The 144,179-nt window shown below is 40.3% G+C and overlaps 2 long non-coding RNA genes across 2 annotated transcripts; one reads left to right on the top strand and one right to left on the bottom strand.

Annotated features, from left to right (window-relative positions):
* Window positions 1-58,687: 58,687 nt before the first annotated feature.
* On the top strand, window positions 58,688-92,368 carry LOC135578707 (uncharacterized). Its single transcript, XR_010470806.1, has 3 exons — window positions 58,688-58,809; window positions 80,012-80,084; window positions 90,652-92,368. It is a non-coding gene; the product is annotated as an uncharacterized LOC135578707 (long non-coding RNA).
* Window positions 92,369-101,661: 9,293 nt separating this feature from the next.
* Window positions 101,662-124,584, bottom strand: LOC135578706 (uncharacterized). The gene is made up of 2 exons (XR_010470805.1): window positions 124,481-124,584; window positions 101,662-106,179 (listed from the first exon to the last, which is right to left on the bottom strand). It is a non-coding gene; the product is annotated as an uncharacterized LOC135578706 (long non-coding RNA).
* Between the last annotated feature and the right edge of the window lie 19,595 nt (window positions 124,585-144,179).

The following is a 144,179-nucleotide window of genomic DNA, read 5'->3' as shown; positions in this document are numbered from 1 at the left end:
AGTGAGGGTGACAGACACTGGAACAGGCTGCCCGTGGGGTTGTGGAGTCTCCTACTCTGGAGACATTCAAAACTCACCTGGACACCTTCCTGTGTGGCCTCATCTGGGTGTTCCTGCTCCAGCGGGGGGATTGGACTGGATGATCTTTTGAGGTCCCTTCCAATCCCTGACATTCTGTGATTCTGTGAATGCTTTACTTGCATTTTTAATATTGCAGCATCTTTGCAGAAGCTGATTGGTCCTATCCACATGAAATACAGGTAGTTTAAAACAATAAACACACCTCAACACATGCTCTTCTACTTTACTTTTGTTAGATAAGCTCCATTAAAACATGACTTTTGCTTCGTAACTTAAATGGTCATGAAAGATATTCTTCCTGCAGTGATGTCTATCTCAAAAAAAGAATATAACATCTTTGACTGTTTTCACATACAAATATAAAGAAAAGTTTGTTTTGCAAACAAATGTTTTCTCTCAAAGCAACTGTTTTGCTTCTCCTTTGCCACAGACATGATGCCAACAAGAATTAAGGACAAGCTAAATAGGGAACATATGCTATATGTTAGATTGCAAAGACTGAGAAATGCATGGAGGAGTGCATAGCATGAATAGAAAAAGCCAAAATCAAGAATATATGTAAATCTATAAATGCAAACCATTTGAATTTCCAATTAAACTTTAAAAATGCTTATGGGTGTTTTCTTTTTATGCTGAGGACATTGACAGAGCCAAAGTGCTATCTATAGAAGACCTTCCAAAGATTGCTGACTTTTGTCCCAAAAAAATATCCAGAAAAGTAACTGGAAGCCTCTACAACTACTGTCTGTACAGGATGGGTGGGAACAAATGACCAGAGGCAGTTTTTTTGTCCCTTTCCAGCTACCACACTGGTGCATTTTAACACTTGCAGAAGATGGTCAGAGGAGGAATATAATCACTATAGTAACAGGTGTTTTGATTCTGAGTTAGCTCAAAACATAGAATCAGTGACGAATTTTTCACCAGAACAGTTTTTTCATTGGGAAGTGACATTTCTTTAAAATAAAAACTTTCCCTGGGAACACAACAGTTGGAATGAAACTCGTCATTGTCACTGCTGACAAAGCTGCAAACTCCAGAGGTTTTTAAAAACTGTAACTGCATACGAAATACGTGCAGGCACGTAGCTTGAATACAGTCTACAATATACACACCCCAGGAGGCTGGAGTGTATAGAGGCAGGCATTTGCTAGCACCAAAAGCACTTGGAGTGTTTCCATCTTTCTTAATGGAAGCAAGATCAGGCCCTGAGTGTGGAACTGCAAAGAGGCAGATAGTGTGAGCCCAAAGGAGTTGCTCATTTGTTTGACCATTGCTGCATGTCTTTTGGATACTCTCTTTGGCTGCAATATTCCATGTTCAGTAGGAAGCCATCAATGCCAAGGGTGTCATTTCTCACACCTGCATCAATTGGGGTTCACTGGAGCCTTCACTGGCCTCTCCATAAATCTTGGAGTGAGAGTCAAATTTATTTCCATTGCTGTAAGCAGGATGCAGAAAGCTGTTTGAGATAAGTAGAGAAAATATGCTATGAACACACGCAGAATTATGTCATTTCATGGTTTGCACGGTCCTGACTATGCCTGGCTATTGAGCTGTTTCATCACTTAGTGCCCTTCTCCCATGCCAACTCATATGGGACTCATATGGGTGCCACTCATGCACCCTTGGATACTTGAACCTGCTGTCCTCACGTGTCAGGAGAACATCCTACCCAGCACACCCAGAAGGCATTCGCAGCAAGACAGAGCATGAGTTGCATTTTGAATTCATCACTGTGAGTGGGAGGTTCACAGGTCCCTGAGGAAAGCAGGAGATGCGTGTGAGCCTGTGCAGCCCAGTGGATTTGGCTCCAAGCAGGCAGTGGGTGGTGGGAAGCCCCTGGTCCATCAGCAGTTGCTGGGCTTAATGCAGTGTCTGCCCCATGTAGTAGATAGAAAAGAGCATTGACAGAGACACTGAGAGATACCAGGCCAAGAACATGTCTCTTTAAGGACTTTCTGAACCCTGTGTCTCCAAATTATACATTTATCATCCCTTTCTACATTTTTAATTCTAATTTGCAAATACTCCATTTGATAATCGTTGTTTTTTAATGATATAATTTTCACTTAAGCACTTAGTTGTCTAATGGAAAGGGAAGTGTGTTAAACTGCTCTTATGTTCTCTGACCTAAGACTACAAATCTCATTCTCAAGAGGTTAGACTGAATGCAAGTATGCTGGTCTCCAGGTCTGTGTACTTAAAGGAGATGGTATTTCTCACCTACCCACTGCCATAGCCTGCCATGTTGAACTTGATATTGTGTTAAGAACTTTAACTCCAATTCCTCAACAAAGAAGACTTACTAAGACATTCAGAACGCAAAGGAAAGCTCAGCCACCCATGAGGAACGTCTTTGGGCCATTGCAGTGAGCAGCAGTGATTTTTGGGGAAGGTCCATAAATGTCATTTACCCTTTTCAAGAAGACAGACATGATTTCCAGCCATCCTGGCCAGAACTTGTCAGTGGTGCAGCAGAAGTTGCCCTCTTACCAAAGGTACACCTCCATCTTGCTTGTGCAATCTGCCATCTTTGGTTCTACACTCGTTTGGCTACTCCCCCACTCACTTTCTCTCCTCTTCCTCTATTTCTTTTATCTTAAGAAAGTTCAGCTTCTCTGTGTAAATCAATAGAAATCACGGCCTGAAGGGTTTTCGTGGTAGCTGTTTAGTCCACCTCCCTCTCCCACAGAAATTCAGCTATACTTAAATTTGTATATGAGAAAGAGGAGGAAGGGGCAGAGAAGCTGTCAAGCTGCAAGCTACTTTTGGTTTGGCTCTGATTAGCACCAAGCACAGGTGCTAAGCACCTCTTCAGAGTCAGATTTTCCATTCAGTGTGTGTCCTTAATACAGGCAGAAACTATTTTTGGTCACAACACGATCAGCTATCTTTATCAAGGGGTTTTCTACAGTGTTCATCTCTATAGCAGCCAAGTACTTCCCAGACATATTCAGTCTTCATGGCATGAATGAGAAAATATTTCTCTGACAAATTATTTGAAAATAGTATGGGTAGCTTTATTAACACCTTGTAAAAACCCAGGCAGCTGCAGCTAAGTTTAAAGTCAGGCAGCAAAATGATGGGGTAAAAGCTGGTTAATGTTTTACAAGAAGTTTTCTAGCCATGAAAGATCACTTAATTCAAAACTGATTTTTTAAAGATATAATACCTTTGAAAAGTTTTGTTTGCCATTCACTTATAGATACACAACCCACATAATAAACATCTTAAACTGGAGAGTCTCACTTCAGTTTACTTGATTCCAGTCAGTAATTATGAATACTAAATTTCTGTAAGTAACATCTAAGTTAAGTTCACATTATCTGCAGAAAGCTTTGTATCATTTAAATCAATTTAGAAATCTGTTAAGTAAATCTGACGCAAGTTTAGTTATAGCCAATGTCTTAGCTAATAAATTTCTTGGGAGTGCGTTGTATCTTTCCTGCATGCATGGATGAAACTCAAGTGCTCTCAAGCCCTCAGTGAATAAATAATAAATGATGCAAAATAGCTTTTTGATACATAATAATATCATAACTTTAAAATGTGTTTTCCCAGGACTAGAAACAAGAGTGGTGTGTCCCTCTGGGAAGTTATTCAGTACAAAGAAAAAAAGAGCTATTTCTAGTGTTGGAAGCTGGCCAATGCATCTCTCACCACACCCTGGTTCCTGGCAATCATTTACACTCATCTCTTAAGCCCTTATAAAGGGGCGGTAAATTATTGCCAACTCAGTATGTTACATCCACCTTATCACAGGTGAAAATAAATTGCAAAGCAATGAAGATTCAGATCTGTGGTACATACATGCACAGAAAGGCTGCTGCTTTAGCTTATCAGATGCCTTTATTTATCTTCACTCCATTGTAACCTTGTGTTTAATACTCTTAACCCTCTCTCAGCTCATGTTTGATCCCATGTATCAGAGGTCTTTTTCTCCCTTGTTGTCTGTCCATAAGGCTTTCTTACTTTGATTAATCTCCATTCAGACTAAAAGTGTTTCTCTGCTCACTAAACTGATCTTTAGTGATCCCTTGTGACTGTGGATTGTCCTTGTTGCTGTTGGGATTTTAGGTAATCCAAAGCCTGGACAAACTGAAACCACTTACCTGATGTGGTCAAGTGGAATATAGTCAGTGTTACAGGTGAATAAAGTTTCTTAATTCAGTTTCAATCAGGTACAAGTAAATTAATAACATGACTTTATCATAACCCTAGATAACCACTTAAAAATGCCCAATTTTTCCCCTCTAAGTTCAAATGGGTGTTAGAGTTATCTCTTGATTTTCCTTCCTGGCAGGAGCTGGAGAGGCTGAGCACATTATACCTGTTCCCTTTTTTCCCCTTCCATATGCATGGGAAATGTCCTTCATTTTAACAAACCTGATGTCCCCTTCACAGCCCCTTGCAACAGTTACTGTGTAAAGATCAGAAGCCAGGACCAGTTTCTTGTCACTGCGCAGAGATTTTGCCTGTTCCTCTGCCACTCACCACTCACTGCATCTTAGCCCCTGGGACACTCCTAGGACAAAGAAGCAGCTACTGGCCATCAGCTCTGACAAATGAAAACTGTGACCTCAGGGACAATATTATTTGTTAAAACCCTTTAAACAGTTCCTTTCACAGAATCGTAGAATTGTTTTGGTTGGAAAAGACCTTTTAAAGTCGAGTCCAGCTGTTAACCTAGCACTGCCAGGTCCACCGCTAAACCTTATCTGTCCCTAACCATCACATCTACATGTCTTTTAAACACCTCCAGGGATGGTGACTCATCCACTTCCCTGGGCAGCCTGTTCCAGTGCTTGATAACCCTTTCAGTGAAGAATTTTTTCCTAATATCCAATTTAAACCTACAATGGTGCAACTTGGGGCTATTTCCACTTGTCCTATCACTTGCTACTTGGGAGAAGAGACCAACACCCATCTCGTTACAACCATCTTCCAGGTAGCTGTAGAGAGCAATAAGGTCTCCCCCAAACCTCCTTTTTTCCAGACTAAACAACCCCAGATCCCTGAGCCACTCCTCTTTCACAAGTATTGAAAGAAGCCTACTGTGGTGGCAAATCTAGGTACCATCAAATTAGGAGATAAAGAAGATAATGTTGTGTAGTCAGCCCCAACTTGACCTCTTCATATAAACAGGTCATGTCTAATGATGCGATTGCAGACTCCTCTGTCTCCTGGGTTTCCCATGGACTGTCTTCATTTAACACCGGGCAGCTCAGCACGGTCAGTGAGGCTCATCTTACTTATCAGACCCACACAAACCATGGTCCAAGCACAGCACCACTCGTTTGCCAAGAGCTTTTCTACCATGGTAGCAGTCAAATGCCAACTCTAAAGAAACATTTTCTCACTAATGCCAAAAGATGAAATTCAGCTATTATTTGTATTTTCAGTGGCAGAGTCACTAATTGCAGGCCATGGTTTTTTTGAGCCCTTGGTGTGTTGTGTGTGGTCAGGGTGCAGCTCCCTGCACCTCCAGTTACAGCTGAGGCAGCAGCAGCTGCAAACCTCTTTTGTCCTGTGCACTGAATGAACATGGGAAAAGCAGGATGAATACAGTACTATGTATTTGAAAATGAGTAAAATCAGACTGGGCATGTGACCTTTATTTCAGCATGTGTTTATCAACTTTGTAACCTTAATATTCCTTCGTATCTTTAACCGTGCATCTTTAAGTGTGCATTTTTACGTTACATTTTCAATACATTCAAAAATTTGGAAACACAAAGTGTAACTTCATATTGGAATTTGAACTTGGTATCAGCTGGACCAAACACTTTAAATTCACTGTGTAAAGCCTTGCTAAGTGTGCTAATAGGGTAATCCTCAGCAGCAGCGGGTCCCCATCTTCCCCACTGCCCTGACAGAAATGGAACATGTGGCTCGTAGGCATCTCAGATGTTTGCGGAGAACAGAGAAATGAGGAGATTTGAAAAAGGAGAGGCTCAAACCATGGAGAGGAAGTGGCTTTAGGACAGACTAAGGAGAATTTGGGTCTGGAGCATAGAACTGTGATGATTCTTTAATGCAACAAGAGATCAACAAAAAGGCACTTTAGGAAAGAGCTTGGAAGGAAGGACAGGGGATCTTTGTGTGCTGTTCAAGCCACTGACATCAGTGCTGGCTCCCTCAGCAGCTGCTTTCAGCTTAAACATGCTGGGAGGGAGTATGTAATATTCTATCTTAAGCTTCCCAGACAGCCAATTACTCTAACAACTCATCCCCGTTCAGGGGAAAAATAGAGATTTCTAATGAAGCATCACCAGGTCTCAACCAGTCCCCAAGGTGACCACCTCCATTCTGTGGATGTCTGAAGCATCTCATGAGTTTTAGCTCTGCTTTGCTCAGTGTTGTGCCTTCCCTTGCTTTATCCTTCACTTATGTCGATTCCGGTTTTGATGTCAAGGATTCAGAATCATTACTTTTCCCCTCTTCCTTTTGTTACAGAAGCTGTAGGTCTGTCTTCCATTAGTAATAATCTTGTGGGAGGGAGGCTACTTCACAAGAGACTATTGTCCTCTGATGTAACATGCTAGTCCGGTGTCCTGCGGCCCCGTTAAACTCATGTTATTCATGATCATAGTCAATTTTCTGGTTCACTTTTTGGTGAAAATGCCCCAGAATTTAGCATCAGCACCTCAAATAACCTGTTAGTCTGGGCTGAAATGTTATCTGCAGGTGGCAGCACTGTTCAGAGGGTCCTGCTCTGAAATTTAATAGTATCAAATACAGCTCCAGATCTGACTCTTTGTCTTTTTTAAACACCCTTTTAACAGTATTTTTTTTAAAGTAGCAATAAAATGTATCTGTTGTAGAGGTGAGATAATGCTATTTTTAAATCAAACGTTTTTTTTTTATTTATTTTTTCAAAACAGAGTAATAGCAACTGTGATCAGTGACACGTTATTACTGCAGATGGTATACTGTGGCTCAAAGAGAAAGATTTTGCATGTGAAAATGCATGTTTAGTGGTTGTATTCTCTAATAATGCTCTTTATAGATACAAAAGATAATAATATAAAATTAATAGGTAGTTTTTTTCCCCCCACTATATACAAATTAATTGGTATCAGTCTTGGATCATAGACTTAAATTTTCTGGAGTTACCACTCCAGGCTGCTTCTGTTTTACTATTTTGATATTTTAAATCTGCCTTTTCTTTACAGCATTACTCAGAGTGTATGAATCTGTATCGTTTTCTTCACAACATTTCTCCGCATCCTGGATATTTTGAGTTTGCTTTAGTAATTTCCACGTTTAATCTAGTTCTCCCTTCTCCTTATCTCTCTTTTTTTTTGTGTGTGTGTGTTTTCCTATTTCACTGCAGCTTTTTTTCTGATCTGCACTGTCCCAGTGGCAGCCTGTTATGTTTCACACTTCTCCCAAAGTAGTTGTAAACCTCATCTTTTAAACATTTTGTTTTATCTCAATTTATATGCCCTCATGATAGAGGTGTGGGGTTTTTATGTTTGTTTTGTTTTGTTTTTTTACAGATATGGTTATGATCCACTAAGGAGATTGACTGAACCCTTTCCTTCTCCTTTCCATTGGGAGCAACCCAGAGCGCCAATGAATACAGGGGCTATGGCATTATGGAGGATGCAGCTGGACCCCAGGAGGTTGCAGCATGTGCTGAGCCTGTGATTACTTTGGTTGGGCCTCAGGAACAAATGGAAAAACCTTGCTAGAGAGCAGAGGGTACTGGTTAGTGTTTGCTGCCACACAACAGGTGATCATGATGGTTGGGAGCAAGGACTCTCTGGAAGGGCAGGGACCATGGCCAGGAGATGGTTGTATGTCGACATTTCTCCTTCCATCTTGGCTAATTAAGCTGAGTTTTCTTAATTTAAATGGTGAAGCTTTTATTCAAAGCAAAGATAAGTTTTGGGTTGTGTACACTTCCTGGGAAGGCTCTGGGCAGTTCTACCTCTCTAGCCAGATGACTGTCCCATCATAATTACATACCACCTCTTCAGGAATGATTCATGCTCTGTATGAGCTCAGCATTGGTGCTGTTGGTTCTGGCTCCACAGTCTGTATTGTAAATCAAATATCACACTGCTCTGTGCATGCAATATAAAATCAATAAGGGATGTTCTAGTGTGTAAGGTAAAATTCTACTCCATTTAGATATCACTTACATCTTTTCCATAATGAATTAAACGTGCTTGTGTAGAGGTAATGTCCTGTATTCACACTTTTGTAAGTTTGCTGTCTTTCCAGCAGGCTTTTGCAAAATTATTTAGTTTGTTACAAACTATAGCAGCTCTTTACAAAGGCTAGATGCAAACTTTGTGTTTTCTTCCACTTACTGTGCAGTTCTTCATGCTTCTTCTTTCAAAGTTTTGTGCACAGTTTTCCCATTCCTTTTGGAGATTTTGAGTTTCTTCCAGTTGCTCCTTTGACTAACGCAATCCTCTGAATGAGACCTGGTTTCCTTCAGAGCTTTCAGTCTCCAAACCATGTTCTCCACTTATGGTCTAGTTGTCTTTTCCAGACTGAAGTCAGAATCTTTTCTGCAATTTTGTTCTTGGTTCTCCATTACAACTTTTGCCTCAGTGTAAGAACTCCGTAAATCCTCAAAACAACACAGTTCATTCAACAGTTGCAACTCTGTCCTCAAAGCCTCAAAAGCCTCTTTTTCTTTCTTTTTGAGTTCTCATATGATCTGTTGTCAGATATCATAAGTTCTCTCTCAAAAGTTTCATTCTGTGTAGCAAAGTTTTTTTCCAATGTCTTGATCATAAATTCAGCACTAGTTTGATCTTCACTTACATGCATTTTGTTAAGCAAGGTTTTTGATTCTCTAATGAAAAGGCTGTTTTACAACCCTCTTCAGTATTTTTACTTCATGAAGGGACAATCTTCTAGCTTGATCTGATTGCTTGCTGTGGGTTGATGGAATTAGAGCTGTTTTAGCCTTCTCAGTTCCATGTTCTTTCCTCTTTTTTTCCTTTCTTTTTCAAGGCACACTCATTTGTAATTACCTCAACCTTCGGTGTCACGTACCATTGCAAATTCAGTGTATTGCATGTGTAGTCCCAGAATCTTATAAATACAATGACAAAAACCTGTCATTACCAAAAGAAGTTTGTAGGGCTTTTGTTTGTTTGTTTGTTTGTTTCTTTTGATTTTTTTTTCCTACTCAATATTTGCAACATGTCAGTCAGTTTATCCAGATTTTCACTGTTTCATCTTTACATATAAAAATTTAAGCCTAAATAGCAGAAGTTTCAGAAAGGTTATGAGCATCTGAAATAGTTTATAGAGCAGGCGATATGGAGCAGCTACGCTGTGCTTCCAGCACACCACAAAGAGCACCTGTCCCACAGAAAAAGGGCAAGTTGTGCTGTGCTTGTTGCAGTGTCAACAACACATGTATTGACTTGCCATACTTCATTACCTTCCCAGCTTTTCACCTGTGAACTTGTGATCCTATATCCCTGCTTTTGATTGTTGCATGCTCTGATTTTCTGTATCACATCATCTGCACAACAAATCTGGCATCAAAGCTGTGCGGGGTGTTATGTGCAAATGAGTGTAGGAGTGGGCAACAAGGTGCTTGGTGTTACGCCCTTGTCATGGTATCGACTTGAGGCTGAGCTTATTTCCCTGCTTTGTGCTGAGCTGAAGTGGGTAAATAAGGGGATGCTGAGGTAATATCAGTCTGGCTTCAGTCCCTGGATACTGAGAGGTCAGGTAAAGCAAAATAGTTTGAAAGCCATTATAAATTTGTTGTTCACTTATAGCATTTTAGTGTTTGTAGAGCTGTTTTCCTTCTTTATGTTGCTCTGTGCAGGCAGATGTGGGAGAGAAGGAAATGCTGTCAAGCAAGTAGCTGTGCAGGAGCGTTAAGGGAGGACACATCCTCAGTGTGAAAGGTTGTGAGAGTTCAGGCTCGTTTTGAGATCTAATGCATACATAATGCATCTCTAATACCGTAAATAGGTAGCAGGTCATGAGAAAAACTCACATAGTTAGAGCTGGCTGGAAACCAAAGCTGTTGATCATATACAAATAAAATGAGCAGGGGTCACCATTTGCATGCATTAGGATAAATCCAGACCTGGTTCATTGCAGATCACTGAGTGTTTCTAAATTTGTACTAATAGGATGAAGAAGGCTGTGATTCAACAGCATTTCACTCACAGAAGCTCTTCCTATCCCCACACTGACCACAGGATACCAGGAGATAAGGAGATGAATCTAAACCTAAGAAAGGTATGAAATGGAAATGGATTTGTCAAGTGTAACTAAAAGCCAGGACAGAAGATCCTATTCAGAGTTAAGGTGACCCTAATTCACTTTTGTTTGACTAATTCTGAGAGCACTGATGTCTGGTTCTCCTGGGGTGAGGACATCCAGGTTCAGCTGTTTCATAAGGAGTAACATGTTGAGGATACATGAGCTAACTCCAAGTTTCCTTTTAAACAGCTGGAGTTGTACATTAATTCCATCTATCCATACACATACTTTCTCCATCCTTCAGTAAGAACAAAGAACAGCTGTACTGCTGTTGTTAGCAGTAATGTGGGTATGTACACATCCCTAGAGACTACCCCCTCCTAGGCCTGTGTGCTCATCGCAGATCAGACTCTCTGAGACAGTTTGTTCTGTTTTTCATGTCCAAACTTTTCCAATTTGCTTTTTATATATATCTTCACAGAACCAGCAACAACATAAGGCTTTCCTAACAGCTGAGTGGCCAGACCATTCCTGCTCCAATCAGTGCTGAGTTTTTGTAATCCATTATCAGCATGGGACAGTGCAAAGAAAAGTAGTTTCTAGTTGAAAAATGGCACTTTTACTTCCCATTAGATACTGGCCATGTGAAGTAAACCCTGAGGTTGTGCAACTCATCCTTTTGGCCTCAGTGTTTTCCTCTGAGCTGTGACAGTGGCTCACTGAAGCACGCTCCTGCCTTGGGCAGATGGCCTCCAAAATGCATCTTAAATTAGATTTATTAATGGCTCTTTTTTCTTACTTGTTACCTTCTGGTCTTGACCTTAACCTCTGCTGGCTGTGTCTAGTAGATGTCTCTCTGTAACTATAACTTAGGCACAAGGGAGTTTGTACCTTGGCTGTCCCAGAGGAGGTCGTGGTTGACTGGTAGTGAGTAGGAACCAGTCTGCTCTTCCTCTCCAGTCCAGGAGGCTGGAGAACACAAGATTGGGCAGAAACACTCGAGTGGTATTCGTGTGAGATGAAACTTGGAACTTCCATTCCCCAGGAATGGTTGAAGTCTGTTTTGATTTCAAATGTGATGGCGAAGTTGAAAAATAATTTCTGTATAGGTATGTGGAACTGAACTAGGGAAGATCTGCTGGTTACTCTTAATGGCTTAAAAAGCCAGACCAAAAAGAAAAAACTGCTTTCAGCTTTCCTGTTGTATTGTGATATGTTACCAGTACAGTGTATCACTCTGGAAAAGTCTCTTGTGAAATTTCAAGGTTTCTTCCACAATGAGACTGTTTTAACTTTAATTTTGAATAAACTTCTTAAAAATTATTATTTCTGCAGGAAAAAAATGAGTTTTACATAATTTTACAAGCAAATTCATTTGATTTCGATGTTTTTCCTTCTCTGAAACCCAAATCTGGACTGTTTTGATCTAAATTTTCCAGTGTTTTCAGCCTTAGAAAAATGACACAGTGACATCTTCAAAATTTTGAGAAGATACGGTGCAGACAATATCACTACTGAAACAGAGTGCCCTGGTCCTCCCACAGTCAGAGAATCTTTTTAATAATAGAATCATAGAATCATTTTAGGTGGAAGAGACCCTCAAGATCACAGAGTCCAACTATAACCTAACTCTAGCACTAAACCATGTCCCTAAGGACCTCGTCTAAATGCCTTTTAAACAAACACCTCCGGGGATGGTGACTCCACCACTTCCCTGGGCAGCCTGTTCCAATGCCTGACAACCCTTTCAGTGAATAATTTTTTCCTAATATCCAATCTAAACCTCCCCTGGCACAACTTGAGTCCTTTTCCCCTTGTCCTATCACTTGCTACTTGGGAGAAGAGACCAACCCCCTCCATGCTACAACCTCCTTTCAGGTAGTTGTAAACAACAGAGCTGGTAGGACTTTGACTATACAAGTTTTGGAAAAAAAATGTTGCGTGCTATTAAACCCTATCAGCTTTATGTGTTTGCACTCACACTAGCATCAGGAGATACAAATCTAAGTTAAGGCAAGTGAGGTGAGACTCTGGTCTCTAGGGAATAGCACAGGAGCTTCTGGAAGAAGGTGGGTGATTCAGCAGGAGTGTTCTTACTGCATTGACTGGCACCAAAAGTATAAAGCTGATGGAGTTCCCAGGTAATATACTAGCAATAATAAAGAGCCATGGCTACTCATGTTCATACAAGATCTCCTGGCATTCTGCAAAAAAATCCTGATATTTCAAGTCTCTGCATCCTGACTAAGTTGCCATTATTATCCTCCCATGGACACCCTTCTTTTGAGAGAAAAAAGGTGCTTTGCTTATCCTCTGCAGCTTTATCTGTTATTAACCCTTTATCTGTTACTTTATCTCCATAGGAGCATGCATAGCAAGTTGTATGACTGTGAAGAGCCTCCATTTTGATGATTAGGCTGTTAGGGCATGGCACACATCCTAGAAAGTAGATTCCGTGGCTGTGTGCTTCAGGAGAAGTTGAATGCTATAGATTTACATTAGCAAAAGCATCAGGGAGATCAGACTATCTGCTTTTGGTCTCCAGGCTCTAGGTAGGGTGCAGAAGGAATTTTAGATGCTAGTGACCATCCTGCCCAGATTTTTAGTAAAACCCAACACTTCTTGGAAACCAAAGAAAAACATTTGATTGAATTTCAGTCTGTTATATACTGTATATGGGTTTTGATGCCTTTTGCTCTTCACCTTTGTTCTTTTTTTAATATGGAGTACAGTGAATGGAAGAGATGGTGATATTGCATGCTTTATTCTCTCCTGTGACACATACTTCATTTTTGGTCTTGAGCACTAGAAATGCAAACACAGTTGGACCTCCTTTTCTCATCAGACAAACAGACTTTCAATAACTCCATCACCAATCTACTTAATCTTCATTGTCAGAATGGTGTGAGTCCTAAGCAAATAAAAACAGGTTTAAGCTGCTTATATTTAAAATCAGAAATTCTTGGAGGATCATCTGAGAGGGAAGGTCTAATTCCATGCTTGCAAAGACAGGGAAATATCTCTCCCCCTGTCCCCCCAAACTTTCAGATACGTTAATGAAGAATCATAATGAAACACAAAGGGCATGTTAGAAGAAAGGGGGCGGGGGGAAGGGAAATATAGATATTATTCCATCAAGATATAAACCAACAAGGAAATAAAAAAATTACATGGAAGTGAAGTTTAATTTTTCAGATATCCCCAGCTGTAAAAGTACCCATTGCAAAATCAACTAAAATTGAAATCATATTTGAATGAATCCGTTTTAGTCTTTCACTCTCCAATTGTTTTTGAGCCTTCCTCTTCTTGATATTTCTTTTAAATTAGTTTTAACACAGTTTCACTGCCTGGCTGGCTGAAAATGACCTTAATTTTGCTTGGGTACTCATTGCAATCCCTCTAGTGATCAGCAGGGGCTCCTCTTGGACTGTGACTGACTTGGCTCTTTGCTCTCCGCCCTTGCCACTGACCATCCATGGTGTCCCCACATCAGCTACCTGATATGGATCCTTTAATACTGGGCAAACACATTAGTGCAGCTCTGAGCTCACAAATTCCAGTTTTTCACCTCACAAATCATCCACAGAGGGGAATGGTGGGATCACCATAGGTGTTTTGTCAAAGGAAGTTTTCTGTATTCCAAAAGCCAGCAGCAAAAGAGCGGCAGCACCACCATATTCAAGAGATTATGATCACTAATGGATGTAGACTGACTTTGCTGTTGTTTTGTTACACCTTCAATTAATGCAGGATGAATTTCACATCTGGATAGCACGACCCACCCCCCCCATCCCCCCCACCTCCCCCCCGCTTCCCCATTTGTTCTCTGAAGAAGTATTACATCTCCACAAATGTGGAGCTGAATTTAAACATATCTTGAATATAATGATCTTATTTGTCTGCAGTTTGTTCAGATTAACTTCCATTGAGTTCAAGGATATTTGGAATTAGCACTCAGGCTTCACTGTCCACTGGGAGCTGGGGAATTTAATCCAAATGACAGGGAGAATGTAGTTGCCTGTGGTGGCCAAGGTGGCTCATGTGACAGGGTGACCCGCTCACCCAGGGTGACCAAATGACTCAGGTGCTTTCCTTCACATGCTGCAAAAAAAACAGGAACAGAAAGAAATAGCTGTATTCTATCAACAAGATTGACTAATTGGTCACAAATCTGTGTTACTGATATATAGATAGCCTGGGGAAAATACGATGCAAATGTACAAGTGCAAGACTGATGTCAATGAACCTGGACAACTGGTAAATCACATAGTTAACTCAGATGGGGCTTAAAAGAGAGTCAGCTTTCAGAAGGGAACTGAAGAAGATGGAAAAGGTAAGTCTTTTATTAGTTTACGTTGAATAATTTATTTTATTACTGAAAATTGGAGAGGATGAATTATTTACTCAGCTATTTTCCAGCAGACAAAAAAAAGTCTAGTAATAAGAAACATTCCTGGAAGGCTATTATGATTTATCATGAAGAAAATAAGACACTGAGAATAGTGGCTGTAAACAGAGTTGTAGATATGTTATACAGTGGAAATTAATGAGATGCCTTTTCCAGATTTTTACAGAAATATGAAGAACAGCAATGATTGCTGGCTTAATCTTTCCTAGTCTTTAGTAACATAAATTTTTTGATTTTTTGGGGGACAGAGGAAGGAAACAAAGTTTTTAAAATCAGCATTCATGTGGTCTTGCTTTCTCACTCTGCCGTTCTCTATATTGTCATTGTTCAGCAAGGCTCAAATGAGAGAAGGTTTTAGGCATGGGTTTCATGTCTTCTAACTGCGGGTGTTCACAGTGTAGGTGTCTGAATCCAAACTGTGTGGCAGTAATCTCTGTGACAGGCTGTGAAGATGTGTCAAGGCAGCCCGTGTAGTTTGGAGTAAGATTTTACTCAGCAGAGTCGGGGCTGAGGTGTGTTGTACACTAAAGAGGATACATGCCGTCCGTTGACTTTGTAGAGATGTGCTCAGGTGTATATGCCTACATTATAAGCAACTACATATTACACCAGAACTCCTAGTACTTGCATTCCAAGTGTCACTATGGGACACCAGGCATGCCAGAGTGACGCTGCATACCCTTTGTGGATGAGTGTCAGCGAAGCCTTCGGTTAAAATTCTGGCTTGCGTGACAATTCTCTATGATTTGCTCTTACTTTTGGTGAGGGTGTGATTTAATTCCATGTCATATGTTGCTCAGCCTAATAACTATGTGCCAAACATTCCCTAGGGCAAAAACAGTGGACATTTTCATGGCACTGTGCCTAAAAACTGGATTTTGGTGCATAAAATACTCTTAGCAACCCAGGCTTTTATATCTGCTGCCAGCTGATCTGAAGGAAAGTGATGAATTTCTTTCTGGCTTGCTTAGCCTGAGTGCTGTATGGGCCAAAAGTGAAGACACTCCTCTGGGAGGTGAGTTTGAAGCTCTGGGAGGTGAGGCTTGTGCTGAAGCACAGAGTCACAGAATCACAGAATGGTTGGGGTTGGAAGGGACCTCTGGAGATCATCCGGTCCAACCCACCTGCTAAAGCAGGTTCACCAGAGCAGATCAAACAGGAATGTGTCCAGGTGGGTTTGAATGTCTCCAGAGAAGAAGACTCCACAATCTCTCTGGGCAGCCTGTTTTAGCGCTCTTTCCTCTAGATTTGCATGTGTGGTAAAGCTCACTGTGCACTCATCTCTAAGTAAGTGTCTATGCATCGTGGTATCCAGACCTTGCTTTGCACACCCTCAGCTTTGTTTCCTGTGATCTGGGCTTTGCCAGGAAAATGTAGCACCAGGTGTCTGATATGTGGAGAGAGTGGCAACTAGAAGCACAGCCAGAAGCAGCACCACTAGGTCAGACCTGGCTCACTGCTGGAGCTGGCCTCAGAACCTGATATGGCTGTCTCTGTTTGTCACTGGCTGGGTGAGTCGTCATAACTGAATAATTTTTCCTATCCCAACTTCTGTAACACCTCTCATGCCACAGATGTCCTGTGGACTTGACTTCAAAACAGTTTGGAGGAGGTTCTGCCTCTTGCATAGTTCATCTCCAGTTCTGCTCGTGATGGGATGTGTAGACACTACAACTATGCAGATAGTATCTGGCTAATAAAAGCAATCCCTAATGTTGTGGTTATTGCAATGAACACAAACAAAATGGTTGCATTCCCCATTTCTTTGTACTTGCAGTATGCTAGTATGATAAATATGAATTACCAGGTAAGGATATGTTTTGGGTATGGTTACTGAGGAATCAGCCATGCTGCTCTCCTGGCAGGCAATAGGATCTGCGTGACTGATTCCCTGAGGAATGAAAGCACAATGTTCTTCGTTAATAGTAGAGAGAAAGAAAACATTTGCATGGTGAATACAGTGAATTTGTACATGAATGTAATCGGTTTTGTTCAGTCTATTGCACTTAAATGATTTTTGTGTCTGGCATGCAGAGCAAAAAAGAAAGCCATTTCAGAGCTCCTCATGAAAAGTGGCCAATTGTTACTGCAACCCTTGGGACTGGCTGTAATAACGTTAATCACGATGAATTGGTGTGGCTTCTGTGGGACCATAATACGTAGCTCTATGAGAATATCATAGGGTTGTGTTTCAGAGTACTGCAGAGTAGTTTATAGTTTTCTCTTCATCCAGAGAACTTTTTCCAGTCACTAGAAGTATCTTATTTATAACAACATCTCAGCTGACTATTGGCTACAATGCAATGGTTGGCTTTTTGCTTTTGTAAGGTCAGAACCATGACCTTACCTCCTCTGATATAAAATGGCTTAACCATAAGCACACACCAAACTATAAGATCACTGAAGAAATTAGAATCCTGAAACAGGTTTTACAATCCTGCTAGTGAAGTTGTTCACTCTAAAACCCAAACCAAAACAACACCAAACAAACAAACAAACCAACCAAACAAAAAAGATCAAGAGAAAGAGGGAAAAACTTATCTCTTCCTATGTGATTGATATTTTTCTCTTGCAATTGCCCTCTGACCTACCATAAATCATTTTAGAGTGTGTAAGGAAAATCTCTTCAATAGCTTTAGAGCTGGGAGGAGAAATGTTTTGTCTATAACAGTATTATCACATAAAGCATCCGAACAATTGCAACTTTTCTGTTACTTTTCCCACATCCAGTTGAGAGGATGGAGGAACATTTTTCCCCGTGTTGATGTGAGTTGATAGTGTCTAATGAATATTGCCATCTGAAATCCATATACAATTTTAATGATGTAGAATGTATATAGAAGGAGACTTGAATTTCCTTTATGATGAAGAACCTAACAGGAAAGAAGCACTCTGGAGAAATTATAGCCCTGCTTTATGGAGCTGGGGCTCATTTGAAAACATGGGTATTTTCAAAATAATTCCCTATTAAAAAGAAAAAGTATGTTGCTGAATCTATTGCCACACTTGGGCTTACACGGCAGGAATGGGTATGAAGACTGACTCTCGTCTGACCTGTTTTCAGGTATTCTGATCCCTCATGGCCATTTTTGCAGTGCGTTGCTTGTTCCACACAGAAAGCTGCTGTGTCTGCAAAACCACCTGAGATACAGCACAGCCTTTCTGGGAAAATGATGTGCGGTAACTCCATGGTGAGCAGTGACAATACCTTCTGACATATGTTGGCCTTATAAAACCTGAATTTGGTGGCCTTTGATGAATACATCCTGCACAATGCACCCATTTGACAAGCAATTTGGATGTGGTTCATGCCTCCCATAAAGACAAAAACCTGTAAAAGACTTCCTATAGGAAGCTGAATTACCTTCCATTAAAATATTGTTGAAATTTATCATTATTATGTTATGAAACATATGTTAGAACATTTGGGATGTGATTCCTGTGGGTAAACACAGGAGTCTAGGGCACATTATCTCTACATCTGGGCTAGGAACCACACACTCTCAGTAGCCACTGGAGACCAGAGAACAGTCTGACACATCCTGAAGAAAACATCTAAAATTGTCATCCTAAGAACATCCTTAAAGTGTGTATTTCCTTTAATGGGCTTTTAATTTATTTTTCAGGAGCTCTCAGAGATTAACTCAGACATGGATGTTAGTTTTTCAGATGTGTGATGTTAGGTGAGATGGATCCCTAGGGATCCAAAGCAATTTTATAGGCATTTTAAAAACAGAAATCCTAGTCTAAAAACACTAATAGATTCAAGGGGATTTAAAGACTAACTTCCTGTATTTTACTTATACAAGAATATGTGTTTATTGTGTGTTATAGATTAGATGAATTTGTTAAATTGTTCTACCATAGACATTCAATTTCTTGTGGTTTTGCTATCCACAACCCCCATCCCTCACTGCGAAGAGGCCCCCCACATCTTTACAGTAAACCAGCCCAGAAGTGTCATTATGTAACTCCGATACCCCCCTAATCAGTTGAGCTCTGGCTGGGTGGGTAACCCCCATGGCGATGAGAATCTCCCTCACCTACGGCTTGTCCAGCTTCCCGTTCTCAGAACTACCGACCACAAGAAACTCCTGTGGTTAGTAACAGAAGAAACAAGTTCCCTCCAATCTCCCAGTGCACCTTGTCAGTTGTGGTTTGTGAGAATTACACTGTGCTCTTATCCAAGGCGGTCAGGACCGGCGCAGGCTCTGTGCCCCTTTGTGCTGCCGGTTCGGGGTCCTCAGCCTACGGCTTCAAACTTTCCTGCACGGCAGCTCCGTTCAGTGGGAAACCATTCAAATTTGTCCCACAAAGAAAACCATCGCCTTGTGAAAATTAACTGTGCTCAATCACAACCATTCTACGTGAATGAAGTATTCCCTTGAGACTTTTTAAAATTTATTTTTCAGTTATTTATTGTCATTTATTCATTTTTCATTTATGTCTCTGCCAACGTGTGACATAGTCTGTGGTGAAGATCTGGTGATCTCAGTGCCTTCTTCCATCTGACACTTTCTGAATAAAACTGAGCAGCTTCTGTTCACTTATATCATTGTTCTGACATTACCTTTGCTGTGAGAACAATTAGGAATGAACCATGTAATGGCAGTGAGGTGGGAACTGGGCAATGTGAGATGATATGTTTCCTAATTAAACCACTAATAACAATAAAAGATGCTACCAGGTTGTTTTATTATAACACACGGATGCAGCAGGAAAACCTTTGTAATATAGTCTCTCACTCTTTCAATTTCCTTGAGGTTTTTATGTACATTTGTTTCTCAATATGACCCAAAAGATGAGGCCTTGCAAAACATACTCCTTTTTAAAAAGTCACCCTGTGATCTGTCAGTGCATCTCTCACATTGCAGCTTTGTCCTGTGACTGCTTGGCTGTGATCCCAGTGGGATTACACCAGCCTCTAATGGGCACGTTTTCCCTGGTTGCTCCTGGCTATTCTGCAATAGCACCACTCAGCTCCATCAAGGAAATAACTGCAATTTTCTCTTCCCTAATGAATTTAATAATGGAATCAGTGGCAGACCATGACAGAGAATGAAACTAAAACTTGATGTAATGGTCAGGCAAGAAATGTTACTTGGAGCTTTGTTTTGACTGGGTCCCAAATGAGGAGAGGCATTGCTGACAGCTTTGCATGTACTCTGTGGATGCTGATGGCTCCAGTGGCAATAAAAATTTTCAGAGTTTTTGGTTTTGTCTTGTTTTCATTACCATTGTAATGTTGCTGCTTTCTGTGAAGTCTGGGTTGGCAGCTAATGATCTGGTTCCAGGGGCAGGAAAGGCTTTTTGCTCCCTGCAGAGATTAATTAAAGAAAATACAATAAAATCACTCTGGCAGTTATTGTGCGGAGGCTCAGCCTCTACCAGGTGCTGGCTGGGAGCAGGTAGGAAGCTGAAGATGTCACCAGGCACCTTGGGGTTCTCAGAAATATTCAGTTAGTGAGTTTACTTAGGATGCTGAATGAGTTATTTAGCTGTGAAGTATCAGGGACTAATTAGTGAAAGTCCACCATGCTTCAGCCACACAAGGACACATCTGCCCATTATTTTTGTACTCTTCAGCATGATGCAGTGTAAATTTGACTTTACAGGGTGAACAATGAGCAGTCAAGTACTGACAAGCCTGACTCCTGCTCCCTTCCCCACTATTCAGTCTGCCAGGCAAGTTTAACAGCAGCTGACCACTTCAGCTGAGCTGGGGAAAAATTTAGTTTGGACCTGCATGTTTTTTTAAGCTTTGTGGCAGGACAGTCCAGGACTCCAAAGCCAAACACCTGTGAGAATCTGAAGACTTAGAAAGTCCAACTCCAGAGGGTTTTAGTGTAAGAAGCAATTTTGCTTAGTCAACATGTGGGCATGGTAGACATCTGAATGATGGACGATCAGGAGGAGGCCACCCTAGCAATGAGTGGGCAAAGCAGCATAACTATTCCTTCAACACATCAGCCCAAGAACATGCCACATACCACCAGAAGCTCTGCAGCTTCTCTAAGGTGCCTCGGTAAGCCTGGGCCTGGTTGTAAATCACTGTGATTACTGTTTCTCTGCAAACACTGGAAGGGGATGAGGATGACTTCCTAGGAGCCCTCTCTGTTTGCAACTAGAAGAACAAGAGGCACTCATAGTTCTATTGTGCTCAGTTGTGGCTGCAGTCACTGTGCCAACCTTCCCCTCCACGGAGCCTGGTCCAGACACTGTCGTTCCTTCTCCTGGGGCTGGTGGCTCAGGAGATGGAGTAATGGGAGTCTTCTGGAAAGGTAGTTGGGTTTTTTCCTCACTGTGGGTGAGGTGGTTTCTGCTTTCATGCCACTGAGGTTGATGGTGAACTTTTCTGATGAGCTTTTGCTGGCTCATTGTGCTGATAAGCAGAATCCCACACTTCTGGAGTGATTTGGAGGGGCAGGGCCAGCTGGAACACTTTAGGTGAAGTGCTTGCAAGGCTTCACAGAATCATTTATTACAACTGCTGTTGCACTGCCAAAATTTCTGCTATGGTCATTTGGCACCTGTCTGGAGTTGAGCACCACCGTGCCAATTGCCACCAACACAGACTTGGCCCTTGCTACTGGAAAATCCCAGCTTTCCAGGATATGCTTATCTTGCTAGAGCTATTTTATTTTGTCTGCAGTAAAGCTGGACAAGTGATTTGGCATTGCTGGGCTGGGCTGTTAAAAGCACTCATAAATGTGAGGAGTTTTGTTAGCACAGAGGACCTGGTTCCACAGTCTGCTGAGGAGAGTACAGTGAAGACAAGCAGTCAACAGTGCTGACCCTTCTGGTGACTGTGCCCCAGAAGAAAGCCAATCTGCCCTGCTCCTTGTCTTAATACCCTTTATTTTGAACATATCTAACCTTACACCTTGCATTTCCATACCCTGTGACTCACCCATTTGGGAGTATCATCCCTCCCAGCACTGTGCTGACCTGCTTTTCTCACCTTGACTGGACACTCTGTCACTATGCCTCTGGTGATGTGGCTTCCCCTTCTATCTGGTGGCTCAGTGCTTCAGTTACACTATAGGTGACACAGTGTATGGACCTGCACATAAGGAAAACACTATGAGGCTGCTGATGTGCAAGAACTATTTCTGGCTGGGTCCCAGGCAGTCTCTTGGATAGACTAAACTCAGAGTTGGTCTGCAGGACAGTTTGGGAAGGTGGTGTTCCCACAGACATCACAAGGCAGAATAACATAATGATCCCTTCTAAAATATGCATATCCTGACATACTTTCTCCTGTTTATCAACTGAAAAATGGATGCTAATATTAGGCAGTGTTCAGGACCTTGATATTTTGGGTCAGTGATCAGAGAAGTGCTTTATATGACTCATTTTGTATTCCCTCTAGTTCTGAGGGAAGGAGGGAGGCTCTCTCACTCTCTCGACTGGGTAATGGTAATATTGATGAGTACAGAATGCATTGAAGTTCCACATGCCTTTTTTAGGATGGCAAAACTGCTCAATACTAAGTGTGAACAATGGGATACAACAAATGTTAGCAGTAATGGTAAAGGTAAGCCTTGCAGGGCTGTGACCTCCACACAAACCTTCTGCTGTAAAGAGGGGAACTGAATTGCTAAGATGAATGGTTCAAACTAACTGCAATAGCTGTGGGTTGTTTTTTTTGGTTGCTCCTTGTGATAATCTGACTGCTTCATGGTACATGCTGCCTTCCCTCCCCAGAATCCAGTCAAAACATGGCTTGTGAAAAACAGCTCCCTTTTACACTTTGGCTGCCTGGTATTTACATTCTCCACTCATTGTTTGTTCTCACTTTTCTCTTGCCTCCGTAGAAGTGCCTGCTGAGAGTCATGCCATTTGTTAGGGACAGCCAGAAGATGTTGACTCTACTGCCTTTCCCGCAGGAGTTTTCTGTGCAGTGATGCTCACGGCAGCTGTGTCCCATTTCCTGAATGGTGTGTAGGGTAAACACACAATCAATTAGCTGTACTGCATGAGTGCTGTGATCACATTTGCTAGGATTCATTGACTTAAAAAGCAGAAAGGACTGGTGTAAGGTAGCCCGACCTTGCATTTTCAAGGTTTTGTTGCACAATTTATTAAAAACCTTTTCCCTCCTTTATGGTCTGTAGGACTATGCACTACTATATATAAGGCTGATGCCCACGTCCCTTTTTCCAGAATGATGCCCCAGGAGGAGACATGAAGTTGGAAACCAGGTGCTGAAGCTTTTGCCTTCTGCTTTCTTCTGACGTAAAGGACCCTACGCACCCTAGGGCAGTGGGAGCATACATTGTAGTCCAGATTAAGCTCAGGTTACTTTCAGCACCAGACTAAAGAGTGCAGCTGCTGTGGACTGCTCTTAAGTGACTATCCTGGATGACCGAGGACAAAACTCAAAGAGAAAAGTTTCTTGATTTAGTCTTCTTAACTGAGATCCTACAGGTGTGTGGGCTGATCCCAGATCATCCAAGCAATTGCTGGTCACCAAACAGTACTTACTAATAAGGATAAAAGTAACTAGTGCTGAACGGCTGGGAATCTTGATAGTTCCAGAGGGCAGGAGTTCAGAAGTCTTCTAGAAAAGGAGCCTTGCAACCTACCCAAAGGCGTTAGTGAAGCAAAGACTAGAAACCAATGAACTTTTTGTGCATGTGTTACGTGGGGTTTCTCCCTGCCCATGTGAATCAAGAACTGTTGTCAGCCCTAGTCTCTGTAATGCCACCATAAAAACTCTTGCTGATTTCTGCAGATATGAGATCAGACCCTAAGGCGTTACCTCAAACAGACACAGGTCAGTGGGAGAAAAAAATTACATTTATTGAGGTTGGAATAATGCTAGACAGCTACGTCAGAAACCAGTACAGCCTGGTCAGAAATACTCCTCTCCAACCTATGCAGTGGCCAACCTTTCAATGCAACCACAGTAATACTTGGCTTTTCTTTCACTTCACAGGCAGCCTTACTGCTTGTACCTATTTATGTTTAGTTTTCTGTGTGTGAGTAAAGGGCTGGCTTCCAACAATGACCAAAAGTCAGCCCGAGCTGCCAGGGCCACGGTAAAAAAAGTGCATGTGTGTGACTACAGCAGTTCAACCCCTAATCTGTTCCTCCTGTTAAAATATTGTTTATTGCTGGTTGTCAGTAAAGACTGACTAGCAAATGGAGATGCTAGCTCCATCTGGGTGCCAGATTACTGAAAGGAGAGCTGCTTTCTTTGGATCTTCCTGACACATTCCCTAGATTGAAGTGAGGATCTCCCCTGCCCCGAGACTGACTCCCAGCCATCATTAGAGGGAGCTGTTGACCCAGCAAGCCCCAACCTCCCTTTGTGTTCTTCCCCGCACTTGCTCTGAACCACTGTGCAAGAAGAAAGTTCAATTGATTCATGAGTTGGCACCTTTCTGTACAGGGCTGTCAATCATGACAGCTCTTGAGGGTTCTTTCTTAAATAAATATCTTCATTTTCATTTGTTTGACTTTCTGTACGAAACAGAAGAAACGTGTCTGAGCTCGACTGTGGTAGCTCTGTGATCTTCCACTGCTGGTTGGGGGAGACAGGGAAGACTTTTAAGCCCTTCAGTTAACTGACGTTAAAAAAGCAGGAAGGAGTTTGGTATCATTTTCTTGTGTCATTTCACCAGCCCCTTCTTTGAATGATCAGACTTTTCCCTCATCTTGTCCCTGTTTTCATTTCCATCACAACTGGAGTAATGAAATCAAGCTGGGGAAGTTACCTGGGTGCAAACTCCTGTGAATGAGATCAGAGTTGGACTTTTTGTGAAAAAGGACAAAGGCCTGAGACCAAAATCTTAGCAAAGCTGAGCATTTGACTCGGTAGTTAACCTTTGCTTTTAACTAGTAACCATTTTTCTTGGAAACAAATGTCAGATACTTGGCTTGGGGTACCCCATCTCTGTGCATTTGGTGCTTGTTTACCTAACTGGGAATGGGCATGTTTTTTGGTTTTGTTTTCTGATGAGAAATGTGTGGAGATTAGATACACTGTGTCGCTGGTGTTATTCCAGGCTGATAATATCACATGGCATATTTCATACTAAAAGAGGGTGTAGATTGAATTACTGCAGGCCCAGCATGGGTTGTGCAGCGAGTGTGTAAGAGTGTATTTCAGCTGCATGAAGCAATACACAGGGTATTGTCTTAAATGTGCATAGACTGAATTAAAAATGTCAGCTATCACATGAGGGTTGTTATTTAACAGACAGGAATAATTGTGTAACCAAATCCTCATGCTTATTAAACCAAATTCAGATCGGTGGGTAAAATTAAAATAAGAATGAATTTGCCTGTTTACTTTTAGTATCTTGAAGCTGGGAGTTGTCTCACTTGCAGCAGAGGGACTGCGCCCAGCATACCTGTAAGCCACCATTCTTAAAACTATGCAATTCATTCGAAGCAGATAAGGTTATCTTGGTATTTGCAGTTTTCCTTCAACTCTTCTGTTTTTCCTATGGAGAACACTTGGCACTGTCCCTGCTCTAAGGTAATAATACTATTTCATTTTCCAAAGCAATTTGTCAGGTTTCTAAGTGTGACCATTCAGCATGTAAATTCGATGCATAATCCTCATGCTGTCATCTTACTCATTTAAATGGACTGAATACAAGGCATATTTTTGTAATCTGTCTGTGCTCTCTTGGGACAGCTTTGTAAATGACATGTTACATTCCCAAGTCTCAGCCAGGCAAAGAGGTTTATTCAGTGCCAATAAAGAGCAGTTATTTCCTAATAAGTATATTAACTGCTCAAAATACGGTTGTGAAGACCTGAGGAAAAGCTCTGTTTGAGCGAAAGCAAGTGGGAGCGGAGCAGCTTGTGTCTCCACTTGGAGTCTGTGTCCATCAGGATGGTGTCCAGCCCGCTGCTGGCAGACCTGGCATATTTGCTTTGGTGGGGTGATCCAAGTGCTGCAAGTTAAGCTGGTCTGCGGTCAAAGGGCACAACCACCAAGCAGACGGTGCCCAGGAGTCCAGCACTGTGTTCCCAGGCTGGCTGTAAGCTAGCAGCAGTGGCTACCGCCACCAAAAGAAGCAGCTCTGCCTTTCCCTGTCCTTCCTGTAGCCAGCACTAAGAGCAGGATTTTCGTGGCTCTGCAGGCAAGTGGGTCTTGGAAGTGACCCAATTTAAAACTATCTAGGAAACAGCAACAAAATGTAATTTTAACTGATGTATTGTACAGCCACAGGTACTGGCCCCAAGGCATGGTGGCACCAGAGAAGAAATACGTTTTGGGGAGCAGTGAGGAAGACCAGGACTACTCCTTTTGTTTACTGGCTTAAAGGGAGCACGAAGCTCCAGGTTGAGCCTCCTATGTAGCCATTTAAATCCTCTGTACAGCTAAAAGCTCCTACCTGCCTCAGCTCTGCAGTGCCAGGCCATTAACTCCCTACGTTAAAGAGCAGCCAAGGGGGATCTGCTTTGCCAGCCCCCCTGGCAATAACCCCTGCCCAGCTTTACACGTCCATGCTGTCTTGGGCAGTTTGGTTCAATCAGTGCCAGTATCTCCTCCAGTGAGTTCCCTTTGCTGCTTCTCCTTTTGCTGCCTGGGGCTGTCAAGTTATAGTCTTAAATTTCAAGGAAAGAAAGTATTATTTTCATAGGGTGCTGAACTGAACAGTGGAACTCATTGCTGCGGGATGTTGTAGAGACTAAAAGCATAAAGGAGTGGTTTGGTATTTTTTTAAAGGTTTGGATAACTCATGGAGGAGGGCTACAGTGACAGCTATTAAATATGATGTTCTCAGGAAGGCTGTTATTAGCTAATTGATGTGAAAGAGACCTGTACATAACCTGCTCTACTCTCTTCCTTAAATCCTAATTTACTTTCTCAGTTCTCTCCTTAATCTGTCAGGGTCTAAGGTTCAGGAGAGCAAACTGGGACATGGGGCTTTTGATCTGATCCAGCACAGTCATTCCTACACTTCATAAACAATAGTTTAATAATCTGTGAGTGGAACTTAAGACATGAATGTGCATTGTCACACTTTGTGCACAAATTATCACCTGCAAATGCAGTAGCTTATCTGGCAAACTGTATGGTCTCATATTCTCAAGGAAGAATAAGATCTGGGTGTTAGCGTACAAACATGAAGTTATCCAGTCCTGCACAGCAAAGATAAGGCCATGTCAAACTTCCGGTGCCTTTACTCCAGCTGCTATTCTGCTGTGGACACTGAGCGCTTGGGAAGAAAGGAGCAATGTGAAACTTGTTCTCTTTAGTATATAGTTTTAACTACAATCAATTATTTCTCCTACAAACAAGTGTTTGTAACTGAAAATTGCTAGGGAATATTTGGAGACTGAATTTGGCTTTACTTGCATAGGGACAAATAGAGAAAGATTCCGTTGCAATTGGTGGATGTGGGGCAGTGTGACGTGGAGCAGGATCATGCCTTTAGTATTTCATGGGTACCCTGGTGGCCTTTCTTCCTGAGTCAGACACAGCAGAGCCAGGGAGGGCTCCTCTTGTCTGTCCTCTGCCTATCCCACTGGCAGTGCAGGTGTAGCTCTCAAATGGCAATTAGGAACACGTGTATCAGTATGGTTTCTATTGCAAATGCTCTGTGAAACCTATCTCCTTAAGTAAGAGGAAAAGACAAAAAAACCTCATCAACTCTCTGCCTCCCAGATGCTTTGCAGGTGAGGAGGTCAGTATGGCAGATCGTGTTGCTTTCTTCATGGTCATTCCAGGACCATGTGAGAGATTTTCAAACCCATACCATTACCCACTGCTGGCGCACAGTGTGTCCTGTGTGCTTACAAACACAATCACCCTTAATGATTTTGGAGCTATATCAGATGAGAGAGGGTTTTCTCCCTGGTGGGACACTCTTGGCAGTAACGGCAGGTGGTGTGTGAGGAAGGGCAAGCTTAGTGATGGCTCCTGGGGTTTCTTGTGCTCCTGGGGGCAAGAAGGAGACCTCTCAGGGTGTGCTTCAGATGTCTGACCTCAGGTACGCCCGGCACACAGGGGGCCTGTGGCATTTATCAAGAAATAGAGAGAGGGCTGTAAACTTCTAGCGTGTGGTTTGGAGGACATGCACTGCACAACATCACTGAGAGAACCTGATTTCTAACACAGCATGCAGTGCAAAGCAGGTGGGGCACAAACATTTTTAGTAGCAAAATGCACAGAGGGCTCCCAGGTCTCCTGTCACAACAGCTTCCAAGGGGGACGTGGGAATTTCATCGCTTAACTGAGCTGCAGCAGGCCACGAGGTGGGCTGGAGATCCTGACTGCTCAAACACAGCAAAATAAAAAGTGGTTTCATTCAGAAAGGCAGCTTCTGCTTTTCATTCAGAGTGTGGATCTTGTGACAGGACCCAGCGACGTGGCAGAGGGAAGTAACCTTTACACACAGTGGGAAACTGAATTCATTGAAGAAACACCTTCCCTATCCCTACCCATCTCCTAACCCAGTCTTCTGCTCCAGGAGAGATAGTGTGTCAGACACTGACCACACTCATTTTTCTCAATGAAAAGGAGGAAGCTTCAAGTGCCACGCAGACAAGTCCTGCTTCCTCGTGCTGGCCAGGACAGCAGTCACTTACAGACTCTCGCTTGCAGGGGAAGAAACTGCTCTTTGTGGGGTTTGGCCTTCACACTGGCTATCGCTCTTGTCTGAGAGTCATGTGCCTTAATCCTCCAAAGTGGACTGCCCTGCAGTTTAGCATTCCCTGAATTCCTGCTGCCTGCTGACGCGCAGCCCATTCACAGGCAGCTCCAGCAGCCGCAGGCTGGGGGAAACCTTTGGACCAGCTAACAGGGGTGGCTGCTGCTCCCGCTTGTGTCCCTTGTACCAGGCGTGCCTTTCTATTTGGAGCCACCAGGCCACCCGTGCTGGGGACAGATATAGCGGGGCAGCAGCAAGAGAAGGTATCTGGAAAATCACCATCAGCACCCGCAGGCTGGATGCCCACGCTTTCCCAGAGCCCCAGCGCAATGTAAATCCCACTGTCTGCTGGAGGGTGAAACTGAGGCAGGGGTGGGGAAGGATTTTTTTGCGACCTCCATCTCTGATCACAAAGGGACATGAAGTTGGAGCTGGGAAGGACACTGCTTCTGTCTCTTGAGTGTGTTGTGGACAAGGTCTCATGCAGCCTTAAAATTCAGGAGAAAGTGACCTTTTTTGCTGTCCCGGTAGTGTGGAAAACTTAATCTTTGTCCAGACTCTGGGTGCTTGGTAAACCTTAACTTCACCGTTCCTGAGCAGGACTGACAGTGAAGGCTATCCTTCTCTCATTCCCGTTTGTAAAGTGGAAACAATAAAAATAATTAGAAGAATTAATAATTTTGTCACATGGGGAGTGTTTTAATGTTGGCTAGAGATAAAAAAAGATCACCAAGGTGTCTGCAGCCTTTGGAAAGACTGAGAAAGTTGCTTGGCCATCCAACCTCGCAAACACTTAAGAAGCTATAAGTCTTGAGAGTCTTACTCTGCTGAGTAAGGACTGTGCTTGCAGGCAAGTGCTGAGGACCCAGGCAGTGGCAGGATAGGAAGGATCACAGTTATTTTTTCTCAGTCTGTTATGGTTTCTCATTTTCTAAGAATTTCAGTGGCAGGTAGGAATTTGGAAGCTTTTGTGTGCTGATAACAAAGGCCGTTAGGATTTGACAAGTGTGAAAGACAGGCATATGTTGTCCCCAAAGATATGCAACACTAACCATCCATGCATCATCTGTGGACGAGTGTTTACATTTTACAACTTTCTGAATCAACTGTCACTTTTCTCATTCTCTCCCTTGCCTTTTTTTTTTTTTTATGAATGAAGTCTGAAGCAAGCCAGACAGAAAGGAAGGCTGCAGGATGTTTTATAGCTTGTGTTTCCTTCTGGTGAGGATGTTACATTTGCTGAAGTGAATTTCTGAAAGAGATGTGGAAGGGTTTTCTGGTCAGGGTTACGGGATATTTCATTCATGCAGGAAGTTGCAAAAGCTGAACAGAAAGTGTATATTCTAGAAGTTTCAACTAGAAAAAAAAAGTAGGCTGGAGGGTAAAATTGCAAAATAACAGCTGAGGCTCAGAAGCTGAGTTCACTTCATAGTTTAATGTTAATAGCAAAACCAAAAATTCCTTTAAATCCAAGACATCAGAATACTTGTCCATCAAGTGTCCTCTACTGTAAATTTTTGAAAAAGCTTATTTCTGTGATGTATTTCTGTGACAAATAAAGATGCTTCTTATGTAATCTGTTCCAAGGCAGAGACAGTGCAGAAATGGAACACGGGGAATATTTCAGAGCAGGGATGAACCAAATGGAGATACTACCACCCGAGTTTTGGCTTAGGGAGTTTTAACATGCTAGTGCCAAGGAAACCACTGACACAGCAAGAAATGGGAATGCTGCACTGCTGTCTGGAGGGGATGCATGAACTGATTTAAGTGGGGATTGTGGTTTAAATGCCTTTAATACTCCACATACCAGTGCATCAGGGAGTGGAAGCTGATATGTTTTAGCTTTGTTCTGATAAGCAGTTAGGTTTTCCCATTCATTTTTCCTAGACCCATGACACATAGCTTTTTTTACAGATGTGTAGCCTCAGTGGGCCAAGTGCCAGGGGGATGGGGAGTGTTGTTGCAGGCATTGAATTATACATTACCGAACCACAGGGTTTCATAGCTTTATAGGTTTTAATGTCAGGAAGAATTCATTGTGGCCATCTATGCTGATGTTCTGTGTCACACAGGTGAAAGAAATTCACCCCAAACTTTCTACACCAGGCTCATAGTTTCCGTTTGAGTGTCTGTATATTTTCAGAGACAAATTCAGTCGATTTAAAAGACTTTCAATGAATTATGCCGTGTCTGTAGTTAAGGTTATGCATGGTTACAACTCAGGCTGTGTGCGTCCTTTATGCAGACCAGTTTTGTCCAGCTTAATCCTCTCTTACATCATTGTTCCAAATGTCTGAGCACATGATAGGAAATAACTGAGCTACTGAAGATGCCCAGCATATGAAACCTACTAAGTGACCACATGCACATTTTAAGCTTGACCCAGGGAGGACTGTGTTAGTTTAAACTGTCTCTACAGCAAATTTCATTTTAATTAGGATCTAAGCTACCACAATTTACTTTGCAGCTGCATTATGCTGAGGACACATGCACTGCCAGGCATCGACCATTGCCATGGCTTAACTGACAATCGGTAGCTTGATTAACTGCCTGAATTCACTCATGTACCCCAGCCCAATAGGAACGGGTGGAAAAGATCTAAATTGCTATATCGTTGTCTCATTTATTTGTCCCTGGACACATTTTATAAGCTAGAGGAGGCCTTGGATGCACTTCAGAAGGCAGTTTACTATGTTACTTGAAAGTGAAGGGCAAACGGAAGCAAAATTTACATTTCTCCAACAAGAAATCAAACCTCTAACTTAAGCTTTTCTCGTTAGAGAAAGCATACTGCGATCGTCAAAGGTCACAAGCGTTCACAACATCAGCTTAGCATTTCATCTGGCGAAGGAACTTCTCCTGTAGCCTGGGCACCTCCTAAAATCACATGAGGGCACTGCTGTCAGGCCTGTGGCTGCTTTGCCTGCATGATCTCATGCGATCAGAGTGTGGAATGGCATGTAAAGTGACAGGTTGACCCAGCAGATGGTTTTATTAGTACCACACAGGTCACGACAGCAATGCCCGCAGTAGCCTGTAAGCATATTGAGAAGCGAGTGCCAGGAGACACAGGGAAAGCAAAGACAAGTTCACAAAATCAGGAGATTAAAACCTCAGAGGAATGAGTAAGAAAGCAGCTGAAACCTGTGTGGAGAATTGTTTTTCTGCTCGTGTGCAAACCTGCCTTTCCAGTACACTGGTGTCCAAGTGCCTGACATGGACTCCAACATGCATTCAAAATTGTGAAATGATTGGAGGTTTCTGCATTGTGTTTGCCTTTGCCATCATTTCTAAACACTTACAGGCAGTTTAGAAAAGGGATATTTGTTCAACAGCTTGGTGAACTTGGCTGCATTGCAGCCTAAGTGAACCACCCTCCCGGGTTGCAGACCCATGAGTCCCGTTCAACATGGGGCCCATGATGTTTGGTGGTGTGTTGCACAGAGGAGAGACTGGTCCTGGCTCTGTCTGTGCTCCGCAGAATCCCAGAAATGGTGGCTAGAAGGACGCGTTGGAGATCACCTAGTCCTTCCTCCTCCAGGAAGCAGGAATATTTCCTAGTGGAGTGAAATGCAGAGCCACTGCATGGATGGGAATGTAGCTCAGGGCTTTCATGAATGAAGCATCTTAATTAAGTCAAGAAACAACAGAAGGAAAACGAAACAAAGGAAAGGGGGAAAAAACCTGTAGCTTTCCCAGGAAAAAAAGAGACCATGTGAACCTTTTTTGACATCTATCATGGAAGAAATATACTGGGAAAGGTGTAGGACTGGAGAAAAGTAATTAATTTTCTGTGCAATCTGGGTGTAAAAATGGAATATTTCCACTCTAAGGGGATGAAGGTTCAGGATTCAGCAAAAATTTGCAACCAACATGCAGTTGCATTGGAAGAAAAAGTTTTACCCACTGCTGGTTATCACCCCAGCTCTGCCTACATGGGTAGCGGAGCAGACTGGTCCAAAAAGTACAGTCTCTGGCAAGGTTTTTCCTCTGCTGAATGTGAATGCTATTGATTTGCTGAGCTTAATTAAACTGTCTGGCTACTTCAGCTTGCAGAATTTAGATAAGAAAATTACTATTCCGCCCAGACTCAGAAAGAAACCACTATCCCTCTTCCTTATTTGGTGTAAGCCTGTCGTTGTCGTGCTGCCCAGTTTGTAATACTGAACTATCTGTACTCAAACTGAAAGCTGCTCCCCACCATAGGTCAAAATAACTGTCTTTGTTGCCCTCTAGATGGCAAACTCTCCTTAATTTTGGAATGGAAACGGCCACAGAGGTTGCTGCTGGCTTTCACAGTGGTTAGCTTGCAGCATAACCTCAGTTTGTATTTTTGAATCAGCAAGACACATAAAAGAGCAAATACCAGTAATGGTAATGGAAGAAGAGGGGAATGTGGGATCCATGGTGACATATGCGAGTTTCATATGGAGATTTCTCGTGAGATGAAATAACAGGCATTGATTTGCCATATGCATTTGGGAAGTGCTGGCTTTTCCCTGCCGCTGGGTGATGTGGATCTCCAGAAGCTACTCCTCTAGGGGTGCTACATAGTTCTGCTGAGGTGTTGTAGTTGTGATTGAAGGAAGAATAAAATTAAACTTTTGTTTGTTTATTTATTTATTTATTTATCATTTATTTTGCCAGTCAGTGGAGCCTCAAGCAAGGAGTCAGGGCTCCCATTTACTCTGTAGCGAGTGAGTTCTCCTGTTCTTCCCCTGGGCAGCCCATTCCCTGAGTTTACCTAATGTCCAGTCTAACTCCAGTTCTCCTTTTCAGCTCCTGTCTCCTGTCAAATGCTTTCTTCCCTCTTTTTCAACCAGAACCCGGTCCCTGGGACTCCTTCTTTAACCACTCAAATGATGCACCTCCATTCCCAAGCCCCACCTTCCCTCTTTCCCCAATTCCAATGTTCCCTAAACATTCAGATCCAAAACATAGTCAGCACTTGCACAGAGCACGATGACAAAGTCACAAATGACCATCTCTCAGTTGCTTCTCAATATCTTACCCACCAGAAGATGTAGATATTTTAAGTCCTACAAAACCAAGATAGTTTAGTGGCCCAGGTCTTAACCATCCCTCCCCTTCCCAGAAGTACAAGGCCACAGGGGAGTGTGTGGCCTTCCAGGGAGGGATTTATCTGCCTAAAGTGGTTGTCTACAGTGCAGGCATCTATATCTGAGCTAGTCACCTGGGTTGCCTTAACAATCAGTGGAGAGCTGTCAGCAGAGTTCGGGGAATCAAGGGCACTTCCTAAAGTGGTCACCCACATTGGTTAGAAATGTTGTATTCCCTAAGCTGCCCATAAAGAAAACCTGACAACTCTGCTTAGATGGAAACTCAGATCACAGGCAGAGTTAGGGAAGACGAATCTTATTCTTGTGCCTCTGGTCAGCTCAGGTGACATTTTTATTTTATCTGTTTCTTGGAATTCAAAATATTTCAGACTTCCTCTTTGTACAGGAAACAGAAGAATTTTTGACATGGCTAGTAAGACTTCCTCTTTACTTTCTCCTTGAAAGCTTTTGGAAATCAATTCTCAGCCATCGTAGAAGAGCAAATAATAAAATATGTAAGCTCAGACCTTTAGAAAACAGAAAAAGAAGATAAATGTACTATTTTCCAAATCTGAATTGGGTAAACACAATTTCTTATGTATATTCTCAATTGTAAACCTAGGCAGGAATATGAGGTTTCAAAAAGGAACTAGTTGTTCTTTCATTTTTGGTGTGATGAGGGGCATGAGGAGATCAAAAAAAGTATCTACATTCACTGTCCTATCCAGCGTTGCAACATTATCCTAGGACAGATGAAAAACCATTTGCCTTTTCTCAGTCATCAGTGATAGATATAGAACAGGATAGAGAAAGAACAAGACATTTCCAGGCCATACAGAGTCAACATGACAAACAGATCTCCCAGCTGAAGTATTTACATATTTCCTTTATGTTGATATGTTGGTACCAAAGGAAGGTGTTAGACATTCCTGGATGGGACCATGTTCTCAGGATAACAGATTTCAGAGCTGCAAACAGCCAGTGGCTTCTCTGTTCTTTGCTCATTTGTTGTGCTAGTGCAAATGTCTCCATTTTCAAGTGGCTGAGCTGATGAGCTTTTATTACAGAGCCTGATTTCTTATGCATCATATAATCTAGTTGGAAAACAGTCAGTTAATTAAAAAAAATAATAAACATTAAAATTGTTTGTGCTGCCTTCTCAATATGCACCACCTACACAATAACCATATTCAGATCTATGAAGATTTAAATACAGAACTATGATGGAAAGCAAAGGACTTGTGAATGTGATGGCCTGGAGGCCACAATGATGTATTAGAGTGCTCTTGTAGAGGTGTTGTAAATGCAAAAGGTAGTGTTAGCAGTTGCTTTGCAAAATGTATGCAGAGTCACACCAGCTCATGACATCTGTGCTTCGGTTGTATGAAGGTCTTGATCAAACATATATGATTTTTTTAGTCGCAAATTTGCCTTAGTTATCAGGCAGATAGTTATAGAAGGCTGGATTTCTATTTTAAATATTTGTTAGGACCACAACAAGGAGGAAAACTCCGTACATAAGGAAAAATATATTAAAGAAAGAAATGTAATTGTGTGAAAGGCATCAGTGTTAGATCTCAATTTATTACTTGTTCCAAGCAAAGAGACCCCCACCAGAATTAAACTAATTACATTATTATGAGCACACTGCAGTAGAGCTCTTACGACTCATGGGAAACTATTATTTTTTATTAATTGATATGTACTTAACAGTTCCAGCCGTGACTCAGTGTCTGTGTCCCAGGCATTAGATGAGTGCAGAAGAAGAAGAAGAAAAAAGTCAGAGAGGGGCTAAGACTGTCTTTCCCAGAATTTCTCTTTGTGTATGGTGATGGTTATGAATTTTCCTGCTAGGACATGCTATTTCTGCAGAACTAAAATTTGCATTAGGGAAAACATGAGTTTTTAATGAAAATATTGAGTTTTCTTTTGGGAATTTGAAAATATGATGGGTGCTTACTGCTCTGGCAGTCCACTGATGTTCAGTTGCCCTCTCTGATGCTTGCCAAGGAAGCGGTTGGTCTTACTGCTGAGCTGGAGACTTAGTGGTAAAAGAAGAGGTGGACAGGATAGTCCCAGATAAATCAGCTTTACTAGAAAATGTAATAGCCCAGTAAATCCACAGGCAATGTGCTCTGGAAAAGGGTGGATGCCCTGTGAATGATTTGCTGTTTTTTTACTGTTGGTCCCATCTGGCACTAATATTTTTCTGAAACCCTGCTGCTTTCTGTGGAGCGGGAATTTCACTGATTGCCAAGTGTACAGTACAAACCTTGCTCTTTACAGTGCCAGTTACTGCTGACTGATACTGTTATGATGGCTCAAGCAAGCTCACAGGTACATGGTTTAACCATTCATCTCTATTGGTTCATCATATCTCTGGGAACATGTTTTAATCCAAATTGATTACTTTTATTGCTATCTCAGGATAAACTCTACACAAGCTAATCTTTTGATGCTTTGTAAATGCATACCTCTCCATTGGCTGTTGAGCTGACATGTCGTGTGGAATTAATGATGTTTATTCCCAGCTGACCAACTTGCATTAGTGACACCTTTACCCAGTTGCAGGATATGCTGGAGCTGACCCTCCACAATTAATCACACCCATCAACACAGCCTGTGCGACCTTCACTCAGTCACATTAACCAGGTGGCAGTTATCAATTCCTCATAGGTGGATGTACTTGTAGAAGTCCCTGTTAAGAAAAGCAGAAATTCAATCTCAAACTGTATCTTTCTAGATGCATGTACCTTACAAATACTCTGGGCTTAATTCTGGGCTGAAAAAGGAAAAGATTCCTCATGGACATGGCATACTCAACTTAGACTAAGCAGGTCTAATACTTGGACTCAACCATCCTGTTTTATTTACTTAATTGAGAGTCCAAACTGGAAGATTTTACCACAAGAGCTGTTATAGTTAAGGGCATGCTTCAGCTCACTGAAATCAAAGCAGGGGAGTTAACTGTGTCTTTCCACTGCAGAATTTTCAGCTTATAGAGATCAGTTATGGGCCAAAATAGACAGGAATGGCCTAAGAAAGGGATGAATGGAAATCTCAGGACCTCCATCGGCATGTTTCTGAATGAAGCCCTAGGCGAAAGTTAAACTTCCTGTGAAGGATGGGAGTCACTCAACTTTGCTGTCAGAGAAGGTTCTTGCTTAGCACAAGTTTTGAGTTGTATTCCACTTCAATCATTAGCATGAAAATAGGGTCTGGTGACATTTTGGATACCCCACCTTGTCCCACCTGACTTTCTGCTGCTGGAGAAGGGCACAAGTCTCCTGTAGCTTATGTGTCACATCTAGCAGTGTGACCACATCTATGTATTTCAGATACACAAGAGCATCTCAGAGAACATCTGACACCTAGGTTTAAGTATTATATAAGTTATTATATAACAGTCCCTTATCAAAAGGTTAAAGAATCCATCAGACTGATGGAAACACCCTGGCATCCTCAGTCTTTTGGATGGATAAATTGTGTCCAACCTCCATGTTTGCAGCATACTTACACTGGAGGAGATACCCCTGCCGTAATACTGAGTGAATGACTGATCTCTGAGGCTCCTTATACAGTGGTTGAGAAAGGTGTCTGCTGATAGATTTAGTTCTAGGCGGCTTGAATCACCCAGGTCTCAAAGACTGATCAGAAAAAGAGAAATGGAGAAATGCGTATTTTTAATCATAGTCTTGTGAAGTGTTTTTGTTTCAGTTGCATTATTTAAAATTAGATTGGTCAAAATTTAAAACACATCCTTCCACTTAGTTGCGAACAAGAAACAGTATTCCTTTCTTTTGTTTTCCTTCTTTCTCCCACTTGCTCCTCTTTTCCTAGTTAGATCCTTTTTTTTTTGCAAGGGAATTTCACCTTTAATAGGTTGTCATTGCTTTTAATGGTACAGGAGACTGTCTTTGACTGTAGGAATGACCCAAAATTCAGTGTCTCACTGGTTGTTCCAGTTAACAAGGGAAAAAAGAAAAGGGGCGGGGGGGGGGGGGGGAAATGTGTCAGGTTTCCATTTGTTGTAGACTTGTTATATAAATGAAGGGTGAGGTCATCATTCCTTGGTGGGATCAGCAAGATATGCTGGGGAAACTCATGACACTTCACTTTAAGTATCTGCCTTTGCATCCTCAGTGGGAGGACAGACTGCCCAGCTGCCTGCCTGCAGGCACACCTGGATGGAGCCTGAACACATCTGCACAGGCAATGGCTAGATTTTCACTGGAGGAGTCAGATTTCCTAAAATAGATACCTAAAATCAATGGCTTGAATAGTGCCTGCCCCACACAGTATCTCCTCTGACTGTTTCTCATCTTTCTACACTAGCACTTGCTCCCTCTTTGTAAGCTTCATTTGATAGTCTTCTCTGGACTAGATCTGGTGGGGTTTTTTGTACATTTTCTATCAGGCTTTCTCACAGAACACATTTTTCAGTGGAAACCTCCTGGTCCTCACAGGCTTCACATATGGCCATGACTTTAGTGGACTCATGCACTCAGTAGGGGTGGAGATTGCAATTGCTCCTCTTTTCCAGGAGGCTTTAGCCCAAATCAGCATATGTTCCTTCCCTTGAGCACGTGTCAGTGTTTTCCCCAACAAACATGGCTGAGAAACAGACACTTTTAAGTGATGTTGAAACAGAATGAACTAGATTATCCTTTTATCATATGTGATTTTAGCCCTCCCTCTGCACCTTCATAATTGTGTTGAACTCAGTGGCAGTGTTTTCTGTGAGCAAAATCAGATAATAGTTTGTGTATTTTATATTCATGCATCTGTGTGTAGCATATAATTCTTTCCTCTTCCCCATACACTCATTTTCTCAGGCACACATTTAAACCCCTTGGCTACAGACTAACATTAAACCTTTGAATTTCTCAATGTAAAATTTAGAAAAAAATGATATGCTGTTTAGCTAGAAAGGCAATATTTCTTTTGTACTCCATTTATCACTAAACTTGCTAGTTTCATGATCACCCAAGGAATTTTCACTGGTGAGCAAAAATTCAGTTCAGAATTGTTTGGTCAACAGCTGCTCCACTAGCAGGCTTGAGTAGATTTCCAAGTATATGGTCACTGCTTTACAGTGGTGTTATCCATCAGTGGGTACATACCTGTTTGTTGTTGAAGGTGGAGTGAGGTTAGCAAAAAGGACAGCTTTTTGGATAGGAGCATGAAGGAACGCCATGGGGATGTACCCACAGAACGACATTTGACCACCTTTCAGTGAAAAGAGAGTGTTAAAGAAAAGAGAAGCCAACTCATCGTGTGGAAAAGAGTCATACAGAAAGAGGGAGTAAAGATGGATCTGAGAAGACTCTCAATGTGTGTAAAAATGAGGGCATTAATTAGTGGATGGAGACTGCCAGTCCAGAAGCGTGGTTTTTCTGTACAGATTAGAGAGTGAATCTAAGAGCTACTTAAGTTCTCTGTGCACGTGAAGAATAAATAGGTCCCCAAAGCAGTGTGGTGACATTACTGCAATGCCCTCCCAACCAAATTCAGAAGCTCTGCAATGTTTAGGTGCAGTGATCGTTATGCAACTTTTCATTCCAGAACTGGTGCAGTTGATGTGCTAGACATGCCTGTGGCTTCCCAAAAAAGCTGGATTAATCTTGTTTTGGTTTAAACGCTCACAGTGTAGAAACACATGCATATGAACCCATCACCCATGGATTTCTTCACAGTCAATGCAGAGAAACAGTAGTTTTCAGAACATTGTCCCTGTGATGTATTTTAGATGTCTACCTCACTGTGAGATGAATTTTGCCCCAGAAAAGCCTGTTTCTCTCCACTGATGATAAAAGAAATCTAGATTGCTAGCTCAGAGAAAAACAACTACATGGAACTTGCTGGAGTGCTGCCTGACAGAATATGCAGAAAAAATTAATCCGATGGCTGCAAGCTGTGTGTATTCCCTGCACAGCCGCATTCTCCTGGCAATGGACCCCTTTCTATTTTGTTGTGATTAATGCCATATTTGCAGCAAGTAGATTTTTTCTGGGCCATTTGCTGACCTTTGTAGCTCATCTTTGCACTTTGGTATGCATTTTTAATCCAATTCCCTTTGGTCTTCCTGAACTTTTCATTTGAAAAGTAGAGTTTTGACTTGACCTGCAAGTATCAACTCTTTTTTGCAAAGTCAAGCCTATTGCTGCAATAACCTTGTTCTGACCTTGTTATCAATCAGTTACACTACAAATAATCTGCTAACTAATCTAACCAAACTGTTCATTCTCAGCAGGTTTGTTTTATTAATAGCAGCTTCAAGTCATGTCTGATATATGCTTCTTCCAAAGCCCACTATCGCTTTCCAGAGCCTTTGAAGCTGCCACAGCCAATACTGGGGAAGACTTCAATATGCCTAACTTCCCTGCAGTAATGCTTGCTTCCAGGTACAATTAGAAAAATGGCAATAGCTTCTTCTAGTTCTGTGCCTCAAAAGAAGAATCTGAATTTCTTGGATCACACTGGCAGAGTTATAAAAGTTCGCTATTTACATTATGTCTGATACCTCTAGTTACTTTATTTTTGAGCCCCACAGGATCCTGTTGAAAGTGGATAGAAATCACTAAACATTAGACATGTTGGACTGAAAGGATCATGTTGATGATTCAGTCCAGGCCTCAGAATCAGTGGTAAGGAAGACACATGGAGCATTCAATTTGCCTCATTTCTGACAGCTACATCCATGACACCTTCCCAATGATCTGTTGTTCATCAAAGCCTTCTAGGAAAGAAAAGTCTGACAGCCATGAAAACTGGCATACCATAGAAAGTGAGCTAGAGAGAAGAGCAAGGAAATGAGCAGAAGAGATCAAGAGCATCAATAATGTTCTGCATCCACAGAACTGAAAAAGGGAGAGGCTGAGGATGTTTGGACCACAAGATGGGGAACCAAGAGATGTGGAAAGTGCTGATGTCATCTACTGCAAGATCAGTAGACGTATGAAGCACTGGAGGCATGAAATCACTTACTCAACAATGAAAAGAAATCATGGTTCTGAAAATTGCTCATAATTTAAAAGGAGGATTATTCTCACTGAACAGTAACTAACAAGTCAGACAGCAGGCTAGGCTAGCTCCCTTGTAGTCAGCACAGAACTCGTTAGTAGCATTAACAGAGTTTAGGGTGTAGTATGATTTTTTTTTTAGGAAAAATTAATATTTGGCAAAATGTATTTCATCTGGCTTCACTCTTGCAAGACTGAGTAATTCCATGATCCCTCAGGCATTTATCCTTAGAGTGCAAGCCAGGTACTGTCCTCACTGAATAACCAATTTATAAATGTTTCCTGCATCATAAATGGCACCTTCATGTGTTCTTTACCAAACACACTGGCTTTAAATTTATTCAATTAGTAATGAAGAAACATGGAACATTAAAGACTAGGAACTTTGGTGATTGTATGCACCAATGTCTGGCACTTCATCAGCAAGCAAACACTGGTTTCCTACAGACGTAGCTACACTGGTGGGGCAGAACCAAAGTCAACAAACATCTTAATTACCCTAGGTACCATATCCGCAGGTATCACATTACAGCCCATGTACTTCAGAGAAAGCCGCAGCTTGGCTGCAAGGAGACCAGAGCCTTTGCATCAAGGAAGGTCAAAAGTCAAAGGAAATGCCAGTAGAAGCAGTAGTCAGAGTAAGGGAGCTTAATAAACCCCTCACCTTCTTGTTTACCCTTGATTTCTCATTTGCTGTATAATAGTGGCAAATCTAAATGCATAACGACACAAGAAGCAGCTGGACTATGTTTGCTCAAGAAGGGGACTCAGCTGACAACATAGACAGGAACTCGGTTAATCAAATCACACTATTTTTCTGCTCATCAGTGCCCTGAGGCCACGCATGCAGTAGCTGGAATTAAGTCCTCACATTTGCACTGATGGATAGGATGTCTTTGACAGCTCCATGGCAGAAGGAAAAAATTGTCACTGATGTTAAGTATGTAAATAAACCCAATGGATGAGATTGATGCAATTGCATGTCTAGTGTGTAGTCATAGTTGCTTTAATTGGATGTGGGTCACAGATGATGCTGGATATTGCTGGACAACTGCATACCCACCAGGCTGTCTTCCCACTTTCCTGGAGCCAGCTGGGCTCTTGATCACGTCTATGCTGGTATAGTCTTTCTCGCTTAATAGATTTAACTTAGATCTTAGATAAATGCAGTTAAAACAAGTCCCAGATGTGCCAGGGTAAGCCTTTGAGTAGATGTGGTCAGAGTACAATTATCTCATTGTAGCATGAGGGCTTGTGGTATGAGGTGGCTGGACCATTGGGCAACTGCCTTTGCAGGCTTTGTAGCAAGGTCCAGCTGCCCCCAAGAAGCCTTGGCCCATACCCTAACCTCTGTTCTGAACCATGTCTGTGTCTTATCTGGTCTAAATGGTGGCCCTCATCCTCTGCCACTGCTAACAATGTGAACACACTGGAACTACCACAATCTATTTCTGTTCTGCTTAACATGCTACAGCTGGACCATCACAGGGACTGCCAGGAGGTGCATCTAAATTTCCAGCACTTTCAAGTGGTCCCGTCATAGCGGTGCAGATATGTGATGCAGATCTAAAACAATGAACAACCCCAAGCGCATTATCTTCTGGTTAGAGAAGGTTGTTTTTTCACTGTCTCTTCATTCTTTTCGCTTGCTTTCTTCGTTTCCTTGTATCTTCCCAGGGTGTGCTGTGGAGATGGAACATGTATGACCCGTCCTTGCAGAAACCCAGAGTTCAACTGCTGGGTGAAGAGTGCTGCTGGGTCTCAGCTAAATCTGGTGCTCTGCCGTTGGTTTCTTCTGTGGCATTGGCTAGCCCTCTTGGACATTCAGAAAATGCTAGGAAGATGGGTGTCTGCTTCTCTGTCTGTGGCTCAGATCTCTTTGCACAGCCTACCCTTAACTTCTACTCGTGCCTCCACATTTATGTGAGTGCTGATGGGGTTGACCTCCCGCTGCACTGAGCTGAGCAAAGAGCAGAGAAGTGACAACCATGGTTGACGTAGCTGCTCCAAGGAAGATGATCTGAATATTATGTCTCTGGGACTGCAAGGTGCTCACATGCTGCACTGACTGATTTTAAACAGTGGCTTTTACCAAAAGCATCATAATGGTTATTGTCTGGGTTAAATGGTTGATTTTGATAGTAAAATTGCCCACTTAGTTACGTGACCATTTCAAATAGCCTGTTATATACTAAATCACTCACTTTCTCTGAAGTCAGTAATAGTTACTTATGTTTTTGTGCTCTTTTAATGTATCTCACTGGCATAAGCAGATTCATTCCAGTAATTAAATTTATCCTAGTACATGATCTGATTTTTCATTATTACCCAAAAGAAAGTTGATATTTATACTAACTGCAAAATTAGATCCTTAGTCTTACAACAGGATATGGTGGTTTTTTATCGATATCCCATAGAAACTGAAGCTGTAGTTTATGTGTTATCTGTTAAATGTAGTCATCCAACAATTTTTCTGGGTTTCAGAACTTGGGAGTTAGGTGCTTGCAGGTCATGCCTGCTATGGAAAAAGTGAATGGACAAAAATAATCTTCTTTTCCATTCACAAAAGGTTTTAAAAATTGCTGAAGCTGCTGCCAGGTCACCTGTAGCAGCTGAAGAGTTCAGGGTCCTGAGAAAAAGCTAATATAAATTGAAATGAGTCACCATATATTTGAAGCCATAGAGAGGAAAATCTTAACTCCTAGGAGTTCAATGAGATAACAAGGTGATCTAGAACTTGCATAATGGTCTCATATCTCCTCAACTAAACCTGAGCTGGGATTTAGAACAGGCTGCCCGGAGAGATTGTGGAGTCTCCTTCTCTGGAGACATTCAAAACCCGCCTGGACACATTCCTGTGCGATCTACTGTAGATGGGTTGGACTAGATGATCTCCAGAGGTCCCTTCCAACCCTAACCATTCTGTGATTGCATGATTCTGTGATTCTGTGATCAGCTCAGTTTTCTGTATTCCCAGTTTTCCATGTGCAAATGTGAATATAAAGCATCACAAAGTAGAAACCTCCACTGGGAGGGATGCTAATATTTTGATTAAACTTTGATTTGAAAATTTACCTGAGAGTTGGCAAACCATTAGGCCACACACCTTTGCCTTCAAAAATACCCTCTTCAGGTTATATATCTGTAGCTATTTTTTTTTTTTCAACCAGGGCAGAAAAACTCTAGAAAATCACCAAAGTGCATGCTTAATTTTGACAAAGTGTGAGGCCATGGAAAAGATCCATGCCTCTTTCTTGTGGGTTAACCACTAAATGTGGCAGCTCCTTTTGGGGCTCACATAGCAGCTTGGTTTTGTAATTATTTATAGAACATTAATTTTCAGTCAAGAAAAAACTAATTGTTTACTATTAGCATAGCACTCAATTTGAAATAATTAAGGATAACTCTGTTTTGAACTAATCTTAATCTAAGTCTGAAATGTATCCCCAAAGTCCATTAAAAACAAAGCAAAACTCACTGTTAATTAGTGATTTACTCCATTACAATAGCTGAGAGTTTTAACAAGTTCAACCAAGGACTATGCAACATTATAAAATAAATCTCCCGGCTTGTCACATTTGAGAGTTACTAATAAAGAGGGTAATTCAGCATTATAAAAGTGCTTACTTTGTCTGGGGATGCCTCACAGTATGACAGTAGTATATAATCCACATGATGGCAGATCAGAAAGAAAAAAATCTTTTGGTTGAGGAAATTAACTGAGGATTGATTCTCTCTGTTTTAATTTAGCATCAGAGTGCTAGAAAACTCTTAAAAGTAGATGGGCTATTGATCCAGCAAGAGAATAATCAGTGCGTCAAAACAAGGGGAGGATAAGAAATGGGAACTCTTGAGGCTCTTCAGTGATTGCTGCCTTAGACAGAGAAGTCTTATTCACAGTGAGTTGGTTGGGGAGAGGGAGATGGGGGGACGAAAGGCTGCTTTAGGACAAATCCTTACCGGTGAAAGTGGAGCTGAAAAAATACATCTAGCAGGGGAGGGAATGTTGAAGAGGGAAGTTCTTAAATTATAAGAGGATGGGGGGAAGAAAGACCAAACACACACTGAGGACACACAATCCATCAGTGTCCATCCTGTCTGCAGGGCATTAATTGTCATGTTCATGAAAGGATCTTGAGAGTCCTGAGGGAACAGACTCCAAGGAAACTGAATGTCTTCTGCTATGTGAGGTTCAAGCCCTGGCATTAGCTTCCATGACTATCTGTTTCTCTGTGATGTTTCTGAAGGAATGGAAATAATTAATGAGCTGGTTGTGTCTCTTTGGCTCTTGGAGCAGAGCATTTCTGTGTCCATGTTAACCACACATAAATGATGCTGTCTGATGGGATCCTGCATTACGGCTGGAGTCAGGACGTTCTGACTCCTGGCACAGCAGACAGTTATCTGCAGTGTCCTAGAAGCAGCACGGGAGCATCACTGCTTAAGGAGGAGAGGAAAAAAATTCTCATGTTCATCCAGCAGCGGTTAACACAGATCCTGGAGGGAATCCAAGCAGACTTAAAGCAATATTCATGTTTCCTTGATCCTGGTCATCTCTCTGACACAGCTTTTCTCTGGCAAAATTTGGATGACCCGGAAGGGGCTCTGCGTTGTGCACACCCTTGTAACCTCATAGTCCTAATACAGAATTTGAGAAATAGTTGGGTAAGTCTGCAGCCTTTTGCCAGATGGTGCACCCTACTATGGGGTGTCTGTACACAGGAGGCTATGGGACTGTGGTCTGTTGAATGATGCACCAGAATGAGACCTGTCCTCACCCATACTCGGCACTGGTGAGGCCACACCTCGAATATTGTGTTCAGTTTTGGGTCCCTGGCTACAACAAAGACATTGAGGTGCTGGAGAGAGTTCAGAGAAGGGCAATGAAGCTGTTGAGGGGTCTGGAGCACAAGTCTGATGAGGAGCAGCTGAGGGAATCGGGGCTGTTTAGCTTGGAGAAAAGGAGGCTGAGGGGAGACCTTATCACTGTCTACAACTACCTGAGAGGAGATTGTAGTATGGAGGGGGTTGGTCTCTTCTCCCAAGTAAGAAGCAATAAGATGAGATGAAATGGCCTCAAGTTACACCAGAGGAGGTGTGTATTTGTATTTGATATTAGGAAAAATTTCTTCACAGAAAGAATTGTCAAGCAAACAGGCTGCCCAGGGAAGTGGTTGAATCACCATCACTGCAGGTGTTTAAAAGATGTGTAGATGAGGTTCTTATGGACATGGTTTAGTGACAGTGTTAGGTTAATGGTTGGACTCGATAATCCTGAGGTTCTCTTCCAACCAAAATGATTGTATGATTTCATGAGACTGGTCTATGAACCACAGACTTTCTCAGTGTCTCTAAGCTGCCTACTGCCTCTTGCTGCCTACTCATGTAAGAACAGGGTGAAAATTTCTTTACCCTTAATCCTCAGGTGGCTGTTTTGGTTATAGGTCTGTCTAGGAAGATATGCTTTCATTGTGTAGAACATGTCACAAAAGAAAGTTCATCATTTAGCTGCCACTCTCAAGTGGGGAGTTGGCACCATTTCACACATTCCTGGGTGTACTGCAGATCATGGTCTGAAGGTCCTGCGTCATACCTGACAGCCCCCTGTGGACATCCTGGATGCCTTAGGGCTCCTCACAGTGCAGTGACTCATGCCCTGTTTGCCATGGTGGATCCATCCACAGTCATTATCTCACTTATTTGTGTTTCTAAACATTTCTGATGCACAAATCTGACAAAGCAACATAATCTGAAACTAAATAATATTTAACCTTTTTTATGATGTTGAACTTATTCCAAGGTGTTTACTGACTCATAGATGTTTTTCCATAGTTTCCACTAGGTTCCAGTGACTCTCAAAGTCCTGATCATCATGGGCTTTCTTTAAATAGGGATGGATTCATATGACTATTACCCCGTACTGTGGAATTGGTGTAAACAACTTTTCTCTTACCAGACTATTCTTGAAAAGGATGCAATGGCTTACATGCAGCACGTAGATATTAGGAAGGTTGTAGAATATTTTCAGTTCTTTTGGATTCAGGAGAATCCCAAGCCCTGTGAGACAGTAACTGTACCATTCGTATCAGCTCTCCTCTCCTCCCATGAGACAGTCAGAAGAGGAGCCATCATTGTATACATGACTAAAGTCTCTATAGAACACCAGCAAGTGCTTTCCTGACCACAAAATTATGTGTTTGAGCTGGGCAGCCATAAACCAAGTACAATTTGTCCTGATTTTGATATTCTGAACCATTGCTCTGATATTGTGGGTTCAGAAATGGCTATGTAAAGAACAGGGTTGAACATACTCCCTGTGATTCTGAGGTTTGCCCCTATCTGGGACCATCCAGTTTGTAGTATCAGTCATAAGAGGAAGCAATTTTGTACCACAGGGACTCTGGAAAGAGCAAGCAAAATCTGCTGCCTTCCATGGGCTCAAACTAAATGCTTCTGCCTGAGGGACATCAAATAGCTCTTACATATTTCGCTCTTTAAGTGGCAAGAGTGCAATTGGTTGTGTTGAAACCAAAATACTGTGCTTGCTGAAGTCTTGTGGACTGGAGTCTACACGTGAGCCCCAAGCAGAGGGGATGTTTAGAGATTCACAGAGCAGTGGAAAAGACTTTTTGATTCATCTTTTTTTTTTCTTTTTTTCTGAAGAAATCTCATAATGTTATGGTGGTATTAGAAGTTTCAGATTTTTTGTGACAAGCTGAAATTGTATTTATATTTACATTAAAAATGTCAGTTTCAGAGTTTTCAGGGAAAAACTGAATATTAACGTAAATGGAAACACCTTAAAGTAAAAAATCCCTACCCTAAACCTTAAAACAAACAAACAAAAAAAGTCTTTAGATTTTAACAGGATTTAGAACTGCAATAGCTTTGAAGTAGATTGATAATGCCATGAGGCAGTAAACAGAATGTAAACCTCTTCCTTCTGCTAGTCACTGCTAACTCAGCATCTTTCCAGTGCTGTTCCTTACATGACAGACTCTTCTCTTTCAGTGTGTTAACTTCTTCACAGTGAGGGTGACAGACACTGGAACAGGCTGCCCAGGGAGGTTGTGGAGTCTCCTGCTCTGGAGACATTCAAAACCTGCCTGGACCCCTTCCTGTGTAACCTCATCTGGGTGTTCCTGCTCCGCAGGGGGATTGGACTAGATGATCTTTTGAGGTCCCTTTCAATCCCTGACATTCTGTGATTCTGTGATTCTGTGAAGCTGTGTACTCACCTTAGCTCACAGGTCTCCACTAGCTGGCAGGGAGATGCTCTTCAGAGAAGGGCATTGAAATGTCTATGGTTCAAAGTGATTGATAGGGAAGGTAGTTGTTACTACCTTCATTTTAAAGGCAGTGAAGCCAAAGGACACTGGAAAAGTAACCACATTGCACATGTTCCCCTGTTCACTGATGATTGCATTCAAATGTCTCTGCTGCAACTAATTGTAATGAAGTTTAATTTTCGGTTGTTTTGGTTGTCAATAATAAGAAGTTTGAGGAAGTTGAAATTGCAGTGATGATTTTAAATCAAAGGTCTTTTTCTGAGGAAATAAAAGGATCTTGTGTTAATAGTTATGTGTATTACAATGGTATCTTCAGACCCCATGCAAAAACTGGCTTTACCAGGGAAGAATTCAAACTGCAGGGTGTTAATCCAAGCAGACTAAACAGACAAAGAAATTATTATCCCCTACTTATCAATGGAGATTTGAGAGATTAAACCTGAGTTGCACAGACCCAGGTGTGACCTTGAAGGAACTAAACTCAAGTAATCTGAAATCCTGTTCAGCGCTACCATTTGCTAACATTATTCCTTTTGCCTTAATAGTCTGAAAACAAACAAACAAACAAAAATAACCCCTGGACAACTAGTCATAAACAGTGAAAGAACCACTTAGGGAAGTGTGATGATACTGCATTCCTCAGAGAAAACCCTAGGGAATTGCTGTTGCCTTATTTATGGAACTGGGGAGCTGACTGTTATGGGTAGGTATGAGAGATGTGAGCAGCACATTTAATACTAAAGGGTAAAATATTTTCCTAGACCAGATGAGATAGCTAGAAAAAGCAGACAGCATTTTAGGCAGTCAGTCCCTTCCACCGATCAGCATGTCATAATCAGATCATAATGGCATTGCTAAGTATTCTTTAATGTCTTTTAAAACAGTGCAAGTCATGCCATCCAAGCTAAGCAGTTTGTTTCCAGCAATTATGGATGCTTTGTTTTAAAATTGTAGTGGAATCCCAGTGCAAGAGTCTCCCTGAACATAAAACCTGACACTGTGGCAGGGGACACTTGTGGGTTTGCACAGGCTCACTGGTGTGAAGACTGAAATTCTTTGGCTTTACACTCATAGATAATTAAAAAAAATGTATTCTACTTCTTTTGAGTCTTTTTATATGGCCCAGTTGCAGTACTGACTCTACAGGAGGTTGGTTTCTAGTCCCATGGCTGTATCAGCAATTTATCATAATATCCACTAGACCAAATTAGCCTATCAAGGAAAACATGTCAATATGGGCAGAGGTAATCTAGGGGTGACTGAACTGTTTCTGATTCAGCCCTGATTTGACTGTCTCCTCCCAGCTCTGCCTGTGGAATGGACCTCCCCTCTGAGGACCAGAGTGTTCTCAGGATCCTGAAGGTTTCCCCAGCAGGTCCCATCAAATCCTCTTGAGAAGGAAACTATTTCTCTTCTTGGGCTGGCATAATCACTAGAGGGGCACAAAAGAGCTGGAGGCACAAAGCTCAACTACATCACAGGTGAGCAACCCCTAAAATTTCTAAAGGATCAAGGTACTTCTTCATCAAGCCATGTACATAGATACTTTTGGTCATGAAGTCACCCTAAGGGCTTCCTAGAGAGGAATGAAGCGACAGGTAAGTATATGGATAGAGTAACTACAGGTGACTCAACACACACTGCCCAAAGAAGAGCATTTTGCCTGATGGGTATTTGACTGTGAACACTGACTTCTTCTTGGCCCACTTAAATGATAGTATTTGGATCTCATGCCTGAAGGACAAGGTGAGCTGTGTGTTACACAATGCCAGGAGGAGAGGTTTATGATGGTGAAATCCTTGGCTCAAGGTCTCGGTGCAAAGTATCCTGGACCTGACTCAGCAGTTGAACATCAGCAAAGTTCATTGGAAATGTTTTTCATTTTCACCCGGTAAAGTTATTTGCACAAATAAAAGTTGTGTGTGTGCTCAAACACAGGAGGCTTCTTAAAAGTGTCATTGAGGAAGGAAGAGGTAAATTCCTTTAAAAAACAATTTAAAGTTTGTTTTGCTGTTATTGTTATTTGGAAGAGACTAGGACAGGTCTGTAAGAGTATAAGAGCTCCAACAGCAAAAGCCCTGAGTTTTATATGCCCCTCAGAGAAGAAAATGAAAATTTTCTAGGTAAAAAACTGACTGTTTATCCTTGGGATTGTTTCAACAGTTGTTTTAGGGAGTAAGAAGTAAGACCTCCTTTGCAATCTGCTAGCCGGTCTAGGCTATTACTGTGCAAAAAGAGGCTTCTGGGCAACCAGAAACAGAAAGAATAAAAAGTTGTGATCTTCCAGTATTATAAATTATTTTTTTTCAGTAGATAAAGCTACAAAGGATTATTGCAGCCAAAACTGTTGCTCCTGGTATCTGGTGGGTTTTCAATAATCCACAATGACCGAGTTAGTAACTCATTTCTCACTTTATTGTGTCCAGTTCTTCAGTGTTCAGTGGTTTATGGAAATTTATGTGACATATTCACAAAGGAAATAAAAATGCTTCAATTGACTTAATGCATCTAACATATAAAGTTTATAGCAACTCTTCCAGTAAGTAAAAGTATGAGTTTATTGGCCAGTACTGAAGTAAGAAACTGAGTTTGATTGCTAAATCATCATGAATCATGCAGTGTGGTTACTTTGTAGGTGTCCCGATAAATGCCACTGTAAAACAGTGTAGAGCTTGTGTGGTGTGTTGTTCACGTCACAGGCCAGTGTTTTAACTGACACCATAATTAACAACTTAATTATACCTATATCAGCACCAAGTCTCAGGCTTTGAAAACAAGCATCTTAATGAAAGCTGTGTGAGAAAAAGTCCATCTGTAGAAAACTTTGATTTCAAAATAACAACATTCCCTGTTAAAAAGCCATTCTGGTTAGCTCTCTGCTTTTGGGCCGTTATTTGTATTTCCAAAACAAGTCCGCTTTAGTGCAAGTGAGATATCAAGCCTTGCCCTATCCATGGGATGGGAGTTACCACTTCTAAGGCTTTTCAGCATTAGCCTTCACCCAGCTGTGGACTTCACCACACTTCCAGAGGTGAGGAATGCCATGAGTGAGGAGCACAGGGGGAGGGATGTAAATTAATCTCAGTTTGTTTCAAACTGATGACCTCCCCAGAAAAAAAAAGAAAAAATAAAGGCTTGAGTGCAGACTGTAAGATCAACATATTTCAAGAACCAAGTACAAACATTGCAGTGCATTTACATCCTTAGAGCTTTGGAAGAGCATATTACTTTTAAAAGACAAGCACAAAAATGGAATTCCTATTCCTTCATATTCCTTTTCTGGGTAAGCCCAAAACTAATGTTTTTTACTGTCCTCTTAAGGAAGGAATGTCTTGTGGGAGATGCTTGTTAAAATCTTGGCAGTGTATCATTGCAATGCACCCTTCCAAATAAAACCACAAATCTTATGATTGCTCCATGGTGTTTAATGTGTAACAAGGAGTTCTGCTGTTATTGTAAAAATACCAGCTGACTTTTAACAGCACCATTAATTGATACTGTATCTTATTAGAACTCTTGTTTAAATGGCAGTAAAATGTTAAACATTCTTGAATGTATTAATAAAGAAAGGCAATTACACATGCTTGTTTCAGGAGTCTTGATAAATTAATAAATCTTGAGTTAATTACAGGGTCAGGCACTGAGATTTATCTCTCAGTGGCTGCAATCAGTGCATTTCAAAAAGGACTTTTATCAGAGTTAAGTACATGTATGCAACAGTGGTTAACTGGCATAGTAAATTGGGCAGGAATGCTGGTGAGGGGTGACAACTCTGCAGTTTATTCTCTTCGTTACCTATCATTAATTTTTTCAAAGTTCCAACAAGATCGGGTTAACACTGTAATTTGAACAACCTCCAGAGGTGTGGGGTGAGGTTTGGCCACCTATTTTTTCTTCAGATCCTTTGGTACACTTCATTACCAGAGGATTTTAATCAGAACTAAGTCATATGAAACAGTAGTTAAAGTGACACTGTACGTAAACCAAAACCATTTCCCACCTGCCATTTTCATCTCACTCTGTCTCTGAGGTAGAAGAGCAAACAGATGAGGCTCATGGCTGAATACAGACCTGAAATGCTGACTGCTTTCTCACTGGAACCATTTGCTGTAGGACTCTATCAGTAAATACAGGAGGTGTTTGCTTAAATTTTAATATATACATTGTGACTCACCTTTCATTTAGCACTGGTTTTAGTAAGTGCATGTATTTTTACACCTAAGGACTTTGATACAATACACCCTTGCTAAGATTCTGTAAATCTCTGTGCTGCAGTTTTTATGCCTGTCTGCCTGAACATCTGGTCTGCTATAATTGGGGACAATGTTCTAGTTGATTTTTAAAGGTGCTTATTGATTTAATCTATACATTTATGGGTATCCTATATCCAGTAGTAATGTTTAGCAGCATTTCTACTTTTACAACTGTTTCACTCTCTTTGAAATGCTGAGATATTTTCTTGAACTTTGCTTGTACTCTCTAAGATCCAATGGGACTGTTCCGCACAGTATAGGGTAACTAATATGTGGATTATTTACCTTTTGTTTATCTGTTCAATAATACCCCACTCTCCTTCTGATCCCCATGAAACTCTCCAGAACGCATTGCTTTTCAGACCTGGGTTTCTCAGCTGGAATTTAAATAAAACTGATGGAAATGCAGAGAGGAGAGAACACTGGCTCCAGCTGTAGGACACAAGAATCCTGGACTCCATGCCACCACTCCCCAGACTCAAAAGCAAGAGAAGTAATGTTTTGAAAATATGCGTATGGTTAGTAACACAACAGTTTCAACATATACTTCTAACAGGATGCAAACTGGAAATGACCCCGTGCTGAATACAGTTTGGAGTGTAATCTTAAGTGAGCCTTCAACCTTTTGTTAAAAGATAAAACTCTTAAACGAACTCTTATAATAGAAACCCTTATGAAAGGTAATAAAAAAAACGTTGAAAATTTAGTTTCAATTTTTCATAGCAACCTTTTCTGTTGATTCCTTTTAACCAGATAGTTATTCATGTTCACATTCAATAAAGCCAGTGGATACACACTATATTTTGCTTTTGGTGAGCTATTGTTTTACCTGGATATTTTTTATTGATGCCTCCAAGCTGGAGATTCTCTTTGCTGGATTTCTGCAGAAACTGAGTTTCAAATCTGATAAGAAACTATTAGTCTGTGTTAGCTATTACTAAAGAAAGGCCAATTGTATTTGAAGACAGTGGAGAGATTTCTGCTCTCTCTCTCACTCTTTGAACATAATTACATTACCTCAGTTTTATAAGTCTCTCTGAATGTGGGGATCTGTCCCAAGCAGTTTACCTTTGAGAGGGTTGGACAAAGAATGATGATTATGACTCTAAATTCTAATTGTTATAGCCTAGCCTAGCAGAATGACAAGAGTTTGGACAGCAACAGAGCCATTTCTGTAATGAGAAAGCCAGTGCTATTTGTATTGTGTGCTTTTTTATGATTAGAGAAGCAAATCTAAGCAATTTGTAAGGAAGCTAATTACTTTAAGAATCTGCTCAGATTTGCTCGTCTGCAAAGCTGTATGCCAAAAGATGTTTACCCGGGTCTTGCTTGGATTAATGGCGAGAGGCCAGGAGACCAGCGCGATGCTGGTGCAGAGCTAGGGATCTGAGCGGGTGGCTGGGACTAAGCTGTGCAGCACGGCCTCATGCAGAGACATTAGAGTTCAATTTAAATAGGTGTCTTGTTTCTGTGAGCAATTGCATCCCGTTTTCCCCTGACTTTCTAAAAGGTGGGATCAGGAAACTCTTGCCACATTTTGGGGCAGGATACAATCTACTCAGTGCTGTATTTCCTCTGTTTAAGGCAGGGACTTGCCCTCCTCTTCTATTTACTACCTTTGTGTCTTGCTGGGATGTTCGACTAGTCTCTGCTGTCCTGGGCACAGAGACAACCAGATCCCTTGGGCTGAACAAGTATGAGTTGACCTGCAGCTCGCCAGGCATCACCATGTTCTACATCTGCTTGTTTGTACCTGCTTGTATGGATACCTGCTTAAACACTATTCAGGAGAAAAAGCAAGGAGGTTACTATCCAATGCATAGTATTTAAAAGCCACAGTCCTTTCAGAAGCAAATCTGTATGTACACTGGAGCCTCAATACTATCTGCAAATCAAAGGGTTATGCTTCTGCATGTACTCATCCAAGTACCATGGCAGCTTCCTCACTCCTAACCAAAAAAGTCTGCACAATCCAATCACATGGCCACTGGGGCCATGCATGGCCACTTTAAGGCCTGATGCATCTTTATCCATGTTTATCAGAGGGTCTGACAATCTGCAGTTGAGGAGAACAGAAACAAAGTATCATCAGAATTGTTCAGCTGAAGTGAAACCAGCTGATGCCTCTCACAGATCACAGGATATTAATAAGTTCTATGAGGAACAACTGAGGGAATGGGGATTGTTCAGGCTGGAGAAAAGGAGGCTGAGGGGAGACCTTATCACTGTCTGCAACTACCTGAAAGGAGGTTGTAGCATGGAGGGGGTTGGTCTCTTCTCCCAAGTAGCAAGTGATAGGATGAGAGGAAATGGTTTCAAATTGCACCAGGGGAGGTTCAGATTTTATATTAGCAAAAAAATTATTCCCAGAAAGGGTTGTCAGGCATTGGAACAGGCTGCCCAGGGAAGTGGTGGAGCCACCATCCCTGGATGTGTTCAAAAGATGTATAGATGAGATTCTCATGGACATGGTTTAGTGGTGGGACTTAGCAGTGCTAAGTTAACAGTTGGACTTCATAATCTTAAAGGCCTTTTCCAAACCAAATGCTTCTATGATTCTATTATATAATTTTATAATTCTGTGATCTTAGCCTTCCAATTAAAATGGGAAAGTGCCAACACCTCTGTCCTGTGAACTCAGGTTGCCCCCAACAGCACCAGGTTTTAAGTCCATCTCCAATGGCAGTATCAGCTCAGGGCTCTTCCACTCTGTCACCTGGCTTTATCTGAGTCATTTTACCTTTCTTTTCTCTACCCACTTATATTAAAAAGGGAATTATCACTTTCAACCCAAATGCTGAATAACAGTGTCTTTAGCTGAAAAGTGGAGGAAGAAGAAAATCTGTCTTCAATATCCAGTTCCAGAATTACCTCCTTTTGGAGGTGAAGTTTCTCTGACCATCTCATCATAACCCATACCCCATTCCTCTTGGAATTAAATTAGTAACTAATTTTAAAACAGAATGAATTGAGGATTTATTTCCTTTAAAGCCTGTATTCCTTCATACACCACCACTTCCCTTCTCTAATGCTTCTTTCAGCTTAACCACTGAGGTAATGGCTCTCTGCAACAGTTTTCCAAGGCTGTGACAATGTCTTTTTTAGCTGTATGCCTGATTTCCATGCCAGATAGGACAACTCCCCATTTCAGATGAACCATTCTGCTGATAACAGAACTGCAAAAGTGAAACATCACTAAATGCATGGGAAAAAGGAGGTCACAAGGGTTCATGCTTTAGCACTTTTCTTAAACCTTTGCTTTCTTCACCTCACTTATATCTTTGTACTGGCTGTGGCCTCACTTAATTTGTGTCTTAGAAAGTAGCTTTTAAACTGAAATGATTGCCCAAGCAATTTCCTACCTGCTTGGGAAATATTCTCAGGCAAGTGGCCCCATCTTTCAGCTAAAGTTAGTGTAGAAATGGACCTGAAGTGGTGCTTTTTATTTTATACCCAAGGGAAGAGGAAATGATCAACATAGACAGTGCTGTCCTGAGCACTCACTGCTGTCAAGTCCTTCAGACAGTGCTGGAGTGATAGTGATGAAGTAAAGGTTACAATCAAGACCTTCAGAAACAAGATTAGTCCATTAGGGGAGCTTCATTCCCTGAGGCAATGGAGAAGTGGAAAAGAAAGGTGATGGTGAATGTGCATGAGGAAGGGAAGCCCATAACCAGGAAAAGGATGCTCTGCTGTCTGCAGTGAGACCTACATGGCCACAATGCTGCAATAGACTAGTGCTATGTGTGTATGATGTATGCTGCCCACACGCCACATCTGTGCCCTGGGATGAAATCAGTGTAAGCTCTCTTTATCCCAACATTCTCTTACCCTGACTACTACACCAAGGGCACTAAAGTGTGAGGTCCACACTGATTTCAGTTGGCTGTGTTGCTTCAGATAACGTCTGTTGCTCTGTCGTGCTGCTCTGAGATGCTGAACTCAGGTGCTGGGAGAAGCAGAGCTGTCACACTGCTGAGCTTGGAGTGCCCTTGCCTGGGTCTGAAGAGCACTGCCAAACAGCCGTCACAGCATCTCCTCCTGCAAGTGACACATGGCATACACTGGGCCAGATGAAGCTGGAAGGAGGCTTAATGAAGCCTCAGTAAATCTGCCCTCTAGGAGCTGTGTGCACCCATTTTGGAGTCTGCAAGGGAGAACACAAGCCTTGCACTGTGATACGAGTTCCCTCAAGTACTGCAGATGTGCCACATCTGGCTGTCAGGCTGAAATAGGGGACACCCACAGATGTGTGTGACTGGTTGCAAGTGTCTTCTGCAGGTGTCTTCCTAAGTACACCAGTGTAGCTGAGAAGCTGAGAAGCTTTCTGCCACAGTGAAGGAAAGTGGAGCAAACCTACCTGTTGCATTTGCAGCAATGTAGCAGAGACATTTGTTTCATCTGGGAGAGCTCCCATGGGACTAATAGGAATTAATCCCATTCTAAAAAGTGCACTCTTTTGTACAGTTTTGGAAGTGTCAGTTTTGCAGGACATTGAGTCCAGACTCCTAGGAGGAGGAGCGATAAGCCCTGATAGTTCCATCCTCTTAGGAAAACTGCATGCAACTAGGGAAGTTTTCCCCATTAAATGATGAAGCTGAGAGTTTTCGAATGCTGTGACAGACAGTAATGTCCTATCTGAAGGAAAGCCAAGTTGAAACCTGGTGAAAGGTGGTGTTTCCCATACATTAAGGAACTCATACCCGCTTCCATAGGGTTACACTGGTCCTGCCTGGAAACAACTTTAGAATTCCACAGTGATCACATATAATTGCAACTAATAAATTTGTCAATGTCCCTAAAACCTCTAATGGACACTGGCAAAACAAGCAGACAAATGTTTGATGTAATAAAGATTAAGCTGCTTCTTGTCATCTCTCTGTGAAAGGTTTCTTGCTTCATACTCTCTGGGAGACCCATCTGACGTCTCCACTTAAAACCAAGATGAAATGTAATCTCTACCCTGGGTAGCTATTGGGCAGGAAGGTCTCCAGGGAAATTAGCCAGGTTAAAAAAGAGAATACTAACCTTAAAATCAAATTCACTGTACACTTCTGGTCTTGTCAATAAGCTGGTTGGAGCAGAAGAATCTAGATCTATTTCAAGACATCAAGTTCTTTCAAGACATGGAGTTCTTTGTCCTTTTATTTTGGTTATGTTTCAGAGTTTGCAGCCACTGAAATTCGGGCTTATACATGCTGTTTTGTACAATATATGGAGAACAAGGGCCAATCCCATGCATGGGAATCAATTTCAGCCACTATCCTTTCCTGTAAAAGCTGTTATCGACAGATTTAATTCTCCTTTTATACCACCTAAATGTTGCCCACTACTCCTTAGAGCTGGATTTCACTGATCAGGGTACTGCCATTTTTAGCTATATGGTAGCCAGGCAGAAAACAAAAAAAAAATGTTGATCATTTTCTACGATGAAGGTGATAATAATTTCCTAGGTGTTTAGATTAGTACTAACTCATCAGTGCCAATGCACAAACATACATGAAGAAAAATACCATTATTGAATTCAAGGATTTCATTTTCCTTTGGAAAATGGCCAGAAAAGCATTCAGAAACAGAATCGTTTAAAATTATGTGTCTGCCCTGGTGTGCTGAGAAGTATGAAGCAAGGATATCTGCAGGGCTATGTCCTTTTCCTTCCCTGGATGGTCAAGCTGTAAATGCAATGCCTCAGTCTGTGGGGCAAAATTAACCCGAAGTTTAGAGCAGAGCAAAGATTGACACTGAGAGCTGCATTCATAATATCTCATTATTCCAAGCTCCATAGATGTAGGGCTTTGATTCAAGGCCACTGCTGGTTTCATTGCTATTGAAAAGCAGTCAGGCTTTGGGTATAAGCACTTTCTTACAAGATATTGTAATAATGTTATCAATATTCATACTGAGAATTTATAACTAGCTTCACAAGTTTCAAAACCTTTAAGAATTATTTACCTTCTGGATTCTGCTGTTAAAAACCTCTGCAAATTGCTACAGATCTTTTTAAAACCCCGGCCTCTTCTTGGTGATTTTATGTCAGCAGCAGTCACATTCTCTGTGCTAGAAGCCTTCTGGGCATTACAAGTTAATGGCTGAAACTGAGTAGCAGTAAAAGAATGATTAATGGAAAAATCTCATGTCTCCCCATCGAAGCCGACTCAAGAGCTATGCTCATATAGCAGCAGTTACAATATTTCTCAGCTTTGCAGTCTCCAGACAATGAAAAATGGCATCCTATATATTTCTAAGATAGATAGTTCCCTTAATATTGACTCTATTATACGAGAAAATGGTGCTTTAAATAAGGATAAATATTGACATATTTTATTATGGAAAATAAACTCAGATTTGAGTCTACATGCCACAACTATCTTCTTTAGTGAATTATTGTTTAATCATTATTTAAATTTTTTGTTTATTTACTAGAAAAAAGGCACTTCAAAAGCAGATAGTTTAAAAAGCCAAAGCAGCACAAAAGTAACAAGAACCCAAATATTTAAGAAAAACAAAAAGTTAAGAGTGACAGAACTGAGAAAAATACTGCAAAGGGGTTTTAATGAGAAGAAATCACAACATGTTAATATCTCTCAAAACATGTGTCATTATCTTTGTATTTAAAATGTTTCATGTAGGCAGTTTCAGAAATTATGCGGTTGAGGTTCCCAGGACACCAGGCCAGACTTTGAGTCTTGTCAAACCCAGGCAAGCTTTGAAGTGTCACAGCTTGGTGAACTTCATGTATTTGTCTCAACAGGTACCATGGCCCTGGTGACTGCTCTACCACGAGCTTGGTGACCTCTGCAGTCCCACACCCGGCTGGAGACAGAAGAGGAGCCTCTGGTGTGGGCTGTAGTGCTGTCCATGGGTGCTGGATGCAAATGTGAGATTACAAAACAGGGGGCTTTCAAACTTGGGAGACACTGTATTGTATTGATGGTGCAAGCTAGGTGCTAGGTTTGCTGATGACACTGGGATCTTTTCCATAGTATTATCACTCATTGGATTTCTCTTCTTTCCCAGGAGTGTCTTGTCTTGTGTTATCTTCCTTGTCTTTACTTTTATTTACTTTACTTTACTTTTATTTATTTTATTTTATTTTATTTTATTTTATTTTATTTTATTTTATTTCATTTCATTTCATTTCATTTCATTTCATTTCATTTCATTTCATTTCATTTCATTTCTTTTAATTTGTCCTAGCATTGGAATTGGGATGGAAATGTTTCTTTCCACCGCACAAAATGCTTCATGGTTCTGAAAACCGAGCCCTGTTTTTTTATATAGAAAATGACCCTCAATCCTTTGGTGTTTTGTGTGCAAGAAGTGGGCAATAGCTACTGTGCCCCTGTCCTGTGGATTGAGGCACTCAGGATACAAGAGTTCAGTGCTCTTGTGATTACTGTGCAGATGACAGGTCTCAACTGTCTTTTTCTAGGCTACTGATTTATCTTACAGTGTCACACTCTTTGAACAGAAATAGGACCCCTGTCTTACCCTTGTTAATAGATCTCTGCATACTACTAGCACCTCTGTAAAAAAATGTTGTTTCCAAGGCAGGTGCTATTGTTTAGACGGCATCCATTCTCTCCTCGATCTATAAAAAATAGTTAATTAAAGACATTTTGAGCTCTTTGGAAAGCATGAGTGCTCATTCCCAGCTGGCAGCATCCTCACTGTCAGTGGAGACAACTGTCAAGAAGAAAGCAAGGGCAGCTGGAGAGCAAAAGGTGAACTTCCATCGAAGGAGCACCTACCTCTGAAAGGCTTTGAATATCAACACACAGACCTGGAGCTTGATTCTCTTCAATGGTGAGAGGACCACAATATGTTGTTTTTAGGATATGTCAAGATCTGCAGCATTTCCTCAACAAATTGCAACAGAAACCTGGACAGAGAAATGGGCTCTGCAATGAGGTTCAGGTGAACATCTGGATGGCAATATCAAGTCTTGTAATTGCTACAGCCTCCAGTAAAATTAATTTTTAAGACTTTGACTTTCTAAAGGCCACATGTCTACAATTACCTTTTTTTTCCCCTCTTTGTGCCAAGATACATTCTTTCAAGAAAAAAGTATTGCTAAGCAAAGGGCACCTGTCTAAAATTACTAAGGCTCAAGTAAGAGATTTGCAGATCAACTTTGCTGCCCTTTTCCCCTTGCGGTAAAACTATATGCTTTGCCCACTGAGAACAAGAGAACATGCCCTTGCCTTGATTTGTGAACTTTAAAAAACGCTGAAAAAAAGATCTGGGAGGAACTAGAATGCAGAACTGTCCTTCAGCTGTGAAGGCTTTATTTTTCCTGGTTTCTTAAAAGGAAAATGAGGATACTATGGACATATCTGTCTTTATTCTTGTGGTCTTTTTTTTTTTTTCTTCTCAAAATAATTATTGCAAGGATTTACACCATTTCTTGATTTACACTCTAAGCAAAACTAATAAATTTCCAAAAGGAAAAAAAAGACAAAAAAGAATTCACTCTTGAATTTGTTTGTTTTGGTTGTACTTAGACTTAGTCAGAAAATGGAATTTACAACCTGTATGGAATTGTGGGATATCTGTATTTCATTTTGGTCTTCACTCAGTATAAAAAACCCAAGTATCACTGCTGCAAAAATGTTGCAAAATATTTTGATTTAGAATTACCTAGACATTCTTTATTTTGGCATAGAAGTTGAAAACAATTTTCTGCTGTGAAATAGCCATCAGTCTACCTCCTCTCTATATGTGTCTTCTCTTGTGTGATTTTAAACTGAAGGTTAACTGTATGACCTATTTTTCTACTGAAAATAATAATTTTATCAAAAGAAGCTTCCATCAAAATACATAACTGCCAAATGATTCTCATTAGGGCCCTGGTTACATCTCGGGGACTGTAAAAGTATTTTTTTTTCAACAACTGCTATAAGGAATCCAGGAAAGACTCTGTTCAGATGAGCATGACCCACCTTCACTCACATCTCAGAACTTTCCCATTTGTCAGTCTCTGATCCTCCTTTGCAACCTCTGCGATGTCTCGCCTGCTGGATCTCAAACAACTTAAATCACAGCCCCTGCTGTGGTCATTGTATTCGCTGCAGTGCTAAACCGCCAAAGGACAAGAGGACAAGAACAGCTGTGCAAGGCCCATGGAAGTATTTTGTGCTCTGGATCACTGCAAGATCTTTGTCAACTTATTAGATGAGGATCATAGAAACAAGAATAGAGTTCAGTCAGCTGGCGTTATTAAACTGCTGACAAAATACCATTTCCTGCTCCTGATAAAGCCAGTCGTAAAAGTGAGTAAATGTTTTGGCCTTTTGCAGTGGATCTCTCATGATTCAGGTGTGACCAGCATTGGTCCTTACCTGGCACATAAATGGCCAAAGAGCTGGTTCCTGAAATCCTTTGTAATGGAGGAGATCAAGCAATAATGGCTCATTTTTATTACTGTTTGTTTTGTGACAGTAAATATTATTATGACACTGCTTTGTTCCCATGATAATGCCAACAAAAATTGCTGTGCTTTATTGTACATTACAAATCACTTTTCCAATAAAAATGTGTTTGCAATTGGAAATATCAGGGAAACCATGCAAGAGGGTATTCTCCTTAGTTATTCTTAGTGTGTGTTGATCATTTCCACTGTATGCTGTGCATGAAAATTAAAAGTATACAGCTGAGGACTAAGGGTCAGCATCACTCCACAGTTTAGAGATTGTCCAGTCTGCTGACATACTTCAAACCTATGATAATATTACAACCCTACTGTAATCAGCTGAACTATGGCAATTTACTCCGTATCAAGATTTCTGCTCCAATTTTAATTGTTTAATTCCCACATGCTGAAGAGAGCTGTGGATCAGTCTCTCTCTTTCTCTCCCTTATTAGAACAAAGTCTCTCGTGGTGCAAAATGGTGCAGCTTTATGCACGCCAGTTCTTTTTCCATTTGTTTCATGAAAGCAAGAAAACAACTTGAAAATCCAGAAGCTGTTTTAGCACCCCAAAATAAGTTTCCCATTCATCCCAGTACGTGCATTCACCTGAAAGAAGAATTTAGCTCCAGTTAAGTCAAAATTGGTATCCTTTTTTCTAAGACCAAAAGGCTCCTGTTGCTCATTTTCTAGAAATATATGTACGTGACTTGATGATCATGAGGGTCTCTTCTAGCCGAAACAATTCTATGATTCTGTGTTGCTCTCATAAACAGTGTGTGTGTCAGGTAATGGTATATGTACTTGTACCTGCTTGTTTTGGATACAGGAGAGTCAAGCATGTACTTGAAAAGCTTCCAAGTTTTACACAAGTATAAATTCTCCTAGGCACTCAGCAGCCCCATCAGATACATAAAAGTGGTATTAGGGTGGTTCTGTTACCTGGGTTTAAAACAAAACAAAATAAAACTGCTTGCTGGTTGTATTCTTTTACTATCATGCTCCCTACAACTCTGTGCAAAGTAACCAGAGCAGCAAAGTCAGATTACAGCCACTGACATGAGAGGTGGCTTAAAGTGTGATAGTCAGTGGAGCTGAGAAGCATTTCTCTCTCATGAAGTAATGCATGCTGATAATCCTAGATACCCTTCAGCAGGAAGAACAGCTTTTGATATGGCTCATTTTTCTGCTTTGAGTGAGATTTGCTGAGTGTCTGGGTTTCTGTCAACCATGGGACAGATTTTCAAAGGCATCTCAGGCACCAAAGAGCTCAAAACTAAGGAGACTTGGTGGTTTCTGGATCCTTGAGCTGCTTCTAGAATGTTCTCCTTAAAAAAGAAAAACAAACAAACCAAAACCAACCTCCACAACAAAACACGAAAACAAAACAACAAATAACCCCCTCCTAAAAACATGAGAAAGAAGTCCAACCACTTACCTGGGACAAGCGATAAGTGGTGTGGGGACAAGAGGCGCAGCAACAGGAAATAGGTCAGTGTTTTAAGGAACAGATTGAAAGTGTCACTTTCTTTTTTTTTTAACTGGAGATTGCAGGCAATTAAATGATACATAAAGGGTCTTCCCTTGTATGGTGGCAGTCCCTGCTGGCAGCAGCAGACTGTGCTCAAACCCTGTGATACACAGGGAGCTGTGTCTCCCTTACAATGCTCTTCAAAAGATGCTGCAGGTCCATGAGCAGTTTGCTTTGCATCTCCACGCACTTGGATTTCACTCCACTTTCGGTGTGTGAGCTCGGCTTTACAGATCTGAGCACTGGCGCCTGGTGTGGTTATGGCTCTGACCTGGCACACTCACCCGCTGGCTCTGGGCAGGGAGCACATTGCACCCAGAAGGAGTCAGTAGCTGATCCAGCAGTTGCCTGCTGTTTATAGGAACTGCTCACAATCCCACAGTAAGTTGCCAGAAAGCTGCTTTCATGACAGACTGCATTCCTTTCCCCCTCATTGCTCCCCTCTCCACACGGCGTAGCTGGATTTCCAATTATGGTTGAACACTGATGTGTCTTTTGTCCCCCCTTTTATTTTTGTTTCTAACCTCAGAAGCCATTGCCAACCTGCTCTTCTCTTAACTAACCATATTCTTCCCTCATCAACATGAACAAGTGCGGCACCACTGAGCCCTGTGTAAATAGCCACAGTGACATCTGAAACAACAGAAATGTTAGTATTCGCTTGATGGGGGTTTTTAACAACATGCTTGGAGATGTGGAGGGTTTGCTTTACATCTGCAGCAAATTCACTATGTGATCTGTTGATGGGTTGCAGATGGCATCATGAGCCACTGCTTGCAACAGAAGTAACAACCCCGGTCGCATTTTACCACATTAAACAATTTACTTGGGTGGTAATTACATAGCAATTAACTTTGCTGCCTTGCAAATGCTATGTGAGCAGTCTGTCTTTTTCAGTTTTTTCTTCTCCGTCAGTTTCAGCCTTTTATCTGTGGCTGGGTACAAGTGTTCCTGCCAGAACAAGCTATTAGGAAATGAGAGCCAGCCATGATCTCCTTGGGAAATAATGTCTGCTTCTCTGGGCAGGACTGGGAGATGAACTACCAGGGTAGTATTTTAGCTACCACTGGATTACTGTTACCACTTAAAAGATGGGCCTCTGTCTTGATTGACACATTCGAATTCTAGTCAAAAATCTACAGCCCAGGCTCCTTCTGCAGTCCCTAGATGGACTAGTACCTCACCAGGGTGATTCACTCCAGCTGTCTAGTGGTGAGGTGAATTTCTTGAGCTGAATATAGAGGTCATGTGAACAAGATCCTACTTTTAAATAAATATATGTGAAGTGAAACAAGCCCTGTTCTGCATGGTTACAGTACTGAAATTCTAAATAGTATATAAGGTGTGGAGAATGTCTGTATAATGAGAGAAGCATTGACTTAGTTGTCTTAAAAAAGAAGCTTTGCTTACAGGTGATAAGACAAAGTAGCTATCTGATATTATTAGGCGTTATAACGTGGAAATATACAGTGGAAATCTTAGTGTAGAACTGAGGGTGATATCAATTGCTGGGACAATCTGTGGTGCTCTGTAGTGCATTCTTGAACACTTGGCATGAAGACTGAGCATCTTTCCAAGAGATGTGTTGTGATGGATACAAATGATGAGTGACAAATTAATGGACTGAGTACTGTATGGACAATCAATATACATTGGATGACCATTGCAATCTTTTTGAAGCAAAGGTTATGAAAAAAATATTACATATATATTTTTGTCTACAAGTTTTGATGTGCATTGTTTTTGTACAATTTGGTGTTATGGCAATAAAAATACAGAGAGAACCCTTTGGACACACGGGCTGTCCAATGTTGATTCAACTATAGGAGCTGGTCCTTGGGTTGTAAATCTTTACAGCATATGACACATCTGTGTTGTGTTAACGGATTTTCATCACTAGAATTATTAATAATCATCTTTAAGGAAGAAAGGTGATCATGGAGGAAGGCATTGCATGAGGACACGAGGGATTCAACTTCCATTCTGCCAGAGCTTTCCTTTGTGACTTTGTTTGACTCACTCAGGCTCAGCACTTCCAATGCTCTTAAGATTCCTTTTGAAATCAGCAGGAGGCTGATTCATAGCTGAGCTTCAGGCTATATAGGCTGTATACAGACTTTCTACTATAAGAGTATAACAATGCCATCACTACTAGTTTGACACCTACACCTAACAATGAGCCACTGTGTCTGTCTGTTATCCAGAGTTGCCAGACATTTGGTCCCTAATCCGTCAAGAAAGAACTATGGTAGTCTCAACCTCTAGTCTGGCACCTTCAGTAGGAGGTCTGAATGCAGCATTTTTTTTCCCCCGTTCCTCTTCCCTTTCCACAGAGAATGCAATCACATTATGTGTAGACACTTCTAATTGCAGATGCAGCTCCAAGTGCTGTTTGAGCATAACTAAAAGCCAACCACACACGGCAGTCACATTTGAAAAGTTTCTTTCAAAGGCTTTCTCATTTTGAGCAATGCTACCGGACATCATGGAATTGCCCACTTTGTACAGAATGGACTGTAAATTGATGAATTTTGCAGTATGGAGGAAAGGTGGCATCTGCAGAAGACAGAAGTTTGAAGTCCATTAAAAGTCCATAGCAGTGTTGTGTTATAATCTCCTCATGTAGCTTTTACTATCCCTGACCATCTGTTCTGACAGAACTTTATGTTCTGAACAAAACCCTGAATAAGATATTTTTCTAGTGCTCTAAACTTAATATAAACCAAGCTCTGATTACAGTAGGTTTGTGGGGTTTTTACCTGTGTTTAGACAGTTACTGTGCCAAAATTGCTGTAAAGCAAATGGTGTGCTAACTGCTTAGAAAACTAGACAACTTCAATTTTTCTCCCTTTCTAATATTTAGCAACTGTCATTTAGCTCTGTGGCATCTGGAAAAGCGCAGTCCAGCAAAAGCTGTTAACATTATTTTGATTATATGTTTCCATCTCTGACTATCTTACTTGCTATACCAGCTGCTAGCAGCACTAAAATGCATCTTCTAACAGTTTTTAGGGTTGCTATTATTATTATTATTATTTTCCTAGTGTGACACACACAGCAAAAAAGTTTTGTAATAGACAAGTTCATTTGCAGCTAGAAATTCCATTGTGCTTTATTTCTTCCAAAATTATGAGCATCTTCTCAGACTTATGCCAGATACAGGTGTGGAGAGAGGCTAATATTGCTGAAATTGCTACTAAGCTACCCGAGCCATCATGAGTGATGGAGATCAGAGTTTTTCCTAGTTTATGTACAGGACTGGCCAGGAATTTTCTGTGGAAATAACGACGCTACAGAAAATCCAGTTCTGGCAAAAGAGACCTTGCTACATTTTAGTTACAGTTTGGGTCAATGAAATAGAAAATCCTCATCTGTTAAAATGAACTGAAATTCTTAATGCTGGATCATTTTGAGACTAATCCATGTTTGTGTAAGATTGTAGCAATATTTAATAGAAGTGAACTGATAAGTGCTTTTGGCCACTTTTCTTTAAACACTAGTATTCCCTCACAGGACAACATTGACATCCTAATGTAAAATGAATTAAGGTTTGTGTTGTATTAAGGCAGTCTGGACTCCTGGATAAGTGTCCAACCGGGTAATGTCACTTAGTCCTTATACAGTGTAAACCAAGAAATTTCCTTATCTTCCAGATACTTACATGGTCTTCAGTACTACAGTGTAAGGTCACTATCTTCCTTCTCAACATCCATGAGAGGCCGCTGGTTTTTCTTTTTTACCTGTGAGAACTGAAGGCCAGTTCACAGACTCTTACAGCAGTGTGAGAATAGACAGCAAGCTCTGCTTTGTGCTCAGCTGGCTGCTGAGCTATTGTAAAGACAATAAGAAGGACCTGAGGCTTAAACTCTGCCTCTCCAAAATAGCTGCCAGAAGTAAGAGAAATGTAAACTGGTTTTATTTTCACCCAGGCTAAGTTAGATCTTTGTGGACAGAGGAGCTTCAAATGAAACCTCTGCTTCATTTGGAGCAGGGATTGGATTTGGAGCGTTTCTCCAAAATGAGCTACTGAAAATAACAATCCTTCTACTGGAAGATTTGCACTTTGTCTGGAATCACTCTTCACCCTGTCAGCATCTGGACCCCATTAATTCAATTAAGGACCACAACTGTTAGGACATCATTGCCTTCCTCCCTGTGGCCTCCTAAATACTTTCTTTCATTGTACAAAGTTGTACAGCCTTAGGAAGAGAAAATAACAGTCTGGTGACTCAAGAACTCTCCTAGAGCTGAGTCCTGATATCATGTTCCTGCTTTGGTCTGGAAAAGTGCAAAGCTGTATTTCTCCTGATGCAGAAATGGGCTGTAAAAGCTGGATCATGGAGGACAGAAGTGGCACCAGCCCTGCTGTCAGACTGCTCACCGCCTTGGGCCTCAGAGAAGTGGGGACAGAGGGCAGCACACAAATTGTGAATGCAGACAAGATTTTGTAGATCACCAGGTCACTTTGCACTGCACCGGGTGGCAAATTTGAAAATTTTGTGGTATTAAAATGTTGGACTTTTTCATCTAATGACCTGAGGTCAACCTGAAAAGTTTAACCAATCTCCTTTAGAAGCAGGTTTGTTTCTCATGTTGCTGATTAACACCTTAAATGAAAAGGACTGTAACTATACACTTATCATCTACGGCCTTTCTGGAAACGCTCCAGAATGTGACTTAGTCCCATGACTGTACACTAAGAAACTTCCTCTTCTACCGTGGTCTAACGATCTTATGTTACTGAGATTTATAGACTGAGCTAAAACAAAGGTGTGACTGCCAGGGTGTCAGTTGGGAGATGGGGGCACAGAGACATCCATAGTGCAGAGCAACCTGAGCTGCATCCTGCACTGATGATACCAAAAGTGGGCATGGGGAGCAGAAATGAGCATCTGAGAATCTGTCTCTCCTTCTTTTGATTTCTGACTGCTGAAGGTGAACTATGTTTAACTCACCCTGACACAGCTTCAGAGCAGCTAAGGGAAACAGGATATCACCAAACCTATAATGAAACTTCAACTTCTCATAGATGTCCCTCTCTACCTGAGAAATCCCAGTTAAGAAAACCTACAAGATTACTCTGCAGGAGAGCAGAAAAAAAAGAGTGAAGAAGATAATGGGAGCCACATGAGGAGACAGATATGCAAGGAATAAATTTGTTCACCGATTTTCATGCTGCAGTCACCCAGCATAGCTGTTTATCCCCTAAAATCATAGTATCATAAACCATAGGATAATTCAGGTTGGAAGGGATGTCAAGAGGTTGTCTAGTCCCATCATATGTGTTTTACACCTCATTCAGACTTTGTCCTGACCTGAGTGTGGCAATCTGTGAAATAACATCCTTGTTATCATGTGTCACATTATAAGGCCATTGCAGTGATACGCATCTCTCCAATCTGAGCTATAATCCTGAAGATTTTCCTGTTCTGCTGAAGCAAATACAGCCTCAGTATTCATGAGAAGTTTGACACTAAACCAGTGTTGAGTAATGTTTTAGCTGTAAACAATGTGGTCATGGGATTTTATGTGAGAAGAGAAGGGAAGGGCAATAAGGATTCACATCCGTGTTATGCATTCTCCATGTTATATACCTGCCCAGAGAAAGAAAGTCATGCATGGGTGATTGCTTAGTGGCTCCAGTTCAGAAACAAAAAAAGGGCATGTGAACTGTAAACACAAGGCTAGTTCTGTTGGCCTTAATCTGAATTTTCTTAGTGATGCCTCCTATTGTGTCTATATAATTTATACCTAATATCTCTACCTAATCTGCATATACATAAGAGGATACATCTCACACATAGAATAACCATGTAATTCTAACCAGCTGGTAGAAGGCATTAAATGCCTATGTACATGCCTATATGTTTTGTGAGTGCATGTTGCTATCTAAGTTCATCAACTTCATTCCCCCATCTGCTACAGAACTGAGGATATTTTAGAGAATTGGTAATCTTACAGTCATGCCACCTAAAACTGAAAAAAAACAACAAAATAATATAGGAAATTATGCAGCACTGGATGAAGATGAACAGGCTGGCTGCATTCCTTATATTCATTGTGAAGCTTCTGTTCCACATTTCAAAAATGTAAATATGACGAGCCCTCAGAGGAGTCAATGAGAGTTGAACTGCATCAGGGTCGTCATCACTCTCCTGGCCGTCTTGTGCTCATTGTAAGACAATCAAGACATTCTTGGTACTGTGCAAGAGTTTCAGAAGAAACTCTTTATAAGAAGGGAGTAATTCACTGGCTTGATCTTTTATGTGGTGCTTACTGAAGGAATCAGTATAGGTCATTTTGGGGTAAGGCATAGAAAGAAATGAAGGGAGGTGCTCTGGAATTCTCCACTTGTTCTTCTTCAACCTCTTGCTTATTTTTCAAACAAGGTCCTTTCTTCTTTTGTCAAAAAAGGCCAAACCAAACCCAAGAACAAGACCAGTATCATCTCAGATAGGGCCTCTCCTCAAAATATATCTGCACAGCTACTTCATTTATTCATCGCATTTCTTCTCAAAGCTCTCCTTGCCTGGTAGTTGCCAAGACCACCAGTTCTTTGTTCTCACACTTCTGAGCCTTGATCTACTTTGTCCTCTGCCCCTTGGGGTACAGGGCTGTTGTTTTATCCTGTTTGTACAGTGCCTTGTTTAAGCATCCCCTAAGGACCTTTCTTCTTTCCTTGTCTCCCCTTGACAACTCAACTGCTCTGAGAGGCTCTGAGGTGAAAATAGCTTCCTGGTCTTCCTGCAACTTCCTAGACATGGTTCCTTCCAGTCTGAATTACCCCTTGATTTTATGGATTTGTCAGAGCTGGATTCAGTGAGGAGGGAGAAGCAATTAGCTGTATCTTGTCCTGGTTTCTGCACCTCAGGAGCAATCACTTCAGCTTGTAATGAAGCACAGTCTCATCACATCATGCCAGAGTCAACCATGTGGTTGCTTACATCTGCTCAAATTAACATAGGGTTGGGTTCAGTTGGCCAGACGCTGACACCAGCTGTATTTAGTTCTCACAGCCTTGGCAGGTGCAGTAATTCGATGAGGTTAACCACCAGTTAAAGGGATGCAGAAACCACTTCTCATATTTCAAACTATTGTATTTTGTGTGGTAGGAAATATCCCTTCTATCTATATGGTTATTGATCATATCATTAAAATGTAACAGTGGCTGGAAACTAGAGCTATGCGAAAGTATCAGCAGTTTTATTTCCCAGAGATATTATCAAGAAATATCACCTCATGTGCCCTCTCCATCAGGTTTGCATTCAGGGTAACCCAATATGTCTAAGTTTAAAAAGAAAATGCCTAGCAATGGATGTGCATTGATGTTGTTTTTTTGTTGTTGTTGTTGTTGCCTTTTTTTTTTAAATGTTTGTTTTTCAGAAATTTTCCATGTTCAATTTCTGAACTTATGATTAAACAAATCAATAAATTTCTGAAGGGTACTATTTGCTAATTAACCCAGCATGGGAAGAGCCCTGGTGAAATGTGTGCTGTGTGTCCCCATACATGCTAGAGCCTTAACAGGGTCTGCACAGTTTGCTCACTAAAACCAGTCCTATGAATCTTCATTAGGCCAGAAATTATAGGCACTATCACAGCTCTAATTCTGGCTTTTCACATCCATATCTGAGATTGTGCATAGCAAATATACCACTTCATTTCCAAATAATTTACAAAGGGTATATTTTTCTCCACTGAGAAGTTGCATTGTAACAGCAATCAGCAATTCAGAGCTTTCAATTAAACATTGTGCCATTTATATGGCAGTAAAAATGAAATGGTAGAGCAGAATGGGAAGGAGTCTAAAAACAAGTGCAATTACACTCATTTTTATTTCAGACTCTTAAATTTTAATGCCTTTTACAGGTACATGAATAAATGAATTATGCAGGATTCACAATTGTCAGGAATTAATTCACACTGTTTCAGAAAGCTCTAGTTCAGCAGAGGTAGCAAAGGCAATGATATGTTCTAAAGGTATCAGCTGTTGGCCATAGGCTTCCAGTGATTCCAGGTACATGCCAACGAGTTACAGCACCTGATGTGTGGCTTGGGATCAGGGGGAGTGATCCTACCACATCCTGACAGAATCACTTAATACCACTATCAGTGAGAGAGAGCTGGTTTCTTACTTTGTCTCCATGGAGAACTGTTGTGAGTCTTAATCTCAGGCACAATTCCACCCCATCCTCAAGGACTATTGATGATATAAGTTGCTTTCTCTTGACAAGCAAAGTCACATACCTGTGACCTTCGTAACCATCATTATTAGCTCAGTTGCCTCCCATGAAAGTCCAAACATTGATTTTTCAGTTAGATTCACACTACATAAGCGTATCTGTAACTTGGGATCATTTCATTCAGGCTCCTCATGGGTCGCAAATTTCCTTCAGTTCAAGGCTGTTTACACCTGATGGGATGTACACTTGCTACCTGTAATTCTGGAGCTGAGGCTGCTGTTGTGATCAATGGAAGTTGTAACATTCCTCTGAGAATCTTACTTGGATGTCTGAAGTTTGATGACATGAATACTCCTCCTTTATCTGTGTAATTCAAAGGACATGTCTGAAATCACAGCTCCAGAAAGAAGCACTGATTTGACTAAAACAAGCACCTCAGTTCTCTCCTAAAGGTCTAGTATAGCCAGGAAAGAACTGAATCAAGCTTGACCTGGGTTATTTTAATTTTTTAGACAGGAACCCAACCCTTTACAAATTTCAGGGAACATCAGCTGCTGATCTGAATGATACCAAGCCCTTTTTGTCATGTTTTGAGTACTCTGTGCTCTGCCCAGTCAACAGAAATGAAGAAGCTGAGAAGCTCACATGGGATTTTCTGCACCTTGCAAAAATAAGAGCTTATGACACCATTGATCCCTATCAGTTTCTCCAAACAGCTGTAAATACCCAGACTGCCTTTCTCCAGCTCTTCTTCACTGAAGTGAGCCAGGGTTGTCAATGGAAAAACCTATTTTCCAGAGATACTTGCAACATAGACACACACATCATGTATTCAGGTATCTTTTCTCAGGTGTGAAATAGCAATGTAAGATCAGGTGGCTACAACACTAGTTTGCAGTGTGGGTCCTATACTCGTCATGATACGCTGCCAGGTGTGTCTTGCTCAGCAGCCACTACTCTCCAATTCCATTGTACCCTCCACATGCATCTCAAGGTTGGCTCACCATGAATTTTCAGCACAGTGGGCATGGAGCATGAGCAAGGCCATAGGATGCCCCATTAAATATTGCCCTAGCTGCAAAAGTATGTAAAAAGGGGACACAGATTCACATACGTAAATGTGACTCACTCATGCAGCTGACACGTTCAGTATGTGGACCTTCTGATCTGTGTTAAAAGGTTCACACAGGGACAAACAGGTTCAGAAATAAGAACTTTGCTTTTCAGCTTTACTTATATCCATTAAGTTAGTAGCCTTTTGGTTTCATGATCTTGGTTACAGGCTCTGGAAAATGCAACAGAACAACCTCCTCCTCCTTTTCCCTGTCCAAGCTTCTACACTGAGTTGTAGACCACCTGTTGTCACAGCACTGCATTTCTTTGTGTTAGTGTATTTTTTTAAACCTTCATTATTATTCTTCAGGGCATTACACTGACATCACTGCCATTCCCATCACGTCAGGGGAAACGGGCTAGATAAAAAGGCAGTTCTGTCTGTTGTCTGTCTGCACCGAAGACAACAGTTTTAGGGAAGAATTAGCATATGAGGCTATTAAAATTATTAAGAGTATCAGGTTCTAACTTTGCTAACAGCAATGTAACTTAACTCCCTTTTTCCATGGTGCCTTGTAATTTATTCTCATCTGAGAACATCCTTGATTTTGGGGCTAGAAACACACGTGGAGTTCACATGATTTGTCTTTGAATTAAAATTGTTGCTGACTCTCAGATGAAGAACTGAGATAGCGTTAAGAGGAACAAAGAGTTCTCCCAGTACTTCCCTCCCTTCCATCCCTTGTAGTGAGATCAAAGATTCCCGAAGTGTAACAATAGTGTATAGAGAAGGGAAAGACAAATCTTCATCCTGCTCCTGCTGAGGTCTTTCCCTGGTTTCAGGCTCCTTTCTGTATGATCCGTAGGGCAGGGTGCTCCCAGAAGAGTCCCAAACTCTTCGATACTTGACTACTCTGGCTTGGCTTTTTTGAAAGCCTTGTAGTCTTTGTTTGTATCCCCAGCCACAGCATGATGTCCAGCCTTTAACAGGAGGTTGGCTGATGCCTCAGGGATTGTTCTCCCACTGATAAGCATAAAGTTAAGGTAAATATAAACAAGGAAGATTTTTGTCAGTGATAAAGGATTAGCAGCAGCCAGGGAGGCAGCTTCTTGTTGATCATGCTCTGAGACGTATTTTTGGTTATTGCAATTGGATCTCCTGCAAATAATTCTACCCCTCTGCCAGCTGACCTGCGGCACCTTTCTCCTTTGTGTGCACTTGCAAAGAGGATGAAAAACAAACCCTACCTTGCTCCAGAAGACAAGGTACTCATCCATATCAGCTCACTGTCACTCATCTTGGATTTAAGCTCCTTTAACAAAAGTATAACAAACTCTAGCTCAGACTTCCTCTTCCAGAGCTGTCAGCTCCTCCCCACCACCCATCTGTCTTGTCCAAGGAAAGCTTTGACAATTCCTACACAGCCAAGAAATCTGATTTAGATCAATATAGTTGGTTGGACACCGATCAATGGTGGCACAAAAGTCTCAATAAGACAATACATGAAATGACTGAAAAAATATAAAAGTGAAACAAATGCACCACTCCCACAGCTGCAAACAAACTGGGGGAAAACAGAGTGTTTTCAGTGCTCAGCCTGATCTTTATTTGTTTTTAAATGACATGCCACTGGGCCAGCACTGCATAAAATTGTCCTAAGACTTCCTGTAAAAGGTGTTGGGATTTAATTCAAAAGAGTTGGAAAAGCACGTGTCTAAATGAAAGTGCATTCAGAGGACCAACTGTTGAGATGACTGTGCCACCCAAAGTCTTGGAGAATATAGTGAAAAACAGTCTCAGATCTGGCAAAGGAACAAACTCGGGACTGATCTTCAAATCGGGGCAAATATGCCAACAGGAATGTAAATATCAGGGTGGGCAAAAATTTGGATGTGGAGTTGCAGTCATAAAAAAAGCTGTAATAACGACCTATAAAAGTGATTGTTTCTTGTAACATTCTGATTTTGGTGTTTTTTTTCAGTTGGAAGGTTTCACTGGGTAATGGTCACCTTACTGTGGGAGGTACTAGAAAACAGAGCAATTCAAGGAAGAGCAATCAATAGCAAAAAGAATCTGATTTCAGAGGCATGGCACAGATTAATTATGCAAGCACGAAACTCCACTGATTTATATAGGAATGCAGGTAAACTGCCACTCAACAAAAGTGTGCCATTGACAGCCTCTAATGGCCATAAGATGAAAATGTGTGACTGGAGGCTGTGTGCAAAATAAAAAAAGAAAGAAACCCCTCTTTTTATTATTTGAAGGTAATAGGAGACATTGAGAAAACTCCTGATAGTGAAACGCTGTCAGGCTGTTGACTAGTCTCAAGGGAAAACTGCAGGAGTGGTAAGACTTATGGAGACTTGTAAGAAACAGCTGAAGGATTAGGCCACCCACCCCTGGCTCCTTAGCTGTCTTTAAGCACTTATCTTCCATTTCATTCAGTTAAAGTTGGTGTTTATCTTCCGGAACTAGTTGACATATAGAAAAGCACCCTAATGCCCTTCTGTTCATATTCAGCATATGCATTTTCACCCTAACTTTTTTTGGGGTCTCTATTAATTCAAATTATTCAACTGCAGGTGCAAAATCCTCCTGGTCCCTGTTTAAAAAGCTGATGGATGCCTGTTCCTGACATGCACTGATCTAATGCCCAAGTTTCAAAACTCATGAGTAACAATACGTACATGCCTGGTGGGAACAGAGTGGGAGAAAGCATGCTACAGTCATCCCTTTTGAGCTTGCAGAAAACAGTGCTAATAAGTAGGGGAAGAAATAGCAGTGGTGTCCAGGCATTAAAATCAGAAAGTCACCATATTGTTGGCCGATCTGTGCTCCATATTCCAAGGAGCTGTGAGTGCCAGCTCCGAGGGAAAAAGGCAATGAGAGACAGAGGAAAAGTGCTGATGTAGTCTGAAATAACTAGATGTGGAATTTTAAGGCATGAACGGGTGTGGACATCTTTGAATGCAATTTTGTATGGGTAAGTGCCCTGCAGAGCCCGGAGATCAAAGCTGGGCTCTGGTGGTGGAAGAGAGGTTTGTCTTTTGAAGAACTGGGGGAAAGCTCAATTCATGAGCAGCTGATAAGTGGATAAATGAGAGGGTTCAGGGATGAGAAAATCAGAACAATGAAAAAAAAATGAAATGAAAATGAAATGAATGAAATGAAATGAAAATCAGAACAATGAAAAGTTTGCCAGGACTAAAAACATCATCCTCTGCATGTTTCCTCTTTATGTTCTTTCAGTGGGCTGGCCCTGATCCAGCAAATGCTTGGATAGAGCTCATGGTTACATAAAGGAAAGAACCTGAAATCTCTCTTTGTCCTATGTGGACCCACACACGTATAGGTGTATTTAAAACTTGTCCTACCGGGAAGTGAAGAATTGCCACTGGATTTGCTTGTGAGGCACCACCCTTCCCTTCATCTCTATCCAATTTCTTTGTCTGTGACATGACTGAGGTTGAAAAGGGCCTCACACATTTATGTGTCTGCCACTAGCAATAAATATAAAATTAAAACAAAAAATCTGGTGGAAGAAAAACAATAGGCTTTACTTAATTCCCATAGTCTCCTTGTTTTACTTCTGGCCATATGTGTGGGCTCTGCTACTATCCTGCTTTCTACCAACTCAGTTCTCTCTAAGTCCTTTCTTGCTCGTATAATGCTTACCAAGTTTACACAGATCTTTCCGTACATATATTTACTGGTGATTTCTGCAGCAAACTTCACATTTAATCTGCACAGAAGATCTTGAAGACAGACAGACATAAATCAGCAGCCACAACAACAACAACAACAAAACAATCAGAAATGGAATGAGCAGAGATTTTTTTTTCTCCTTCTTTGCCTTCTGCTAACCACCCCTCTCATCTCTGTCCAACAGTGAAGACACATGCTCCACCCTGCTTTGTCCATGCAGAATGCTGCCCCTGGCAGGAAGGGGCCTCGTGCCACATCTGTGTTGCACAGTGAAGACAGAGGGAAAAGAACAAGCCGACATGTCTCTGACTGACCTGTCTCATTGATGTGGGTAACAACAGCACACATGGGCTCTACCAGGCAGTAACTCTCAGAGACATAGTAGAATCATAGAACAGTTTGGGTTGGAAGGGACCTTCAAAGCTCATCCAGTCCAACCCCCTGCAATGAGCAGGAACATCTTCACCCAGATCAGGTTGCTCAGAGCCCCATCCAGCCTGGCCTGGGATGTCTCCAGGGATGGGGCATCTACTACCTCTCTCGACAACCTAGGCCAGTGTTTCATCACCTTCATTGTAAAAAATTTTTTCCCCACGTCTGGCCTGAGAAGCCCTGCCTGTGCTGTCCATCAACACAGGGGGCATACAAGTGAGGTTGTGCTGCTTCAGCTTTCATCTCTGCTCAGCAAGGGGTTATTTTGGCACAGGCACAGTAACATGTACCTACTTTTGGAAGAGAGAAGTAGGAAATAGGGAAAATAAATCCCCAACTTACTCTCTCCCCGACCCCATTTTCCCCTAAAGTAACTCCCAGCAGGGCAGATCTGTGAACTTCTACCTTTCACCGCTCTCTCACAAAACCCACAGACGAGCATGGGCAAGCATTGGCACATCTGACCAGGAGCTGCTCTCCTATATATGAGGAAGGGCCTGCAATCTGGAGGCAGCTTCCACCTCTTAAATCAGAGGCAGTGACCCCTTTCACCTCCTTCTAGCAATGGATGTGAATAATACGACACAGAGAAAGGAATAATTTAGTCTAAATTTGAGGAAGCCAGTCCTTGGTTATTGATGTTTATATTATATTGAGCACAGGTTTTGCAGCCATTGCATTGCCATTTTCCAGCATTCCATAGACTTGTGCACTGACAAATTTCAAATTGCATCAAACAAGCTCTTAGAGGAGAAGCTACTGGTTTTGACAGCTGCTTTAAACACCTAGGGAGGCCTTGAGAGTCAGTTTGCATGTCTAGGTTAAGCACATGAAATTGATATATCAGCAAAGTAGCTAAGTTATTAAGAATGGTGGGATTATAACAGTCGTCAGAACTCTGTCACCATCCTGGGTTGCTCTCAATTCTTGTTTTCCAGGCTACCTGTGCAACAAAACGCTGTTTCTTGGTATCTGGTGAATCCCATAGTGTTACAGTCTCACAGTATCATGAGGAGCATGTAGCTGAAGCGCCTCATCTGTGCTCTCAGTAATTACAACTCTGGCCTAGATTTTTTACTGTTCAGCACGTTAAAGTTGGAAAGGTCCCATTTTGCCATTTGCCTCAGTTAGTCTTCTTTCCCATTCTTCTCTGACTAGCATGCAAGCCTGGGTTGCAAAGACTGCCTGTAATAAAATAAGGTGATTTAAAGCAGCTGAAGATACTGTTACCAGTCCTATTTCACTGGATTTGAAAACTCAGCTCTAAATCTCGACCAGCCTAGCTTTGCTGGGCTTTGGCAAACAAAGGTTCCTACCTGAAACACATAACATTTGTTGCACAGATGTAAGAAATCCATCTGTGGTAACACAAACACGCACAAACCAAACTCACTTTCAGAGCAATCCATCATCTTGGTGATTCTTTTCCTTTCCTTGTTTTCCCATGGAGATGATTAATTCACTTGAAAACTCAGTCCTTCATCTTGAGAGCTCAGGCAAGGCTTGTTCGGGAGAAGCTCTAACCAAGATACGCGAGGACATTTGTAACTGAGCCAAGAGGCCCCATTCCAGCTCCAGCTGATGTGCAGCACAAACAGCTGATCCAGACATCTCCCAAACAGCTGGCAGGATGCGGCCCACAGCTGTTAGAAAAAACATCAAGGAACAGTATTTAAAGAAGCAGAAAAGATAGTTTAAATCCTATAACCTAGGGCCTAGCAATACACAAAGGAAGATGTTTTCAAGCACACTGTGACATATATATTTGTATGTGCATATGCACACGTTTAATTGCAATGGGTTATAATAAGGGAATTTGGGATGATAGTAGCCTCAGTGGAGCTAGTAATGTCAAAGCTATATGTGTTGTTCAGCTCCCAATAAGAATATCCCCTTGGGATCATCCCTCCATGTGAGGAAGAGAAAGCAAAGAGAAATGGCTGGATCTGTGTGTGTGGCTGCTCCAGTTTTTAAGGGTGTGGAGTTGCGTTAGTGAAGTCATTTCCTTTCTTCCACGTGATGCAAAGCCACACCAAGAGCTTTAATAGATCCCTTGTACACGAGGCAGCAAAAGACACTGAGGCCATCTGTCTTGCTGCTAAATAAGACCACTGTTTTTAGATCTCAGAGTTGCTTAAGGTCAGATTTGAAAAGAAATTTAGGAGCCTAGAAGTAATGTGTTGCAATGCTTGACATTTAGGAGCCAGGTCTCTGGAGGAGGATCCAGAAACTGAGTGTCTTTGCTCCTTATATGGAGCCTGAGGAGCACTGGTGTCTCCAGCCTGCAGCCTGGACAGGGAGGATATGCAGCTACAGATACTGAGGAGGCGTAGTGTGGGTGACGTCCAGTCCTTTCAGTTCTCCCATTCTGGATAACAAGAAAAAGACAAGAAAAATGTTGTACTGACTTGATTTGGTACCTGAGCTGATTTCCTTCAAGTGAGGTCACTGTTTTGGGCTGACACAGGATTGTACATAGGTCATATATGGTGATACGTCCACCTGCAGCTTGAGGTCTCCAGTACTTTGTCACATTAAAGCTTGAGGATTAAATGCAGTCAGAGATGGAAAAGCCTTCTTAGCTGCTGAATCCCAGCCCCCTGCAGTATGGGATTATCCTTTTGGTAGATCCTGCTGTAGCTCAGTCAGTACAGGAAAAAGAAAACCAAATGAAATGAGATACTTGGCTTCATGGAACTCAATTTGGAAGCTGTGCTTTTATGAACATCTGGTAATGCTGCCTCCCACTCATAAATGTCAAACACAGGACCCTCCATGTCCCTTTGGTCAGGATCTTCCTCTTCTGCTGCAACACGTTAACCAGGAAGAATTTAAAGCATTTCCTCCTTCCAAGCAGGTTAGAAACTGCATGCTTTTAAGGAAAAAAAGGTTTGTTTCCCACTACTTTATTTTTACTTTTTGGTCAGAAGGGACCATTTTATATCTTCTCATTCATTAAAAGTCCTCATGCATTTTCCTGGTCTTTGTGTCAGAAACAGATTTATCTTTCCTTATTATATTCCTAAATTTCAGCTGAGCCTGGAAGTTTATGTCTTTCTATAAGTAACTGTAGGTCAGAGCTTTTACTTCATTATATAACAATTTTTTATTTAATTGGAGCACTCTGAAAGATCTAAATCAGGAAGGCCAGCTGGAGGTCTGTGGGTTGGCTGTGGTCTGAGGACCAAATCCCTATGGAGAAGACAGGGACATCTGTTTTGGCAGTGAATATGTTGCCATAATTGCAGCTTGCTCCAATGCCAGCCCTTGGTGGACACATGAACCCAGCCACCACGACTGTTGTCTGGACATGGATGGAGAACAAAAGACCCCCTGCACACAACCTAAGCCTGGCAGTTACCTCTATACCAGGTCTCTAGTTTGGCCTCCAAAACAGAGTCACGAAACTAGGATTTGTGTCCTATGGTTGTCAAAATCATATGATCAAGGTTAAGTCATTTGCCATCGTAAACACAAAGAAAATTTAACAACTGCTGGCATGTGGATCATATTGGAAACTGAAGATGGACTCTAACACTTAGATTACAATGGATTAAACTCAAATGATGATAGCCAGTCCTAATGTCAGGGCAGCCTTCCTCCTGCTGTGCTTTGTCCTTCCCACATGTGCAGAACATCTACAAGATGGCCACCCCAGCACAGGAGCAGCAGAAGACAATGTGTTCCTTGTCTTCTGTTATTGGGTTACACAAACTTCCCCACTTCCAAACTCACTGAAGTCAATGTACATTTTCTTCCACAGATTTGGTTTAAAACTGCTGAAGGCGAGTATAGCTCAAGAAAGAAAAAATACAGCCATTGATTTCTTCTCAAAGGTAAAGGACGATAACACCCTATCAGTGAAAACAGCCGCTGGTACAAGTGTTCCTTGCTTGATGCTAGTTTGGTGATCTCTGACTGTATAGGGCTGCAGTTCCTAAAGGTATTTTCCTTCCTTTCCCACCTCAAGCAGCCATCCTGTAAGACCCTAATGAACTGTCTTATGTGGTCCCTAATGCAGTGGGTAGAAGTGAAACAAATCCACGTAACCAGACTATCCACAAGGGTTTAGCTTCACATTTAACATTTATCCTCCTGTTATACAGAACTACCTGTGCGGTGTCTCTGGTTGCTGCCTAGAGGCAGTTACAATAATGGTGATATAGTCCTCCACTGGAAGCACATAACCTCCATTAATGAGCTCCTGTGTATGAAAAAGGGACCATATTCTAAAGGAAAAATCTTTAACTTTCTTACTATCAAATTTATGCAGAGATAAGCCAGATGAAATGGCTGCAAATCAGCTTATCCAAGAAGCACCATATGCTTTTTTATTTTATCACTTGTCTTAAAATGGTGTTCAGTGATCCTAGCCCAGAAAAGAGAGAACTTAATTAGAGACTGCCCTTGACTTAAGAAGCTTGTAGACTAAGCTCAGATGGTACACAATGTAAGAAAACCAAAAGAAAGGTCTAGTAAGATAACCTTGCTGTAACTCTGTAACTTAAAAAATGACAAACTGTTTCTGTGTTCCTCATTTCTGCATTCATGAACAGGGCCCTTCAGAATCCCATTAGCCAGTGTTATTTTTGTTTCCCCCTTCCTTTTCCCCAGTATTGGCTGTACCTGTCAAAAAGTTGGCTTACGATAAAGATAATTTCCTCCTGTACCTTTCTCTCCAACAATACACACACCAGGGTGAAACTCCTTCCCAAATGGGAGTATACTACATGTACTAAACAGAATCAAAAATCAATGCTTTTACTGTTCTCTGAAAGCTACCAAGGGGTTTCCTGGCTGATGCACCTTCATTTCCTTATGGGGAGTGTCTGTAATATGCAATCCTGGCACACCGTTAAGAAACACTACTGGCTAATAGTTCTCCAACCAGAAGTCCTCCTACTTGGGTGAAATTTCTCATATCTTGTTGTCTAGTACTTGCAAGGATGTGGACCAGAGCACACAGCTGACTGTTAATAAGTTTTAATGCAAAAGATTACACTTTTCGACAAGCAATTCAGCAGAGTTTACTGACTAAATTCAAGGAGCTTTGATGAAATATTTTATTCAATATTTCAATATTCAATATTTCTTGACCCTTTTTAAGCCCATTTCAAGAAACTTCAGTGTTTCCTTGTCAAACAACCCACCCCAGACCTGCAGCAGAGGACACAGTTGAACCCTGTTCATCACATTCACCTTAACAATGCAGCTGTGTTTTGTTACAGAGCATTTTCAGAGCTGTTTCCATTTATCCTCCAACCACTCCATGACAACACTCGATGACAAAAAAGAACTGGACGTATTTTAATGGTGGCCCTTACAGCCAACGACATAAGTTAAAAAATTTCATTTCAGCAAAGCACATACTAATTTTTTCAAAGCATTTTGGCCTAACAGAATCGTAACTGTCTACTAGGAGAAGTAATTTTATTCTTCTGGATGTAGTCTGCATGTTTGCTTGCCTACATCTATCTGTCTTCAGTCTTATGATTTAGACTGTTACCTCTTCGGGATCTGGACTATCCATTTATTCCCTACCACATCATAGGCATGACCAGGACAAGGACTTATGTTTATTTAACTAAAAACAGCTGAAAAATTCTCCCATGTTCCTGGCACATCCTAGAAGAGAATGGGAGAATATTAAAGAATTTTTAATGGCTGCCAGTGAAAAAACAGTCCTTTAAAAAGTGCAACGTTTAAAACACTGTTAGAAGTTGCCCAACAGCCAACAATTCCCTCTAAATGTCTGTGGCAAAAGTACTAATAGTGACATATATAAAAAAAGCTTATAAGCCTATATTCATATAAGCTTTCATTAATAACTATTGTTCAACATCCATAAGGGACAGAATGACTTTGTACACAGGGTTGTGTGAAATAGCACTAAGATGTGATGACCTACACTTGATGTTGCTTCCTTGCCATCACATAAACAGGTCCTAAATGGCTTACTCTTATGCACAGCATGGTGCACACGTCACCCTTTAAGGCTTAAGTATATCTTCCTATTTAGTTAGTTAAAGCTGCAAAAGTTTAAGAACACGATCTGCTAATAGAAACACATTAGGTGTTATTAACCATAAACCAAGGAATTAATCAGAACTGTCTATATTTTTATGGAGCATCATTATGATAAATCATAAGCAATTTCCTGCTATTGTTTGGATAACATTTGCACTATCTATATAATTTCTTTCTAAACTATAAGTAACTAGGGAATTATTTGGCTGGGCTGATCGAGGATGTGGGGAAGTGACAGTGTAAATGCTAGACTCTCGTTGGGAGGGAAAGGACATGGTCACACTCACAGCAGTGGGTAAAGTTCCTGGACTACAGAAGTTCCACTGAAGACATAGAAACAATCCAGTGGTTAAACACTTATTACTGTTTTTTTAATTTTTGTTGGAGCTTACACTGGCCTCTTCAAGCTAAGAGCTGTGCATGTCCCAAACAGCTTGTGAATAAAGGATAAGGTAGAAAACAACACATGAATACAGACAGAATGAAAGCCTTGGGCAGTGCAATTTATAGAATGAGATAGAGTAGGTGACTTTGTGCCATTTCAGTGGTAAGTTTTTAAAAAACTAAATATTCCTATCATCATTTTGATGCCCAGTATGGTAGTAAGGTCCTGTCTCCCCATTCCTCTCCCAGTATTAGTTTGGAAGATCTGTGTATTTCTGGTTCTCATCCCAGCAGAAGACAAAGCATGAAAACTTGTAAAGAGGTGCTTATTTAGAATATAATCAGTTGTTTAATTTCCACAAATTAATAAAAGTTGGCATGAGTTCTGTAGGAAGTTTCTATCTGAACTGCTGAAACTCTTTCTGACAGAGCTGACCTGTCCACACAGTTCAAATCTAATTTATTATATGAGATCACATTGTCAGCTGCACAAGAGCACCAGGTTGAAGAACAGATGATAAAATGTAAGAACAGCTCCTGTTGGGTAACTACAAAGTGATTATGACTCTTCAGCCCTAAGAATAGACAGTAATGATAAAAGTCTGTAAAAGCATAAGCAATACAGCGAAAGTGAAAAAATAGCGATTCTTCACTTCCTCTTGCAGAACAAGAGGACGTCATGTGAAAGCATCAGGAAGCAAGCCCAGAGACAGCTCTTCACACAGCATGTTGTTAAGCTGCAGGACTGCTCCCCACAGGATGTGGGGGATCTGGGTTCAGGAAGGAACTGGACCAGTTCATGAAGGAAAAATCCATTGAGGGCTATTAAGTATAAAAATTCAAAGTCTGGTTTAGAACATCACTGAATTACAAATTATTGGCAGCTGGTGTAGTATTCTGGGAAAGTATCCCTGAATGCTTTCCCTAGCTCTTCCATGGGGATCTACAACAGGGCTAGACTGACCTTTGGTGTGAGACGGTGTAGCTGTTCTTGTGTACTTACATCAGAGAATTAGTTTAGACTCAATGGAAAAAGTGCCCATATTGTATGGTGGTTGTAAAACTATACATTTCAGGATGTCTCTCTTGCATTCTGCTTCAGAAAGCTAGTCAAGCCTGTAGGCAGCTTCTTGCATATATTCAGCTCCATTGAAACTAATGCCAATCTTGAAACTCATGTTTAAGCTAAACTGTAACCTAATCTCCTGTTTCAAAGACACAAGTAGAAGGGTTTGGGATGGGAAGTATCATTCTCTATGTGGACACTTGTAGGACTGTATTGTATTCAGCTACATATAAAAACTGACAACTGTTCTTTCAAGGGCCTTGCTTCAGCCCCACATATTTGTTTTGAAACTTAGAAAGCTATTAAAAACAATGAACCTGGAAGACAATGTGGTTAATGGTTGGGTTGTGTCAATGCCCCTGACAAAGCTTCTCAAGTGAAAAAGCACCAGTGGGTTCCTCTTCTTTAACTGAAAACTCAACCATGAGACCCAGTGCAATTCATCATCAAACAGATTTTTCACACCTGTTCGGAAAAGGTAAAAACCACCAAGGGAACATCTGGCTGTCAGAAGCAGCATCTGGAGTTGTGGGGACTGCTGATTCACCACCCAACAAGGAAGCAGAGGTGTTATTTTTTCCCTAGCCTACTAACCTATGTTCCACTCCCCTTTCTTGCACAGTGGAGAGCCTGATCTGTCTTTGCCCTCTGCTATACTTACCAGGAAGAGGGCTGTCCAACATGCAATGACCTGGGTGCGGTACTTCTAACTGAATATGCTGGTAAACGGGCAGGTTGTTATGGCTGTAATCTAAAGCAGAACATCTCCTTTCCATTGAAGCCAGAGCTACTTAGTTTTGGGACAGGTATGAACAAGCAGGTTCACCTTAAGAAAAAAAAAACAAACGGTGGGTTTTATTATTTTATTTATTTATTTAACTTATGTATTGCAAACAATGGCAACCTGTATTTCATATGCTTTTTATCTCTCTTCAGTTGAGAAGTTGACACTTTTGATTAAATCTTTGATTAACCCAAACCTGAACTCATTTTCTCAAGCACGGAACAAGGAAATTATTATTATTATTTTTTTTTCCCATACCTTTTTGGATGATTGGTAATTTTCTATGTCATTACTGTAACACTTCTCAGCATGTGCAGTCTTGCAATATCACCTCAAGCTTTTGATTCCACTCAGAAAAATAGATTTAACTCATTGCAAATTATACCAGATAATGTTGTGTTTCACGCGGGATAAAAGAATAGCAAGTGCAAGCTATTTAACCCTACACAGTGTTTAAGGCCACAGTTCTCATTATAATGGGATCTTGCAGACAAAAACATTTTGAAGAAATCAATAGAAGGCATCAGATTTGGGAAAAAGTTAAGAGCAGTCAGTGCTCTCAATGCAGAGTTCTTTGGAAAGTGTGACTATAGCTATCTAATAAACTAAATGCCACAAATTTAGATGCCTAACTTCAGTGGGGAGAGGTGGCAGTTAGGAATCTACTTCTCCTAGCTCTCTGCCTTGGGAATTCCAGATTTTAGGGGGCAATTAAACAAGCACTAGAGGTTGTCCTTGAACCTTATAGAAACATGGACACTTACATTAAGATCTACAATGTAAGATATTCTGCTGTGAAATAATAAAAAAAACATACAATACTGGAGTGTTAATCCACTTCCTATTGTTATAAATCTACTACCCATCATCATCAATCCAGCCTTTGATTAGTTATTAATCTGTCACTCTCCCATATTGTGTAGTGATGGGCTGTCTGATGAAGTCATCAACTCAAAGTATGGTGGTTTCTGGAGCATCACTGTAAGTTATCACAGACAACAGGACTCCAGAGAAACTGAGTGTGATATGTATTGGATTGCTATGATAAAATATACTCATTTATATATTTTGTACTTGTTGGAGTAGATGAATTAATAATGATCCTGTCTGTTCTATTTGCAACAGCATCTCTGTGGAACAATCTTCAAGTAATTTCAGTCATTCAACTCTAAATTTAATTTTAGGAAGTCAACATTATGCATTTTTCTCATTTGTATTTTATTTTTCTTCTAGGTATTTATAGAGCAAATAGGGCCACTTTTGTTGTTTTACTGTTTGTCCTTTCTTTCTTTTTTTCTTTCTTTTTTTCTTCTTTTCTTCTTTTCATTTTCTTTTTATTTTTTTTCTTTATTTATTTTTTTTTTTAAGTTCTTTGTTTGCACGCTGGAAAGCAAAACAAAAACAAAACAAACCAAAACACTCTGTTTGCATCTTTTCCCTGCAGAACCAGTCATGCCGTGTTGTAATAATACCCAAATCCCTCCCCACATCAATGTCACAATGTTTGTTTTAGCAATCTTAAGTTCAGCTGCCAGCTGTTCTGTTCTTTGAATTTTATTGCAGGAAGTATAAATTCCCCTTGGTTTGGCTGGAGGTGCTTTTAGAAGCCTTTGAGCGAGGGGGGAAGGGTAACGGAGGAGGGACGGGAAAGGAGAGAACAGCAGGTCTATTTTTGTTGGGGCAGGGTGACAATCAGTTAAGGACTATTAAGCTTGATGGCCTTGATGTTATAGCATTGCATCTCTTTTTACCATTTCTTAATCACTACAGAGTAATAACATCTTTAAAATTTATTGGGACAATTAGAAGAAAGCACCGTTCCTTTGACCCCAGCTGTTTCGGAGACTCCTATAGCTTTCTTTTCTCTCTCCTCTTAAAAAAAAAAATATATATATATATATAAATAAAATTACTGGACTGAACCCTTTCTCAAGCAGTTTCTACCTGGAGATTTATGTCAAGTTCCAAGTTGCTGATAACATGATAATGAAACTCAAAAAGAAAAAAGGAAGACTGTATTAATGAATAACATAGCTACCTTAATGAATTCAAACTACTGCGAACAAGCACCTCACTGGGGTAGAGACAAAAAGTCCCTCTAGTTCTTTGCCTGAAACTGTACCCAAATGCTTTTTGAAGAGGTTGGAAGAAAGGGAGGGGAATTTAGTTAATACTTCCCTTTGTTTACATTCCTAGTGACATTTGAAGTCAAGTGATACTGAAACACTGGAACAGAGGTTGCTTCTTGTCTTTTATCAGACTAAGTGTACTGTCACATGTCCATTCTTCATCTCATTTCCTCCTCTAGTTGAGCTTTTCTCCTTTCCAGTGCACTCTCTTCTGTTCTGCTAGAAACCCGTGAATTTTGTGGCTCTGAATTCCCCTCTCAATTTTCTTTTATCTCTTGTGTACTATGTAAAAATAATTGTCAGTGTTGATTTTGGCTGTGTTGCCCACACTAAAAGTTACTTTGCTTCTCTGCTCTGGTACCGATACAGAACCAACTGCAGCTATCATCTGGTTTGTGATAATTTTAACATTGTTTATAGGTTCCACGTTAGGGAGAGGGAGAATTACACATTAAAAGAGGAGAGGTGAAACTCATAGTTGAGAACATTAAACACCTAAATGAGACAACTAAGTTATAAGTGTAGTCAGCACTGCTTCACCAAATAGTTATCAGAAAGAGATAATTATCTCCAGAGGACAGCTCAGCTAAAACTTAATCTAAATTGTCAGCTACTCTCTCTTTCCACCATATGTATAAAATACCTACAGAAAAAAAGAAGAGACTGTATTTGAACGTAGGTATCACAAAGACAAGGACCTGGCTCAGGGAAAATTGTTGCAGTAAAAATGGTGCCAAGATGCAGTTATTGTTCAAAGAGAAACATAAGGCATCCTGGACAACGTCTATGGCTTTTTCAGAACAGACAAGTGAACCTTGAGATCTCGCTTTCCACATGAGCATCCAAATTGGTGGGCTAGGGCATAACCCTGGCTTTTAGGACCTGTTCCATTTTAAGCAATAAATTTCGATCAGGCCAGAGTGCGACTGACTGCACAGCCTCACTAATCACCCAGCACTTGGAGACCATGCAAATTATTTCATTCACAGGGAGACCCCTGTGAGTTCTTGCATCATATCAGAAGTGGTGTCCTGATGAAAGCTGTCATTCCTTGAACCTAGTTAACGATGGTGCAGTGATCTTGGTTCTCTCTACAGTATGTTATATGTTATATATATGTTATATGTTATATGTTATATGTTATATATGTTATATGTTATATCCTGATGCAGTATAGAAGCAAATGTTGAAATACCGACATTTTTTCAAATGCAACTTTTCTTTTTTAGCCAGCTTTGTTCTCATGTTTCTGCCTTAATCACTAAACTAGCTTTCTTCCATTTCTGTCTCAGGAGTAGTATTATGTGGCTGTCATCCTTTTATGACCTTCATGACTGAAATCATATCATACCACATGTTTTGAGAAATACCATGTATTTTCAGAATATAATACATATTGTGTAATCTTCTAGCTATGATCACATTGGGCCCCAAATTATTAATCACCTCCAACATAAATCTAAGCAGTAACATGAAGTGACACACCACATAACATTGAGGCCTAAGTAGTTCGCAGTATGGAACATGAAGTTCTGGAGTTTACCCTGAGGTCCTGTTGAGAGATCTAGTTCAGTATTGTCAGATGTGGATTCACATATAAACATTTCAACATCTATATACTCCTCCGGAAGTCTACGCAGTATTGAGGTTGGGCAAGCACTGGTCTGTCTTAGCTTCCTCCATTCTTTTTTCTCCTTCATGTGCCCCTATATTGTACTATTTGATAATCCAGCCTCAATCTATGACTGCAGAAATTTTAGATTAGACAGTTAATGTCATAGTCTGGCAACAAAAAAACTCCAACTATATTTTATTTTATTTTTTTTCCTCTCATTTTAAAGACTATAAACTCAGCTTCCCCTACTGAAGTTAAAATGTAGACAGATTGTCACCAAAAATTGCTGAAATACTTCTCTTACAAAAAAGAAACACTTAAAAATTTTGAACCGCAACATTTGACAATTTTGAGTTGCTCTAATTTCAACTTCTTTTTTCTTCCACTCAGAATATTCATGCTTTTCTGGCATAAGTCAAGATCCTAATCAGTCAGTTAGATGTTATCGATTCAATAAGGCTGTATAAACAGACACTTTGGGATGGCATATAGAGAGATGAAAGATCAGTAGTATAAATAGGCATAGTTACAGTAATTATGTAGGAAGCACATACATGTGTCCCTGTGCATTTATTTATATATAATGTGAACAGTGCTTTATTATTGTTATGCTTTATTGAGCCCATTGATTACATTTACATAATGTCATCAAATATCTCCACAGAGGCTCATCTACATCAAAATTGTTATAGCTCTAAATCACCAATGGCTTAGGCTTTACAGCCAGAGTAAATAGCTCCTTTTAAAATATGCTATAGAGAAACAAAACCAAACCATGAAAATAACCAAGACATTGCTGTCCTACAAATTTAGTGGTTTGGTTACTGCTGAGAGATGAACTCTGTCTAAGTTGTACAGGCAAGAAAGTTAATGGGAAGGAGGGAAAAAAGTACCATTTATAAACAGTCATAAAGTCCTGGAAGACCAGTGGAGATCTTTGAATGTTCATTCAGCAATAAAATAAAGAGCAAGAAACTTGAAGCAAAGCCAAGGCTTCCATGAGCATGGAAAAAGAAATGCCAGGTTATCCATGGAGCAGAGTGTACAAATGGAGCTGGAAAAAATCATCAGTCTAAAGGCAGCAATGTAAACCCCTTGATTTTACTTAATTTACCAGAATACAGTCATATGTTAAGTCTCAAGATTCTGAGCACATCCCCTTTCTTGAGTGAAGGAGCTCATATGGCTGAATCTACCTTTGTTGCTAAGGGCCATTGTGAAGAAAGCTGGAAAAGAGAAGGTACAAGACCAGGCAGAGACATAACTGTGATGCACCTACAATGTAGCACAGGAGAGGGCCAGCAGTAAAGCCTCATCTTGAAAGCAAATCCCAATGGAAAGGAGGGGCAGATTTATCACTTCTAGCTCTGGAGAAGCAGCATAAAGAATATAAAACCCTATATGTGCTATCTGCCCTTGGTCCACACTCACAACTGTACTTGTATATGGTGCTTGGTGAGATTTATATTAAAAGTGGTAGGGCCATTCCCACCTCTGATCTCATAATTTTCAACATCTGAAGCTGGGAGGGGTGGTAAGCAGTACTTCTTTTAGAGAAGTGGTTCAAAATGTTGAAAAGGTCATAATTTTCAGTTAAAATATAAAGTATTGCAGCTGCTGTAAAATGAGTTCAATAGTGGGTGCTTCTGCATTTGCAGAATCCAGGGCCATTTTTGTAGCCGTTTGCTGAAATGACATTCATGGGTCTGAGCTGTTCTTCCAGGCGAGTGATGGGTTTCAAGCAATGCTGCCAGCAAGTATTCCCCTTCTGCACCAAATTGCTGTAAAATGAGCGGCAGCCACATACACATTGACGTGAGGCATCTGTCTGCAGCATTTTTTACAGTACTGTAAACTCTGTTTTCTGCACCTTGAAAGTCAGAAAACATGGAAGAAAATGATCAATTTAAACCTAAACTCATAAGTTAATGTGTAAGTGTGTGTGTGTGTATGGGTCCAAGTGTGTATGTTAAATGCATTTTATGGAGTGTAGAGGACTAGCTGTTTGAAAATATACAGTCAAGCTTGCCTTAAGTATCTTATTTCAGTACTTCATCAAGGATAAGCAATTTTATTTAAGTTTCTAGACAATTCTCTGTTTCAAAAGATTCTTTTTGTGAATATGTCTGTGAGGGATTTCCTTATAAGTTCCAGCAAAAAGTGGTTCAGTTATTTTCATGAAAAAAGATAATGGAGAAAAAATGCATTTTTGCCCCTATTGAACCATGTTTTATGGAAGCCATGTTTTGAAGTAAATGTTTCAAATTTGGCAGTTTGTGAGCTTCGCTAGTGATAGATCTCTTGCTGCTGTCATGTTGAAAATCCCAGCATAAGTAGCTAAGCTATAAATAAATGAAAAATCTTAGTTAACAGATGCTCTGAATTTTATTTTGGGCAGGTGACCTTCCAAAGCCTCTCTCCTCACTGAGCTCATGCTAAGCGGGTGCAGCAGGAGCTGAGTACACCTCTTCTCACAAATTCTGCTCCAGATTCCTTCAGCGTGTCTGAGCTGAGAGCAGCGATTGTCCTTCCTCTGGTCTGACACTCAAATCCTGCTGTGGTGATGGGAGGGCATCTTCCTTCAGCTTTGCGTAGGGTGAAAGCCAGATTGACAGAGAAAAGAAGGCAGCATACTGGTACAAGAAAAGTCTCCAGATATATCAATGCAACCAGGCAATGACCGAACTTTGCTGATGAAGGATTTTTTGTTCTCTTTTTTGGCCAGGATTTCAGATATTCCTCTCTATGTTACTTATTACATGTTCATCTTATTGACTTATTGAAGTATTGCAATGTGTCACCACTGCTCCCAGTTGTGAAGAAACTTGTAGTGCTGCTTTCTGTTAGGTAAATGACCCAGGGACCTTGGGATAAATGAACTAATTAGTCCTGAAATTTATTCTGAGTCAATAGAGCTCACTAAGAGGTTGTTAAGTAATATGGCAGGAAAGAAGGCTGAAATGATGAACAGACCAGTCTTGTGGTCCACCCCTCCAGGCAAGGAGTCTGCTCTGAGTGCCTCACAGCTACCTTCTGACCTACAACTTGGGCTTTGCTTTCATGGAAATGAGGTCAGAAGCTGAAGAAGAGGGTGCAGGAAACTGGTGTTCTCTGCTGTGTCATCTCATTTTGGGGTTGGAGCATGGACAGGACTCATGTCTGGACCACAGCTGTGCTCCTGGATTTGAATGAAACCAACACTCTTTGGAGAGATTTTAAATTGAAACTGGTTTTCAGACACTGGGTGAGATGGTATATAAAAAAAATAGCTGAACACCAGGAGGCTAATAAACCATGACAACTCTTGTCACTTTTTCTCTCTGTACAAGGAGAATAACAGCTCCAAACAGCTGTTTAGTGAAACAAAGTTTTCAGCATTGTTTCATTTAGTCTACATCTTCAAAGGTTCTCAATCCACAACTTGGTATTCTCCTTCCAAAAGGCATCACAAAAATATAGTGTTCCAGTTTCTGGGAAGAAATCAGATAAAAGCCAGAAAAATTGTATTTAGCAGAATGTTTGAAAATGGGGGGGCTAAACAAACCATGATAGTAGATACTGAATAGTGAGGTTGAAGGGAGAAAATGCAAGATGTGAATTGAATGAATATAATTACTTTTGCATAGTAAAGAGGGTACATGGAAAAAAAAAAATCTGTTGTTCTGTAATTAAAGGTTATTTGATAATGTGTGTACACAAGGTTTAACTGAAGTTGTATATTCATCCTTAATGATGGCATTTCCTAACTGATGATTAGTTGATCTTACCACCTTACTGCTCTTTAAACCAAAGGGATGGATTAAATGTGTTTATACACTCCAAAATATGTACCTATGTCTAAACCAGCTAGACCTCTGCATACAAACCACGTACACATAGGAAGTATTAATGACCTATACATAAATAAAAGTTGTGGATAATTAAGTGTATTCAAATATTTAAAAAGAGATTAAAATAGTCATTAAAACCCACAAAACATTGTGAACCATAAAGAAAGATGAGGCCAACAGTGTGTACGATAAAATAGAATTATACCTATGAGAGTTCAAATAGCTGATGACTTTAGGTCAGGAAGGAAGGCAGAAGGATTTTGAATAAACAAGTTTAATTACTAACGTGATAATGGTACATTAATAGCACAGAAAAACAAATGACATATTGGAAATTGTTTTCTAAATTAAATTTGTTATCCTATTGTTTACTTGTTTGTATGTAACACTGAAGGTGTCTGGTAATCACAGGATATGGACACAGTCTTAAAATCAAGCATGTGTTTAAGTGTTTTTCTTCATCCTTAAGGCAGAGCAAATGTGAACATGCAACTATTCATCTCGCCATGGAGAACAAGTGGGGAGCATCATACTGCTTACAAAGGCTGGGGTTCAAATGGGTCAAAGGAAAGACCAGCGACAAACACTTGGTGGGTATAATTGTTATTTTAAAGAATTTAAAAGCATTTAAAAGAAATAAAGTAAGTGTAGTGCCTATTTATCTTCCCTGAAATTGATGAAAAACAAACATGCCAAGGAAAGACACATTTAGACATACTATAGAAGTATCAGAAGTAAAATTAAGTTTTAAATGTATTGAGACATGAAATGCAACCCCCCTATCTGTAGATTAAGCCCATAGTATATCATATTAAGAAGATTATGTGGGGATTAGTTCCAGTGTAACTGCCATATGAAAATATATGATGACAGGTGTTTTTAAATTACTGTAACAAGGTGGAACCTTCTCTCAGAGACAAAAATTTTGGCAATAAAAGAAACTGGGTTTTAAGGAGAAGAATCTGCAGACAGCTGGAACAAAGAGAAATCTATTGACAACAAGTGGGAGTCTCTTGTGTATATTTATCATAGACCTCATTTTTTCCTTAAACTCAGCCACGTATTGTTTTTAAAAAAAAAAAAAGTTTATTTATCCTGAAAAATTGCCCCGTATTGTGTTGGAAGTTCTCCTACCAGCACATTTCCTACAAGCGTTCCTGATATTACTTAACATTTCCATGTGGTCTGGCTGTGAGTCATAAACAGAAAAGGAAAGGAAAAGCCTCAGATCTGAGTTCTGCATCAAGTTTAGAAATTTTGGTCTGGATGCAACAGCTTAAATCCAAAGCTGCAGGTAAACGGCATCTAGTAAGCTGCAAAGATCTTACTTACGCAAGACTTACTGTCTCACTGGCCTACTGTCCTTAAGGCATTTTCTAAGTCATCAGCCCACAGGCGAGTGAGTTGACTCATGTGACGGAAGGACAGGGTCCAGTTCCAAGTGGCTCAGTCCAGAGTGAGTTCTGAAGCCCCCACTCTTAAACCTGGAATGACACACCATCTTTGAACCACTAATGTGTTTCTGGAAAAAAACAGGAACCAACAAAACTGGTTAAAACTATTTTTGTCAACGCTTCCAACTAAATTGGTGATCATCAGTATTACAGAATGCGTTAGAACCAAGCACTGCAATGAATGAGGGAAAGGAATAGACAGTTAAGGTGGTGTATACCCAAGGTTGCATGCTGATATGTAAGTGGAATAATGAGAAATGAGAGCCAAAGATGGAGTGAAAATCACTCATACGCTGTCTATTACTGCAGCAGTACGTTACAGAGACCTCACCTTGACTCCACACTTGCCTGAACTTTGAGACAGTAGGAGAAAAAGCTTTTTTCTCCCTCTAAGTTACATGGATTCAAAGTCTCCTTTAGTATATTTGAACTGGGATTCATCTCGGCTTACTTTACGTGTCTAAAGCATGCGCATTTGCCTCTGAGCAAGTCCTCAGCTACTTGCTTGGTGGCTCCTGTTAAAGTTTATTAAGGTGTAATCAATATGAGCAAATGGAGGCTGATTTGCATTCATTTGATGTCATAGCATCATCTACTTAAGCTGAAATACCTTCATACTTGTCAGTGGCAGGCTCTCTAATGACTACAAAGGGAACCAAGATGATTTTCTCAGCTGCAAACACCTACATTGTATGAATCCCCACTTAGATGAATCCCAGAATCATGTAACTTTTTCTTTCTTACTCTAAGGGCAAGTAAACCTCTTGACTTACCATGTTGTGGTGCATCACATGCTACACGCCGTTTTACATGGTAAGGAATGAGGAACTGGTTGTTCCATGCATTATTGCTATCTATGGGTATTCACAGGGCTATATCTTGAATAATCTCCAAATGCTCCAAAGTTTCATGGATGAGAAGAACCTGTGATGCTGGGCTGGTCCCTGGGAATGTCTCTTCCAGCACATCGTCTCTGAATCCCCATTGGTGCTGGGAGACATAAGCTGGCTGGAAGGCTTTTCTGTAACTGCTGCCTTCAGTATGCTGTGAATACAAAAGATGCCAGTATGGACAAAACGTGGCCAAACAGATGTACCTCGCCTTCACAGCTTGAGACTTAACATAGGTCATGTTGGATGATGTAAGATTTCTATAAGAAAAGCTATACTCCAGCCTTCACTTATCCCTGCCTCTAAAGGAACAGTCAGTTTCTTTGGAAGAAAATAGAACTGAGTAAGGGTTGGTACAATTCGCATAGTGAGCATTATGGAGCAATTGTCCATGATACATAGAAGCATGCCTACTTCTAAGAGCAAGATTGATTTGTCTTTTGAAGCACCAAGTTCTTTATCACCACTAAAGGATTAACCTTAAAAGGCATTCACAGAATCATAGAATCATAGAAGAGTTTGGGTTGGAAGAGATTTTTAAAGGTCACTTGGTCCAACTCCCCTGCAATGAGCAGGGACATCTTCAACCAGATCAGGTTGCCCAAAGTCCCATCAAACCTGACCTTGAATGTTTCCAGGGATGGGGCATCCACCACTGCTATGGGAAACCTGTTCCTCTTTTAGCTTAAAACCATTACTCCCTGTCCTATCACAACAGGCCCTGTTAAAAACTTGTCTCTATCTTCGTTTTGAGTACTGAGAGGCCACAATAAGGTCTCCCTGGAGCCTTCTCTTCTCCAGGCTGAACAACCCCAAATCTCTTAGTCTGTCCTCACAGCAGAGCTGTTCCATCCTTCTGATCATTTGGTGGCCTCCTCTGGCCCCTCTCCAACAGGTCTATATCTTTCCTGTACTGAAGACCCCAGAGCTGGACACAGGATTTCAGATGGGGTCTCACCAGAGCAGAGCAGAGGGGCAGAATCACCTCTCTCGACCTGCTGGCCACGCTGCTTTTGATGCAGCCCAGGATACAGTTGGCTTTCTGGGTTGTGAGTGCACATTGCCGGCTCATGTCCAGCTTTTCATCCTCTAGTACCCCAAGTCCTTCTCCACAGGTCTGCTCTCAATCCCTTCACCTCACAGCCTGTATTGATAACAGTGGTTGCCTTGACCCAGGTGCAGGACTTTGTATTTGGCCTTGTTGAATTTCAGCATTTACTTTTCCAGTCTAAGAGAGGAGTACTCCACTTGTATAAAAGATTTCTTAAGTACAGACTCCAAACATTGTTTCCAGTGCAGAATATTTATGTCCACATGGCTCTCAAGAAATATCCAGAAAATGGTAGTTCAGAATCTCTTAGTAGGAGCTGAATTTATGAATGTTCTGCAGCATCTTTTCAGCTGACCTGTATCCAACAGAGGTATCTCCTACCATCTGCATAATATTATACAGTGACACAGGAGTAGAAGTCCTTTCTTATAGTATGAAACAGCAGGAAAACGTCTCCCTTAGTTTCCACGCTGCTGCACCTTGCTGAAGTAGAACAACAATCACCCAGTGTAACACCCCACATTTAAGACAATAGCTTAGAGAAAATTGTTTCTGCAGAGCTTGAGAAGAGCACAGATACAGGTGTCTGTTTTGGAGGCTTTTACCAGAGCAGAAACCAACTTAGCCTGGGCTGACAGAACTTTGAAGCCAGCACAGCCATCTGATCCACACTGCTCGAGTGTCTGCCTCACTAGTTTTATTACACTTCCAACATTGGTGTTTATACATGTGGGTTCTTTTGATTTTTTAATGCTTTTTGGCATCGCTAGCCTCCTGCAGTTGGAAGTCAAATACCTCCCCGCTATGCACTTAAGTGGCATTCACAGGGTTTTTAAGAGCACGTGCCAAGCAAAAGCACTTTCAACACCACAAGAAAGTGAGTTCTTACGGTCTCTTGGATGGAAATGTGTGTGGGGGCCTTGCGTGGTGGCACTGCAGTCTGCAAGTCCTGGCACCATTTGGTTTTGCATGTGCCTAGAAATGCCTGCCCTTCCTCTGCATTCAATTTTCCTGTCTCCAGCTTTATTTAGTCAGATGTTTCTCTTGTGCATCCAGTAAAACTCAACCACAAAAATGAGTAGTTGCTGTTTATAAAATCAGCACATTGTTATGTAATCCAGATGACAGAAGAAGTGTGAAATGTTGTTAAATACTTGACTACAACCACAGTTCAGTTAAATCTAGACAGTTAAAGTGTAGTGGCGTCTAGATTTCCTGAAGAGCTGACTCTAGAAGTGGGAGGCCCACTTTACTTTGAGGGTGCGGGAAACAGAACAGCTCTCACTGAAGTCTACACACGTATTTTGACTTTTCACTGGTCTTAAGGAAGAATTAAGTCTACCGGTGCAATAAAAAATATTAGATACATCTATAACTACAGTCTCTTGAGATAGGTAGTTTGATCTTACAGAACAACATGAGTGAGAAATGCGTCGAGAAAACAGTAAAAAATACAGGTTTTGCAACACATTAATCTGTAAATTGAGAAAGTAACATGGCAACATAGAAGGGATATCAAATACCAGAAGCGGAATGATAATATTGTCCTTAGCAAGTTTTAAAAAACAACACTCTTCTAGAATTGTCTTTTAAAATATTAAACTTCTGGGAAATTCCAGAATATTTCCATTCACTGAGAGAAAGATCACACTGATAATACAGCAGTTTTGTTAACAGATATATGTCTGAATAAAAATCTTTCATCTCCTTACTCTAATGTGAACAAAATAACAACTTAGGAGTTCTGGGAACCAGGTTTCAGGAATAGCAGTTTCTAAATGTATATAAGTTTTCTTGTTCGTAATTGATTTTTTCTTCAGTGCTATTAGGATGGATGGAAGGAAATTTTGTTCTTCCTTTACAAATGTGATTCCTTCAACTTATGGTGCCTTATAAATTAGCCACTATACTTGATTCTGTAACCAAGTAAGATAGTGAAGTCTGAAAATTAATCAGAATTTGTGAAGCGAGACACCCCCCTGCTCCTACTCTGGGGTCTGTCCACAGATCCTACCAAAATGCATTGGGAGGAATAGGAAAAGAACTGAGTAACAACCTTCATGCCATCTTGCATTGTTTCCTAAAACTGAACATCATACTACCTGGTGGAAGCTGCAGCCTGCTATAACCGGCTATAACCTCATTAAACTTACACTTACCAACATTCACACTATTGAAGTGTGTTCATATGAATAAGATGCGATATTTTCTATTAATAAACTCCCCACCCAGACATATTTTCTTCTCTGGCCATGTGTCATTCAAAGCAAGAAGAGCTGAATTTAAAACACCTACATTTCTTCATGAAAAAATGCCAGCAGCTTGAGCCTCACACCCAGAAACACAGGGAAAATAAATGCTTCCCCAGGTTCTCTTCAGAACTGGTTTTCTTTAGCCATAAGCTCACGATTTCTATATAAAGCAAAGAAATACTTTATAAATAAGAAGGACCCTGGATATGGGAAAAGCAGAGTGTGTTACTCAGACATTATTTCATTTCCCTGTCCAAGGGTGTTGATTTCCTAGAAGCAAAACCCACTTGTTTCTTTTTATCTCTGCTACATTTATCATACAGTTTTGGAAGTGGTTCCAAGTATTTAGGGTCTTTCTTCAGTCTCCCAAAGTGTTGCTTGGATTACCACCAGGCACAGTTGCACTGACTTGAGTTTACTGACACAGTGAGTTCTTACCTGGATTTACTCAGTTTTGTTGCAGTCATCTGTAACGAGAACCAGAAACATCTTTGATGCTACCTCCTGCTGCCCAGCTGTCTTTGAAAATCCCATAACTAAAATCTCAGGGGTGATGTGTCAAATGCATAATTTGTCACAGAGTTGCTTCCTACAACAAGGTAGGAGTCCTTACTTCTCCTTTACCCTTCCCTGCTTAGTCCTGCTACCTCCCAGCTCTGAGTCTCTGTCAGTTCTTGGGGCTCTTCAGGTTATCAGTCAAGGTAAAAAAGGAGAAAACTTAATCTCTTTAGCTGCAATTTCTGTTGTCCCCATGCAGAGTGACAAACACATTCCAGTGTGCAGCTTGTGTCCATTGTTGCCCCCCCTCCCTCAGAGGCTAATAGCAAGCTCACCAATTCACGTATTGCAGGGACATAGAGCTTAGGTACAGAGAGATCCCATTTGAAAAATGCTATTCCTGAAATCATAAAGAGGGAATACAATTTCTATCTGTCCACAGCAGCTATTTTCTTTGGAAGAGCTAAATGTTAAAACCTATACTGGACAAGTGCTGGGTTTTTTACTTAAAAAATGATCAAATGTTATCTGCTCAGATATAACAGTGAGGAAAGAGCAAAACACTGGTGCCCATGGACGGTTTGCTAGGAGTGCTGGCAGCTGCATGGGTATGAGCCACCCACTCTCTCTTGCTTTCTTCAGCTCTCATCCAGGTAAAAAAGTTCTCTATATATATGGCAGTGTCTTCTTTCCTTCTGACATCTGAACCCAGTCCATTTCAGCCCAGTCTCTGATATACCAGTCAGCAAGAACTGCATGCTTCTGAACCTGGTCAGGAGCTGTTCTAATAAGCCGCCAGCAGCTGCTGCAGATTGTATTCAATGTGTTTGCTACCATTTCATGATTCTTCTTCCATTTGTACTCACAAGAAACTCATCTTCCTCTCCCTCTCCCCCATGCTGATTGCTTCATTGAGATGGAGCAGCAAGGTGTGTCAGAGAGGTCTGGCCATATAAGAATGCCACCTACCAGGCACCCTAAGCCCTGGCCTGGGCTACGAGGTGAAGCTAATCCCCATGGGCCACCCACATATCTGTGTCCTTTGGGACACATACCCAGATATTCCTGTGGCTGCCTCCCACCCTCTGGCCCTGCAGCAGACCTTGTGCTACACTCTTTTGTCCAGGAAGTGCTTTTAGAGATAGATGGGATCAAATGTTACCTAAATCTAATTTTTGGATAAGTGCATTACCAGGCCATGCATTGTGAACAGGGGTTACCTTCACATGAATGCTTAAAAAAAAACCCCGCACAAGTATGTTATAGAAGAATGTTCTGGTGCACAATTCCCCCAGAAAATTATGACTTAATATTTTGAGTAAGTGAGTAGATCATATTTATGAAACAGACCTTTTAAAGGCAGGAAATTAGGGACCTGCACGAATTTGTGTCAGAGGCTCCATTTTATGAGCTACATTTTATCATTCACAGTACAAAATGAAAATAGAGAGCTCTGTTTCATCAGTTACTCATATCCAGCTGCTATGAAAATAATATGTTTGATATAATTCATTTGACATTTGATGGGTTTAAGGTTCCTCTGACAAGATATAATCAACTCATTATGGAGAAACAGAAGCCTTCCTTGTTACAAATAAATTATTCCTAGTCATGATTGAATTACTCTGTATTCAATGAAACTGGGGTGGCAGGGCTTCCAGTAGAAGTGGATATTTTATCATCAGGCCTGTGTGATAAAAGCCAACTCAAGTCACTTTATGTTTTCTCTCTTCAGTGATCTGATTAATGAGTGGCATTACTTTTCTAAACCAACAAATTAGGTCTTTCCTCTACATTTTTTCACATTAAAGCTGTTAGATCAAAGTATGAAAAACCTGTCTTTCCTTTTTATGCACAAAGGCGGGATCAACAGCTTGGACAGAACGTTATTTTACTTTATTTTGTTAGTTTATTTCTAAAAATCTCACACAGTCTTTGTGAAGCAAGACTAGCTTAAAGGGTGGCGTGTGAATTGTCTGTTTTAAATCAAGACCTGTGATTAATTTAATTTTGGTGTTAACATCAAATCTGTTGCACGCTCTGTTCTACAACATTACTTTGGGGGAACAGGACAAGGTTGTATCATTTTGCTGGCATTGAAGAATAAAAAAGGCATCTCCACGGGGAGCTGAGGCAATGCAGCCACCCGGGACCACAGAGCAACGCCGCCCATGCTCGGTGTGAGGCCACGGCACAGTGTGCACAGCCCTGCGAGCTCAGCTTCCACGATTTCAAAGGAATTTGCACATGCAAAACCTTTTTACCATTTTTTACGGCCTGTAAAATAGATCAAAATAAAGTTACATGGTGGAGACATAAAAACAGCGATAAAAATAAGTCTGGGCTGACAAGTTTGGGGAGCAGACTAGCACGTGAGGGGAGCCCTGCAAACACCACCGAAAGACCAGGTTGCCTGCTCCAAAAGCTTCTGATTATAACAGTGCTCATTAGACGTTACAAGAAAAAACACTTGGGCCATTTTGAAGCTTAGGCACATAAATTACCCAGCAGCTACTGACTGTTTCTCTAGATTCCCAGTAATATTCTCTCTCATCAGAGCCACTTGTCATTTCTGCATATCTAAAACATAAAAAATGTTTCACATATGGTCAAAAGGAAGAAGAGCAGACCTGAGGGCTATGTACCATCTCCTCTGTTCTTCCTTGTTCATCTTTAGAAGGAAAACAACTATTTCTTTATTCTTTGCCAGTATTATCGGATAAAATGTGTTTTGTGTGTGTGTCTTCCTAGCTCACAAGAAAATATTCTATGTTGTGCTCAGTTAATGTTACCACACAGGGTCACACTAAGTCTAAACAGATCAAAGCAAACTAAAAATGAACTACTGACACCGCTAATACTGAAGAAACTAGGATGATGCAATCAATATACATAAAGTCACTTTAAGTCTCACTAATTTCACATGTGCTAGTCCTGACTCTGCTTTGTATATTATCTTATTGCCAGTTACAAGCAGTGCAATTCACCATGACACAGAGGGATTTAAAAATTAGCCTCCAGCTATTCCACTAAGTACCGTTCACTAAAACGTGATGATCATTCACGGGAAAGTTTGCAAGATCTTACAAACGCCCTGTTGAGACCAAATGGGAAAGTAATATACTCAGATAAGTCCCTGCTGCTTTCCAAAGTGCAGCTCTGTAACCCTTAGCAAGAGTCAGAATAATCTCATGTTGCCATATTTTTAACTCTCTTAGGTGGCTCTGAAAACCCCAGCATCCAACGTCTCCATCATGCTGAAAGGGTTTAGTCTGCAGTTTCTTCTTGAGGGCTGGCATTTTTCAGCTCTATCACTCAAGATAAATTTGACACCTTTTATTTGGTCTTTGTTTCCTTCTGTATTTTTCCCTTATTTCCTGGAGCTGTGGGTCACGATTCTCACCTATTTACAAATGACTTTAGGGTCTTTGGGTATTATTATTATTAATAATAATTTTTTGTTATTTTCTTTTTTTTTTTTTTTAATTTTTACTTTCTGTCAGTCAGCTGATGACACTTGCTTTTCATAGATGGATGTGAAATCAAATGATGAAAGAGACCTACATACGCCATGAATATACAGATTACTTATAGCATTTTGCCCTGTTTAGGCAAAAGCTAAATAAACTTCACTACGTGAAAATACATTGCTGCAGTCTATGGAGAACACAGACTTTCACATACGTGTAGCTAACCAGGATTTCTTCAGTTCATGCTTTTGTTTCTGCTGTTGTTTGTAACCAGACATGACAATTGTGTCTCTTGCTGAGTTAATTCGCTCTGATAACCAGCTTCTGGAACTGAAGCTCTGCTGAAACACAAGATTTTCCAAATCTACATTGCCTAGTTCAACACAGTTCATTCTTGGCTATTATCTAGCTGAACTGTTCACACACATACATATTTTTTATAACAACTATAATAAAGCTGATCAAATGTATTTAAGTAAGACTAAGAAGTGGGAATCTGCATTTTTTGAGTGCTAGTTTCTGGCTTTTACACTAATACCAACTAGCCATAATTTAGTTATGAAGTATAACATTAGTTGGTGAAATTAAAGAAGCTCCTGCACAGCTGGGAGAGGATTCAAGAGCAAGACCTCTGTGGATACTCTCTTTCCTTTGGGTAGAAGAGCAGACAGGCCAGTGGGAAGGAGTCAGAGTTCACGGGGAAGGTAAAAGCCACAGCATGGGACAGGGCAGCAAAACCCATGAGAGGGGCAGAATTTATCTGCTGGTGATGGTAGAAAACTTTGCAGATAAAACTTGAGGTAGAACTAGAAGAGCTAAATACTCTCTTCACACCAACCTCTCTCCACAGTGATCTACCATCACATGAAAGGCAGTTGAATCTGCTAGAAAAGAAGATACAGTCTTAGCAGTGAATGCTGGAAATACATAAAATTTAAAAGACAAGGAGCTTGAGCCTGCTACATTGCACGAGCCTGTTTCCAGCTTATCTGCAGGGAGAAGTGCTGCCCAAGATAACTCCTGTTGTTACCATGGGAATAGGAACAACTGATTTAACAGCACAGTAAGCAGTCAGATTGGGTTAATCTGTGTGTTTTTCACAAAAAGATATTTTCTCAGCTTCATGATCTGAGTTGTCATAAGCATTAATCTGTTTACTTGACAATCTTTAACAAAAAAAATTTTAAAAAATCACACACCTTAAAATTATTTGACTTCAGGATTTGAACAATAATTTTGCAGAGGCTGAAACTGAAAAGCCTTTCTTTTTTTTCTAAAAAAAATAATAATAAAAAAGAAACACAGCAAAGAAATGCTGACAGATTTATACAGGTTTGTAACTGCTTTGTACTGAAATCTATTGCATAGACAAGCTGATGCCAATAGCAAAGCTATTTCCTCTGATCAGCAATAAAAAAATGATTAGGGATTGGCAAATGGATCCAATAAGATAATTTGAGCAATCATTACATTATAAATGATGTTTTAACTGTTCTCAGTAATTGCAGAATGTGATTAGCTTAGTGCCCTTCAATCAAGGTTTACTCTGCTCTCACTACTTGAGACCTGAGCAGATTTTTTCTCAAATCAGAAATTACTTAGAATTACAAAGATTCATGCTCCTTTTTACTGAATTAAGCTTCCACTGTAAAAACAGCTTATAATTGAAATGGTAGATGTGTTTAAAAGTACTTTCAATTCAATTTTTTGGGAAAAAAAAATAAACCAGCTCAAATTCTTAGATTTGAATTGTATATAATAGAGTTGCTGTTAGCGTCAGGTTGTCTATTCAATAGCCTTTAACAAGGGCTGTCAAAAAGACTGGGGAGCTAAAAGATTAAATTTTGGACTTGTCCATTTAAGAAAAAATTCTTTTTGTCATTTTATATAGAGAATGTAGGTGAATCGTTGAATGCCTTTGTAATGACATTCTGGATGAAAAATCTGGATAATAAAACTGGATGACAAACTGGATTCTGGATGGCGAACTTAAGACTTGGTTGAAAATTCAGCTAGAATTTCATAGAAGAAGGAAGTCACCCAAAAGCTATGAAATGCAGAGGTAAATTCTCTGCTTTGGAAAACCTTTAAACCGCAGACTTCAGAAGATTAGTCCCTAGGAGAAATATCACACCGGTTATAATTGGATGTATAATTTGCTATTGGCTTAGCAAAATGCTTAGCTAAGAAGTTAAGCGTGTGCTTCTGGATTCTCTCTTTGGTGTAAACAAACACCATAGTTTTGATCTTCTGGCTGATATTAATCAATGACAAAGGACTAATCAATCATCTTCTCCACTCTCCCACATAACACTTCAGCATTTCACTGACTTATCTTCAGATACATCTTTGTGTACAAGGCTTTAATCTCCCATGTCAGCCAGCCTGGTTGTGCAGACCACAGGGAGAAGAGCCCAAAACTTCTCTTAATAGTCTGTCCAAGTGGAGGATCTCACTGGCTGATAACCACCTGTTACCTGCGTTACATCTTGTCTGGCTTTAAGTCTCATGCCTTAGGTAAATCTGCTGATGTCATTTAGAAAGAACAAAAAGGGTGTTTTACAGCTCACATTTACTTTTGAAGGAAGCAGGTTTTGCTACCCTGTTACTGTCAATTTTAAATGCTGATTTTTTTTTTGTTTGGTGGTGTTAAAATTAGTTTCCAGGTAGGGGCTGTGAAACAGGTTATAACATAAACCAAATGTTAAGCTCAAATCTTCTGCTGGATGATAGCAGCAAAGACTGCAGGTCTTAAGAAAATTGTGAAGGGGTTACTTTTGGAGTTAAATATTCTACTGATTATCAGGAACAAATTTAAGAGTGAGATTCAGCATTTTTTTACGTCAATCTCATAACTCCGCATGATTTCCCCAGTCCAAAGAATGGCAGAATGGCATTCAGATGTCTGAGCTATACTGTACATCTAATGCCACAGGCATTGCCGTGATGTTTGTGACTCCTACCAGCACTGGGGCTGAAATCTTTTACACTGAAGAGCAGCTTTTCTTTAAACAGACACTCTTTTCAAATAATTTCAGTTTCATTGGAAAGTCCTCTGGGAAAAGCTGTAAATTAAACTCAAAACTAAAAAAACTTTCTGGGTTCATTTACATTTGGGAAAAGTCTTAAGGGTTTTTTTGACATTTTTAGTTTCAGCTTGGAACTTTTTTTCATTCTGTTTTACGTTACTTAATTACAGTCTCTTATTGTAATGACAGATTATATTATTTTAACTTTATTTCAGAATCACTAGGGAATTGCTACTTATGTTTTAACATTTGTCCTTCTAGATCAAACTACCTCCATTTTATTAAATTGTAGGAAACTCTACACACAGAACATAAACAAAAGGGACATGGGAACAAATTTTATTTCCACTTTGAACGATCATCATTAAACAGAAATTTCCTGTAGTGATGTTATAATAAGTGAATATTAATAACATTGAACTTGAATAAAATTGTAGATTTAAAATGTTATGCAATTAAAACATTCTGATTGTCTTTCACTAAAATATTTTGAAAGTGGATGAGAACACATCTCATTATGAAAAGATTTATTCAGAAAACTGAAAATTCTCCTATTTCACAAGTAAGCTCTTGCTCAGCATCAGTTATACACTTAAATCTCATAGTCAACATGAAACTTATTTAAAACATAACTCTGAAGGATAAGCCTAAGAGATACACATCTGATTTCTGAGATGGGCCCAGTGGGACTGCAATTAAACAATCATCTTCCAACCTAGTTCAATAATTGCAACTACAGGCTTGAAAATCAACCAAAATATTGCTTGGACATGTTCTAGTGTTGCTTATAATTAAATAAAGTTGTCAATTATATTTTTCTTCTGCCTGTCAGGTGTTTCATGAAGCACTGACACAACATTTGGAGCATTGTTTTTTTTAACACCTTCCTCAGGATGAAGACACTAAATTTTTCTACATTGTGAGGAACTTCTGTGAAAAAAAACCCTTACTTGGTTTTTTCAAGTCATGTCCTGTACTTATTTTGTTGGTTTTGTTTTGTGATTGAAATGGTGTCTTAGTCAGTCCTGTGAATACCCTTAAGTCCCATGAGTAATTTGCTAAGGGAATTCATGTTGTTTCCATCAATAGCAATATCCCGAGACTAACCAGGAGTGCAGTTAAAGCAGCCTGGAGACTTCTTTAGCTGATTGATGTTGGGTCATCTTGATCTGTAGGGACAGTTCCTGTGCTCCAATCATTTTGCTTTCCACCACATCCGTTTTCTCCTTCTAATTCTGACTCCTTAGGCATTCACCTCCTCAGCAAGAACAGCCGGGGGAAATCCCAAGAGGGCGTATGTGGGCTTTATATCCCCTTTGTGTTGCTGCCAGGGTGTGATGTAGAGCTGGGCATAGTGTGTACACTGTGGTCTTCTGCTGTAGGAGCAGGCACAGCTGTGAAGTTGCTTTCCCACCAGTTGCTTTTGATATTTATTTGTTTCTTGTTTGGCTCCTGTAGAAGAAGAACATAGTTTTATGGACTGTCCAGAATTTGTCCACTGGATTAAAAAAAAAAAAAAAGGAATATTACCACCAAGGGAAATAGGCAGACAAAAGATTGCACTATCTTTGTCCTTATGTTCCTTCCCAACAGCAGTGACAGTTGAGAAAGGCACAGAGAATTGCTTTGTTTACCTCACTTGATGTGTCTAAGAAATGCATTTTTTTTTCATTTAGGTTTGCACAGGATTTTATTTTTTCTTTTATGGAAAGAAAATAGTAAAACACTGAAAAATATTTCACTGTATGGGAAAGTTCCTATCAAGAAGATTTTAACAATAAAATTAATGAATTTTGCATCCTAGCTAAATGAATAGCATTTAACTCTTCGAAATAATAATAACAATGCCAGTTCCACTCATAATTTTCAAGAAGTATGAGAAAACTGGCACCATTTAGCTCACTGAAATTTCTAATGTAGAATTATATCACTTTGTTTAATGAAACATATAAGACTGGTAAGCGCAACTACAGGAAAACCTGGACTTTTAAGGAGAAATATTCCAGCATCTTTGGAGTTAACCATCTGTATTTCCTAAAGGCTTTTTTCACGAATGTTATACCCTGTGTGCCTGATGTGACCAGCCAAAGAGCTGCTTATTGATCCAGAAGCCTCATTACAACTTGTACAATGTGAACTTAGCATCACCGGTCATGCCATTAGTGTAATTATCTTATTTCATTAGTGATAATGCCATTTTGGATTACAGTATATTGGCTCACTTAAAAAGTAATAAAGATTTGCAATCAGGGGATGTATTTGTTAACTTCAGAGCATGCCTCTGAACTTGTCCTTGGTCGTGCTAAGCACCAGGATCTACCCTGTGCAGCAATACCAAAGTCCATGTGGTTCTGGGGGTGGCAGCCCTACACACATGATGGTGGAATGCCATTTAAATAAGAGTAAGGCACTGATTGCCATGCCTGGCTTCCTAGTAGTTAGCAGAGACAACTGTGTTTTGAGCCCTAAAAGGCAGTTTATTTCCCATTAATATGCCACTAACTATAGGCCAGAATGCACTGAGGAAGTAGCTTTGCTCCCAGCATCACAGTTTTGTATCAGAATCTGACCTTTCACAGTGTGATGGCTCAATTTCAAAGCAAAGAAATGGCTGTTGAGCAGGATTCAAACAGTGGTGGGTGGAACACCAAAAAGGTAATGTATGTGAGTATCTTCCAGAGGGGTTTTCTCTTCTCCTTCCTTTTGCACACTGACTTTGGGTAGAGCAAAATGGATATTTCTGCGGAGACTAGCAATGCTGGTCATCTGTTTGGGTACAAAAACATTAACCTGAAGCTCTGCCTGAAGTGTTTCGTTGCAGGGTAGTAGGACTGGTGGCTGGATGCTGAATATTGGTTAATTTTAGTAGGTAAACCCAAGTATCAGTCAAATGCAGGCTGGCAGGTATTTTCTACTCCTCCTTATTTGTCCTTCCATCAGTGAGTTGAGCAAGGAAGCGATCTCTGAGATGGCTCCATCTCTCACATCTTTGCTCTCCAAGCTTTTAGTCAATGAGCAGAACATCCTCTTACAGAAGATGCTTTTGTAATGACAAATTATCCTTAGAGACCTGCAGCACTTGGGCTTCCAGTCACAGATAACAAAGTCCACTCAGGTTTGGCACCCGGGATTGTTTCATATGTGAATACATCAAATATACTTTCATACATTTGATTCATCCTTATGCGTTTTAACACTGGATAGGCTGATCAGTGCTTTTCAGCCAAGCAAAAAGCTAAAGTATTTGAGGACTGAACTGGAAAACTGTTAGGAAGAAAAACAGAAATCTAGGATAGAAACTGAAAACATACGATATCATTCTTTTATCCTTACTCTCACTTAATGAAAACACCTCATAGCCCTTCCCTGTAACAGATGACAATCAGCTTTTCTTTGTCTCACAGAATAAGTCTTTCAGAGTGGACAAAACCTGAGTCCTCTCTTGCAGTTACACACAAAAGTAACTGACATTTTAAGCAGTCGCTGTGGTCTCTATTTTTACTTCTTCTAACTAGTTAGCATTAGTGGAATCTGCTGCCTTGGCTCTTTTGATTTGTTATTAATCTTTATGACAATATGAATAAAATAGCGTTTCAGATTTTGCTAACCAGCCCTTGGAAATACACTGACACCAGTGTGTTGTTTTCCTTCACTGGGCTTTTGTTCCTCCAGGATTGCCATTAAAACCACAGTTAGTAGACTGCGGTATCTCAGTTTGCTGGTTTGGTGAGTCTCAGGCATTTGGCATGACATGTAAGGGATGTAAGAATTGCAATCTCCAGTGTCAGCACTGAATTCTGTCTTGTCCAGTGTCCACAAGTGCTAAAACCAGGTCTTTTAGAACCAAATAAAAGTAGATTCATCAGATATAATTAGTAAATTATACACGATTGTGAAAGCAGTCTGAGACTGGAACAGTACTTAATAGTCAAATAATATTTGAAATGTGCTTTTCATCCTGGTAGAATTATGAATCATTTCTGTAATCACAGAATTCTACTATTTGCCCTCAATACTCTTGCCCGTATTATAGACAAGTATGAACCTTGTACTTTAAAAAGAAATTGAGAGGCTCAGAAGTGGAAAAAAGGTAATAAATGCTTTTAACACACTAATAACTTGAACAAGGATGACTTGAGACTTACTTCTTGTAATAGTGTTGAAAAAGAATCTTTAGCCATTTCATGGCAACTAAATTCTCAAAATCAATGGGCATCATTATCCTGCTGTAAGACCATAGATGCCAGTGATGAATCTCCCTTAGCAGTTGGTAAACAAATGCTGTTTTTTCCTGGCAGACAGATGCACTAAGCTCAGGTTCTAACTCCTTGACTACAGGATACAAGTTGAGAAGCATGCAAAATATTTGCAGTGAAACATAAAATAGGAAATTTGAACAGCCAAATCTTTTTCTTTATCCAAAATCATCACCTTATCATGTTCTTGTCATACGAAGAAATTGTTTTCTCTGTGAAAACATGTGGGATAAACACCAGAAATCATCATGCTTTTGACACATATAGACAAATAAACTCACAAAATGGTCTCAGTTCTGCACAGACAGTCAATCATTTCATTCTGTAAGTCTAGACAGTATCAGAGCACTACCAAACACACTGTCAGAAACAATCTCACATAGTCAAAGTGATGGATTAGCAAATTTCATCACTCTTTTCTAACGCTGTGATTTTATGAATTGTGCTTGTGGTTTGTGATTTGATGTTATGAAAGATGGACTTGATAAATGCCTTGGCTTTGTCTATTTATTTTTTCACTATAGTTCCAGCTGGAATATGGATGATGAGCACATGTGAATGTAGCACTGTTGAGGGTAACAGTATGAGATATACGCAAAGCGTCTGCTTTGGGGGAAGGAAACAGCTGCTCATTTCAAGATCAATCTCAGGTATCAGGAGTGTGAATTACTACTTTCTAATCTCCTCAGTCATGCCCCTAGACTGTAAAACCAAAGGCTTTATTGTAGAATTACTCCTAGAGAACCATCGAATAATTATCTGATCTTTGAAATGGATACAAACTCACCATATCCTTGGGAGCAGCAGGTAAATGTCACACACTGAAATTGGTTTCTAGTACACACAACCAGACATGATGGCTATTGATAGCTTAAATATGTTTATAATGACTACTCCTATCTTACTGAACTGTCAATACTGTGCAAAATACAGAGTGTTTCAAAAAGATGGACCCAATTTGAAATCATGCTGCTTTGAAATCGAGTCAATCTTTATGAAACACCCTGTATTGTGCTTAGAATCTGGTCACAAAATGATTACAAGTAAACCTGATGAAATTAATCTAAGATATTACAAGAGGATGATATTCTGTAAGTAGTTTCCTAAAAAAAAAAATAAAAATTACTAAGTGTTTGCCTCCAGGATTCCACTGTATTCAGAGGAAAGTGTCAGGCTCCCACAGAAAATGATTCAAAGCAAGAACCTTCCTTTGGTGCTTTGAGGAGCCCTTCTCTGTGGGGAAGAAGGCATATTGTGAATATTTCACTAAGTGTCTTGTGAAGGTGTTGTACCCTCTGCTGGGAACACACACCAAAGGGCAGCCAGTGCTTTGTGAATCCACAAGCTGGATCTCTGTTGCTAACTCCTCTCCAGAGCCGGCATAAAGCTCCACAGCGAAGGTAAAGCTGCATTTTGCTGTTGTAGGGCTCATGGTTCAGACCTGGACAGAAGCGCCAAGCTTGCTTTTCTCATTGCCCCAACAAGAACATGGCATGGCTGAGGGGGCTGAGAACGAGAGGAGCCATCCCAAATTTCACAGATCATGTAGATACTACTGCTTCAGACACTCTCACATATTCTGAGATGGGTTTCTCTGCCTCCTGACATGCGTGGTGGGGACAGGGAGATTGTGCTTCTCGTCTTTGCCAGTCTTGTTTGCCAGAATGTTCTCCTTGAAACCCTGTGGAGCAGAGCTGTGCCCTTCTGTTTTATAAAAATCCATTCAAAGACAACGTAAGAAATATTCCAATGGATTACTACAGCTATGGTTGAAATTACCTCGCTAGTGATGAGTGCCCCTTCCTTTATTGAATTTCCATTGGTTGGGAAGAGGGTATTACTGGGAGAAATTAATTCACCCGACTAAAAGCTCATTATGTCAGTTTTTACTCACTAAGTCTTTCCTCTGAGATTTGTTTAATAGAAACTACAGACATCCAATAAGAGAGAGAGAAAAAAAACAGACTCTAAGAGATAAAACAATAACCCAAAGCACATGTAGGAAACTTATCAGAAGACTTTGATGTCCTGCTGCAGGGAAGCGGGGTCTGTTTGGACAGACAGTGCACTAGGGAGAGTAGGAAGTTTGCTTCTGAATATCTCTGTCTTGTAGGAGAATTATCTAAAATCTGTGTAAATAACAAAAGGAGGGGGCATGGTGGAAAGGGGAAAGTGGGGCAAGACAAGTAAAACAAAGGGCCAGATGAGAAAGTCATCATTAGCTCACACTTGAAGGAGATCTGTGGGAGTGCTCTGCCCCTGAATAGACAGTGCACTGCAAGTCTCATTTTATCGTCCAAGGTTTCCAAAGGATTTCTGAGCAAAAAAAACATGGGTAGTTCGACATCCTAATTATAGCCTGCTCACCATCCATTTCTGAAGTGTTGCCGAGTTCCCTGGCACAACAGCTGTTTGAGCGCACTTCCCAGAAGTCTTGGGCTCCCTGCCACAGTAAAGCACTTGATTTATGTCAGACTTTTACCAGGGGATCTAGAGGAGACTTGATTGTGCAGCCGATGATGGTTTTTTTCCTTCAGCCTCAGGAGCCACGAGCAGCCCTTGTCCTCTTTGTGGCCATAGGTGTCCAAGCAAAGGCCCTGGAGTCAGCTGCTCCCTTGAGCACTCCATGGGGAATCCAAATCTGCGTCCATGTGGGATGAAGAGCTTTTTCTTCCTCTTGCTAGCTCACTTGACAAAGTGCTAGACTTGTTAAAAAGAACTTGGTTTTTATTAGGTTATTGGAGCGTTTAAAGCTGCTAAGCACAAACCACATTTTTTTTTTTTTTAACAAATATTTTTTATTTTTTAAAGAAAGCAGTAGAAATATAGTGCCAAAACACCTCACAGCTCCCCACTGTACAAGCCTCTGGCCTCAGCCCGTGAAGCGAATGAGACCGAGTCCTCCACACTGGCAGCAGTAGGATTAAGAACAGTGAGTTTTGGCCCTATTTGCAGTGCAGCCCCTATGTTTTCTGCATGCCACTGAATCAACCTTTTTTGTATACGAGATAGCCCTTGTGTTTCCACTGCATCAATATTATTTGTTTCTAGGAAGCACGGAAACACGTTCAACAAATAGAGCAGGCAAATCACACGGCTTGAAACTTTCTTGGCTGAAAGCTCCTGAGCAGGTTTGTAACTGATTATATTTTCTTTTATTTCTGAGAAGGCTTAACAATCCTTAATCCAGCTTCATAAATAAGAGCTGATCGATATTGACAGTAAATAAAATTGATTTTAAAGTTGTCACTATCAGGCTTCCAATGTCCATACCTTATTTATGAACAGAACATGGGCTAAATGCTTCCCTGCAAAGGATGTGCATAGAATAAATACCTAAAACATGAATGAACTGTGATTGCAAAGTGCCATCAAGCTCAAGGCTAAATGCTCTTCTGAGTTAAGCACTGTTCAATTATTTGCTTCTGCACTCCACAAGTGGAGGTGGAAACTGCAGTTATGATGTAAGAATAGAAAACCAGATACAACCTCTTGGTAGGGGTTGTGTAGTTGAGCTCAAAAGTAAGAGCTGGTCATGATAGGCAGTCAAAAGCCAAGAGTCAAACAGGTTCAAACATGTTTTTCTTTCTCAGAAATTGACATCTGTAATATCTGCAGCGGAAAGCACAGAATACGAGCATTGGTGGCCAGATTTTAAAAAGTCACAACTAACCTTGGATCTCTGCTTTGGGATTATCTGACAACCTGATTTAGATAAAGGAAATATTAAATGTCAGCTGGAAAATCAAACCCAAGGTAAGCCATCCAAACCTGGACAAGAATCCAGTGAAATTGCAGTACAGCTGGCAACAATCTGTCATAACACTTGAAAGACTTCTGATATCTTTGTCTCCAAAACCACTCAAACACCTGCTCCAGGGTTTGGTATAAATCTGGACTTTTCCACAAAACTCACTATGAGAGATTCAGTCTGATCAGAGGAGGTGCTGCTACAGGGTAATTCATTTCAGCACACTAGATTCTTATCCTTGGATAAGATCAATAAAACTTTCCCCTTCTTCTTTGCCTTTACACACAGAAAGGAAAAGCTTCAGTCAGAAGAAACCTCGATAATTAACTCAGAGTCTTTAATTAAATGCTGAATGTATGCATGCTTTAGAGACAAACATGGTTTGTACGTCTCTGAATGGTACTGAAAATCAGCCCTGGCACTTCCATCACCAGAAGAAGGTTATTCCCAACACTCTTCTGTAAAGATGTCTATTGAAAGACAGATAAGACCAGGTGATCTCAGTAACATGAACATGCTCCCTGTGAACAAATCTAAGAAGTGAACAAGAGTAATGTTAAAAGACTGTTTGAATGAAAATTAGAATGTACTTTTATTGACTTTCTATAACTGCACAGCTGCTGAATAGCAGAATGAATATGAATCTTGTAGGGATTATGCTACATTGTTTTAAATGATGGTAAATTAAATTATTAACAAAGTATTACATTACCGGCATTGTGTTCAGTGATAGCTCTTTAAATGCCCTTGGAACACCATGTGTAAGCTATGGCTGGAGGGAGAGAGACCTACAATCATTGGTCTCTTTCAGTATGACATCTTCTTTCTTGAGTGTGTAACTTGAAACATTAATTTAGGATCATATGGCTAAATATCCTTAAAATTAAAATCAGCAGAGGTCAAGTAGTATAATCTGAAGGAGGGTGAATGGAAAAAAAATCCTTTTGCTGTAGCAATTCCACCCAGTTTTAACATAGGTCTTGGCGTATGTCTAAAAAATTGCCTTAGACATTAAATACTCCAGAATGTTAAGGGAATCTATTGTGAGACAAATTTTAAGAGTGTGTGTGGTTGACCCTTGACATTTACAGAGAATTAATATTTTTCCTCTGACAGATTAATGTTTCTTTAGTGAACTTTAGTTCCCAGGAAGATGCAAAAAATGCCATTTCGGTGCCTTTCATTACCAGCTTGTCCATATGAAGGTTTACCTTCATGGGCACCTATCCCAGAAATAACCTAGGTATGAGGCAACTGATGGAAGTGTTCTCCCAAGTCTGGCAACTGCATTATTCTGATCGTACATCTTGTATTTGTGGAATCACAGTAGCTACACCTCCGTGTTTTGTCAGTTTACCTAAGCCAAGCTTTCTGAATTTTTAGGTTACATCATATTATTTTGTGAGATCTTGCAGGATATATGATAATGTTTTCTCTGCTTGAGTCAAGGCTAGTAAAATTGTTCAAAGAACAATTGTTTTTTTTCCCTTGCTGTATATTTTGGCACCATTTTTTTCTTGGTTAACAGAGGTTAGTGCAGGAGAATGATCCCACAGTTGGTGGAGAGAGCCAAAACATCCCTTTAGGAGAGAGGTTTCCCAGTTATTCTGAAGACTATAACTACACAGTTGCCTTTAACCACAGCTAAATTTCAGTTAGGAGAGATTGGTTACACTTGCAAAATGGCCACCGAGGTAAGGACTGGGTAAAAACTTTGGCAAATAAGGATTTCCTGTTAGGGTGGACCTGATGTCAGTGTGTTGGGTTTTGTATGTAATTCAATACATGGGATAGCTGGGGTCAAGTGAATGGAGTCAAAATGCCCTGCTCACTGATCCCAGTGAGCTACGTGACTTCTGTGAGAGACTAGTACTCTCTGAAATAGGAGCAGCCTTAGAGCTGGAGCTGAAGTTAAGGCTAGGAATAGTGAAGGGCTTGAACAATTCTAAAATTGATTTCTTAGTCTTCAAAAAAGTTGAAAAATCCCCTTTTGCAGATTTGTGCAATCTGATGTGCAAGAGAAAAAAATATTTATATCGAAGCTTTAGTCATCCAAGTTCTGAGTCATGTGAGTAACAATTTATTCGTGTTCATTTAGTGAATACATGAGCTTCAGAGAGTTCACTCATGACTCCAGATTTGGACAATCAGGTCTTATTTATGTAATAGCTTGAAGAGTGAGAAAACAAAGCACTGTCTTTTCTAATATTTCCTTCCTGTATAATTTATTTACATTTTTTATAAACATTGATTAGCACAGATGTTCCTAATAAGATTTTCACATCTGATCTGAACACATTTTTCTGTTACTTTGCCCTTGAAAAGCTAGAAAAGACGAAAAAAGATTCCTCGCTCCCCAATTTCCTTTAAAGAAAAAGAGAGATTTTATTTATTGTATGAATGAACATAAAAGATATTTGTGGGTAGATCTTGTGTGTGTTCTTTGGCTGAACTACCTTTTAGTCAGAAACAAAGACGTAACTCCAGAAACCCAATCTTAATCACCATGTGGTATAGCATTACTTTACCAAGTTATTTTCATTATGTATGAGATGGAATAAATATTAATACTAACCTTGGGCAAGAGACTTTAAAATCATTTCAGAAATAATGGTGTAAGTAAGTACAGTGACAATGAGCTCATTGTCTAGCTTTAAGTATCTTATAAGAAGCAAACTTAATCAGGAAATGCTAGCAGGCTTTTCCATGACGAAACAGTTCAAGGACTACTAGTGCAGTCCTGCAAACTTCTCATCTACACAGACACTGGCTCACTGTGACAGAGTTCCCTTGATGACAGGGCTCTAGAGAACCCATGGCAAAATGACCAGTGGATCTAGCTTCATACTTACAGAGTTAAAAATTTATGAAAACATTTAAAAATAACACATAAATAAATTACTTTTACTTCCGCAGCACTGCTAACTCATTAACTTGCAGGATTATTTTCCTGTGGACTGTGCTAATCAGGACCAAGGAAAAAGACTCCAGGGAAATTATAGCTCTTGCATTTCATTTCTAGAAGAGCAGAGAAGTACATTTTACATTGTGAAGACCATCTTCCATGTTTGGAAACATCAGTAATCTGACCAGGCTCAGAACACTGAATTTCAACTTTGAGCATTTATTTCTGAGGGGCAAACAGTAAAACATATAATAATGACCACTACTTAGATTATTAGCCTTTTACTGGAAACACCCACTTAATTACTAAATATATGATACAGAAGAAAACAGCTTATTATTATAGAACAGTGGAAACCCTGTTTTCAGAACAAGCCATTATCCAGTTGTTTTGTTACTCATTTGGGAAGGCAAACATTCAAGATAAGATAAGTTCTGTCATTCCGTATAACGATTTTAGGATATTCTGGGAAAGTCTCAATGCCTCTTACAGTTTGGGCTTGCTTAGGAGCTCTTCAGAGAGGAATGCTTGCTTATTGGCTAATAAGGAAACACAGGGGCCTGTCTCAAGATGAACAGATAAAGTTACTCAGGACAGGCAAACTAAATGTCCTTTGCACCTGAGGTTAAGCGATATGCACTGAAAGACAACCAGTAGCTGAGACTTGGTCTTCAAGATCTTCAGCAGGGCAACAAAGCACTTAGGCTACATGTTCAGCCCTAATAAAGGATTAAATATTCACACAAAGTGGAAGGGATGCCACTAAAAATAGTGTGTATCAGTTCTGAGCCAGCATCCTCCTTCTGCCCACTGATGTTTGAAACAGAAAAATGGAAATTAAAGTCCGTATCCACCCTTCATCTACAACAAGCTGAAATCACTTCAGGGTGTGGAAGGAAATGAAGCAGGTCTCCTACATGCAGGAAAAACGTTCTAATTGCTCGGTTAGTAGACAATAAAAGGACAGCATATTCATTTGTACATATTTTATTGATCTGATTGAAGAAGGATTCATTTAGATTAACGAGAACTGAGATGGAGTTTAAGGTTGCTAACTCTTTGGTCTGGCACTGCTTTTATATACTCGTACGAGTCTTGCCATCTACTCTGAGTTTGCAGAGCAATGGCTCAATAGCAGGCTTAAATGAATAGTTGACTTTAGAAAAGAGAAAGATGACTTAAATTAAACTTGAAGAGGAGCTTCAATTCAATGTCTGTATTTTTTTTTTTTTAAATATGAAATATTATACTATTTCACCAGCTCAGCTCTGAATTACACACAGTTATGTGAAGCTGAAATTTGGCTTGTTTTGGTTTTACTGAGACAAAACTTGCACAAAAAGTGTTTGAAGTTCTAACTCAAAAACTGATGTTTAGAAGAGTGCACTGAGGTATAACATTTTATAGTCATCATTGTGCTTAAATCACTTCAGCAATACACCAGGCTTCCAGGATTGCTAAATGGAGTGGAAAAAATAACTTAATTATGCAACTGAGGGCAAAAGCAAATTTACTTTGCCTAATTTTAAACAAAGAGAGAAGTAATATTTAAAATTTGAAAAGGACTCAAGATATAAGCTTCAAACTTTAGTTAGGGTATTTTTAAAATGTCTCTCTGTTTCTTAAGAAAGCACATCATTAAGCTTTCCGGTTGTCTTAATGTTAGAAGATAAGATTTACCCTCTGTTCACATTTGAATGCAATATTTCTTGTTAATAGCCTATTTGGGAAATCTAATGTCCTGCTTCCCAAGAAGAATGTGCAACCAAGAACAAGAGTCTCTGTACAAATAAATACTGGAGAAAACCTGAAAGGCATAGAATTTCACAAGTATTTCTCCAACTTATGATCTTAAGAAGGTGAGGTCATGCCCAAAGAAACAACTGTTGTGTCTGTCTCTGCAACCCTGTGCTGTTGCTAGAGGCTCTGGCCTAAAGGATTCAAGGAAAAAAAGATCTGTTAGGAAATAGGGATGGAGGAATTAACTCCTAACATCTAAGAAGTACAAAGAATATGCTGTTGAGTCAGAAGCTGAAGAACAAGATATGAGGATAGCATAGTACCAGCAGACATTTTATTGTGGTGCTCCAAAAGGTACAAGAGCTTTTGTTTCTCAAAAGGACCCACTACAGTATAATAGAAAAACTGAGCAAGTGTGTCAGGCTGACTTCTGCCCCAGCTCCCTCTTAGAAAGCACCAGAAACTTCTAAATCAATGGACCATTATGTTTATGCACAAACCCCTTGGTTAACAGGCAGTGCCCTTGGCCAATGAAGCACCTTGGTTGACAGAAGTTTCTAGACTGCTACCATAAATTATCACAAGCTCAGATTCAACCAAGGTATAAATGGAGCCCGCTGGAGACCCGCTTTGGGTTGGTCTTCCTTGGAGCTGCCAGTCTGCAGTTGAAGACTCTCCTCCTTAGATTTGGGCTGCTGTCTAAGGAAACTTCCTTAAGGACTGAGAAACCTTGCCTTATTGGTGAGTGATTTTATCTTCTGGGTTACCCTTGAGAGCCTTCAATTTTATTTTTTTTTTTGAGTGAGTAGATAGGCATTTTGAATCATCATTCTGAAGTTTTGGGATCCCCCAAGTCCGAATTGCCTGTGTAGCATTTGAACTCCCAGTCAGTATCTGAATCTGTGTTTTATGATGTTGTCAGAGCGTGTTCCTAGTTGATTATCTGCTAAACAATTCTAGCTAGGGTAAAGTTTATTCGGAGCTTATCACCTGCATAAATTGATTTTTGGGGTGCTTCCATGACAGTAAGATAAACGTGACAATTATTTAGAACTACGTAGCCAGATAAGGAATAGCAAAACCCTTGCCCAGGCTCAAGATTTCTCCATTTTCCATGTATACAGTTTCATTTCCTTTTAATTAAAGTTCTTACTGCAAGATATAAAGTCCAACCATAATAATGGAAACAAAATGTTTAGCAATTATTCTAAACTTCACTTACTAAATGTGGGGGTAGATCAGTTTATCTTTATGATTGAGGGATGAGCACAAAATTCACAAGTGGTGAAGCGCAGAGAAACCATCAGTGCCAATTACACAAGGCTATATCCCTTGAGTGAAAATAAATTGGTTATTCCAACCACCTCACATCGCGTGTTTGATTTATGTCTTCTCATCCTCTCTCTTTATATTTATTATAATGTTTTCAATACTTTCAATTACCTGTGCTGGTTACTGTCCTTGGGTTTGCACCTGAAATAATTTTCTATCTAACTGATAAAGCATTGACAGGAGAGATTTACAACATTGATAATAGTAAAAAATTGTGCATGGTGTTATAATAGTGTGTAGATAAAGTTCTTAGGGACATGGTTTAGCGGCAGTGTTAGGGTAACGATTGGACTCAGTGATCTTGAGGGTCTCTTCCACCTAAAATGATTCTATGATTCTATAACTGTTGTCCTCTGAAGATCTCAAAGCACTTTATAAATGTTGATTAAGCAGGAGGAAGCAGATGGATCTGGAAACCTAGCTGCTGTAAAAAGAACTGGTATGAATTTTTTCCTTAAAATGTGGTTAGACATGTCTAAGATCTTAGGTGATGACAAAATACAAGTTACTGTTGTAAAATGGCAGTGTGGCTACATCTACTGTGGAGAAACTAAAAAGGAGAGAATACATAGTTTTATATAAAAACACAAAGGTATTGTTACACTATTCCTAGTAAAAGGCAGTCATAATCTGCCAATTCTTTAGAGCACCATGCAATTAAAGAAGATGGTCATGAATCACAGGAGTGAAGCAAGACCTCCTTTTGCCTCTACATCAACTACCATGAAAGAAAGACACTTAGAAGTTGAAATACCATCGGGCTATTTTCCACCTTCTCAAAAACATTTAAGAGAGGCTGGGGCTGTTGCATTAAAATATTTCACAAAGTGTAGACCACAGTGGAGATTTTTTGAAGCATCAGTAATTTTGGAGGTTTCAATTTTGGGACATTTCAGTTTCCTTCTGATCTCTGCAAAGATCCTTGAAAATATCCCAAATGGAATTTAAGGCTGTTCTATTCTACAGTGCATGTGCCTACAATTTTTTTCTGCCAATGGGAAGGCAATACCCTATTTCATACTGGGTCTGTTTCCTGACCAGTGCTAACACTCAGTTGTACCCAGAGCCACCTGGGGAAATACCTGCTGACTTAGGTCAAAATTGTCCAGCAGTTCAGGTGGTGGCTATTTAATGCTGGAGAACATTCACTGGCACTTACTAATTTACCAGTACACATGGAACCCTTGGTACTGAGGAACCCTAAATTACAGCTCTTTTCTGAGTTACTTTGGTGAATACACTAGATTGTGTTGTGCATGGACTTGTTCTGATACACTGCCACATTCTCTCCAAGGACAAATCAAGGCACAGCTAGGCAGATTCAAAGTAAAACTGGTTTTAGGAAAAAATCTGGTTAAAAAAAAAATAAAAAATAAATATATATATACATATTTGAGTTTAAAAAATATATAGTAATACAGATATTGGCCAAATTTGCCTTCAAAAAAGCAAGATGAAGTTTTCTCAATAGCACTGTGGTTTTTTGTTTGTTTGTTTTTGTCAGCATAAACATATTGTAAATTAGCATTAAGAGAAACAAGAAAAAATATTTTGAAAAACTGGAAAAACATTCCATTAAATGAGTTACTTTTACAATTTCAGTCTCCAGGACATAGTCAACAGAGATACATCAGAGATGGAATGAAGCTGTTAAAGTGGCACTAAAGATTAAACAAACCCCATGACAAAACAGTGTTTGGGTACAGCCTGTTTTCCATGTGAGTTTGAATATGATGTGTCCCACAGAGAAGCAGTGTGACCAGGACATTGTTTGAAACATCTCTTGTCATCAGTGAGGTTGGACTGAGCCAGGAACACCCCTGAGCAGGACATGCTTGGCTAGCAATAACAGCTGTGAAAATTTGCAACAGGCCTTAAAACAGGATTGCGAGGAAGTTGGGAGAGTGGCTGAACTGAGCGATTGATGGACTGATCTATGTTCTTGTCTCCCTGATGTGAATGGGACTTTTGCCACTGGTCTCAGTGATGTCAGGACTTGTCTAATCTTATTTTGTTTTCTAAGTTTTATCTACAGTTTCCATTAGGCTGGCTACAGTTCAGGAAAAATTGCTGAACCAGTGGATGGCTTCTCAGTTTTGTCTTCATAATTCATCTCAGTAAGACCATTCTTCATGAAAAACTATTGCAATCACTTTAGCACAGAGTAATACTCGTTACTGAGGCACTATTTGTAAGAGACAGAAATATTAAGACTAAGATTCAGTCCTCTCCTTCCAGAACAAATCTTTATACCTTATGTTTGCCGTTTCCTTTCAGGTTTATTCCTCTCTTATAGCAGCCCCCAGTCTCACACTCCTAACTGACTGAGAATGCTGTTTTTCTTTAGGAAAAAAAGAAGTTGTCAAGTTCTCTTTGGAGCTGGGTCTCTTTATAAAGGGTTGGCTGAACTTTGCAAACTTTACCGAAGGGGGAACCCTTTCCCACAATCCATTTCAAGACCAACCCCTTTGATGTCACAGCTGGCTCAAGTAAACTCATTTCCTCCTTCCCTAATGTGTGTCTGATGCAATTTTGGCAAGCCATCTCTCCCTGCTGTTACTGCTGCCTGTTTTGAAACAAGGCCAAGTGCAATGTTTAATGTGAATGTTTGGTTTGGCCTAATCATCTGTGCTTTGTTTCACTGGTACTCCGCATTATATATTTATATATCCAGATCCATCTATAGACATCTATAGGCAATTTTTCTCATCTTTGCCTCCTCCTCTGCAAATAATTCACACCACATGTTTTCAGTATATTCCTTTGTGGTCTACTCCACCCAGTTCCTAAATCAGTAAATCATCTTCATGCTTCTTCCCACACTGAATGAAAGCAAGTTCTCAATTACAGAGGCAGAACAGAGTTTTTAAGCCTTTGTGGTAGATATTGATTAGTTTCTTGGTAGAGAAGGTTTTGGAATGGCAAGCTTTGCCCAATATTGTACATACTGCTTTAATATCAATGACGGTTGGAAGATGTGAGGCACAAGACAGGAGCAGCTTCTGAAAGAAATGACATGGCACATCAAAATTGTGCAGACCACTTACTTTCCCTGACAGGAACATGATGATTACAGGAGGACCTTAACAGCTGCAAGAAATGGACTGAGCAACCCCAGAAATGGAGATGTGAGGCTGCAGGGCAATGTGTCTTGTGGGTCACATGTGGGATTCACACGTTTGCGGTCTCCTTCAAAACCTCTCTGCAAATTTGATGCAAGGATTAAAATTTGATTCTAAAATTAAACCTGTATTAGCAAATTGAACAGTACCAGGGGTGGCTCCTGGGCCCTGGGGCTTGATTGCTTCTATTGCTGTACTGTTGGAATGGGCCTTGGCATTGCTTTGGCCCAAGTCAAGCCAGATTCTTCCAAACAGTGCCGCGTATTGTTCAGGGAACAGTGGGGCTAGACGCCATTCACATTAAACAAAAATACAGCCCTCACCATTTTAAAAGATAAAACAGTTTAAGATTATAGCCCTATAATTTTTCATGTTGCTTGGCATCTGTGCCAGAGAAGGTACTGGAAATGATTAATTTGCCAACACAGACATAACCTAAGAGACATTTTTACAGTATTTGGAATTAAACACCTTCTTTACTGCCTAAATGCAGGAACAAATGCTTCCGTCTGCATGTAGTTAAGAGAGACATATCTTCTGACTCTTCCTTTTCTCCAAAAGAAAATTCAGAGCACCTGAGGTAGTCTGCACTGACTCACCAAATCCATTCTGGAGTACTCTACTCTTCTTCATTGACTATAGAAAAGGTGCAAGTTCCAGCTCTCAGCCAGTAACTTTGGGATCTGATGCATATGCTGCAATTGAAGTCTCTGGCAAATAAGTAATGAGACAGAAAATAGGGATGCTCCTGAATATGGATAAATAATAGTATGATACACCAACGTGGACTCCAACTTTGGCTAGCTGCCAGCTGCTCTGTTATTCACCCTCCTTAACAGGACGGGGAGAAAATAGGATAGAAAACTCATGGGTTGAGATAAGGACAAGGAGATTCACTGGCTAATTACCATCAACGGCAAAACAGACTCGACTTGGGGAACATTAATTCATTGCCAATTAAAATAGGTTTGGATAGTGAGAAACAAACAAAAAATAAAGCCACGCCTTCTCCCCACACATTATTCCCAGTCCCCACATCACAGAATCATAGAATAGTTTGTGTTGGAAGGGACCTTCAAAGCCCATTCAGTTCAACCCCCTGCAATGAGCAGGGAAATCGTCACCCACATCAGGTTGCTCAGAGCCCTGTCCAGCCTGGTCTTGGATGTCTCCAGGGATGGGGCATCTACCACCTCTCTGGGCAACCTAGGACAGTGTTTCATCACCCTCAGTGTAAAAAATTCCTTTCTCATGTCTAACCTGAACCTCCCCTCTTCTAGTTTAAAACCATCACCCCTTGTCCTGTCATAACATGCCCTTCTATATAGTCTGTGCCCATTCTTTTCATAGGTTCTTTTTAAGTACTGAAAGCCCACAATAAATTCTCCCCAGAGCCTTCTCTTCTCCAGGCTGAACAACCCCAAGTCTCTCATCCTGTCCTCACAGCAGAGCTGTTCCAGCCTTGGATCATTTCTGTGGCCTCCTCTGGATCATCTCCAACAGGTCCATGTCTGTCCTGTGCTGAGGGCTCCAGAGCTGGACACGGGACTCCACGTGGGGTCTCACCAGAGCAATTAATCTCCAACTTTTCTCCCCCGAGGGGTGCAAGGGGTGTGATGGGGGTTGTGATCAGTCCATCCCAGCCCCTCCCTGGGCTGCAGGGTGGGTCTGTGATCCAGGGGGTCTCTCCAGGGCTGCAGGGGATCCCTGCTCCAGGCCTGCAGCACCTCCTGCCCTCCTCCTCTGGCCTCGGGCTCCATCCACTGCTGCTCCCTCCTCAGCTTCCTCCTCCTCTGCCTGGGGCACCTTGGGCCCTTTTGGAAACCTGTTTTCCCCACAGTGTCCCCAGCTTGGCTGAACTGGCTGTGTCTATCACTGGGCAGCCCCAGCCTTTCCTCACAGAGGCCCCTGCAGCCCCTCGGCTACCAACACCTGAACACAAACTCAGTGTAACCAACGTAACCAACCACTCAACAAAAAGCCAATGTTATGCAGGAAGGCGAGGAGAGGATTTTACACTCCTATACTACAACTTTTTTTTTCTTTTTTTCCTTTCTTTCTTTCTTTTTCTTTTTTTTTTTTTTTTTTTTTTCTGGAAACCAAGTGGCCTTTGACCACTAATCCAAGCAAATCTCAATGGTACACTCAACTGAATAGAACTAAAAAGTGCTCACCATGATTTCACAGAAATGGGAAAGACTTACAAGGTTCAGGTTACGCACAAGAGTCGATCAATATTGCTGGTCTTTGATATTAAGATCATGAGTTAGAGCCCTAAGATTACTAGTTGGGCTTGAAACCTCCTAGATTTCCTAGATTTTTTAATGGGCACATTTGAGGAAATAATGACCCTGCTAGTCCATTATAGGGTGCATACAGACCCCAGTCCAAAGCTCTTCTGAATAACAGGAGAGAAAGCAGCAGGAAGGTGAGAAGCTGGAACGGTTGACAGAGACTTATTACAAAGTTAGAAGGTCATTGTGTTTACATGGTGCCAAGGGTTAGTTCTCAAACCAAAAAAACACAGACCACTGAACACCAAAGAACTGTGACAGAGCAAGGCATTAGTGCTCTACTTCTGATCAGCTATCCAAATACATTTTCTGTTATCTTTAAATTGAAGTTATTTACATTCGTATGCACTCACCGTCTTCAGTCGACATCAGCAAGGGATTAGTGTGGGAGGAAATGTGAACTCAAGGAGTGAGATCCTCAGCTATGAATGAAGAACATAGGCGCGTGTGTGTCCACAGAGCAGGAGGAACAAAACGTCCCACAGGAGAAGTACAGTAATAGTCACTTTTAATTGGTTAATTGGATCCAATTGTTTATTTTTGATGAGTCAGTCCTGCCTATCTCATTTACTTTTCATCGGTTTTCATCAGTTATATAAGAATGTAAAGAAGCACAGTGAACTGTTTGACTAACCTCTACAGGAAAAAGCACTTTAATAAAAATCGTAGCATTTAATTGGACAAGATCAGTTTTGATAATCTAAAGTCGAAAAACTATTAAAGAAAATTGATTTTTTTTTCATTTTAATAAGGTGACTGTGTTTCTTTCTGATTCATGCACAGAGTATACTTAATGTATTTCAATTTCATTCTGACATTAGAACACCAACTGCAAGAGAAAGATAGCTGTTTTATTATATTGAATATTTGAGTTTTACTAGATGAACAATATAAAAGAAAAGAGCTGTTCCTGAGTTAGATTCTTGGGAACTATTAGCAGCTGTATTTTTTTCCAATTTCAGCTTCAGTTCAGGGAAAAAAAAAACATTTAATTTTGGAATTTCCTGCAGAATAGACATTTCTGCTTTTGACAAGGCATAATGGGAAATTCTTTGGGACAGGAGCTATTATTTATAGCAGATTTGCTTAGGACACAGTGACTACAGTTATACCGATCAGTAGGAATGACTGGAATGGATATAGATCAAATAATAATTTATGAGTTGGGTAAATGATCAGCAGATCTCATACCTGACAATTTTAATTATCTGCTGTAGTTATTCTAATTCCTATAAGTCAGTAACAGTGACTACATCATATTTATTGCCTGTTAAGCATGAGGCATTTTAAAGACACTTGCAGAATGCAAAGCATATATGACTTTGTGATGACGTTACTTACATTTGTGAGATTGAAATCAGACTTGGGTTTGTGACACAGAAGTCAGTGCACAAATATGGTCTACTTATGGCATGAGGAAGAAAATTACAGTAATGTCATAGTTGTGCTGGAACCAGTCTTATTTGTTATTCATAGACACTAACTGATCACAGCTTGTGAAACGGAATTAAGGATGTGTTTGAAAGAATTTGCAGTTTTCTAATGAATAATATTAAAGGCAGAAGAGCAAGCTATGCAAATGTAAGAAAAAAAAATAAAAGGCAATCTAGAGAGATTCAAACTTGGTTAAGCCACATGTTCTTCAAAGAACTTGAGCCCCAGAACCAGAGAAAAGTGGAAATGGCATCGAAATTCCTGAGGCCAAGTACAAATGTGATGGAATTAAAACCAGAAAAAAATCAGAAGAGCAAAGACAAAAATGAGATCCAACTGTAAATGAATGAAGGGCAAAATTCTATAATGAATTATTGTAAGAGAAGGGTATAATATTCATATGATACTCAATAGAGAGGAAAAATGATTCACAGATAAAGCTGAGAAGGCTTAAGCCCTTTTTTCCTAAATTCTGATTTTGATACTGGATGAACTGGTTGAACAGGCTTCCATGAGTTGAGTACCTCCTACCCAGGCTTTAGGAAATTCTTGCTGGGCTACTTAGGTGACTGGACAAAGAGATTTTTGAGGAAATCTCAAGGAACTGGAAAATAATTTAATATTGTTTCGTGAAGAATTAGTAATGCTTTAGACCCTACTTTCCTCTTACTTTAGGAGAGAAACAAATTTTTGTTGTTACCCAGTGGGGATGGTACAAAAACTAACTGTCTTAAATCACAGCAAAGCTGATTTAGGTTTGGCAACAGGAAAAGGCTTTTTATAACAAGGAAAGTTAAGTTCTGGAATAGATTGCCAAGGCAAATGTTGACATCTCCACTACAAGGAAGTTTTAAAAAATATGGGAGAAAAATATCAGGATAAATTCAGACACAGTTAATATGGCATTTGGAATACACCTGAGTAAATAATTTACAAACCTTTGTCACCTTTACACTTGGTCAAATCACATTACTTCGTGTACTGCTGGGGAGCTGACGGGATACAAATCTGCTCTACCTTTCCTAAAATGTATATTGTTGTGCACTTATATAAGGAGAGTATGGGGGGAAATTTGCCAGGATATTGCTATTTCCACATACACACACACACATATACGTATGTTTCTATATATATGGAAATAGCAATATCATGACAGAGTAATATTTTCACATGGAAATGGCAGCTGCTTTTACCTACAACAGGAATGTTTAGCAGGGCTTTCCTGATATACACATGCATACCAGGGACTTTTAGTAACTCAGTTATTGAATTTAAGCAGCCTGGTTTATTTCAGCTATCAGACACAGCTTTCCTAGTTTCATCAAATTTCTTTATTTTTTACCTAAAGAAAAGGAAATTTTTTTTTTGAAAACAGTACACCATCAAAATTACTTTTAACTTTCACTGAGGCTTTAAAATTCCCAGCCTCAGGAGTGGTTGTGTACAGAAGCTGAACACATGAAAATCTCCAGTAGCAGCAAGAAATTCACAGACGTGTTGAACAGAAAATGTGAGAATTTTGCAGCTTTGTCACTGGTAGATAAATTGATCTGGAAAAAATAGAAATAATCTGTTTTTCACCACTTTAGATGGAAATCAGACTGGATCTGTCAGTAACAAGTTCTAGAGAATTTCAGACTCTTCATTCACCAGATGCCTCAGATCACCTGGGCAGACCTGGCTTCACTTGATTAATGTCTGAGCACTCCTGGTATTACTGCAATAAAATAAGTTAATTGTGAAATTCTGAGTGAAAACAAGTGTTGATACTAACAGACAGTGGAGTAAAACTGTAAAGGGAAAACCTGAAATGTCACTTAGGTAACAAAAGTACGATCTAGGCAGGTTGTAGCCACTAACTTTGGAAGATCCACCTCCAAATATGCCAATCCACTACAGCCCCTCCAGCTGTGCTACAGCAGCATCCAGCTGTGAGCCAAGCTGAGCACTCGGACTTCAAAGCATGGTCCTTCCTGTGAACACCCACATCCGCCTCAGCTCTCCTGTCCTTCGAGTGGGAGAGCTGGGTCCCAGACCTGTCTTTGGAGCTGAGCGCCAGGAGGACTCAGCACAGAGTTTACAACCTGCCCGTGCTCTTTCCTCCAGGAAAAATCCTGTAAATCCACCCACCGCTTAGCTTCCTGACCTCACCACCATGTTGCAGTGCACTATATGGATGTTAACCATGTTTTCCAAGCTGTGGCTCAGGCACTGCCAATATCTGGATGCATGTCTTGAGGGAACTGAACCTCTCTGTATCTATTCCTTTATCTGTTACAAATAATACAGAAAGAGTTTACCCACTGTACTGAATTGCCTTGAGACTGAAGTAATTGTTGATGGTATGTGACTTTGAAGAGGTAAATGGTAAGCATTATTATTTGAGCATCAGTCTTGAGCTACAAAAAAACCTCTTCTGCAGTTAGGGATCTCTAAAGAAGAGATAAATTCTGTGATGAAAGAGAGGCCTTGAGCACAGATGTGAAATCGCTTTTGAAACCTGTGTGATCTCCCCACCTGCACATCTCTCTCCACCTGCTCAGCAGTCCCTGCTGTCACAGAACAGAAAACATTTGGCTTTTCTGCCAGTGCAACAAAGTGAAATGGTGTGCACTAAAAATCCTCCACCCCTCTCTGCATCTGCCCTTGCTGTCTGTGATATACAGGCTGTGTGAACCCCTCTGAGAACATTTTTCTTACCTCCTGAACAGGTGTTGTAAGAAATGCAATGGAATACATCACCTCGTGGGAATCTGTGAGTGTTCTCAGTATGTGCAAAGGGGGCAGCAACATCAACATTTCGATTATCACCGTGAAAGCAGAATGAATCTCTTCATTTTCAACAGGATTCAGACACAGTAGAAAGAAGATCTCCGTCAAGCACTCCACGTATTAAGTGATCACTCATACCACAGATGCTTTATTCAGGGTTATTGAGTTGTGAGTTCATTCTAATCCATCAGTAAGGACACATTGAGAAGGTGGTGACCAAAGAAACAGATACATAGCCATAAACATGCATGGTTTCCCCATGGAGTATTCCTGCTTGGAGTGAGATTGTCAAGGACAACAAATACACCGATATTTTGGCAAAGTGTGATGCACGGTGAGGGGGGCACCACCTCTCTTTGGCCTAGTACTTCAAAAAGGGGATTATTTCTGTCACAGATACAGGGCAGTGTTTTTTACTAACAGTGCAGAAATATGTCACCAGAAACAGGGAAACAGATCCATGGAAAAGCATTGATGCTGCTTGAGCCCCTGTACCTTTAAACCATGACCTCAGCCCTCTGCCTCTTATGAGGTTATAACTTGATTAGTCCTCCATCACCACAGAGCTTTTTAACGTAGACAAGACTTTAATTGCTGATAGAAAACATCAGTGTTTTCTCATCTCATATGACAGAAAACTAGAACAAAACCATACAATTTTTTCTTCCTATGCAAACCATCATTTATAAGGGTTTGGCTGATTGCAATGAAATAAAGAAATGTATCTTCACCTATTATTTTAGTAAATAACAGATTAAGGTTCTTTCTAGTATTTATAACTGTAAACTTAACTCAGTAATCTGGTTTCTTATCTGACTCCTACCTCCCTCGCCTACCTGTTCTTGTACATGGGAGAAGTCAATAGCACTTAACTTCTCTAATTGAAATCAGCCTGCCCATGGATACAGGAGCTGGACTGTAATAATCTGTTCTGCAGAGAATTAATCTCCTGGGAGTGAGGCGGACCTAATTACCAACCTCAGTGGAAAGTCTGGATTTGCTATCGCTGCTTGTGGGCCCAGCTGGAGGAAAAGGCCCAGTATACCATTTAACTAATCTCTTCCTGAAATGTTTTAAACATGCCTAATATTGCATCTTGTGCAATTGGTTTTAGCAGCTCCGGTAACAGGGTAGAGACTCCCATTCAATCACACTTAACATTAAAAGAATCTGGGCCTCCCATCTGGCTCAGAGTGATGGTCTGAAAGTCTCTAGAACTTATGAGTCACCACAGGCTTACGAATGGCATTTAGACTTTAGAATTACAAGTCAGCATTTCTGTGGGCAACAGCTATTTTGCTAGAAAGAAGAGTATCTGCCAATAGCAAACTGGGAGCATAAACTATTTCCCTTGCATGAACAGTGTATCAGCATATCTTTTCAGATAGGGTCATGTCCCACAGGATAAAAGATGGGGAGACTGAAGCCAGCACATGGTTGGCTGGGTTATTTTCCATGAAGGACTCACTTCTTCCTGAATTTGCTTCCATATTTGTTCAGAGTAGGCTGTTTAGCACTGTGAAGATTAATTGCTAACATTAAAAAAGAGTACCAAATCTAGTTCCTAAGTGTAAAATGAGAAGCCAAATGCAAAAGCCGGTTTATGGCAGGCACTCCAGGAAATAAAACTAGCAGCTTTTATATGAGCTATCCCATGTCTTTTACAAAGTATTGTCTTGATGTGAAAAGTTCAGATTTGAACTTTGAACAAAGCAGCATAAACTCAATGTCTTTTAAAGATGCAGTAATGGTAAATATGACAGCAAATGCCTCATAGATTATAATGTATAATTTTTCATACAAATATGAAATCCATGCAGGATTTATTTACCCTATGTGGACTGAGGGAAACGTATTGAATGCTTCTACATTTTCATTATTTTTGGCCTGATTGTACTTCAACAAATTGTAGAGACCTAACTTTGCAATGTAGTACAGTGGTTCAAATGCAGGAGATGCAGGGGGCAGTGGGGTAGCACATGTGATATTTCTCTTATTCTTCACCTGCACCGATTTTAGCTAGAATCTGGGAAGTTTCTTGTTGGGGAAGAACGTGTTTCATCCTGAGCCTCCAGAGTAAAGATACAATATAAAATCAGAGATTAGATGTTAATGAAAAGCTGGAGTCTGGTTGATGTCAGATGGTATGTGCAGTGACAGTCAGAAAAAATGACAGATGCCAGCTAAGTTGTATGCTTCACGGATGTGTTCATGTAAGTATAGACAAACCTTTTTTTTTTTCACCACTAGGCACTGCTGTATTGATGAACTGACGGCAACCAAAGCCAGCATTTTGGAATGACATGATAATTCAGACCACATTTTCTGCTGCCCTTTACCCAGTTGTGAAATTGCCCTCTTCCTTTTGAGGTCCAAGATCTCACAACCCCCGTTAGAAACAGGAACTCTGTGTGTGAATGGAAATCAGAGACTTGCGTCCTGCTGTGTCCATGCCGAGGTTTCAGCTGAAAGCAGGCAGCAACAAAATGCTTCATAGGAGGCAGCTTGCAAAGCCATGAAAAAGGAAGTAGAAGGAAGAGAGTCTGAAGACCTCTTTAAATAACTGGCTTAACTAATTATGGCTCCATTAGCCAGAGGCACTACTGACCCTAAAAGCCAGAAACTCCTTAAGACCTCTGTATACAGCTACTAATGCCACTGGAGTTCCTTCTCAATGTTTTGTAACAAAGACAAACTTGTGTAAGGGTAGTAATATCAATTCCCTTAATGGGAATTTGCAAAACACCCATAGAACAGGGCACTGATCCACAAATCAGACATCGGGTTCAGAATCAGCAAGTTTCATAGTGATACAACAGGCTCAGTTATTAGTAATAACTTTTTCCCTCCCCAACAGACAGGTCTGTGAAACCAGTGTTTTATTTTTCCCTTAGTGAGCAAATACTGCCTTTGCATCCATGTTTTATTTAGTTTGTTTTACTTGGCTGTATGCAAATCAGACCTCAGCTACCTCAAGAGCCAGCTCTCATTTTACAGTCTGCTCTCCCATGCGCATTTATATGACTCCAGGTATCAGATGGAAGTTGTTGGTTTTAATATTTTACTTTATCATTAGAAAGATGACATCTCTTGTCACACGATAAGGTCATAAATCATTCTGGATTGCTCTATTACTGTGTCAACACTCAGGCATCAGAAATAAGCTTCAAACTCCTTGTTTATGAACTTGGAGAGACATGCTTCCAATTTTAGGCTGAAGTGAGGAGCCTTGAGATTATAAGGTTTTGTTCAAGGTAAGCCAAGGCATGAATTCTTTGGTTGCCCTGGGGGTTCGAATCCCTAAGACAGGACCTGTAGGGCTGAGTGAGATGTACTGCCCATTCAGAGCATCCTTGAAAGTCATGACATGTCAGAAGAAGGTATCCCAGAGGGTACCTGTTGGTAGCTTACACACAGCTGACAGCTCACTCAAGAGAAATATGAGAACTAAAAGACATGACGGGGCAAATTTTTAGATTCCAGATATACTTTTGCAACAACAGTGATTCAGACTTTACTCTGACTTATGATGGTCAGATCTTACTGAGTTTGCTGAAAGTGCTTAATTTCATTGAGGCCACAGTGATACCCCAGTTTTCTTTGCTTTATGCTAGTTCACAAATGTACTCTGAATTTATGGAGATGTGGAAACATAGGCAGACAATCCTGTACATGCCCCAAAATTACTGCAGTCTCTCCAGCCTCTTTCTCCTACACACAGAGATGCTTCTCTGGACACATCCCTAATCTCTCCATGAAGCAATTCAAATACCATTACCAAAATGATCCTTTGAAGTAAAAATGGATATTAATTTGGTTCGTGTAAGAATATATTGTCATAATAAACTGGTCTTAACCATGCTGTTATGCACAGTCACAACATAAGTAATAGAAATGAACCAGTAAAATAAATTATCATTAATTTTCTCTGGCTTCAGAGGAAATTGCTTGTATGCTTTGGAAATAAAACCCTCAGTGTGGTGAAACATGAACGTTGCCCAGTCAGAGGAGATCATGGGAGAACACATTAAGATTTTATTGAGGCTTCCCTCTCTTGAAGGCCTTCTAGAATTTAACTAAAATAAAATCATGTTGCAGTTTTCTGGCAAAAAAAAATTGAAATGATAAAAGAGAAAATGACATGACTATGACTGAAACCAGGAGAGGGCTGACAGAGTTGCTCTTTGGAGGGTAAGCATATTTGTGATGAAAGAAAAACTATGGTCTATGATTTTCAGCTAAGAAGCACTAAAGTTGATTAAAAAATCTATTATTCAGTAACTGCTTGAAAAGACAATTAGAGCTCTTCTGGGAATACAGAGAAACCTTTACATCCTTTTACAAACATATGTATTTTAAAGCCTGATTTCATCACAGTGAGGTAAATATTAGCTGAAATAGAACTGAAAGTCTCTATCAGTATCACTGCTGAAGTATTAAAGACTAATGCTACAGAAATTCATAAAATAATTATGAATATGCAGAAGTATTATAAGATTGAGGAAGACGTGAATGTGGCATATTTCTAGCAGAGCCATTTCAATAATGGATTTTTAAGTAAAAAATCTCAAACCTAAAAAACATGCAGAGAAACCCAAGAAGATATAGATGTGGATTTTTATGAAGAAACAACAGTAATCACTTTATGTTGACTAGGAAAGGATTGTTTGATTCAAGCATTTTGGCCAAATAGTTTATCAAAATCTTCACCTCTCAGAACAAAACAACAAAAAAGAAGGAATATTTAATTTGATGGGATCCTGGAGACCTGGTTTAAGGCTGCACAACTGGCATAAAGATCACCACACTCATTGCCCCGTGGGATTCCTCCCTCTGCCTTGAAACGGGCTCTGCTTGTGCTTAAACCTTCTGACTCTTTACCTCTTTCTGATGCCGGCAGGAGAAGAATTTGGATAAAAGATTCAAATTTACTGTCAGCCTTTTATAAGAACTTGCTAGTCTTTGGTACCTTTGGTTTTCCTCACTAACTTTCTCTGTGATGTGTCTCTGCATCCACCTTTCACTCTAAAACAAACAGCGCTTGTTGCTGCTTAAGCACCACTACATTGTGCTTAAGCACAACAGTAGAATATTTTTAGGTAGCATTTAGAAGACAGGCTTAGTGGGAGCTGAGAAAGAAAGGAGGGAAAGTCCTCTCCTTCCCTTCTTCTTATCTCTGAGGGAGGGTGGGGCTGTGTTTTATGTATTTTAAACAATCCAGCTACAGCTGTGAAACTGGTGATAGAAATGCTTATCAAAGGGCCTTGGAAATGCTTGCAATTTGTGCAAGTCTCCCCAAGGAGAGGAGGGGGAGGAAGGAATTCCATGGTAATCCATGTTATAGAAAATGCTCAAATGTATGTAATGCTGATTATTACCACCTGCTCAGCCTCTTCTATGTTACAACCCTCTTGGGAGAGGCATACTTAAGGGTCTTGTCAAAAAATGTCAACTTTATTTTTTTCACCAGATGCAATAACTTTCCTTGAAGACCGCCTGCTCTGGATCCCACGTGAAAATACCATTAAGCCTTCAGAGAAGGGGTTTGGGGATGACAATCGATTTGGGACTAGTTTACAGCTGTTGCAGAGCTTTGAAGTGCCCATTGCTCCCCCTGTGCCTTGCTGAAAGGCAAGGCTGTGGGAGATACTATTATCTGTGTCATTCCTTCTTTATTAAATAAAATACAAATAGGAAGCACTTGATTTGACTATGATTTCTTTTAATTAGAACCCTGAAGCCATCCTTTTCCCAGAGGCTAATGCTGTTAGATAATCTTGAACAATGTCTACATTACAAAACGGGCAATTCAGCCACTTTTTGACTACGGTTACGTGTGACAAATGAGTTGACAGGAGGCATTAGGAGGTGCCTCCCATGAGCCAGGAACAAGGATGTTATACGTTTGTACATAAAGAAGCCAGGGAAGGTGTTTCTGGCCTCAGTAGCCTGGAAACAAAGAGAGTGTGTTACCAGGATTTCTGACAGCTATAAAAAAGTCCTTTCACCTTTGTGCTTTGAAATGATGCTGTCAGTGATATTCACAGTTAAAACTGTTCTGCTGAATCCATTGTTTTCCTTTTTTTTTTTTCTTTTTTCTTGGTAATTCCTTTTGCCTTTTGTAGCAAAAAGCAAGTTGAAGTAGGTTATGCCTATTTAAAGGATTTCAAGTGGTAGCCAAATGCCAAAGAATAGATCAGACCTGTGTGTCTTTGGTGTTTGCATGTCTGTCCCCACCAGCACACTGCCTGCTGTTGATCTGTTCTTCAGATTGGCCCCTTGCAAGGTTTTAGTTCTTTGTCTGGTTAATGTTTAATGCTACATGCATTTGAAATGAGGGTCAGGGTGCGGTCACTGCTTGTAACTAACTGAGTTTTCTTCAGACTTGTGATGGTTTCACAGTGGCAAGCTTTGAAAAGCACTTTCCTTTGAGCCTGGAGCAGGCAACTGCAAGTGGAAGGCTTCCATCTATGTACCTGGAGGCCCCACGCTCAGATTCTGATATTGATGCTGACTCCCCATGTGGCCTGAGGCAAATATCCCACTGTCTCAGGGTCATGCACAAAAAATTCCACAATTTTTTCTTCTTTTCTTTTGTGTTTTGTGTTGTCAGTTATATCATGAGCTTTTCAGGTCTCAGATGGAGGACTTTTAGTTAATGTTAACATCTTAGACACCATTGTAGTCAAATAGCAAGTGGAAAGACAGAAAGATGTCCCTCAAACTTTGAGGGAGTTAAACAAGTTATTCATTCTGCAAGCAGCCAGGGGACCTTTTGGCTTTCTCTTCAGTCTTGAGGGCCAATATGATTTTTGTAAACCATAAAAAAGACTTGTCGAGAAAGTTTTCACAGACAGAGAGGAAGAAAAGTAATTTCTGTATGAATGAGATGTGTGAAAGGTCTTGATTCATCCACAATGGTGAAATACCTGATACTGAGTCAGTATGGTAGAAGTCTTTATGGTAGAACAGTCTTTATGGTAGAAGATGGAAATAGAATCTGTGATGGGACTGTAATCAATGATCCAGTGACAAAAAAAGGGCATTCTGTATTATTTTGTGCTAAGTACAGGGTTCCAGTGAAATCAGGTGAATTTGTGTGGATAACTAAAAGATTCAAAGCTTTCGATCAACTGGGTTGTAGTCAGAGCTTGGCAAGAATCCCTCCACATATCTACGGGAGAACTTCATGTGAGAGAGCCTTCCAGAGCTACCCACAAATGCTTGAGAGGCACTTCAGTGCATAAACCCATTAGTTACTCTGTCATCATCCTGTACTATTAATTCAAGTGTGGTAATTTGAAAATAAGTATTTCCTTTTTTTTCAGGCATCCTGTAACCCTGACTCTACTGCACACATTTTGTTAATTTATTTTTTTTTCAATTTCAGCTATTGTCTGAAGTGTTGCCAGTTCTATTTGGAAAGGAAAGAAGGTCAGAAGGAAGACCACCCTTCCTTCATATAACCTATGACTTTTATGCCACTAGATAACTACCAGAAGGCTGATTTTCCTGGATACAAAATACAGAGTCTGCTGCAAGCGGGTGCTGGGTTGACCATCAGGGGTCATGGCTGTGCCCTCTGAAAAAGGAGGATGCAGTGTCTTTTTCACCTGTTTGGAAGAAGTGGGAGAAATTTGATTCAGTCCATCCCATAGGGCATTTCTGTGATCATCCCAAATGGCTTATGGCTAAATTTCTCTGGGAATTGCAGGAATTCTCTGTGAATTTGGTGCCAAACTGAATGTATTTGCTCCCCTTGACAACACAAGGAAAGAGCTTTTCAGCTAAGAATCCATCAGAAAAGGATTCTGTAGTTTTGAGACAAATAAGAGAAAAATAGACATCACTTGGAGGAAATCAGAGACACATATTCAGGCTGTTGGTGCATAGTACAGCCCTGGATGATGAAGTCCAAGGCCATTTCACTCAGTGCTGGAACTGGAGACTATTACACACAGGAAAGTAACTTGGCAAAAAAATGGTCCCGTGGATATGGCATGACAGGAAATAAACGTTCGTAGTGTATGAACTCTTTGTTGGTGATCCAGGATGCTTTCAGCGTTAGTCCATAGATACTGAAATGAAGACTTTCAATATCTATATAATTTCATTCTATTCACTGCAGAGGGATTGAGGAATGATCTTGTGGTTACAGCAGAGACCTGGGACAGAGTAAATCTGGACTGAAGCCAGACCGCAATTGAAAACTTCAGAAAATAATTCCAAGTACTTACATCAGGCTCCCAGAAACAGAAGTATCCCAAATTAACTATCTCTTTTCTAACTGCTGGCTTAACTGTAAGCAGGATATTTTTCTTCCATTATAAAAAAGTTGCTTATCAGTGGAAAAGAGATTATGATACTGTGAACATACTAACCCATAATAATACTAAATCATTTGTTACTTCCCTGTTATCCATTACATCTGTAAGGTATCCTGAGATGAAGAAGGAACATCCTAACCAAATGCATATTTTCATAATACAGAATTTTACAAAAATATTTTGAAGTATTTGGAATAAATATTTTCTTCAAATTTCAGGTTTTTGAACATTTCTGCTGACACAAAAAACTTGTGTATTTTATGTTAGTTTCAACCTTATTAAGGTGACTTGGCCTTGCTGTTGTAGTGCCTTGGCTTCTGCCACATTACCAATATTGAATGTTAAACAGAATTGATGGGGGGTATTCTTACTAATTGCCACTTGTGAAAAGATAATTATATTCTCTGTCTTGGATAATATGCTGTGGCATTTGGGACTAGCTAAGCTTGACCTACCTGACCTTTCCTGTTGTCAGTTTTGGAGTGACTGGTGTGGAAAAACAAAGGGTAGCCAAGACTAGAAAAAGTGATTGCAGGTCTTCAACCTACCATAATTCATTTGGACAAAATATGTTTAAAGGTAATTGATAAAAAATGAGGGTATATGTTACTAGGAGTGACTAGGAAATCTTAGCACTGAAAGCGGTTCTATTTTACTTTGTGTACAATTTCAGTGTCTTTTTGAAGTCTAAATACACAAAATTTATATGTCAATATCACACAAAATTTTTGTCAGCAAAATACTACTAAGCGAAAAAATTTACTGCAGACCTGCACTGTGCCCTGGTAATCAAGGACACTGAGCAGGTGAAAAACTTGATTTTCTACAGAACAGTTACTTGGTGAAAAATGATACTTCATTAAAGCTAAAATGGCCCATCGATTCTGTGGAGTGTTTTCTACAGGTCTAGGATGACTCTGCAAACATAGGTGGACTGACTCAGAGTTTCAGGTTCTCATAGATAATGCTACTCACTCTAGATCAAGTCCCCACTTGTTTTCTGGAACATCTGTGAGGCTGGTCTCTCACATCACATGCAAGTACCTATTACAAAGTCTTCCTGGGGCTTCCCTTTCATTTTTTTTCATTCAAGAAAAACTGAAAAGCTTTGCTTTCCTTCTTCATAGCAATGAAATCACATTTGAAGCCTTGATATGTAAACGCTGTATGAAACTGAAGTCCTATTTTCTGTTCCTCCATACTTTGAACATTCTTGTTCTCCTTCCAAGGCACCCTATCACTTCATCATCATCATCATCACAGCATGGTTTGGGTTGGGTTGTAAGGGACCTTTCAGTTCATCCAGTTCCAACTACCCAGCCATGGGCAGGGACACTTTTGACTAGACCAGGTTGCTCAAAGACCCATCCAAGCCCAGCCCTTGAACACTCCCGGGGATGGAGCATCCACAGCTTCTCTGTGCAGCATGTTCCAGTGCCTCACCACCCTTATTGTGAAGAACTTCTTGCTTATATCTAATCTAAATCTATCCTCTTTCAGTATAAAGCCATTACCCCTTGTCCTGTCACTACATGCCCTTGTAAAAAAGTCCCACTCCTTCTTGTAGGTCTCCTTTAGGTACTGGAAGGCTGCTTTAAGGTCTCCCTGGAACCTTCTCTTCTCCAGGCAGGACAACTGAGATCTGGCTGTCTCAGTCTGTCCCCATAGGAGAGGTTCTCCAGCCCTCTGATGATCTTCTATAAACTTGATTGTGACACTTGAAGTCTATGAGAATAAAAGACCTTAGTGCTCCATCCATAAACTCTATTTGTAAACTGGGGACAGAGTCCCTTTCCCTCTTCCCCCACCCCCCTTTTTTTTTTGTCCTCTTTTTTTCTTCATTTGTTTTTAAATTTTTGACACTTGCTAGCATTAGGTAACACACTTAAGTAAGAATCTGATCTCCTTTAACACTCAGGACGCTACTATTATAATATAAATAATTAAGAAGATGCCAAAAACATTATTGCAAAAGTGCAGGGGAGCACAAACAAGCAAAAATAAAATTTGAATTATTAGCTATTTATTTTCCTATCATCACACCATTTTTTCATGTACTGTAGGAGGAAGGAAGATAAAGAGAATTTTTCATTCATCCACTGGATTTTTGTTGCAGACTTTGACACTTAGTGCCTTGCAAGTTTACGGTCCATTTACTTTTGATTAATTTCTGCTCTGTTCTACTTGTTGCTCTGATATTTTGTTGTTAGACTTCAGGCAAAACTTCACTTCATACTCTGCAGCATATTAACCCTGTTTAATTCTGTCTCTCCTTAAAGCTCTGCAGATCTACCAATGCTGTTTTTCTTTACCTCTCCGCAGTCCTCAATGAAAATGAGCATATGCTCATTCTATATTTTTCCTAAGTTACAGTAAAAATCCACATAGTTCTGCAATGAAAAGAAATTAAAATTGTGCCTGTTGTAAGCAGAAAGAGCAAGTGTTTTCTGACAGACAATTTTCTGACAGGATCCTGACATCTGCCTCTATATAATTAAGCAGTTCTAGATTTCATCCCTTCATAAACCATCAAATTTCTGAAAACCAAGCTAGCCAAAGACATGAGTCAGCAATTTCTTCATTCACTCTGCTCTTATTGCTCTTTCTAGAGCAATGACTATTTCCAGCTGTGCATTGCTTGCCTCTGAGTTAAATGTGGGTGGCAGCATGTACCATTGCTGACTGGTTTATGAGCCCAAGCCAATGCTGAAAGAAACCACTTCAAACAATGCTACCACAACAACTAAGTGATATCAGATGGACATTGACTCAAATTTGGTCTGTTTCGAAACACTTCCCAAAAATGCAACCCTTTTCCAGATTTAAGTGTGGTGTTCTTTTGCACAGCTAAATTGGGTAATTATGTATCTTCATAGCTATATTCAACCAGAGGCTTTTCTTGCCGTTATTTTAACAGAGCAAGAATATGTGAGGAGCACAAGGCCCTGATCCCCTGGGTGCTGAATACAGTCTGTTCACTCACAGGCCCACATGAAAGGAGGGAATCATGCCTGTCAGGATCCAGCTCTGAAGGCACGTGGACTATAGAGAAGAACGCTGTGTTGATCACCACAGACTCTCAGTAAATACAAAACAGTAATAGCGAGTCAGGTCCTGCCATAAAAGCCAGACAAAAAGTTCCCAGTAATGGTAAAGGCTGAGTAAAATCTTGAACTGTTACCCAACCAGTTTGCCTCCTCTTCATTTTGGCTTAAGAAAACTCATATCCTAGGATGCACATCTAAAGTGATGTGCAACTTCAATAAGTGAAAATAGACACACTTTGAAGCCTCCTTATCATCTTCCAAATCCTTAGGCTATTCCAAAGTGAATTCTGGGAAAGGATTACGAGCAAGAGTTGCCTTGGCACTAGAAGAGCAGCTTACTTGCCCATGCCCAGATATATGAAGCGGGCAGGAAGCAGTTTGGCAGTCTTAATTCCAGTTGTATGAAGGCATCTCTCTGCCTGCCTGAGCTCATCGTTGCTGTTCAAAGGAGAGACCGTTTCTCCTACACAGCCCTTCTTCATATGTTTCCCATCAACTGACTGGTGCTAGGCACTTACCTCGCTTCAGGTGGTGCAAACAGAACTTAGATGCCTCTTTCAGTCGTTTTAATTCTACTTCCTCAGCCAGCAGCTCCAGATATCATGAAATCTAAACCCTCATATCATGAAATCTAAACCCTACTTTCGTACCCCATCTCCCAACTTTGGACATCCTCCATATATCTCTGTGTTAGGAAAAGATGCGGGGATGTTGGGAGCAGAACAAAGTAAGTGACACTGACTGGCCTTCACATACATTATTAATAGAAGCATGCATTGGAAATAAAATCACTAGTAACTGAGTCAATAGGAGTTAGATATAGAGGAAGAGAAAAAGTAGTAGGAGGAAGGGAGAAGAGGAGAGCATAGGAGGGAAAGACTTGGCAGAAACACCAAAGAAAAAAAAAGGACACAGAAAGATTAGTAAACAGAATGGAAAAAGGGCACGAAATGAGATGAATCATAAAACAATATGCATAAAATAAGGCAAAGTCAGGCTAAGGAATAAATATCCCAGCTGAGCCTGAGCTCAGCTCTTTTGAAAGTCTGGCCACTGCTCCAGATTCTTGTATATTTAGACTTGAGCTCTCTCAATAGTTTGACCCTATTTGTCTGAAGTGAAATGCTCTCCTAATACTGTAGATTGCTTCATATAGATGCAAAGCCATTTATTGGAATATTTGTGACCACTTTCTCCAGATTCACACCCCTCTCCTTATTTCCCCATGGACTTTAGAAAAATGGCACAATCACATTTTTAGCAACATCTGCACAAAATCCCAATGTTGTCTGAAGCAAACTGATCTGAAAATCTCATATGCCAATTTTAGTTCTTTCAGCAGATATCTAATGCACTTCAAAACATGACTTTTAGCATGCTTGAATCTTGCTCAGAACATGATAAGTGCTTTTATTTCTTTTTTTCAAAATACCTTGAGAATATAAGCACAGAGGCAGCTGACCTGCTGCTATTCTGTGATCCTCTGTGCCCACTAAATGTGCTGTTGTAATTTATAGCCCTTTTTGTTTGTATCTCCTCACAGTAATCTTAGCACTGCCATCTTGGAAAGTGATATATGTGAATCAATTACTAACTGAGGTTACTAGGACAGCGGCACCTGAGAAAATGCTTTGTCTGAAGCGGGGAGGTGAGTGTCTTGAGACCTGACCAGAAAACAAATTAAAAAAAAAATAAAAATGAAAGAGAGAGAGAGAGAGGAAACAATGAAAAAAATAAGTTGTAAATTGAAAGAAATAATGTGGTTTAAGAGCCTGTATTAGGACAGGTCTTTAGCCTTTCCCTGTGAATTTACACAGTTAACCAATAATTATATAAATAAATTCCTTCTCTAAAACCTGCGCTGACAATTGTTCGGATCTGGGCAGCGACTGATTTTGTTGCATGCCACCTTGTTGGGCCTTAATTCAACTGTCCGTTCTCTTTCAGCAGCACACTTCAGCAATGGCCTAACCCCAGGTATTCTGAAGTCCAAGTGATTGGTCTCAAAGATTTCATTATTTTTACCCTTAGCAAAAAGCAAAAGAGGGATTTCAGCCCAGCTTGCTCATCCTTTTGGTCCCCACTTTAAAATGAAGGAATAGAGAACATCTGGACAAACATCTTGCCCTCTTTTTGTTACGATGGCTCAGGCCAAATTTTGTGTTTCGACAATGCCTTGTAGCACCCAGTCACAAGGCAGAGAGTGACTTTCGGCCCTTAGAACTGAAAGATTTTGGAAAATTCCAGACAAATGAAGCCCAGACATATAAGTCTTAGAAGCAATTATGGTGTTTCTTTCCACTTAGCTTTGAATTAAACATTTGTTTGAAATAAAAAGGAGCTTTATTTTTCCCCCAACCCTGTATTTTTTCTGAGTTTTGAAGACATTTTCTTTTTTCTTTTTTTTTTTTTTTTTTTTGCATTTAAGAGATCAGATTCTGGCTGTTGTTTCTTTTGATTTTTTACCTTAACCCCATAGTAAACTTTTCCAAATTCAATCCAGATAAATATGTATAATCTGAAAAAAAAGTGAATATTAACAGAAACAGTCTCACTCTAAATCAATAACAGAAAGGTCTCTGCAATATAGGTGTAAGGTTTCATTATTATTATTCTGTGTATGTGAACTAATTGGTTTCTCTATTCGTAAGTCAGTGAAATGGAATTTACCACGATTTTTGTTTGTATTTCCTTTAAACAGCTAACTGGACTGACTACAAAACTCTCTTTAGAACTACTGCAGAATAGGTAGTAGCAAATAATGTCTTGTTGAAAGCAAGTTTCTGTTCTCAGCTTGTAAGGGTGGAGATATTTTTGCTTAGTTCCCAGAGGTGAAATTCTGCCCCATTGAAGTTTTGCCATTAATTTCAGTTGGGCCAGAGTTTCGCCCCAGGTTTGCAAAACCAGATTCCAGATGTACAGTAGAATACCTGAGTTTTGGCCAGCTTTACTCCCCTCTTTGCCAGCAACATGCATAAAACAAATACATACAGAAAAGAAATCTTATAGAAAGTCTCACAGACCTGAACACAATTTAAGCACAAAGGATTCAAAGAAATGTGAAGGGATTCTCTATATGCAGAAAAAGAAAGTTTTGTCAAGTTTCTTGTAAGACAGAGGACCAAGCAGGTATTCAGGACATCTAAGTGTTCTCCCAGCTCTGCCACTAGTGTATTTAGTGACTTGGGTCAAATTATTGCAGTATACTGAGATGTTCTTACATAAAAAAAGGAGTAATAGTTGATTTCCTCTAGCGAATACTTAGAGAACTACTGAGTAATACTACTATATAATTTGGCTTTTGTTGGCTTTTGTTTTTTCTTCCCCTAGTGAAAACTAGACATTCATAGTTCATTTTTGGCATTTCACAACATGCAATTTAAAGAGTTGTTTTCACCATGCATATAGTTAAAAAGTTATTTATTAGGTATCTTTGTGATGCGTAGCAGAGATCCAGTTCTATACGGTGATCCATACAAAGTCTCCTTGAGAGATTCATCCTGCAAATGTTGGGTTCTCCTATCAGAAAACAAAGTTACTCTCTGTGGAAAGAAAGCTGTAGGGTACATGCTACATCCCAGTGTGCTATGAAGAACCCATAAAGTTAAGAGGGCTCATATCCCACAGCTTTTGCCTGATTTTGTGTTCACTAGAATTTTTTCAACAGTTTTAAATGCAGACTACAGTAATACTTAAAAGCAATTATTCTCCCCCCCCCTTTTTTTTCTTAATCTGCAAAAGAAGTAACTATTTGCAGTATCTGAATGTGTACGGAAGATTTCCTACGATTCTGCATTGTGTAGTTACTTTCTTCGAGATTCGACTTTGTTCATTTGATGGAATTTTATTTTTTAAAATTGTATGTCTTAATTAACGGCAACCTATTTTATGTGAAGGAAATAAATATGTGAATTGCGTCAGTAAGAGGAATGAATTAGCAGAGTTTGAAGCCAAGGGGTACCATTAGACTGCTTACCTAGAACTGCAGCATATTACATTCCTTTCAACATCACCTGCTTACTCTTGTATGAAAACTGTAATTTCTGCTTCTATTTTGTCTTAAGGTGTATTTCAGAAAGACAATCTGATGCTGCCAGTGGTTTGTTATACTATTAACAATCCTTTCTGTTAAGTATTTGTCCATTATTTCTTGTATTATGTGATGTCTTTCTCTCCTAGATCAAAGGGACTTTTTAATACCTGGTCTTTTCTTCCTGGGAAAAGGATTCCTACTTGTGCTTTCTCTCATTCCTCTTGAGATCAGATAAACACATTGAAACCTTTTAAGTGTCTCCATGGACAAAATTTTCACCATCTTCAAAACGTTTTCAGCTTTCTTCTGAACACTCTCCAGCTTCTCTACCATAATTAAAAGATTTAGGGTGCCAGAAAAGTGTGTCTCATTCTTCTACGAAGGGTAGCAGAAGACTGTGCTTCATCCAGGGGAAGGTCACCTCTCTCTGTTGGCTCAG

This window comes from Columba livia, chromosome 2 (assembly GCF_036013475.1).
Source record: "Columba livia isolate bColLiv1 breed racing homer chromosome 2, bColLiv1.pat.W.v2, whole genome shotgun sequence".
Taxonomy (NCBI): Eukaryota; Metazoa; Chordata; class Aves; order Columbiformes; family Columbidae; genus Columba; species Columba livia.
The sequence above is the reverse complement of the archived record's forward strand: the minus strand, read 5'-3'. Positions and strand labels throughout refer to the sequence as shown.